This window comes from Polyodon spathula, chromosome 14, assembly GCF_017654505.1.
Source record: "Polyodon spathula isolate WHYD16114869_AA chromosome 14, ASM1765450v1, whole genome shotgun sequence".
In the NCBI taxonomy this organism is placed as follows: Eukaryota; Metazoa; Chordata; class Actinopteri; order Acipenseriformes; family Polyodontidae; genus Polyodon; species Polyodon spathula.
Genome location: NC_054547.1, coordinates 10,260,193 through 10,365,192, shown reverse-complemented (window position 1 = coordinate 10,365,192; position 105,000 = coordinate 10,260,193). Strand labels below are relative to the sequence as shown.

Genomic DNA, 105,000 nt, shown 5'->3' with positions numbered 1-105,000 from the left:
AATGTTATGTTATAAACTTGCCGTCATCTTTACTCAGATTTTTACAACATTTCTCTAGTCATACAAAACTTAAAACAGTTGTTTTTATGAGTGACCATTTAAGTTTTACATTGTCAAAACATTTGCAATCCAAGTTTGCTTTAAAATGCAGATCAGCAGAAGCTTGTTGTTGGGGTATTAAAGAATTGACAATGCAATAGAAATGTTCTTGTTCATAACATTTCTTTTGCTATACTAATAGTCCCTAAATTCCTCCTGGATCTTCCCTCAAAATACATTGTGTTCAGCTGCTCACTTAGAGGTAGATATAAGTATCGGCAAATTGCATTGCGGCCAGGCAATTACTTTGCACTGCACCTCTTAGGAGCAATGAAAAGGTTTTCTGAGAAGGAGCTGAGAGTCCTTGCATCTGAGGTCACTCAGCATGAAACAAGTTGTTTGGAGAAGACTCAGCCAACATCATATGTGGGAAATGATATGTATTGGCCTGCCCTTTTCAGCGTAACATCGAAATATGCCTAGCACTCTCAAAAAGATGGATTGGGCTATCCCTCATTCCGACTGTGGCTTGAGGAACCAGAGGTTAAGTACTGCAGAGAACACATCACTTTCTCATGTGCAGGGATAGCGGTCCCCAGATTGATTCTCCTCCCTCAATTCAGCTATTAGGTGTAGGGTTACCTGTGGAGCAAGACGATAACACTTTAGCACCGCATTCTCTGGCATCTCAAACAAAGTGACCCTGGGATTGAATATGCAGGGTTTTCTTTGTCTTGCCCTTCTTCGTAGTCCTTCTCCTCAACAAGAGCCAAGTGTTGCCACATCATGAAGTGTAGCACAGCAGCCATCCTGAGGCCAATGCCAGTATCTGCAAGTGTGTGCTTTTATACAGCTCTTCTTGCTTCTACAATGGTTTACAATTTGTAAGAGGTGTAAAGTTTTTGGAGGGTCAGCAATTGCATAAGTGCAAGGGAAAAACATTACATGTTTGTGCCAGCTTAGTGTCCAGATCCTACCCAATTCCATACTCTTTTCTTCATTTCAATGCATTATAAATAATTTTAATGGATTAATGATGGCAAAGTGCAAATTTGATAATGGGTGCAGAACGCCAGGTGAACACCATTCTTTACATACGCTGCATTTTTATTGGGTTTTTGACCCACAAATCACTTTGCCCCTATCCTTACATCTACCCCTTAATGAACCAATCTCAGCCATACAAGATCTACCTGCTCTACAAACATACTATACAACACAGGAATAAACAGTTAAAGTAAAAATAAAAACATTCAAATAAGTTTTATTTACAATAAGAAAAAGAAACAGATGAAATTTGTGATTCTCAGACCTGTAGATAAAACAAATAAAAGCAATTTACTTTTCTATGAAGTATTTCAGTTGTATTGGTTTGGCTCGGTGAACAGATGTCATGATTGCAGTGTGCTGCATATATACACACCCTAGCCACTTTATTAGGATATGTAACTACTTGAATGTCTGGTTTTTCTAACCTACCATCGGGTGCATTTCTGTTCCAGCAGGGTTTCCACGTTTTGGATTTCTCACTTTTCCTGCTTCTTCACTGCTTTTGTTTATAAATTCCTGCAGAAAATAATAATACAGGCATCCTCTAAAACTGGTTATATCAGGAATGAAAAATATTTTGATGATAACAATGACATATACCCCCATAGCTGAAGAAGCATTGCAGTTTGTCAGCTAAACAAATAAAGCAGTAAATGAGTTTGTCTTTTGTGTTCGACAAATATAAAAACACAACTGTGTCTAGAAAAATTACAGTAGCTATAAATATACAGTATAACAGAAGGAATGCCCTACACACAGCATATTTACCACATATCTCTAATAGTAGGATTTGCAGTCATTGTCTTGAGAGTATTAAAAACATGTTTGGGTTTCCCTTACCATCAGAGCTTTATCCATGAAATAGGGTTTGTCAGCAGACCCATCATTGGTTTCCAGATCAATGGCATAACATAGAAAAAGCAAGTCCACCACCCTCTCAAACACTGAAAGGAAGCAGTGGGCAACGAAGTAAGAGAAAAACGCAACAAGCAGCAGAGGAACCACCCAGACCTGGAGTGCTCGCTGGTAGTTGAAAACCATCAGACCTCCAAAGCAGGTAAAACAAACAACAAAAACCTGTGAAAATAAAAAAAGTAATACATAATTCCACAAGATTTGTATTCTAAATTGATAGTAATATAAAACAAGTCATACACATAACACAAATCTAATAAAATAAAATGTTCCAAGTCAGTCACAATCAACCTTTAATTTAAACCATCCTTTACAGAACAGAACATCTTAATGCTAGCTAAAAGGTTTAAATGAAAATATAAAACATACAATATGGAATAAACAACAGGTTTTATGCTGGAACAGAAACGATAAATGTAACCATGGTATCTTGAGTGTTTAGAAAATCATCTCAGACAAAGTAGCATAATCAACTATTAAATTACTTTAAATACAATATCAAGATTATTGTCCAAAATATAACAAACCTTCCCAAGGAATAGCAGGAAATCTCCAAAACTGTTGATGGCTGCTATGTTTACTGAATTCTTTACTAGAATGAAGAACGCCTCTTTTGCTGATGTGCAGAAATCTGTTCCGTTGATGGCAGTAGCCGAGTACACATTCTGTGTGTTAATACAGAAACATAAATGAACTACATTTAATTCTTCAATTAGACCAGCTCCCAAAGGGTGAACCTTATTCACAGAACAGTGAAATCTTTAAAAAAAACAACAATAAAAAAGCTCACATTAAGAGAAGATAAATATGTGCAGGATATGTGATTTAAGTAACTAAGGACTAAAACAAAGGACTGATAAACTGGTAAAAGGTGCAAACATCACAGAATAGAAAGAAAAAAAAACACAGAGATCAATTTTGACTATACTGTTACACAACAAAAAACAAGTTTATAGTCTTGTAATTTAATATGGTTGACACTAAAACTCTGCCCTCATTCCTGTGCTGTGACCCACACAAACACACGAGCATCTGCAGGACTTACAGGCACATTGGAACAATTTTCACTGTTATACCATGTTTCAGATTAGAAGTACATTAGATATAAAACTGTCAGACTGTATGTAGTTCACACTGTATATATGTATCCTAAATTGCCTACTAGTGAATACAATGGGTTTGAAATTATGCCCATGGCAAGTTATTCCCAAATCTCTGTTAACATTTATGTGGTCAAGTTGATATTCTGAAAGCTAATCTTTTGGGCCCGCAAAACGTTTAGCAAATACAGGAAACAGGCCAAATCCTCATTTAGGGGAGGTCTGGTATGCACAAAGTTGGCCAGTGTATAGAAATACTGCCTGCAACAATTTGAGGGGAGGAACATTACTAGTATTTGCAGCTGTGCTACCCTGTGGAGCAACATCAAAGCACCTGAATATCTGTTTTGTTGATAAGAACAGGTACTTGTCGGAGGAATGCTGTGACCCTGACGTTTGGAGAGTGTAAACAGAGCCTGCTTTCTTTCTAATGGGATAGGAAACTAAAACTGTAAACTGTAAAATAATGAAGAAAGCAGAGGACAAGGTATCACATTTTATTCTTAAAAATTGAACCCAGCTGTGGGAAACTGCAGCTTTAAAATGGATTCATATTTATAAAACAGTTCACCTGTTTCAATACTCACCTTATGGGTCAATGGATATTAACTAAGTAAAGAGCTATTGTGATGGGCACTACCTGAAGTTGCAATTTTATGATATCAATAGACAGCTCACTGAGGAGTAATGGTTTCACCCAATCAGATTGACAAGGTCTGATAAAGCTCTGGCCAATCATATATTTGCATGCATCCTTCACTGTGCAGAACTAAAAATGGGACGTGAAAATGCCAAGCAAATGTACACATTTGAATTGTATAAAATCAGTCTCTTACTGCACACCTTCGCAAAATCAACCATGGTTTGGCTACAGAAAGCCTATAAATCGCATAACAATGATCAGAATATTTGCTCACAGGGTTTCCAGGCAGGTTCCCAAGAGGTTTCAATGAGCTTTCGTGACCCTTGAACCCCCTATGGTTTCCTCCTAATCCAATGACAAGTACAGCTTGTAGTTTTTGAGCTGTTAAGGTCAAAAATCCACTAGAAGGAGGAGAACGATTGCTCAGTCCCATTGCATCTTCAAAAGAAGCTGATTGGGAAGGAAAAAAAAAGAATAGGCTTCCTAAACAGAGAACTGCTTTCTTCAGTCGGAAAGGCTAAAGAATGCTCACAGGTCTTCAGATCTGCACAAAACTAATAAAAAAAGGACACATTTCTGCAGTTCTAGGCCTTAGGCACAGCAAAGGCACTGACCGAGTCTCCTATTAGACTCATGAGAAAGGCACCGTGGCACACATTCAAAACATGATTTTTTTTTTCCACAGTCTACTGGCTGGGAATAATCACCGCTTTGTGGAACAGCTGAATTAAAGTTTAAAAACGCAAGATTCAATTATACAGAGTCCAGAGAGAGTTGGTTACCCTGGTAACCGCTGATCTTCTTTTAAAGAAAGCCAAAAAACTAACCAGTGTTGCTGCTCAACACACGAAGCTAGGCTTATGGCTTCTTTGAAAAGCCTAACCTTAAGCCAGAAACCTCTACGATGACCACAATATTGTAGGGAACCGATTTCAGTTTGGGGAAAGATGTATCATTTCAAGCAAGACATCCAAGATTGAAGATTTTTGTTAAGCATTCAAATATATTCTCTTTTGAGCTTTCACTCCTGTTTTACATTAAGAAATTGAATATTAGCTCCACGGGCAGTGGCTGAAAAAGTTGAGGGAAGTATGGTTTATTTTATCAATAGAAACACACCAGGTGTCATTTTAAGCAAACATTGTAGAACTGGACAAAACTAAAAGGCAGTGTACTCTAGGAATAACCTCATTAAAGAAAATAGAAATTAATATATGTTCAAATCTAACGTATTACTAATAATTAGTAAAATGAAGATTATGAGTTGTATTTACCTGGTTTAAATAACGCAGACACTTTTCCAGACACCATAGGGAACAAGTACAGCTTCTGACCATGCATCTGGCACAGGCATTGTCCTAAAATTAAACAACACAGTTCACACACAAACCTTTCTTTAATAATCTGTTTAATTAAAGACCATTGGAAGACAGATAAACTATGTCAGCTTTGCTAATGATATTGATTATACTGTGCCCTTAACAATAGTACTATGCTGTACATACTGTGAACTATGCCAGCAAAGTAGTACCATTAACAGTATAGTGTGGGCAAGAACACAACAGTACTTATACAGGAGCTCAATACCTTTGTCAGAAATTGTAATGGAAAAACAAGATGCTACGAAATGTAGCCAGGAATAAAGGAAACGGACAACCATGACATTTCAAGAGCCTCAATCATACAAGGTCAACCCGGAAAATATACTGTAACAGGACTGCATCAGAAAAAAGTAAGACAGACAGATATATAACAGAAGATGATGCAATTATGTGACCCAGCAGTAGCATTGTGTTGCATAATTAATCTGACGCTCTTGTCCTTATCAGTGCAAGCTGTAAGGTGTATCAGGAATTATGCAACCGAGCTGTAAAACAAAGGACAAGGGTAATTTTTACAGAAGCACATGTGTGTTTAAGTTCCAAAATTAATATTGAGCTTCTATTAAATTATATGTAACAAGCAGGGAGCAGCAAGCACACATGCCAAGATTAATACAATACTACTTTTGTCATATTAGCTTTTAAAACAACATTTATACAGTCTAAATTATTTAAGTTCTTAGCCCTGAGATTAGACACTCCTTTTGTACAAAAACAAAATAAAATAATTTAAACAGTAGACAGTTGCTGTCGCCATCAGTTTCAAAACAAAAAAGTGTGTAATTAATTTAGTAACGTGGAACAAACCACTTTTAAAATTTTCTGTTTCATAGAAGTCTGTGCGTTACTTTGTGACTGCGGATTGAATTGCTGTGTCTGTAAGGAGAAATCAGTTGCACATGAAAAGTTTTACCCTTAATGCTGCTGTATAAATCTTTCATCAAATGCTAGGCCCTCAAGGCCTTCAGCTGGCAATGCAGGATAATTACTGCTGGGTTCATAATTCCTGCTATGGGAAAGTTGTACATAATGTGGCAATTTCCCCCCTTGTTATTCTCAGCCACTTCCGCTTTTAAATTAAGAAGAATAATAGCTGTGCAGTTGAAAACATTCTGTATCGCACCCTGTACCTTACCTTGCTTTGTAAAGTGCTGTGGATGTACGTGAGAACGACCCGTGGTATCCTCACTAAAGTGATAATAAGGGAGCCTTTTGCCACTGTGCCGAGGTGATAATTGGAGAGGTTAGATATTGAAGACAGGATTGGGTGGCTGGGTGGATTATTTTTGTCCCTAGACAAAAAACAAAACAACACTAAAATGCAACCCAATCACAACATTTTTTCTTTTTTAGATGCATGCCATGCCTTTGATTTATTTATTATTACAACGCTGAGAATACAGGCACGAGGACAAAGAAAGATCGCAATGACTTCCTCATCTTTACTCAACACTTATTTAACTGTATGTGTGCATCACACAATCCTGACAAGAAACACTGAAGATACAAATGTCGTCTTTCAATAAGTTACTGCAGTTTGAAAAATAAACTGATTCCAGTTTTCTGGTATAATCATGAAGCTTTACTTACTGGTCCCTGGATCAACCCTAGCATTTGCATCATTTATGAGAGGAAAGATGACATCAGTGCATGGTATTTATTAATGTAGGAAAGCTGGAAAAATGAATAAATGACCATAGCAAGCAAAAACATATTTTAATTGACATATTATGGTAGTGTTTATGCATTCACAATGAAATACTTTCTTGTATGAAAATGTAACATGTTATGGAAGTTCTTCCTAAAGAATTTTTATGTGACTGAATATTAGAGCCATTCCTTCTTTAAACTAGGATTTATACAAGTTTCCAAAGGAAAATATGTAATGAATACTGTAAAGGGATAGTAAAACTCCTTGAAAGGAAAAACATTTAAACTGACTTAACCCTTCTACATTTAGAAATGCCCTCATGCGTGTTCCCTTGAATCTGGAATAATAGTCTGTTTCTGATACTGACAAAGTTTATATTACTTCTATTTCATTTTATTTCCAGCGTTAAAAACAACAAATACAGTGGCTCTCAAGATCCAATTTGCACATGTTTAGCAGCACAAAGACACACCCCACTACTCCTCTTCTGAAAGGACAAGAGCATTTTGGGTTTCAAGGCCCCCCCCCCAAGAGCGTGAGAGAGAGAGAGACCAGCTGGAAACAATTTCAAGATCTGCTGAATAAACACTCTGGATTTAAAAGAAACATAATCCTTCATACAATCAAGAGGAACTGTCAAGGCATTTCCCTGTTCAACCCAACAATACAAGTATTTCTCTTACAGAAGGCCTATGGTCATGACCAATGAAAGCAGTTATACTGAATGTAGCTTACAGTTTTATAGACTCTAACTTTTCCTGACAGAAATTGTGGCACTTCTAATTCATTAACTATGAAGTCAATGTATACACTTTTAATGAAAGTAAGGAACATGTCACTTGATAATATTATGCAGCCAGCTTTGGTTTCAGGTCAAGGTCAACACCACTTACAAAGGGTTTATATCCCATTGTAAATATGAAGTCTGAATCTCAAATGGTTTCTGAAATACGAGGCATTGAAAGTGTGGCAGCAAATTTACTGTAAATAGCACATGGAAGTAGCCTTTCACCTTTTTTCAATGACCTGCAGTAAAAGACTAACTATTATTTGCAATATTCGCTAAACAAATAGAAACTTTAAAAGGCGTAAAATATAAAATCTAAAAGAAATAATTTAGTTACGGTAAATGATTGGTTATTTATTATGTTTAAAAAGACAGAAACCTTATAATTACTTTTGATAACCTAGATATGAAACTGCAATAAAAATGTCCAAGAGGGATTGCAAAGCACCTAATAAACATTGTTTCAGACATCTCTGTGCTACTGAGCAACTTCTCTTGAAAATGTCTGTCTTAATACAAGAGAACACTATAGTTATTGTCCAAGTAAAAGGAGGTTGCATTTTTTGTTTGTTTAAGAACTGTGGCTCTATGTTGCTTGCCAACAGGTTGCACTGTAAATCAACAGTTCATTACAGATGATAACGCTGAATGCAGTTTACTCAGATGAATGACCTTTTCATTTAGTTTCTAATCTACTTTTTCCCCTGGTAATAGAAAGGTGTAAATGATTGCTTCGGATAGGACATGGTGATTAGTTATGGTGATCTAGTGGTATCACAAACAGTTCAGTTCTTTGTAGGTGGGTGAAGCAAGGTGATATTGTTGCAAATATGATGTAGTGCTGATATTATAGGGAGAAAAAAAAAAAATCAGTAAAATGTGACGAACAGAATTTGAAATATGCACTGTTTAACTTTCATCAATGCTCAGGCTAAAACATTTATTTCTCCCTTTTTCAGTGATAAGATGAACCTAATTAAGTGAGGCTTCTACTTAAATAAATCTGATACAGGGATGTTATTAAATGGATCACAGCAATGTCCAAAGATAACAGAAGAGTCCATGTTTATTAAAAAAGGTCTATGTAAAATCTGGATTTGATTACCTTAATCCGTACTTAAGCAAGCCTTCAGGGGGAATTTAAAGCACTTCTCTTCAGTTTAAAGGCAATGTTTTAGATTCAGCAGATATGAGATCAGTGTTTTACTTCAAAATCTAAAGACCCAGAGCTTGTGCTCCTGGAAAGTACCCTGCTCAAGCATGCAAGGGATTTGTTTATACACATCATCTTTCTTTTTATTTGTCTACTACCCAATCACATTTTGTTGGTTTATGGAAACTGTTGGAATAGCTCTGCATCGGAGTACCAAGATTATGCAAATCAAAAGCATAAGAGTCTTTTCAGTTTAATTCTGGATATTAAATAACAAGCAGTATCCTGCTGTACTCATTGAAACCACGATGGTATTCGGACCTTACACCATTTAGATCAATTCAAAACACACTATGTTTTGGTAGAAACATCGACAGCAACAAGCAAAGTGTCTTTCATGACAACAGTGGTTGCCCAGACAACTGCCTAACCCAGCTGGGCAGCTCATTACTAATTATTAACAGAGCTCTGCTCTTGTTAAAAGGTTTACTTGTTATGGTTTGCATTTTTGATTTGCTTTTGTATGCTTGATACAGTTTTGTGTTTGTTTAAAAGCTAATAAATAACTGATCAAAATAATTGTGTATTACATAATGAGCCATCTCTGGGTCAGTTAGACATTCATCGTGAATAATTATTAACACCAGTACTCAACACAGCCATGGAAAATAGCCTGCATGGGTGAAATTATTCTGAATCAAAAGAAACTGAAACTAAAATTTTATGTAGGAGGGAAATCCCCTCACCACCACCAAATCAGGAATAATTGGACAATTTTTGATATTTTGTAAATAGGGTCCCTAGGTGAATACCTATCTAGCATAAAGAATGTTTTCCAATGTCATGAAACTTTACTTTAACCTGATGATTCTAACTAGACCACGTGGAACAGTTAGCCCTACAATCCAGGCAGATGAACCCCTCTCGGCTTAAGTAATTCCAACTCTCTTGTGATATAGGAAGCTGTTTGGAGCTGCTGTAATGTACACGTGCAGCATTTTGAAATGCACATTAGCCAGCTGAAACAGCTTGGATTTCTTTAGGGTTTTCAGCTGTGCTGAACCAAAAACGGTGCCCTGTGTTGGTCATTTTTTAAGGTATTTTAATTAGATATTTTGTCATTGTTACGACATTCAAATACAACCAGTGTTGAGCACTGCTGGACTACAGACTTGTACTGCTAGCTACTGTATCACTTGTTAATTAAATTACATTTTACATTCAATGACTTACCTGATGGAGAAGCTAAAATTTACTGTAAAGAGGATAAACTATTTCCCAATCTCTTTTTTTTTTTTGTAGACACGACTAGACTGACAGGTGCATTGAAGGCGAAATAAAACATGATTTTACATGGGGAAGGGTTTTGTCAAGAAAAGATCCATATGTTTAAAAACAATTTTGCATTTATAACAATCTGCCACTAATTAAAAGGACACAATTTGCACTGCCCTATATACCTATGTTTTTAAAAAATATTAAAAAAGAAATGGGGATTTGGTTACTTAATTGAGAATTTGACCATTAAAATGATGCACCTTTTCACCCCTGACCCACTGGTTATCCAAGGTAGTCTAGATTTCACATTATAAAAAGCCCTGCTGTGAGCTTCTTTTTTTGTGACAAAAGCCCATGCTAATAGAGCATGCTGTAAAAAATTGTACTCAAAGCACTAACCCACATGAAAGAAAAGATAAAAGAACTTCAGTCCTCACCTGTTGAAGTAACAGGAAACCACTGCTCCAGCTATGATCATCTGCTGGCAGGCAAGGATGAACTCACTGGTCCAGATCAGTCCAAATAAATGGTACCACCACATGTACCGGATAGCAGAGAGAGGCTTGTACTCCACGTGGCCACCATTAGTGGCATAGGCAGTGCCTGGGGATAGAACAAATTAAATACAAGTTCACCATCTCTAAAGGCTGGGCTCTCCACAGCTCCTAAGGTTTTTATGATATAATAAGAAAGTTTACAAATCTTGCTCGTTTGGTTGTTAGTAGCTTATTGATCCCAGAATCTCATCAAGCAGTTCTTGAAGGATCCCAGGGTGTCAGCTTCAACAACATTACAGGGGAAAGTTGGTTCCTGACTCCCATGATTCTCTGTGTAAAAAAGTGCCTACTATTTTCTGTTCTGAATGACCCTTTATCTAATCTCTATTTGTGACCCCTGGTCCTTGCTTTTTTTTTTTTTGCAGGTCAAAAAAGTCCCCTGGGTCGACATTGTTAATACCCTTTAGAATTTTCAATGCCTGAACCAGATCGCCGCGTAATCTTCTTTGTTCAAGACTGAATAGATTCAATTATTTTAGCCTGCCTGCATATGACCTTTTAACCCTGGAATAATTCTGGTCGCCCTTCTTTGCACTCTTTCTAGAACAGCAATATCCTTTTTGTACCGAGGTGACCAGAACTGAAAACAATATTCTTGCTAATGCATTGAAAGGTTTTAACATTACTTCCCTTGATTTACATTCAACACTTTTCACTATATATCTGAGCATTTTGTTGTCCTTTTTTATACTTTCCCCACATTTTTTTTTTATCATTTTCTCCCAATTTGGAATAGCCAATTATTTTTAGGCTCAGCTCACCGCTACCACCCCTGCGCTGACTCGGGAGGGGTGAAGACAAACACACACTGTCCTGCGAAGCGTGTGTCATCAGCTGGCCGCTTCTTTTTCATATTGCTGGTCCACCATGCAGCCACCTCAAAGCTACAGCGTCGGAGGACAACGCAGCTCTGGGCATTCAGGACAGACCACAGGGGGCGTTGGTGCGCGGTGAGCCGAGGACACCCTGGCCGACCAACCCCCCCCCCCCCCCCCCCCCCCCCTGCAGTGGAATAGCCTGGACTCGAACCGGCGACATCCAGGCTATAGGTCGCACCCTGCACTCCACGTGAGAAGCGTCTTTATCAGATGCGTCGCCCGTGCAGTACCTTACACTTTATTATATTAAATGTCATTTGCCATGTGTTTGCCCAGTTCTGTGTCTTTTTGTGTCATCTGCAAATTTAAGAAGTTTGCACACTATACCAGACTCTAAGTCTTTAATGTAGATTAGGAAGTGCAGAGGACCTAATACTGCTCACTGTGGTACTCCACTGGTTACCTCGCTCCATTTTAAGGTTTCTCCTCTAATCAGTACTTTTTCTTTTTTCTGCATGTTAACCACTTCCTAATCCATGTGCATGCATTTCTTTGAATTCCGACTGCGTTGAGTTTGAGAGTTAATCTTTTATGCAGGACTTTGTCAAAAGCTTTCTGGAAATCTAAATAAACCATGTCATACGCTTTGTAATTATCCATTGTCAATGTTGCACCCTCAAAAAAACCCCAAAAAAACAAGCAGCCTAGTTATTCCAGAATACTGTTATCATATAGGTTAATTTCCATTTTGGATCTTACTATAGTTTCCCTAATGATTCAAACATTACTAAAACTGACAGTAACATCTTTCAGTTAGAGTCTCATAAAGATACTGGTTGTTGACACATACTGCACTTATAATAGCATAATGTAAAAATAACCGGAGCATATGCAACGCCTAATGGATGATATGCGGTACTACAACTTTTCATCTTTGAATCCCTAGCTGCAAAAAACAAAGAAAGCCTAAATGTTACCAGAAGTTTTATATGCTGTTCCATTACTTAAATATTTACTACCAGTTGAAACTGGAGACGTCAGTATTGAAATTGGAAAAGTAATGTAGAATAAATACACTGAGATTCTGGATTCTCATACTGTACAGTTAACATCCACTCTCTTCTTTGAATTAGTGGTACAGGACAGTCCAGGAGTGGAGATCTTCAATATAACGTAATACACTGTTTATTACATAAAATATGTCATCTTGTGCACTTTGAGCAAGAGGACAACAAAGAGAAGACAAGTTCCCACAATAAACAGACACCTTAAACACAATGTTTTAACTTTGGAACAATTATTAAGCATAGTAGCTTGTGCCATTCCATACCATACAACACACCCTGTTGGACCTGTGGTTCAGTGACTGCCCAGATAGAAAACCAATTCATACACTGAAGCACTAAGTACCAATAAGTCAGTTTAACTTTGCTAGATGGAACCCATCTGGCTTCTCTGTCATCTGTTCAATTTAAAGCTTTGGTTTAAAGTTGAGGTTTTTTGGGGGGTTTATTTTACATTTGTTTGGATACAGTGACATGTGACCCATAACTTTTCTAGTGGTTTGTTCCTCCCCAGCTGTACATATGAACAGACCTGCAGTGCCCAGACTGAGCAGCACAGCCACCCAGTAGGTCCAAAAGAAGATAAGGATAATGAAGGTCCAGACTGGCTGCAGCAGCAGTAGCGGGACAGTGCTGACTGTTTCATTGGCCACTCGGAACAGCTCAGTGATCAGCTTCAGTCTTCTCCACATTACCAAGATTAAAACAAAGATGATTATCTGAAAACAGGAAAGTACTATTTAAATTTTTAAAATAAAAAAATAAACATTTTAACACAATTAGCATAAGAAAAACCAGTAGTTACTTTCATGATCAAGGTCACAGTCATTTTCACAGTCTAGTTGTTGGTCATATGTTGTTGTGACATGTCAGAGTGTGCTTTTGGAGGAGTTTAAACTTTGTCATGAATGTAATCATACGATTTTTTTTTTTCTTTAGGGTACAAAATTGAAAATACCGTATATAAAAAGGGGTTCTTACTGATATAGTTGTAGTGCCGACAGCAAAGGCCAGTAAAAACTTGCTGTTCTCTTTTTCTGATTCCAGTTCAATGCTGGGATCCGTCACATGGTCATAATAAAGCCACCATAGAACACTGGACACAACTAAATAGGAAGAAAACAAGACGTTCTTTATGATCTTTAGGCAAGGGTAAATCACATTACCATTTATAGCAAAAAATGTTATTATTGCTATACTAGCTGTGCAGATTGTATGAGCTACTGCAGCATCTATTCTCCAGCGTTACTTAATCTGAAACATTACAAACACGTTGACTCACTTTTAGAAGGATATATTGTTTTATAATGCTCACCACACTTGACTTAATTTGTTCAAAAAAGCAATGTTTTGATTTGTTTAAAAAAGCAATGTATTGAAAAGAACACATATTTCAATGCAGACACTTAGACTGTAAAAGTTACTGTAATACTTACACAACAGACCAAACGTATCCAGAGCTATTAAAATGTGAACCAGTATTGTTGCAATAAATCTAAAGATGGCCACCATTATGAAAGAGAACACTGTGGGGGAAAAAAAAATTAAAAAAAAACTTCATTTCAGAGTTTCAGACACATTTTTAGCTGCAACAAAAATTACCGACTTTCAAAAAGTCATTTGACAATATCCTGTCACCAAAAGATCCAAGTCTTCCTAATGCCCTGCTTAGGGTCTATGGTAACCTTACCTACTGCAAGCACACAAAGTCCTATGATACTGTCTTTGCTTGTCATGATTCCAGCTATAATCCGATGAAAAAGGTCCATTTCATTGACAGCATTGATCAGAACTGGCACAAAGTGTGAGTAGCACTCTGGTGTTTGAGGTATACACCGTCTGAAGAGTGGGAATGATTCGCTGCAATAAATAAATAAATAAATATAATTTAACACATCACGTTCCTCACTGTGGTAGTTTAATTACTATTGAAAATGTTTATGCCAGTCCAAATCTGAGATTTCCCTAAATGGTCATCGATTTCAATTTAGTGCCTGCTACTTTGACTGTTTCCTAATCTTGTTATGCAACCAAATTCCATTCTGTTAATATAATTTTACTTTTTGCTGTTAGTTTTTTTGGGAAGCTTTTGTAGATATTCACTTACTGTGCCAGATATGTCCCACTACAGACTTGCATACTGAATACTTAATAGTGTGTTAACTCAATTATTAGCAGAAACTTTGATGTTCCACCCACCAAATTAAATCAACAAGAAACATTGTGAGACTTATACATCCTTAATATTAGATATCATACAGTATACAATATCCAGACACTGCTCTCCCATTGGTTTCTATAGGGGACAGCTGTGCTGTTTTGCTGATTAACTGCACCTGTACTAAAACCCCAGCTTACTGATTAAATACTTCGAGGACACACAAGCCCTGCTCTTAAAAAGTGAACTACTTCATTGGCTACAATGATTATTTCAGACAGAGGTAAATAAATAAATTTCATTTATTGTTTTAGTATATATATTACTTGTTTTAGTATAATTGTAATGACATTTATGTGGTATGTGCCTCAGCACTAATGAAACTCCCCTGTTCAAATAATGATCTCAACCTCCAGTCTAGGTTTTTTTCTACAGAGAACATTATTTAAAAATGGTGAAAAATACAGTGCAGATTCATGATCCAGATTACTTTGTGTCACCATCTACGCCAATGTCTCTGTGTTTTACTACTATTATTATAATAATTATTAATACAGTAGTATTGCTGGCTTTCTGTTGCCAGGCCCTAGGTGACTCGCCTGAGGTCGAGTAGCTGAGTCAGCAATGGAAAGTTGTCAAGTTCTGCTCCTGCTAGCAGACCAATCAGCCAGTAAGACAGGGAAAACAAGCCAACAGATCCAGATGCAAAACAAAACGATTTAATGGTTCAAATATCAGACACACAGACAAAGGACTGGCAACAACTCTTGGACTTTGTAAAATAAAAAAGAGGAAGAAGGGAGGCAGGCAAGACCTTAGACAATGAAATCAGAGACATTTTTAATATGAGCAAAATGTTCCAAAACACATCAATAATGAAATCCTCATCAATAAAATGGGGAAGAAGTTAAAATGGTACTGAAGCTCATGAGAAGGAAGTGCAGCCAACTGTAGACATGGGCTGTCATTATGATGGTGTTAATGATTTTAAGATGCTGAAAATATCAAAAACAGGTCTCATTTATTGTGTCGATATTACATTAAACATTATATTTTTTATGAATAACAGTCTAGTCTGCAGTTCTGAAATACAGTAACTCATGGGAAGGATTTTATGGTTTAAAATAAATGAAGCAGTCCCTACCTTGGAGGCACAGGCAGCATGGGGCAGAGTTCTGCTGCATTGGCATTTAGAGTATACTCTGAACTGTTTAAACTGTACACACAAAGATAGGACCCTATAAACACAAATCACATTACAGAACATGGTGGGTCAGTGTTTTAAACATGCAATTTAGATGGGAGCAACATCAAAATCCTGGATTAGGCATTCTCAAATTTGCGTGCTGACCACTTCCTTTTATTAAAGAAATTCTCCACTGCTCTGCATACAAAAGTGAGTGGCACTGGACTCCCAAACCTTACTGCAGTACTGGAATCTGTACATTATACACATTATTTAAATGTTTTATTTGTGCTGCACAGATTGACATCACACAATTACAGCAGAAGGATTGATTTAGCAATTTTAATAAAAAATGTCCCACACTTTAACATATCTCAGTCCAGACATGTCTATTAGAGAAGCAACATATATTTATTTATTTATTTACTTTACAAGTGGTTTAGCTGGGATTTGAACTGGAGACCTCCTTGTTCTAAGGCTGTTTCTTTAACCACTGGACCACACAGCCTCCTATTATTCTATATCTGGAATAATAGATGGGCCTCTTCAGTGAGTTACAGGAAAATAATTCCATCCAGGGTGTCTGTGACGTCATAAATTACGAGACCGAAGGTCGAGTCATTTATAAACTGTCACAGAAACACGGGATTGAATTGTTTTCCTGTAACTCACTGAAGAGGCCCATCTATTATTTTTTTACAACCTTGTGATGCTTGTATTAAAGAAGATGAGGTTCAGCAGTATAGCTGTTTTTTTTGTTTTTGTTTTTTTTAAACATATTGTTTCAGTGATGTACAGACGTTCTATGCCGTTACTCATTAGTGCTTCAGCTTTATTTGGATGATTGCCTTTATCTTGTCTTAATTTCCTGTTCCTCTCCAGTTTCTGTGATATGAATGTACCAGCTTTACATCATTTTTCTGAATGTATTCTCATTTTGTTGATCACTAAAGAACATTTCTTTACTGTGGTTGTTGTCGAGAGATTGAAAACGAGACATTTTGTGTTTGAATTGAAAGTGATGGTCTTGATGTCTTACCCAGTGGAATTCATCATATATAATATATATATATATATGATACTAAAGGAGATCTCTAGAATATTTTAAAAACTTTTTTTGACGTCCCTACTGTGGAAACTTACCTTTCTACCTTTGAATCGGGAGATGGAAATATAATACAGTGTATGTATGTATAATATATATATATATATATATATATATATATATATATATATATATATATATATATATATATATATATATATATATATATATATATATATACACACACACATAAAATAAGAAGCATTTTGGGGTTTGATGAAAGGGTGCCTACATTTTGCAAAGAACAGAATTTACAGGGAAGTTACACTTTGACATGACAAAAATATAACATTAAAATAAATAATATCAAGGAATATGTACAAAGTGTTTAATCTTTGATTAATTTGAAATGAGAACAAACTCCTGTTCAATTTACAAAACTAGAGCCAGATAACTAAGCAATAGAATCCAATGCCTCTTAAGCATTTAATGCCTCTATTTTCCCCGTAAGCTGATTCAATTCTGTCATAAAGAAAACCACAAAAGTGTAATACTGTTTAATGGTTACTTATTACATCAAAACACACTTTTTAATTATGAATAGGGTTCAGTTCAAATCCAATACATATACAGTGGCTTGCGAAAGTATTGACCTCCCTTTGGCATTTTTCCTATTTTGTTGCATTACAACCTGGAATTAAAATTGATTTTTATTTGGATTTCATGTAATGGACATACATAAAATAGTCCAAATTGGTGAAGTGAAATGAAAAAAATAACTTGTTTAAAAAAATTCTAAAAAATAAATAACAGAAAAGTGGTGCGGCATATGTATTCACCCCCTTTGCTATTAAGCCTCTAAATAAGATCTGGTGCAACCAATTACCTTCAGAAGTCACATAATTAGTTAAATAAAATCCACCTGTGTGCAATCTAAGTGTCACATGATCTGTCACATGATCTCAGTATATATACACCTGTTCTGAAAGGCCCCAGAGTCTGCAACACCACTAAGCAAGGGGCACCACCAAGCAAGCGGCACCAGGAAGACCAAGGAGATCTCCAAACAGGTCAGGGACAAAGTCGTGGAGAAGGACAGATCAGGGTTGGGTTATAAAAAAAATATCAGAAACTTTGAACATCCCACGTAGCACCATTAAAGCAATTATTAAAAAATGGAAAGAATATGGCACCACAACAAACCTGGCAAGAGAGGGCCGCTCACCAAAACTCACGGACCAGGCAAGGAGGGCATTAATCAGAGAGGCAATAAAGAGACCAAAGATAACCCTGAAGGAGCTGCAAAGCTCCACAGTGGAGATTGGAGTATCTGTCCACAGGACCACTTTAAGCCGTACACCCCACAGAGCTGGGCTTTACAGAAGAGTGGCCAGAAAAAAGCAATTGCTTAAAGAAAAAAATAAGCAAACACGTTTGGCGTTCGCCAAAAGGCATGTGGGAGACTCCCCAAACATATGGAAGAAGGTACTCTAGTCAGATGAGACTAAAATTGAGCTTTTTGGCCATCAAGAAAAACGCTATGTGTGGCACAAACCCAACACCTCTCATCACCCCGAGAACACCATCCCCACAGTGAAGCATGGTGGTGGCAGCATCATGCTGTGGGGATGTTTTTCATCGGCAGGGACTGGGAAAATGGTCAGAATTGAAGGAATGGATGGATGGCGCTAAATACAGGGAAATTCTTGAGGGAAACCTGTTTCAGTCTTCCAGAGATTTGAGACTGGGACGGAGGTTCACCTTCCAGCAGGACAATGACCCTAAGCATACTGCTAAAGCAACACTCGAGTGGTTTAAGGGGAAACATTTAAAAGTCTTGGAATGGCCTAGTCAAAGCCCAGACCTCAATCCAATTGAGAATCTGTGGTATGACTTAAAGATTGCTGTACACCAGCGGAACCCATCCCACTTGAAGGAGCTGGAGCAGTTTTGCCTTGAAGAATGGGCAAAAATCCCAGTGGCTAGAGGTGCCAAGCTTATAGATACATACCCCAAGAGACTTGCAGCTGTAATTGCTGCAAAAGGTAGCTCTACAAAGTATTGACATTTCGGGGGGGTGAATACTTATGCACGCTCAAGTTTTCTGTTTTTTTGTCTTATTTCTTGTTTGTTTCACAATAAAAAATATTTTGCATCTTCAAAGTGGTAGGCATGTTGTGTAAATCAAATGATACAAACCCCCCCAAAAAATCAATTTTAATTCCAGGTTGTAAGGCAACAAAATAAGAAAAATGCCAAGGGGAGTCAATACCTTCGCAAGCCACTGTACTAGATCTTAAACAACCAATATTACACTATGCCATCTTGTGTATCAACACTGACTAAACTCATTAATGCAAGTGTCAGCAAATAAATGCTTGCCATAGTGACTATGGCAGCTATTCATTGGTTGACTCTTACCATTATTAGTTCAGTCAGTTCTGATATACAGGACGGAATATAACAATGACAGTGGACTTTAGTAAGGTTAGCAGTCTTTTCAAGAAGGTACGTACCGTTTCTTTCAGCAAAACGTTGGACTTCCTTCGTATTGTTAAGTTGCTCCCGTGGGCAGCTCGAGACACACAAAGCGATTGAATTTATTTTCATATTTCGAATTTCGAGGTTGCAAGAATTAAGAAAAAACACCTCCCTGTTTGGAATAAAACACAGAATCATGTTCATCCTACAATACACAGCACAAGCCACAGCTGTTTGTAAAATGTGTCCCCTCTGAATTTTTAGAAAGCTAATTCTCACCACAATAATGTGGTACTTTTTAAAGTGGTCAAACTGCAGTCTCTCAGTAGTAGGCTATAGCACTGGGTATGTGAACAGTGCAGCTTGTGTCAATAATTTGAAGCTTATTAATTATTCAAAGGTTAATGCTTCAGGAAGTAGGGTAAGAAGCAGATGTTGTTTACTGGACAGCGGCACTCTCCTGACCCCTGTAAGGGATACTGGGAAATGCACACAGATCCGTTTTTTAAAAGAGCCCTTTATCCAGAACAGTTCTTAATCCTGCGTGAGCAACATAATTCTAGCATTTGGGTTAGAATAAGGCGATATGTGTTAACCTCTACTTGTAATTGTGAAGCTCAGCGGCAGACTTTATATATCTGTGGAAAACTGTAAAATGTCTTTATCTATGACTGTAGATCAAGCAATCATTTAAAAAAAAAAAAACAGCTCTGAGATGGAGTACCTAGTAAACCTCAGATACTTTTGTTCCACTTAACATGTCTTTTAGGTGTATTCCAGCTTCAAACTATCATTGAGAGCTTGCATGGTCTGCATCAAAAAAGTTACAGCTTTAACCCTCACAACTCATTGCACATGTTTACACTAAAATAAAAAAAAAAACAACTTTTAATACCCCTACTTGCTGTATAAATAAACGTTGCAATGCCAAGCTATGTTTTAAACATTCCAAAAAATACAGTACTTATGTTTTAAACAAAATCTGTATTTGTGAATGCACTCTTCAGATACTAATTTAGTGTAGTATACATATTCTTTTTATTATAATACCAGTTCAAGGATGGACCATGTATATTAATTTACATGATCTCCTGCAAAATACTGCTGTATATGCACGCTCTTTACATATCCTTAAAAGCAAACAAGAACGTCAGAGGACAAAAATATAATGCTGCATGCAGTACTTCTAAATTAGGCATACATAACTTTCAAATTCATTGAACACTTTTACATGGCTATCTACCTGGAACCAAAGAACTACAATAAAATGTCATCTAACTGCTAAGTACCATCATCACTACACCAAGTTTCGTACAGATTGACAGCTTGCATTATTAGAGTGGTTTTAAAAGACCAGGGTGCAGTATTGGAATCCTGATACCGTGAGACACATTGCGGGGAATGGAAACCAAACCATTCTAGAGGCAACACGGTTAGCCATTATGGATACAGAGCATGTGAGCTGGTGGTGTTGCCGTTCTCGTCTATGTCAGCTAGGCACTGCCGTTGCTTCAAGCTTTTTAATTGAATGTACTTACTTCCGATCAGTCATGTCCTGTCCTGAAAGAGGTGCTCCTTTGATAGGAGAGTTTCTCCGTCCGCAGACATTCCCATAGCTGTCATAGCCGAACAGCAGCCTCTCGGTAGCTCCGGCCGTTACCGCATAACCAGTTATAAACATCTGCCGGGACAGAACGTGAGTTCACTACAGTTTTTTATTATTTGGGTTATTCTAAATACAATAAATCACAGTTGTATCCCTGCTATGAACCTCAATGATTTTTAAAGAGAAAAGCTAACAACTAAGATCTAAAAAGAGAGTCCTATTTCAGGCAACACCGGCAACTACTCGGAAAACGAATATAAGCTAGTGCTGAGTTCTTTCGTGAACCCACATTACCATCACCAACTCTGACATAATATATGTAATGTTTTACCATAGTTTGTTTTTGTCACAATGTAGTCAATGTAACTCTGCAAATCAGTTTTGTGTTTCAAAAATGTGTATCTCATCTTATTTCTAAAGGTAGAGGTAAAATATAAGTGTGCATTATATGTTGGGTAGTCCCCTAAATGGCATGTGGGACATAAAAACCCATTTCCCAAAATATGTATTATACCATTGGTTACAGAGGGTTATTAAAAAATTATACTCACCATTCCTGCCCAGAAAATGAAGAACATAATTAGCCATGTTGTGTCAGTACATCTTCTGTAAATAAGTGGCCTCCATAGCCTGCCGTTAGGGATTTTTTCCTCTGACACCTAAATTAAAACAGTAAGTATTGAGTGCATCATTCACTTATATATATATAATATATATGAAGATATATATATATTATATTATATATATATATACGATTGATGACGGGTTTAGTAATATATATATATATTATATATTATATAATATTATGGGGGGGTTAACATAGTGCATCACAATGTGTGGTTAATACTTTCAATTATTCTCACAGCATATTACGATATAATGCAGTCCCTCAAATTAATTACACATTGGGCCCTTACTGGTGACCATTAATGTAAGTATATAATATATATATATATATATATAATATATATAATATATATATATATAAGTATATATATATATATATATTCTCTTTCTCGAGCGAGTCCAGCCGAACCAAAACATCCTTATTGACGTGCAGAATACTGATTTCAATTGTAGTTTTTTTTTTCAAAATGTGTTTGCGACGTACGGTAGTTCAGCTTCGAACTGAAATTTGCTGCAAATCATGTACTACGCGACAAGAAAAAAAAAAAAAAAAAGAAAAAATAAATAAAAAAAACACCCTTCACACAGAACGCAGTAAATTGCTGGCAGGGGAAACTGATTTCCATGGGAGATCAAAATTCTTCGTAACACCTGCACGTTGGAATAATGCTATCTTTAACACTTTTTTTGTATTTGATGGCTGAGTAATAGTACTGAATTTTTATTTCTGTTTCACCAATAGAACAGCAAAAAACTGCAAACCCCAGTTTACACCCAGAAATAAAACGTAAACATGTTGCAATTACAGACTTTAAGCGCTCGAACGAAGTTAAACTGGGTTCGGTCATCTATTCTAAGATGTTGAATTCCTTACCTGGTATTTACCACAACACGCCATTGCGCAGAGACAACAAGTTAGGGTTTAATTCCGAGAAAGAGTTGCAAAGTACAGTTAAAAAAAAAAAAAAAAAAAAAGCAAGACTTTAAACCACAAAGCCGCGGGTAAAAGAAGCATGAGCTTACAAAGTTAGCAAATATTTTAAAAAATGGGAGTAAACAGTAACTGCATGTGAAGCTGCAGAGGAAGTGTAGTGTCAAAGTTTAAACAGCGGGGGGAAGTAAAGGTTCATCACGTAGCGTAAAGGAATATCCCCGAAGTGTCCTCAGGGCATCAGGTGATTCGAGGGCATTTGCCATTTACTCCCACCGTTAACTTCAAGAGCTCGGAAACTACGAAATCAAGCTGTCCCTCACCCAACCCCAGCCCTAAAACCTAACCTCAAGCCCAATACCTAACACTAAAGCTAACCGTTAAGAATCTTCTGATGCCCTCAGGACAATTTTATTGTAAGGGGCATTCCTGTGTGCTGCAATACATCACACAGGCGAGAATGAAAATATCTGGCAGCAAGGGAACTGTTCTTGTAATCGCTCATTAACATTGGTTTGAAGATTCACACACAAGTTGCAACAGGTGTCAGGATTCCAAAGGACCACAGTGGCTGCCTGGACATAGTTTTTTGTTTCTGTCTTAAGTGCTCTGAATGAAGCTTTTCTTTTTTTTTATCTTTCTTAAAGGTGTAGGTTTTCTACAGAAACTGATGTGCACATTTGACAACTCATAAAACTCAAAATGAATGTGGCACACTTTTCATCTCCTGCTGATTAAGGAATCAGACAATATACATACTAGATTGTTTTCACTTGCCTTCTAGAAGAGAGGTGGGTAGCTTTTTTTTTTTTTTTTTTTTTGCTAGATCTGCATACCAACTACAGAGTATATAAACAAACTTTCTCATTTTCTACTGCAAAACTGTACATTTTCAAATTCAGATTGGGTGGGTGTGGATTTTTGTAGACCAGGTGTTAATTGTATCTTTTTTATTATTACATTTTATTATCATCATTGGGTATCTTTTCTTAATTTGTGACCACTGCTTTAAACTTATTACATCCTTTTAAATGTGCTAGTTTGGGTTTCTTATAGCACTTCATAATGTAAACTTACACCTATCACTGCCAAGTATTGTAATTGTGCAGAATTGCTCCTTAATGACTTATGTGACTGAAATGAATGAGAACCAAATATAATGTCACCTTGCATGCAATAACAAAGGGCCTAGTAATGTACAAGAAAAGCATTATATATTTATTTCTTAACCAGGCCTCTACAGTGCTGAAGGTGCAGGTGTGGCATCAGAATACAGCAGCATCTGAGCCCTTATCATAAATCAAAAGTGAAGTTAAGCGAAGTTGGGCCTCTTCTCTTCAATATCTGCATGCTTCCCTTGGGTCACCTCATCCGCCAACACAACCTTCTCAACCTGCTGAACCACTATGTCCCGGCCGGCAAGCTGAGGTTCTCCTACTCTGGCCTGCTTGTTATCCCCAAGCAAAAGCGCACCACACTTGGATGACGCTCATTTAGTTTTAGGGCTCCGACTGCTTGGAACTCTCTCCTGGCTTTGGTGCGTGATGCTCTCACCATTGCTCGCTTAAGACCCACCTGTTCTCTATTGCTTTCCATGCTCTGGAATGCTACTATCATGTTTTTATTTAATTACATTTTTTGTAATATGTTATTCTTAACATTTCATCTTTAATTGTTGAAGAGAAAACTGAACAATGTTGGCAAGAAGAAGGTAAGATTAATAGTGAAACACAGGTCACAGAATTGGTTTTCATCAACTATCAGCACTTGGTGCTTATCAGTTTGGAATTTTTGGTTTTGCCATCCAAACTTTGGAAAGGTCACAGTGACTGAATTCACAGTTTCACCACAAGGGGGCAGACATTGAATGTATACTGGAAGCAGAAGAGACAATCTATCAACATCTACCATTTATTAAACAAACGGTACAAGTTCCAATAATGCTTCAGCTTAACACTAATATAAACCATATAAAATGATCCTATTATAAAAATAAGATGTGTTCAGAAAATTTGTTCATGTGTTAGACAATATGTTTGGATATCATTGCCTCAATTGTTCATAACATGAGAACTATGTTACTTTTGGATATAGCCCTTTTAATCAATCCTTTTGGTACTATAACAAACCTGAAGGACTATGCCAGTTACTAAATTGCTATGTTTAATGAGTAAATATCAGATGCAGTCCAGTTTAACATGTGGTCCAGTAAGTGGTCATTTATCCTTTGGTTCATCATCATTCACCTTTAGTACAGACTGTAATGAATTAGTCTCTAAACAATGTCCAGCTACCAAAGAACAACACGGGTTGCTATGCGAACATCTTTTTACCCCTACGTGTAATTTGCATTAAATTTCACCAGGTGATCATTTGTTAAAGATGTCAAACTGAAATGTGTCTTGTGCTAATTCCCTTACATTAACAAGTTTTTACTTTATCCTTCATGAAAATTGAAAATCTTTCAAATATTCTGTCTTTATTTGAAATGAAACCACTTGAACTGATGTTGCTTCTTGTGTTGGTTTTGCAACATTCTCTCAAGAAAAATCCCCAACTGTTTCACAATGCTCACCCACAGCATTGCTTTGTAATGGAACCCTTATAACGTCCAGGCAGAACTTGCATTGCATGTTAAAAGTGTTTACAAGTCTGCCTGCAATAGCATGTCTTTATTTACAATGTGGTGTATTGCTTAGAAGAGACCATTTCCGTTGTCCAGCTCCAAGAGATAATATAACTAGTTTGATATATGTATAAACTACTATCAGTGAAAAAACTTAGAAAATAAATACAACATCATAAACAGTCAACAGTGAGTCTGGCTCCATGGAATATAATATCATGAGAAAAAGTTTGTGCAATGTAACTTGACTGCACATTGGTATTTTCTCTGCTGTAGGATATTTTGCTTTGTACTAGCAGTGTGTGGCCTTGTTGCACTGTGTTTGGATAAGCCTCAGCAGGGGTAACCCTGACTCCCTGTCTATACTATATTTTGGACAGCCAAAAAAACAACAATTTCCATCACATGAGAGTAGGTTTTAAAACTTCATGCTGATATTGGACTCAGCTCTCGCCAAGATAAGCGCCAGCTAAGACATAGATTCTTTGATTTTATGTAATCAAGCTGTGTTTCTATCCATCTGTTGATGGAGATATCATTCTACCTGGTGTTGATGGCTGAAATGTAATACTGGCTCCAGGGATCATCCTATTTTGCCTCCCTGGCGCACACACAACAATGGCTACAATGCTGGCTCCAGGGATCAACCACAGTGCAGCCTTCCTAGCACATCAGCCTAAGTTTGCCGAGTAAAGTGATGCTGTCTGTGCTCTTCAACCCTTGCACTATTTGTTGTCTCACTTCTCCCACACTAACTGTGTCCTTTAGGTCCCCATCATACCGTTTCCAAAGACTTTTCACAGGCTTCGCAGACACTGTTGATATTGCCTCACCTTTAATGTAGAACTTCTTATCCACTACTTTAATTATAGTGATGCTCCTTGATTTAGTGGACCTGAATTGCATTCGTGTCCATTCAATGTTATTAGTTTGCCCAATAACCGATTAGTGCAGGCTACTGTTGTAGCCATGATTGTCATGTCATCCATGTATGCCCTAATTGGTGGCAGTCGCATTCCTGAAGCTAAATGTTCTCCTCCCTCTACCCATTTTGACACCCTAATAATTAGCAAATTATTATGCCAATTATTATGTAAAATCCAGTGGAGAAATAGTGCATACTGCTATTACAGTATTCCAAATTCTAGACATGGTCAAACATTGCAGACATTGTCTTTTTTACATTTCCTATATTGCACAATCTAAAAGCTGCAAAACATTTGCTAATAAGCAATGAATACTAGAATAAGGAAACAGACTACAGCATTGCACACATTTTGGGATAGAGAGCAACAGCAATTTAATGCACCATTGGGAATTAAATGTACATGAACTCATAGCAACTAAGCAGGAATGTTGTCCAGTGTTCTATCTAATGCAGTAGCCTTGGACTGTTTTTGGTTTTTGCATGACTAATTCTTTCCTATATCAGGTTCTTGGTAAATCAAGCATGGAGAATGCCAGCACAGAGAAAGTTAGGCTACTTATCATAACCCTGGTTCTCTGAAAGAAGACGACCACCAACAACCCTAACCCTATTGGTAGGCATATCCCATACATAATGTTGTCGGTGGTTGTCTTCGAATTGTAAGGGAACAGCAGAACACAAAAAATATATAATTGAAATGCAAGACAGGTACATACAAGTACTGTGTTAACAGATTGCTTAAATTCCCTGAGGGCCATAGAATTCAATGAAGCTTTTCTGGTAACTATTTTCAAAACAATTTCACCAAGTTACTGAAATAAAGATTTTTTAGATTGTGTTGCTTTAGTGCAGCATATTGATAGAAAATGTCACTTTCAACAAGTTGCTTAAAAAATGTCCAGAAAAAAGTTGCTCGAATGTTCTCTGTGGTTCTATAGCTTGGGGTGAATATTACCTGAACTGAAAGTGGTTAATCTTGAAAATCAGCTAGCTTTCCCACAATGCAATTCATCTCCCCTATTCTTTGTTAACTCTCTCAGACCTAGTTTGGAATGCCTTTGATGTTTTGACAAGGGAATTAACATTCCTTATCTATGTTTGACATAATGCGTTTTGTAAAGGCTTTTAACAAGCAACCTAAAAGATTTTAAAGATTGATGTAATAGGCTTCTCAGCAAAAGATTAAATACAAATCCAACACAGTAAATAGACTTACTGATAGTATGTGACTGTGGAAGGGGTGTGGGTAATTCACTGACTAGGAGACAGACAGGTGTAATTGAAAACACCACACAGGCGCCCAGTTTTATTTTTAGACCAGTTCTTACTTTTTTCTGGCAGAGGGCACAGTTGACCGTGGGCTGCCTATCAACGATGATAGACAGCACCATAGAAATACCACAGCTGGTAAGCGAACAGCAAGTGCACTCACAGGTGCTCAAAGAAATAATAATGAAAACAGAAGATGAAAAGAACAAGGGAAAATAAAACAGTAATAAAACTACAAATAAAAGGTGCTGCACTCGGCAGCGTTATCCCGGTCGTCGCTACCCGCACGACTCGGATCACCATCCTACTCTGTCGGCCCCTGCCTGCTCTACACAGTAGTTTGGGGTCTGCCCAAGGGTTCCCCGCTGTCACTCTCTGTCTTGTTTGCTGTTCTCAGCTGGTCTCTCCGTCCTCGACCAGCGCTTCTGCGCACACGAACAGTGCGTCTACAAAGGCAGCCCTGAGGAAACAGCAGAGCATTTTTTAATATAGGGCTAGCAATCTGCCAAGACTTGCCTCTCAGCCATTCAGAGAGGGGGAAAGTCCACACACCTACCTTCCCACCTCCCCGTGTCACTGCCATGACTCACAGCCAGTTGTTGGAAGGCTGCCGCCCTCTTCCTGCAGTACTGTGAACACGCCAGCAGAGTCAGCACAGATCTCTCCCTGCTACATATCCTTCCCCTGAGAATGACACCACCGGTTCATTTGAAACTCCTACACCCCCATGCCTTCCCGAGAGAAAAAGTCTGTGTTTTGATGCAGCTTTCCTGCTTGGTGAACTACCGTGAAGGCATAGGGCTGTAAGGCCAAGTACCACCGTGTGAGTCTGGCGTTGCTATCTTTCATCCGGTGAAGCCATGCTAAAGGGGCATGATCTGTAACCAGGGTGAAGTGTTGCCCCAGGAGGTAGTACCGGAGTGCCTCAACTGCCCATTTTACTGCGAGACACTCCTTCTCGATGGTGCTATAATTTTTCTTGCGGGGAAGGAGCTTCCTGCTGATATACAGGACTGGGTGCTCGCTTCCCCGAACCTCCTGGGACAACACTGCCTTGAGACCTGTCTCTGACGCATCCGTCTGCAGGGTGAACCTCTTACCAAAATCTGGGCTGCATAGCACTGGCTTACTACACAGCCTCCGCTTCAAGGCGAGAAAGGCCCTCTGGCACGACGCCGTCCAACGAAACGTATTTGGGGCAGCCTTCCAGGTGAGGTCTGTCAAGGGAGCAACGAGCGTAGCGAAGCTCAGGATGAATTTTCTATAATAGCCCGCTAGTCCCAAGAAAGAGCGCACCTGAGTTTTTGTTGTAGGAACTGGCCAGTCAGCCAAGGCTTTCACCTTAGCAACTAGCGGTCTGATCTGGCCGCCCCCTACCTGATACCCCAAATACTCCGACTCACTCTTCCTAATGGCACACTTCTTTGGGTTAGCAGTGAGCCCCGCCTCCCGCAAGGATTGCAGCACCGCTGCCACCTTACACAGATGACTAGGACAATCCTCACTGTGGATAACCACGTCATCTATGTAAGCAGCGGCGTACTGCTGATGGGGCCGCAAGATGCGAGCCATCATCCGCTGGAAAGTGGCGGGTGCTCCATGCAACCCAAAGGGCATGGTCCTAAATTGGTACAACCCGAAGGGAGTCGAAAACGCCGTCCTCTCTCTAGATTCCGGAGTCAGGGGTATCTGCCAGTACCCCTTCGTTAAATCCAGTGTCGTCATAAAATGAGCTGTGCCTAGACGCTCCAGCAACTCATCTACCCGGGGCATTGGATAAGCGTCAAATTTCGATTTCTCATTGATTCGTCTGAAATCAATGCAAAATCGAGTTGACCCGTCTGGCTTATCGACTAAAACAATCGGACTGTTCCAGTCACTTTGGGACTCTTCTATTACTCCCAGTCTCAGCATTTCGTCAATTTCCGCTTTTATTACCTGTCTTTTACGCTCAGGTATACGGTACGGCCCCTGGCGAACTAGCGCCCCCGGCTCAATATCAATGTGATGATGGGCTACTCGAGTCTGCCCCGGGACTGAAGAGAACACGTCAGGAAACTCCGCCACCAGACCGCGAGCCTGACATTTCTGCGTTGGTGTCAGATTCTCAGCAATCTGTACCGATCCTTTTCTTGCCAACACAGAAAGATCAGGTCCCAGGTCCGTGACGTCATCTGCATGCGCCACTAACAACGCCTCTGGTTGTAACCAAGGCTTTAAGAGATTGATATGATAAATGTGTTTCTCTGTCCATCGCTCCGGCTGGCAGATCTCATAGTCCACCTTCCCAACCTGGCGTGTAACCTCAAAGGGTCCTTGCCACTTAGCCAAGAGTTTCGACTCAGAACTGGGTAATAATAGAAGTACCTTATCCCCCGGCTGAAATGTGCGCAACCGGGCTCCTCGGTTATACTGTGTCTCCTGTCTGTGCTGTGCCTGCTGCAAATTGTCATGCGCCCATTTCCCCACAGACTCAAGACGTTTGCGCAGGTCCAACACATACCGGATGGTATTGGTCGAATTGTCCTGCTGCTCCTCCCACATCTCTCTGACCAGATCGAGCACGCCCCGGGGTCTCCGCCCATACAACAGCTCGAATGGTGAAAACTCTGTGGAAGCCTAGGGAACCTCTCTGATCACAAAGAGAAGGGGGGGGGGGGGGAATCAGCTGGTCCCAGTAATGCACATCACTACGAATAAACCTGCGCAACATGTTCTTAAGGGTCTTATTAAAGCGTTCCACCAAACCGTCTGTCTGAGGATGAAACACCGAGGTCCTAATGGTCTTAATTCCCAAAAGCTTACATGTTCCGCGGATTAGCCGGGACATAAAATTGGTGCCTTGATCGGTTAGTATCTCCTTGGGAATCCCCACCCGGGAGAAAACCTTTACCAGCTCGTTGGCAACAGACTTAGCGGACATAGATCGGAGGGGAATTGCCTCTGGGTAACGCGTAGCGTAATCCAGAATGACAAGTAGGTGGGTATATCCTGCCGCGCTCCTCTCTAATAGCCCAACTATGTTCATCCCAATACGCTCAAACGGAGCTTCCACTAGGGGCAAAGGCACCAGTGGGGCTCGTAGAACGGCTCTAGGGCTGGCCTTTTGACATTCCCCACAGCGCTCACAAAACCGTTTAACATCGCCATCCAGCCCCAACCAGAAGAACCGTGACACAAGCCTGGCTTTAGTTTTATCCCTTCCCAAATGACCAGATAGGGGAATAGCGTGAGCCAACTGCAACAAATCCTCCTTAAAGGACTGAGGAATGAGCAACTGATGATGCACTTCACTGGTCTGGGGTAATTTATCAACACGGTTCAGCCATTCAGAGAGGGGAAAAGTCCACACACCTACCTTCCCACCTCCCAGTGTCACTGCCATGACTCACAGGCGGTTGTTGGAAGGCTGCCGCCCTCTTCCTGCAGTACTGTGAACACGCCAGCAGAGTCAGCACAGATCTCTCCCTGTTACAGTGACATACCATTTTTCTGCAGATTTCCTTATCTTTATGATATGTGGGTTTAAAATTCCATTTAATGGATAAGCCGGATATTTGAATGCCTTAATATCCTCAGTTCTGAGGACAGACACCACACCCTTCTCCTTACTAATAAGAAAAGAAACTGCCTCCATTTTATGGCCGTTGTAATAGTTAAAAAATGTAAAATGAACAAAATGGATAGCAAATGAAATGTGATTTCCAAGAAAAAACTATAGCTATGGCCAAACGTTTTGCATCACCTAGAATTTTAGGAGTGTGACATCATGACAACGACATGAACATAATTTCGATCTTTTATGTAATCAAAGAAACTACAAAATGTTATTGCAAAACTCAACCAGAAGGCATGTAGCCTTTTAATTCCTGTTATATTTCAAAATGCCACATTTTTGCATAGTTGTCAGTTTTTTGTTGTATATGGAAAACTACAAAGCGGCGTGTAATTTAATGTTAGCATAACATTATTCAACAGATTTCATTCAGCTTCATGAAGCAAAAAAAGGTTGCACATGGACTGCACATTCTGGGACGAGAATATTAATATTAATAATAATATTAATATTACTTTGCTTTTAATTATAGATTTATTTTAGTTAACATTTGAAGCAGAGTTATTTTTGCAGACACACCTACTTTTCATACTGGTACCTGTTTGTTGGTACTTAAAGGCCTCAGCAGAAGACCTCTTGCTGGGAGAGAGACCTGCCCTGTCCACTGCCATTTATTCATTTATTGATCATTTATCCAACTGTATGGTTTTCAATTCTTACATATATACCAGAAGAACATATAACATGAATAATAACACAGTAAACTACCATTTTGCCTTCTGCAATAAATACCAAAATCGATATACATTTATATTTTCTTTTTTAAACTACTCAGCATTGATAATTTGTTCCATCCAGACTAAACAAGAAAGCATGTGAAAAAGCATGTCTAATGTTATACAACAAGACTGTAAATACAGTAAGTACATTACCATGCGCAATACCATATCTACTGTTATAGAGATAGGGCCCTTTGCTCTCTTAGTTCTGCTGCTGCTGATAAGATTCTCCCTCACAGTCTGCTTCAGCTCAGGACAGTACCTGGTGGATTTCTGCAAACAGTTTTGTGACTTAGGCTTGAACTTCAACCTGAACCTGCGCAAATAATAAAGTGTCTTTCTTTGTTGCAAAACGTAAAGATTTAATTCCACTACAGGAGTACAGGAGTTATGGAAGTTGTATAAGGCTTGGATACAGTACTATACAGCAGTACTTTTTTGTTTGTTTGGGAACCTTTTCATTTTATCAAAGAAATCCAGGCTGGTGGCATTTCTGTGTATTGGTGTTTCAGAGACTATATATGTAATAATGCTGTTTTGCGTGAAGGGGCATGTTGCACCAATGTGACTTTTAACTTTGATGATGAACTAATAATCCAAGTTTCTGGACTTTCCTCCAGTATCAGATTATAGCGTCTTCCACTTGCTGTCCCTGCTTCTAATTCTTGATAAAAGGAAAAGGAAATCATATTGCATTAAGTTTCCACTGGATGTCTAAGATAGTAGTTAAGTAACTAATGTGTTGCAACATAGCAGTGCAAAACTATTGTCAAAGGTTTGCATCACCCTATAGAATTAACTAATTTTGCTACATAAAATAAAGTTTGCTATATACTTAATGCAAAATGTGACATTTCAAAATCTAACATGAATTAATTTACTACTAATATGGATTCCGGTAGACTTTTGTCATATAAGTTTGTAGTCTCTTTGATTATATGATGTTAAATAAAATTATGTTCATATAGTTTTTTTTATAATTATGTCTCAATCCTAAAATTCTAGGTGATGCTAAACTTTTGGCCGTAGCTGTAGAATTCTGTTTCATGTGAATTTTTTCTTTTTGCACAACAATGAATTGCTAATTATTAAGTCAACTGGGAAGTGTGATTAATCAGTGGATTTTCCTGCCAAAACACACATTTTAGGGTAAATGTCAGGACTGGTAAAAAGACCCATATTTACAAAACTTAAAAAAAAAAAAAAATGTTTTAGGAACATTCTCTTAGATTAAAAAGTGCTTTAAAAAAAAAAAAAAAATCTTCACTAGCGATGGTGTAATACTGCAGCTCAACTTTGCTCTATCTTGCAAAAATAACTGTTGCACTATTTTGAACAATGTGTTGTGTAAGTCCGAAACTGTACCAATCCCTGAGACAGACGGAATGCCAGTGTGCTCCTTTCAGGCGCCTCATGATCAAACACTGCAGTCCATCACCTGCAGCTATATTCTGTTGGAGGGCTCTGCAGGGCTCTGCATTGATAGATAGTTGGATGAGCGCCAGGCAAACAATTATGGGGAGTGGCGGTAACGGAACACCGTGGCAGGCACTGGCTGCAACAAACTCTCTCAGCTTTCCACTTCAAACACATGCTCCCTTGAGATAGATATGTACAACATATCAAAATGTTAAGGTCAGCTGGGTCTTTGAGCTAATATATATATATATATATATATATATCAACATCAATTTGTGGACAAACCAAGTGATTATTGGATTGGTTTATGCAGTTTGGACTTATTGACAGTCTGAGCAAAGAGAAACCTAATTCAGCTTTGCAAAAAAAAAAAAAAAAAAAAAAAAAAGGAAGAATAAGCTCAGCTGATCTCATTGAACCCAAAGGCCCAGAAAGGTTTATCTGTTAGGGCTGATACCGGATATAATGTACACACATTTGCAAATGATTAATCACAGTTCATCTGCAGACACGCCTTTTGTACACTGTGTGAAAACCCAACTAAAAGAACTTTCTTATCAGCATCTGTATGTTTGGCTCAATACGGAGTCCCCAGGCACAAAGGTGGATGTGATTTCTTGAACTGTGGGCCGTGCTGAGAGGAATGTTATCTGCAGCTGCAGAATGCATTGGGTCTCACTTGCTACACGCTGCTAGTTTTGCTCAACAGTTTAATGAAAAGCTAAGGAATGTTTTGATATGAGCTGGTTTATTTTTGTGTTTGTCTTTTGGTTAGATACCAAGATGCTATTCTAAAAGCTAACCCCTTGTCCTCTCACATTCAGTACCAGAAAAAAATAAAAATAATTCTTGCTGTTGTTTTCGACCGCCCAGTAATGAGCTTGTTAGGATCAGAATAAAGAGGGTAATAAATTATATTAAGGTTGACACATTTAACTGGGGATAAAAAGCAGGTTTCCTTTACCAAAAAAAATATCAACTTGTCCTGCAGCATTAGCTGAAACATGTTACAGATAAATTATACTTGTGGACTAAGGTACTTCCAGAACTTGCTTCAAGATAGTGTTGAGAACAGGCCTTTCAAATACTTGTCACTGGCAATGCCAGTACTTTTCTAAGAAGATGGAAGTATTTTCTTCAAGCAGTAAAAAATAACAAGTTAGACCATAAAGTGCAAAATCCAAACCACAAGTGATTATTCCGGTGAGTATGTGACTGGGTGTGGGCAGAACCTAGAGGCATTTTCTTTCTGGGAGTGGGAAGAATTCCATTGAGTAGCAGCAATTTAGCAAACCATTACCTAACACTGCCTCCCACCATCTAACTGAATGTGTCTTCTGCTGTATGGAAGTTGGTTATTAAACCAGAACCTGCAACATTTTGTCTGAGATTAACTTTGGTATCAATTCCTTATTAAAACCGTACATGATAATAACTGAGTTAAGCTATATTGCACTACATATAACTGGAATGGGTCAAACCACATTCAATTCACAGTGCCGGCAGCCTAAACCCTGTGTTCCTTTGTTTATAAAGGTGGTAAATCGTTCATCAATAGTTGGTTAGCAGATGACAAAGGTTATTAGACTGCTGTCTTTTCACCTGGATTGCAAAGTGTAGAAAGGAAGCTACTGCAGGCTAATATTAAGGTAACAGGAGCAATCAATTCCAAGCACATTGAGAAAACATTGCCGAGGCATAAATAGTTTTAGACAAGTTTTGTTCTTGTTTAGATGTCATGGTAACCCCCAACTTCCAGTTTTATCTTTTTCAATCTACTTCTCATTCAACGTACTCCTTCCCTATCTCTGTGTAGCAATTAAAACATTGGGTGAGAAAGACAGCTCTGGCACTGAGCAATGCGTTACATTCTGTTTCACTTGGCTTTCGGGATACAGCAAGTGATGAGAAGAAGACTTTAAGCAAGATTGGTGCAATATTCAATGTGCTTGATTCTACTTCAGTAATCTTAGAACAGACTACACTTTACTGTTGAATTCTTAGTTTGAAGAAAATAAATTTACTGTATGCAGTGTGATTTTAAAGTGTACCTGAAATAAGTCATCAATAAAGCTAAGAATTTACAACATGTAAGTAAAAAAAAAAATAAATAAATAAAACAGTAAAAATGGGTGGATGTTTGCAAACATGCCACCTTAAACTTTGATAGTAATGACACAGCTTAATTTGTCATTTTTGTTCAGAAGTGAAGTGAGTGCTCGTGAAAAACCACTGTCTACAATGAACAGTGACGGCACAAGCAATTTCTTCATTTTAAGTTATTTCATCTTAATACAGTTATAAAAAATATGGCAATACTTTCCTATTGAGTATAGGAGCATAGCCCACTGTGTGTCATGCACCTTATTGGATGGATACTTAATTGGAACTCTACAAGAGTATCAGATGATGACACCAGATGAGGGAAATATTCTTGTGGTAAAAAAAACAATTGTCCAAAGTTTTGAAAGCTTCTGTAACTTCTGGGTAATGTTCCTCACAGTTAAATTTATATGTGTTTCTAGAGCTGAACAATCTGTTACAGAAATGAAGCATTGCCCAGGATATTTTAATAATTTAACTGAGGCAAATCTAAATACTGCAACTGTTTGTTTTAGTACCAAAACATTCTCGTAAAAAGGAGACCTTGCAATACTGCCAGTACAAATCTTTACACAGTAATACAATACAACTGTGCAGTACAGAAAAATATAGTAATCCTAATCTTAAACATATTTTCAGCAGCGGAAAATATAATAACCCACAACATTCTATACAGCAATACAATAAATGTTGAAAGTATCTTTTGAAAATACACTGCATATGCACGTTTGGTTATGTTTTCTTCAATGTAATTACCACAGTGAAGTAAGAAGCACTTAATGTCTCGTTTTACAGCCCTGTAATAATTGTATATCTAAAACACAAATACAGTATGCTAATTATTAGTAAGGTCATATGATATCATTTTTAAAGGGGCTATTAAATGTTGGACAAGCATATAAGGGATTAACTGTGATACTGTGATATCAGCTAAGGTATGACCACCCCTGCATGAAAGCACTTTTACTGTCAGATTATACACAGTGACTTCTGAAGCAATCATAATTCCTTCCCTGAGTACACAGAGCCACACATTCACTTGCATACAGATCAACAGCTATCTACTGCATTACAACAAAGCTTATCATTAAACTTGGCAGCGTTTGTACTCCATACTCGGCATTTTGTATCCTCAGTGTATTAGTCACAGGATTTTTCTTTATCAGTAGTATAGTGTCACTGGCACTTTCTGACAGGTGTACAGTTGTTACAAAATCCAGGATTAGACAACACTAAGATTTTTCGAAGGAAAGCTTAAATCCTTCAAATTATGAATATTTTTCACATATTGTCTATTTTACAGGTTATAAAACCTAGAAACTTACTATAAATACATTTCTGTTGAATATCAGTTGTTTAAAATGGCATCCAACATGAGTTCTTGTGTCCTTGTACCAGTGTCTGTAGATAATTAAATGGGACGGGCCGAGACGAGACGAACGACTGCAGGAAGCAGTAACTCTATACAGAAGCTTATTAAAGATAAAAACAGTAAGCGTTTTTACATGGCATGCATGCCAAACCTTCACAAGGGTCAGTGTAATACTGTAGTAGCCACACAGACTGTTACTTTATGCACTAAACTTTGATTTGAAAGCTTTTGTTGCTTGATTGTGTAAGGCAATTATTTATATAAAAAATAAGATATCCTGCTTGATTATGCAAGCAGGTTCCAATATAGTATAATCAGGTCTGACTAATGACTCATCTATGTATAACAAATACTGTCTGATTATTCATAATGTATTTAAATATGGTGTTGTTTTCTTTATTAGGCCGACAGTATCTATAGAATTGGCTTGCATTAAAGATTCAGTAGTCATCTGGGAGTGTAGTTTTCAGGTATCATTTTTTTTAATGAACTGTGAATCATCAATGTGGCCACATTGGCCACATCTGCAGATTATCATATTACCAACACACATTCAAATATAAATTGGATTCTGTGTTTTTATAACAAGCAGAACAATGGATTAATTCACATTCACTGACCAATTACTCTAAATATTTTGTCAAATATATTTATAATGATGAGCTGTGATGAGATTTAATAATTTGTCCACCCATTTTAGACATGCCATGGATTTGCTATGCTCTCCCTGCAGTACAGTACAGACTAGACTCACAGTAAGAATGGAGAGGGAACCATGAGTATCCATGCTTCCTGTAAACTTAGCTACTGTCTTTTCAGTCTCAAAAGATTTAAAATGTAAAATATGAGATAACATTCTTAAGAAACTCCTAGATTTTAAGTCATGTGAATGGAACAACAATTTTGTTGGCAGTTTAACCTCCACATGGGAGAAAAGATATACTTTAAAAATACAAAAAACAACTGTGTATATATCATAAGGGATATACTTTAATAAATATAATACAAATAATCGAAAAAGATAACGTAGTGTGACCATTGATATGATCCGAGGCTTGACATCACCAGCTGAGTACTTCTATACTCCAGGTTACCATGAAATATACAGTATGTGCTATACCAGTGGTTCTCAATCCTGGACTTGGGAGACCACTGCCTTGCTGATTTTTGTTCCATAATTGAACCCTTAATTTCACTAATAATTTGCCTAATCTGAGCTTTTTAATTATTTTAACATATGGAGATTTCAATTTAGGTATACAATTGTATAAGGAAATTAAATTATATTAATAAAAAATATTTAATAAGTCAAATCAAGCTAATTATTAGTTCAATTAAGGGTTCAATTAAATAATTGAGCCCTTGATTGGAACAAAAACCCGCAGGACAGTGGTCCCCCACGACCAGGATTGAGAACCACTGTGCTATACTGAAGATAGGGTTAAGTATTACTGTGTTTTTGACTTGCATAATCAAACCTTTGAGACCGACATCCAGATGTGTATTAAACAAGCTGCTCACAGTCTGTCTTTGATTACTATATAATTAGCTGGAGTGCGTGGGTGCTCATCTTGCAAAGTAAGAGAAAAAGCAGTGATATAGCCTACTTTGGTCATTTCAGCATGCTAAATGTGAGGTGTACAACTCATTACTAAACATGTAGGAAGCCCACATTTTTTACTAAAAATAAATGAAAAATTGGCAATAACTGGAAATTAGTAATGAGAACGAGATGTGAATGAAAGCGTTCAAATTTGTACATACAAAGTAGTGACACTCAATGTTGACCAGAATGTAGAAAGCTTTAAAAAAAAAAAACATATAAGTAATATCCTAATATCGACACTGAAAATCATGCAAGTTGTAACTACTGAAACAATACAGTTAATGAGGTAGCAAGAATCTGTAAAATGACATCTCATAGCAGATTTTGAAATGTTTCATTATTTCTGCGATGAGGTGGTGAAGTTTAGGAATGTGTTCACAAAAGGAAGATTGATTACTGTTTTTCAGCTTTTTTTTATATATAATATGTTATAAAGTACGTTATACGTTAGAATTATCAACATCTGATCCCAGTAAAATGGTACTCTGATTGCATATTTGTTTCTGATGTAAAATAGTTGAAGACAGATTCATTTTGGTTTAATTTCCAAATGTCTTACAGTCATTTCCTCCATGTCTGGTAACATGTCTTTTTAGTTCTTGTGTGGGTTCAGTGAGAAAGCTCTACTTCCACAGTGTGGAACAAATGACACTTACTAGTGACATCTGATGGAATTTTAAAACCTCAAGTTCTGTTCTAAACCGACGATGTCAATTAATACTTTGATACTTTGTAATACTTTAGATGAACTTTTATTACTGAAAAAAATCCTTGAGACCAGAAATAGTTTATAACATTAAAAAGCCCACAGTGATGCTATTCATTTCCTGAAGTGGCAACCCATTGCGGCAATTAAATCTTAGTAAACTGCGAGCAGGATTCAGTCTTAATATGTAAGGAATGTGCCATAAGTATTGTGCAACATTATTTTACAGTGTTTGGCTACTATCATTGTTTTTACTGGCATTACGTTCATTTCTACCACCAAAAAGATTCATTTGTACACAAGTCGAGCTCTAAATTTGTAAAAAATAAAATAAAACAAAATAAATTGTTAGGAACAACTCAGGTGTTAAAATAACAGCTGGAGTTCATTTGTCGAGTGCTTATGTAGGAGTGACACATTCTCTAGCCTTCCACAGGCAAACATCCACAAGAGCTGGTTGTTCTAAAAGAGTCTCCATTTTCACGCCCTGCTTTTTCAAGAGGATAGAAATCTATGTAGAGCTGTCAAAATTAAAAAAATTAACAACTTGAGTGTACAAGAGGTTACTATCCAGAAGTACACCAATACTTTGTAAAGAGGAGGAATATACAATACGTTTGTACAGTTACAGTTTTTATTAGTAAATTGTTATGTTGGTTAATTCAGTTACCTTTAGCTGAAAAATGTCTGGGGAAATACAAATAACATAACTGCGTTATGCTTTGAACTTAATGCACTGTAAAGTGTTGTGAAAGTAAGAAATGCTTTGAACTTAATGTATAGAGCGTTTTGAGCATGAAAGTGTTTTGAAAGTACGTAGGAGAGTATTTTGAACTTACAAGTAGTGTTATGAACATGACCTAGGTGTTTTGAAAGTGACTAGTAGTAGAGTGTTTTGATTGTATGTTGAAAACGCTCCCAAGAGGGTTTTTATTTGTTTGTTTGTTTGTTTGTTTTTTGCGTGTTTTGAGTGTACTACACCGAGCGCCTGCATTATATACCCCATTGTCTAAACCTACCTGCTCCAAAGCACTTTATTTGACAAATTTTCACCAGGTTTCACTGGTGTAATCTTCTGTTGGTAGAAGAAAACACATTGAGTGTCAGTTTGGGAACCCTTGCACTAAGACCGTGTCTGTGGTTGTACCCAAAATTGATTTTATACTAGCCCGGAAAGCCACTGTGGATTTTATTAAAGAATTTCATGGCACTGGGGAGCTTCCCTTGAGTTCATCAACCTCCTATTATTAGGTGTAGGCGTGGGATAACCTTGAATGCAGGTCGACCCCTCCTGTCCTGTAAAATTCTTTTCTAACATAAACATAGCACAATCCTCAAGAAAAAAAAAAATGTTACACTGTACATCTATCAGAATGTGAGCAGGTATATTTGACTCATAGGAGGCTGTGTGGTCCAGTGGTTAAAGAAAAGGGGCTTCTAACCTGAAGTCCCTGGCTCAAATCTCGTCTCACTCACTGACTCACTGTGTAACCCAGAGCAAGTCGCTTAACCTCCTTGTGCTCCATCATTCGGGTGAGACATTGTAAGTGACACTGCAGCTGAAGCATAGTTCACACACCTTAGTCTCTGTAAGTCACCTTAGATAAAGGCGTCTCCTAAATAAACAAATAATAATAATAATAATAATAATAATAATAATAATAATAATCAATGCATTAGGTATATACAGTGCCAAGAAAAAGTTTGTGAACCCCTAAGGATTTTCACATATTTCACATATTTCAAACCTAAAACGTTATTAGATCTTAATCTAAGTCCTAATAATAGATAAGGATAGCCTGATTAAACAAATGACACAAAAACATAATACTTTTTCAACATTTATTTATCCACAAATGATTCAACATTCAATAGCCATGTATGAAAAGGTACGTGAACCTTTAGATTCAGTAGCTGGTGGCACCCCCTTGAGCAGCAATGACTTCAACTAAGTGTTTCCTATAACTGTTGGTCAGTCTCTCGCATCAGTTTTGAGGAATTTTGGCCCATTCCTCCTTACAGAACTGCTTCAGTGACATTTGAGTGCTTCCTTGTATGGACAGCTCGCTTCAGGTCCTGTCACATTTCGATAGGGTTTAGGTCCGGACTGTGACTAGGCCATTCTAAAACGCTGAATTTCTTCTTCTGTAGCCATTCTTTGGTAGATCTGCTTGTAAGTTTAGAATCATTTTCTTGCTGGATGACCCACATTCGGTTTAGCTTCAGCTCACTGATATTCTCCTCTAGAATCTTCTGATACAATGCAGAATTCATGGTTGTGTCAATGATGGCAAGCCATCCAAGTCCCGAGGCAGCAAAGCAGCCCCAAAATATCACACTCCCACCACCATGCTTGACGGTTGGGATGAGGTTCTTCTGTTCGATCGCATTGTTTGGTTTTCGCCAAACATAACATTTCTCATTGAGGCCAAAAAATTCTACCTTTGACTCGTCTGTCCAGAGAACATTGTTCCAGAAGTCTTGTGGATCATTTATGTGCTCTTTGGCGAACTTCAGTTGGCAGCAATGTTCTTTTTAGAGAGCAGTGGTTTCCTCCTGGCTAACCTTCCATGAACACCATTCTTGATCATTCTTTTTCTGATAGTTGTGTCATAAACACTCACATTAGCCGAGGTGAGAGTGGCCTGTAGATCCTTGGATGTTACTCTAGGATTTTTGTGACTTCCTTGATGATTTTCTGGTTTACTCTTGGAGAGATTTTGGTAGGACGACCGCTCCTGTGTAGAGTGACTGTGGTCTTCAACTTTCTTCATTTGTCAGCAGATTGGTGGAGCCCCAAATCCTTAGGAATAGTTTTGTAACCCTTTCTAGACAGATGAGCATCAATAACTGGTTTTCTGAGGTCCTCAGAGATTTCTTATGATCATGGTATGACGTGTTTCCATACACCTGTATGGTGAAGACCAAACTCACAATGTTTCTGATCTTTACATAGGATGGGGCCTCCCAAACTCACCCCTGAAGATCTACCTAATTATTTAAACACCTCATTCTAATTAACCTCTTAATTAAGCTGATAAAACCAGGGGTTCACTTACTTACATACTGTACAATTAATAAGACTGGCATTTATAAAACGTATTCATCATTACAAAACTAACAATAGATCGGACTTTAACCTCATGCATGGGCTGGAAGTGAGGCACAAGTGACTTGTTCAGGTCCCTTATTGAGTCAGTGCCTGAGCAATGGTTCAAGTCTGGGATCTTCGAAGGCTTAAGCTCTTGCCAATAGAGTATTACAGTGTTATTCATTCGCTGTCAGTCATAGTCCAGACATCATAGCATAGCATAACTAACTCTTAATTAGGCATGAAAAAGAAATTTACAAAGATTCAGAGCAATGATGGATGAAAGAATGCATCTTTAAAACTATTCTTTACAGCTGAACAGTCAGGATTCATAATTGTTAAGAGCTTATTATGAGAGTCTTATAAAATAGAAACATTAAACTAATGCTCAAATGCATGTGCCAGATGGAATATGTTGAGCAATATTTCCAATTCAATTAAGAAACAGTACACAGTTGTCTAGTTTTTGTACATATCTATTTCTGTGATAAATTATACATAACCAGCTGGTGGCTCAGCAGTTATTGTCACACTAAGTGGTTTGATTTCCAGTTCATTGTCATGGGATGGGACAGCACGGTGGCATGGTGGTTAGCGCTGCTGCCTCACAGCACCAGGGCCCTGGGTTTGATTCCAGCCAAGTGGTCTGTCTGTGTGGAATTTGCATGTTCTCCCAGTGTTTGCATGGGTTTTCTCCAGGTACTCCGGATTACTCCCTTAGTCCAAAGACATGCTGTTCAGGTTGATTGGTCACTCTAGTGTCCTGCAATGGGCTGGCATCCAGTCCAGTCCCACCTTGTGCCCTGTGTCTGCAAGGTTAGGCTCCAGCTCACCCCAACCCTGTAAAGGATTAAGCAGTTAATGATAATGAATGGATGTTATGGGATGACCTGTTAGATCATTGCTATTTGAAACAATAGATGGCTTTTTCCCCCTCCCTTACAATATCTGTGCAGTTTTTTACAGTCAGCATTTTGGGTAAAGCTCTGTGAATAGGTGTACATATTTTCTCCATAGTTGTTTTTTTTATTAATGGGATGACACCAGCTTTCAGCTGCTGGAAGTTAAAGCCTTCTCTTTTATTCAGATATACAAATGCATACCCCACTGTCACTCCTACCACTGATGAGACCTGTACAAATAGGCTCATTTGACCACAGCTTGAAAAGAGCAAAATGGGAAACTGAATACCTCAAGTTTTGTGCAGCAATACTGAAAAATGTAATAACTTATGCTTTAGTTTCTGAGGAAGTCAAAACTTGAACCTCATCCAATTGTTGTAATCTGAACCAAAATATAAAACAAACATTTATATAAAAAAAATCTGCTTGTATTGCTGTTACAGTTAAACTGTTTTCAGCTATGTCTATAGTGAAACGTTGCAGTAACATTTGTAAACTGTGATATTGTTGCATTGTAGTCTTTTATGGATGCTGTGATTTATTAGCTCATGTATAACCTCCAAACATTGCTTACACAAACTGTTACAGAACCAAGCCAGGCATATTAATGTGCTGAATGAATTCCACTGTATCGAAGCAGAGACCATGCAGAGCTCTAGTCTGTAATTCATACGGTTCTATTCCCTTTTGTCTTTATCTCCAACGCTCTGAAAGGCACTTGGAAGGCTGTCAACAAAGAAATTAGAAACCAGATTCATAGCTAATGGGTCCAGTCACCATTTTCAATGTAATAAAAGGTACTTCAATGCAGTCGATCTATACCACTACAGGACTATATAAACCTCATATATACTGTATTATTCACTGTTCTGTAGCACTTGTTTACAGCAAGGGGGTATGGTGATCACTCTGCCTAAGATTCAGTCTGAGAAAATAATTTATCAAAAGAGATTTTTGGAAGCAGCACAAACTAATCAAGGGCAACTAAATGTTTTTTTTTTTTTTAAATGCAAAACAAATAACAACCTGATCAAATATATATTTTAGGCAGAAACATTACCTAGTATTTAATCATTCTTGATTTGATACCTCACTGATTGATTTGATACCTCTGAAAACTGTCATTGACTCCAAATAATTAAATCTGAGGCACCAACAAGTTTTATATAAAAATACTGTGAAATACAAAATAGAAACACCATAAGCAAAAGTGTCCTGCAATAAACTGTTAATACATCTTTAAAAACATATTAAAATGTTTACTATTGAAGAAATACAAATGTGTCAAAACATTATTTTAGAATTGTGTTATAAATTGTGAATAGAAATAATAAAACCTAGTTATTCATTTTATTTAAAAGAAATTCTCTGCAACGATGCTGTCGTCATTGAGTTCTCACACATATGATAAATGTTATTTCAAATGTCATTGCTTTCTATTTAAAAAATATTACATCGTATGATCATTTTGACCTGCCCAGATTTATCATAAGATTTATAGCAGATTTGGCAATATGAATGAGACTGTGACATGAATGAAGTTAATGGCATTCACATGGTTTCAATGCATGTTCATTGTGCATTATTTCAAAATGTGTTCACTTGTTGGTAATAGTGCTTTAATTTTAATGGGAATTTTGCCTGTTATTTTTGTTTGTGTTTCTAATAAAAAAAAAAAAAAAAAAAAAAAACATACAATATTTGTTAAGTAACACAACGGTGTATTTCAAAGTTGCATGAATCAGGCCCTGTCTCGTCATTTACAATAATTGATAAAAAAAAATGAAAAAATGGGAAGGAAGTCATTTCTCAGTGCATACCATTCTGAAAATTGTGCATCGTTCTTGCGCGATACAGGATTATTCTGGGGGATTTCTATCATTATATTCTCTTGTATTCTTCAATATGACAAGCTGTGCTGTCTTTGATCAAAACTTTTACTTCTATTCACAGACTTTCAGGAAGCAGAGCCATCGTCTATGACAACAATTCTGTTACTGCAAATACTCGAAAACAATCCCAGCAAAGCCACACTGATAGAAAATGAGGATCTCCTGTATATTACAAATGTCAGACTATGTTTTTCTTATTGGGAACTCAAAAGAGACCCAAATGTTTTTATTGCAGGTATCTTGTTAAATTTAATTGTTACCAACTTACAAAATCTGGATCATTCAATGACATGTCCATGTTGCTGGACTGAAGCCAACATATAGTTAAAACAGTCATTTCCTTCTTTATTTTTGATAATGGGCCCTATTTAGAATCAAGGGCAAAGGCAGTTCTTCTGAAAGGAGTAAAACACTTTGAATAGTAGAAAAGTAGTACGAACTTGCTAAGAACAAGAAGAACGTACCATATCTGCAACTAAGCAGTTTTTTACTGATTGTGTACCATTAAAACGCTTCAATCCTTTATGACAAATATCCCTTCCCATTGCTAAATAGGGTCCAATGTGTAAGATTGCTTCATTGGAGACATTTTCTGAGGTTGGGTGGTCAGACATGTGAAATAACTGTCACATTGTCAAAGGTCTTTTTGCGGTATGCTCACAAAGCTGTGGTCCAGACTTATAGAAATGTGTAACTACTGTTTTTTTTTTGTCTGTTTTGGGGAGCATGATACACCACATCCATGCAAATCAGGAAATACCTGTTTCCTAGAACTGAGGGTGATAGAGCTGGTTGATGTTCTTTAATACAAATAGGAAAACAATGGGGAACATTTTTCAAACATTACTTGCCAATGCAGTTAAAAAAAAAAGTTCATAAAATGACTTTTCAATAAGTGATAACTACAGGACACATCACATGTACATGCAGTTGAGTCTTTCAAGTAAATAACCTCTGAGACAAAGCTGAAGGAGACTCCAAGTATGCTAATGAGGCTGTGTGCTCCAGTGGTTAAAGAAAGGGGCTTGTAACCAGGAGGTTCAAATCCCAGCTCAGCCATTGACTTATTGTATGACCCTGAGCAAGTCATTGAAACTCCTTGTGATCTGTCTTTTGGGTGAGACGTTGTTGTGAGTGACTCTGCAACTGCTGTATAGTTTACACACCCTAGTCTCGTATCTTGTAAAAGCGCTTTGTGATGGAGGTCCACTATGAAAGGCCTATATAAAGATTATTATTATATTCGCCCTGCAGTTATAGATATTATTTGACAACAGTTTTGGTTATTTCTTGTTTGAGTGTCCTGTTTATATATGCATATAAAACAATAAAGTGGCACTTCTGTTCTGTTTAACTTCAACTGAATCAGTCATTTGGTTCGGTGACCAGATGCTGTGGGTCAATGAACTATTTAACAAGAATGTTTATCCAGATTGTACCATATTCATTTATCACAGAATAACATGATTGGGAATCTCAAAGAAATTGAATGGCAGACATATCATTTACAATAGTGATACAACCGACAGGTCCCGACACATATGCAGTTGGCGGGTAAATAATTACATAGGTACGATTCTTACACATTTCTCTTTACATACCATCCACTACTTCTCACTTTACAGTGTGTAGAGCTTTTAACCTTTACCCTAATTTTAAGTTGACCTTCTACTGAAATGTGCCTTACAGGGAGCTGTTATGTGGTATTTAATCTTTTGAACTGAATATGTATATAATATATGCTTAATAGCTGTCTTCTTCAGAAGGCAAAACTGGATGTAAATAAAGTTTCTTTAACATCTAGTCCCGGGAGTAGCAAGGCTTTTAAGAAAACTGTCTTTCAATCACAATACATTTCCTGTTAAAATCACAGTGAAAACAAGTTGAAAGTGAAGACTGCAATACATATTACAAACCAAGAACATTCCTAGACAGCTTAACTGTGTTCTCAAGTAGAATAACAGGCACATTAAGAGGCATGTGCCATTTTTTGCAGGGGGGAGTGGAGGCAGTGATATTCGGTTTGCACTTTAGTTTAAAGACCATTGATAATCATATGGAAGCATATTATTATGTGTTTGTTGAAAGTGTGTGCAATGTAATATATATAATATATATATGGGTATGTGTATATATATATATATATATAATAATATATATATATAATATATATCCAAAACATTTTGTACAAAAACTTGAATTTTTTTAACTTCACAAAAAAAACAGTTGTCAAAAGAACATTCTTATCAGAAATTGCAAAAACGTTTTTTTGTGTGTAATAACAAAAAGAATAATATTTTTATTAAGTTATAAAAATATATATATATATATATATATATATATATATATATATATATATATATATATATATATATATATATATATATTCAGTTTTTTGCAAAAACGGAAAAAAGAGTAACTTTCTTGGTTCATACCAGGCTTGACCCCAGCCCTAACCCTCAACCTTCCCTGACCTCAATCTCTAACCTTATTCTAATCTTTTAACTGCATAATTGCCCTTGTAATGTGTATTGGTCATAATAGGGATCCTAGTTAGTTGCTCAACTAGGACCAGGTTCTTAGATAATACAAGATAATTTTTGGCTTGAGGTGAGACCCTTATTACCCTAACATTTCTAAACTACAGAAACATTTTGCAGCAGTCAGCTGGGACTGTCTGGGAATGAAAGGCCTCTCTGAGAATACACAAGGACTCTGGCTCTCAGCAATCTTCTACTATATATAGGCTGAAGAAGAAAGCAACTGTACTGTACCTGTAAATAGATATGTATAGCAAAAACAGGCCACAGATTGGTATGAATAAACTATTCTGATGAATAACCATATGATTCTCTACAGTATTTTCCTTATAGCTTTTCCTTTTCCTTTTGTATTGGACAATTGCATTTGTTTTGTTCATTCTGCGAATTCAAAGTCTATACTGATTTATTGCACCAAAATTAGTCTGAAGATTTAACAAATGACTGTACTTTGACAACTGTTTTCACTGCCTGGAGTTACAAAATTATAGTGCAGCCACTCCTTCATGTAAGTCCGGTATCCTTTAGTGCTTTCAGTACTGGATAAAATGTAGACCCGCGGAACGTAAGAGGAGGCAATGTATAATTTTTTCAATCTGTTTGAGAGTTTTCTTATAGAGTTGTGTGCGGGTTAATGTATTTACTTTTTAGGAGCATTAAAGGTTTCCTCTCTTTCACAATGCTGCGCTGTTATTTTAAGTACATGTCCATAAGTGAAAAAATGTACTGAGAAAAATAGCTCAATATAGCTTTAAATAGGCCTAATGGAATGCGGCTGGCATTACTGGGGTGGCTTTAATTTAATAAGTTTTAATTATAAACAAAGAATGACAAATTAATAAAGTTAACAAATAAGTGTTCTGTCCTGACCATATATAAAAGGGATTTTATGTTACCTTGTATTTATGGTAAAATTATTTTGCCTTTTTTTTTTTTTTGCTTATTTGTCTACCCACATTTACAGGACTAATTATTTGCCAAAAAGGGTTTAGCTAATTTACCATGCATATCCATAACAGCCTCCACCTGAAAAGATGCCATAAGCTATTTTTTAAAGACGAGTCTTTGGCTAAGAAATCAATTTATTACTGTAAGCTTTTAACACAGTTACTATGTTCCTGGGTAACACAGCCAGCTACACTAAGCCCCTTGGAATATTCATAATGCTTATAGGATATAGGTAAAATACATTATGGATGTGGGGGGTATATGCTTACAAATTGTAATAGTTCTATTTTAGACTGCCATTAATTGCTGTAAAGCCTGTCAAATACAAATGCCAGTTACCCGCCCACTCAAAAACGAAATTGTTCTGTCTTGCTTTCTTCCTCAGCCCAGCTTTCAATGGAGTTTGTATTAGTCACCCTTTACCTCCATCTGTGAGCGGTTCTTGAATGCAGTGGAACGCATTAGCATAAACTCTTTAGCTAAAACACTTACTCAGACTTCAGACTGATCCCTGCCAGTGACTGAAGCAGAATGGCATTTCTATCTATTCAGAGGATTCCAGATAGGAAACAATATGCATTAAAGATGTGAGTATCACACCACAAAAAGAGAAAGACATGTGATCGCACGTTGCTATAGTTTCAGAATGACCCTGTCTAGAGGTTCACCACAAACTATGAGGGTAGAGTACAAAATTGAATCATCTGTTAATATTAATAAAACGTTATCAGTAAAAAAAGAAATAAAAATTCCATATCCCACAAACAATTAACACAGTGAATATTTATACATTTCATACCTTTCAAACAGTTACTGCTAAGTAATTACAAATCAGTTGATTAGTGGAAATTATGAGGCAGATGAAATAAATATTTATTCCAGCCATACATGTGCAGTTTTGGACAATCATATTTTTTTCACCCTTACAAAAGTATATCATGGTAAATTTGTAATTAACATTGCAACTTATCATGTTTCCCATGAAATTAATACATTTACTTGTTTAACCCTGGCTCACCATGTTTTATTTTAATAGACTTTGCTATAATTTTAAAAGGTGTTGAGTAATTTCTTCAAAGTTAAAGGTACTTAAATGTACCTCAATTAAATTCTCCCCTTCCTCAGAGAAAATGGAGACCATTGTTTGTTGTTTTTTTTTCTTCGGTTTATCTTGAGCTGATGAGACAGCACTGATAGTTTACAGCCTTTTCAGCTAGTACTCTGACATGGGCATTGACAAGAACATCAGCTTGGGAACAATATTATGTTATCTGCTGGTATTTCTCAGAGGAGACCTTTCTGTTAAGACAGAAATAAGTATTTATTATTGACGTAGTGTGTGACCTTCATTCAGTTTATAATACAATAAAATAATAAATGTCCTCTCGGGACAGCCTGAAGGACATTTTGAAATCAATTTCACATGTACTCATTCCAAACGCCACAGTGTCCTACTGACGTTGACTTACTGCAATTGCACTGATTACGCTAATCACAAATATTTCAAACATTTTGAAGTACTAGAACCATAACTGTTTTTATACAGCTGTAAAAACATTCATAGAAGCACATGGGCAACCCTCCATCTATCCTTAAACCTGCATCACCCTTGAATTTAGCCAACCAGACAAACATGAGAGGAACGGATAGTTACATTATGTATATATGAAATATGGTGTATAATCAGTTCAGAAATTCATATGTGTGATGAGTGCTCTCAATTTGGTAATATTGGTTGTATATGTTCATTCACACAGCATATCACATTTATACATAAAACATGTCATATTAACATAAAAATATACTGTTATTGTGTTCCATGCATTTTGTGCCACAAGAAAGGTAATTTTTCGTTCCTTATTGGGGAAATAAAATGAAAAGGTATAACACTGTGTGATGGGCTGCCAGCCCGACTCCTAAAATTTGTGTTGATATTATCATTTTTACTGTTTTCATTATGATTGTCATTATGTTTCTTGTTTTATTTTGGATCGGCAGGGAGGGGGTTAAATTCCTCCCTGCCAATACATGTGAGAATGTGGCTGGAGACTTGATGGGCTAATTGTTAATTATTGATTAATAGGGCTCCAGCCACAAACAAATAAAGCCAGGTGGAATCTATGTCTGGGTGGTTGTTTTGGTTTGGAGAGACAGTGAGTGTTGCCTGAAAAAAAAATGTGGATACAGAGATATAAGTACTTGTTTAATTTGATTTATTTTTGTTCCAGTGTTTTGTTTGAAACTTTTGTGTTTGTACCTTTTGTTTGGCCCTCATGCCTTTTTTTATTTCTGTGTTTTTGGTTAATTCAATATTTTTTTATTTCACTGCATTTTCCTGACTCTGAATCTTCCCTCTGCAGTTATCCTGTCACACACTGTCATTCCAATTTTCCAATACTGAAACTGTGTCCTACTTCAGTAGGAGTGTTGTGCTTCAGCAACGACATTCACTGACGTCGTCGTGTCTATACAGTGGGAACAACATCCCGTCCCCATAGAGTACAGAGGCATACAGTTGCAAAGCACACAATGTGCTGACAACTCCAAAACAATTCTTCACACTATGTACACCCTACAGCAATGATGCGCTGCTTGAGAAGATACTGCCGGTAAATTGTTAAATGAATAATTAGCTATTGGGAGGACATCATAGTTATGTTTCTACTAACCCATAAGGTTCAAGAGTGTGGGGATTTGTTTTCCACAAAGTTCTCATTTGTTACAAATCCATGTGTTTCCTCAGTGGATTAATATTCATGAAATGTTCCCAGGCTATAAGGATTATGGATTCTAGGACAGGACTTGATTTATTTATTTATTTATTGTGTGTAATTTGTTACTACCGTATGTTATTTTAGACACAGAGACAGAAAGAGCTAGACAGGGACACAGAGAGAACTGGACAGGGACAAAGTGAGCTGCACAGAGAGACAGAGAGAGCTGGACAGGGACATAGAGAGAGAGCTAGGCAGAGAGACAGAGAGAGCTAGACAGGGACATAGAGAGAGCTGGGCAGAGAGACAGAGCAAGCTAGACAGGGACACAGAGAGAGCTGGACAGAGAGACAGTGAGAGCTAGTCAGGGACATAGAGAGAGCTGGACAGAGAGAGATGCACAGAGAGACAGAGAGCAGGAAAAGGACAGAACAAAGAGAGCTGGACAAACAAATTAGGAGGCAGGGGGAGCTGAAAAATTGATTAATACATACAGTATTATTATATAACATTAACTGATTTAATGAATAAAAATAATTTCAATTCATCTTGTGCTTTTTATGACGCTTATAAACATGTGCAATGTATTCGAAAAATATTAACTTACCTTCCTTTCTTAGCGCTGAATTATAACTATCATTCATATACTATATATATGATATATATATATAATATATATATAAATATTATATATAATATATATAGATTAATATATATAAACATATATTATATAAATATATATATATATTATGTATACATATATAAAGTCATATATATATTATATTATATTTATAAAGTCAGGAAGTGTAAAAGGTAAACAGGTTTGAAATACAACAACAATAAAAACAATACACAGATATCTCGATTAAGACCAATAGGGCTGCAAACAAAACAAAACAAAAATCCTGTAAAAAGTAGAAATAATAAATAAAAAGGTGCCATTAATCCTGTCCTTGATAGGGGTTCTATAATGAACCCTTGATGGTTCTATTTAGAACCCTTTGGTTTCACTCTAAGGAACCATATGGGGTTCTTTCAAAAGAAACCTCTAAAATGGTTTTATATAGATCCTTCTTGGGTTTCATATATGAAGCGCTCCAAAGAATCTTAAAAGGTTCTATATAGAACTCTTTCTTTTTAGAGTTTATAACAGCAATATTGTGCTGTTTATTTCAACCTACATGTTTAATAACTTAACTATGTTTAACAATACAATCACATTTTCTTGTAGAAAATACATATAAAGTAATAAACAAAAGATAACTGATTATAGAACTTATGTGACCACCTCAAATCTTGTTGAGAGCCTGCACAAGGAGCTCACAACCCTTGCAATTAGAATCACTGTGTTGGATTTGTTTTGCTGGAATTAAGAATTAATAACTGCTGCCTAAAGTAAAAATTAGATCTAGTTAACTTCCTTTAAACCACCAACCAATGACTTATATGGGTCGGTGTAGTGGATTTATCAAACGTTTGTCTACACACACACACACACACACACACACACACACACACACACATATATATATAATTATATTATAGATATATATAGATATATATATATATAATATATATAGTTTTGCAACGATGTCGTTTCAAACGAAACAAGATCTTGCAATATCTGTATACATATTATAAGAATTATAATATATAAATTTCAATAGATTGAAAGTTAAAAACCTTAGGTGAATAACGACGCAATATTATAATGATGTAATCATTAGTAAAATTTCTTCCAGAATGTAAAATCCATTTTGGGTAAGATATATTGTGTGTGTCCACAATTATCATTATTATTATTATTATTATTTATTATTATTATTATTATTATTATTATTATTATTATTTACACGTTCTGTGCATTTTAATCTATTAGACATTGAGCACAGATAGTTAAGGCTATGTATTCCTTAAACAGAAACCTAGACGTACTTCTTGGAACAATTTATTTCATGACGGTCTTGCAGGTGAGATTCTTTTGGTAACTTCCGATTTTCCTTATTTGGATGTACAAACTGAACCGCTGTGAGCTCTGCTATGACTCACCTCTCGCTTCACTCTCTCTGCACAGGATAAAAACTCCAGAATTCAGTCGCACTGGGAAGAAAGCCGACTCGAAAGAAGTTAAACAAGCAGTGAGCCGACGCAAGAACATAATTTGTTGCAGCTAGGTTCTGCCAGGTTGGATTCACAGTTACTATCAGGCATTTGGATTTAAAATATTCGCCTACTGGGAACTCTGATTATTGTATTAAAACCGTCTGGACAACGAGAAAAAAAAAATGGAAATCGCTACTTTGTTAAACCTTGGATGTTTTGTTTTGTGCTTTTTATTCTCTCAGAATGGAAAAGCCTCAGGTATATATTTTAAAAACACACTCGTGTAGCACTAAAGGAATTACTGGAATTTGTCTATGAGTTTTCATGATGCAGAATAGTTATTTATGTTAGAGGCTATTAAGTACATACACGACTAACTATGTGATTTCAATACTTTATGTTTTGAAGCGGTTTCAGGACTACCTTTGAGGTTTTCCATGGATATACTGTGCTTTTACTCTGGCTTCCCATGCTTTTCCAGTGCTTACCTATTGTTTACCGTGATTTCACAGTGCTTTATTGCACTTTGCTGTGCCGTGGGAAACTTTTATAAAAGATTTATTATAAAAATATTAAAAATCTATTTTTATATAATGGAAACTCTTTACCCTATAACCAATACCAATTATGTTAGTGTACTGTTTTGTGTTGTGACAAACACAAAACTATATCATATATATATATATATATATATATATATATATATATATATATATATATATATATATATATATATATATTATATTTCTGTAATTACCTAGTAGTTACTATAAAATGTGATTCTTATGCAGTTTTCTATTATTAATGGTTTGTTAAATCTCATGTCATTGTTAAGGTAATACACAGCTGCTACCTGTTGCCACAAAAGTCTGGTGGACATCTATCAATTTCAAGACCATACTGGAGTGGGAGCCCAAGCCTTCAGGGTACGCCTACACTGTGGAATTCTTTGGGTATGTGCTTTTTGTTTTCTATTGTGAACATTACCATTTGATTATGGAAAGTATTAACAGGCTTTGACACGACAGGAGCTGCAATCACCTTTATGGGAATGTTTTGATTTTTTTTTTTTTGTTTAATCGTTTCTAAATCAATTGCCATTGATTAGGCATGCTTTAAAGTCCAAGATATTTAGCTCTGGTGGTAAACTGAATTTCTTAAACATTTTCTTATCAAAAAAAAAAGGCAAACCAAGATAGTTCTTATTTAGATAGCAACTGATTTTGTTTCAGATCTCTAACATTATAGCAGGTGTATTTGCTGCCCACAACTGGTAAAGAATCAAACTGCAAGCCACCAGCAGTTACTGTGTCAAATTGCAGTACAAATACAGTATTTGCAAGTGTAATGTGTAAATCTTTGTTAAATTTCCACTGTGTATTTTTAGATACACCTGAAACTTTCGCTAATTCTAAAATCCGAGCAATATAAAAACAGTCTGATATGGTATATTTTATTGGCTTGCCTGAATTTCTAGTTTCTCAGATTTGTTATTAATCAATTGTCCATCCATATTTCAGGAAAATGACTGATGTGCAGAAGAGCCCCCGCTGCATAAAGATTCAGACAACGGAATGTGATTTAACCGGTTTCCTGTCGAATTTGACAGACTCATATACTGCACTTGTTATCTCTGAACCCATAGAGACTGTCGATAAGACAGAGGAGTACCCCTACACCCGATCAGAGGAGTTCACACCCTACAAAGACAGTACGTATTCAACATATTCTAACACTGCATGCCACCATTTGTTTTTGATTTTCTGCATTTAACATATTAACACATTATCTTGGTTATTTGAATGCAATACAAATAATTACACATTTTTATTTTTAGCAAAAATTGGGCAACCTACTTTTAAGATTAAAGAAAATGAAGCAAAGGACAATATTAAGTTGCTGATAGAGGCCCCCCTCTCCAGCGTCAGAGGCCCTGATAATACATTTCTGAGTATAGAGGGAATCTTCAAAAACGACTTGGAATATGTTACATATTACAGAAAGGCTTCCAGCACGGGCAAGGTAACGTATAATCTTTATAACTCTGGGAAGCTGTCTTGCAGACAAAAATATTCTTTACAATATAGTTATTTGCGCTAGTGCAGTTGTGGGCATTACCTTTGTCATAACTGGTTAAGAGTGGTTAATGTCACAGATCATATTGTTCTATGAAAATCTTAAGCATCTTCAAGTTTATTAATAGAGTGCCAGTTGAGTCTGTGTCGTGCCTAAACGGCACTGAATAGGGTATATTATGTACCAATGAATTAGGTAGGTTCCAACTTATAATAACAAGAAGATTTACCAGTGCTTTACCAAATAATGTAATCTAAAAAGGATTAAACGTGTTTCAGCATCTGTTCCTTTGTTGTTAACAGAAAGAAACTAAATCAAAGACCAATGAGATTGATGTGCCAGTGGATCAAGGTGAAAGCTACTGCTTCACTGTGCATGTTGTTATTCCATCACGAAGCGATGATAACCAGCAAAGCCAGGGATCAGCAACACTCTGCTCACACTCCAAGAAGCACTTTTATGAAGGTAGTGTTCATGTTAATATATTCATATATTAAGAGTTAACTCATACATAGTGGTCAAAGAACTGAAAGAGGATTATTGTCTTTGACAGGAGAATAAAGTCTGTGGTCTTAGTATTTGTTGTCATTTATTATAATCATCTGGTAATGCAGAAATCCTGCAGTAGCAAAAACAGTGCATAATAGCAATTTCAGTTTGGAGCTGATTTGCACTTAAAAACATTTTTAAGTTCAGCGTTTTAAAGTAGAAAATTCTAGCAATGATTGCAACTGAAATTAACACTGATTATTTTGTAGATATATGTATACAATATAAAAGAAACAACAATTTTTAAGGATATCCCTATGTATAAGTATTCTGAATTATTCCTTTGCTTGTAAGTCAGGACTTGATGAAAATGATAAATGCTTCTTGTGATCAATGTCATGTTTAAGAACTGGGTAAGAAAACTAACAGTGTTGCTTGAAATTCTTTTCAGAATATGGGATTGGTGTGCTGGCTGGTTTCATATTTGCACCAGTTCTTCTATTAGTTGTCATCATCACATGTGTGTGCTGCTGCATGCGAAAGAAGAACGCTAATAAGGAGGTGAACAGCTCTGACGGAATGCTTTTGAAAGGTGTTTAAGGGTCGATTATTGCTCCTGGATTGTGATTTTAAGAGGAAAAAGAATACAGGGTCCAATCAAGCTGTGAGACAAAAAAATGTACTAAACTACTGGAAGTGATTGGAGGGTTTTGTCCTTTTGTTGAACATTGGAGTAGAAAATATGTTTCTGTGAAACACTGAAAAAGATATCATTTTTGCTTATTTTTTATATTAAATGTTACACAACACTATGGTACTAAAACTAGCTAGGAACAAGTAAGACTGTAACTCTGATAAAGTAAGACTATCTCTGATAGAAAGGTTGTTTTTATATTTATTTTTATTCTTGTATCTTCTTTCATATTGATTCTGTAGAATTGCACAACCTGATCTATTGTAACTTGAGAGCACTGTTATAAATGTGATTATTTATATATGGTTTGTGGGATGTATATTTATACCTGTAATATAGTTGGTCTGTATATTTGGTGTTATTTTTCTAACATATTTATAATTTTTATAATAAAGTTTTGTGGTCTAAATTGTTGTATTTTTTATCACATATTTACCATGTAAATCTGTCCTAATTGTAATACGCACAATGAAATCCTTGCACAATAAAATCTTAAATGGTTTGAAATCCCTTTTATTACCACTCATAAACTTAATTAATATTATCCCTCGTCAAACTTATTGTAATGTAAATCTTTTGATTTTCACTTATGCCATGTTTCCTCCTACACCATGAAACCAGTCTGTAAAACTTACCATAGATTACCGCAGTTCGACATGTTATTAATGTTTTACCAAACCTCTGTGCTTTATAATACTTATATATGCATTACCATGCTTTATTACGCTTTGTATGCTTTTCTATAGTAAACCTTTCTAAAGGTCATCTGATTCCACTATCAAACCAGTTCCATCTGCAATCTACAATCCAATCTGCCTTCAGACATTAAAACAAAAGTCAAAGATCACCAGTGTGTATCACCGGTGTTTCCCTGACAGTGTAATATAATCACCGCCAGCCTTCATGTTTAGACTGCACATTTTTTTCCCCGATTCAGAGATTTGAAACCTGCCTCTTATATCCTTTGAAGAAACACTGGTTACATTAATCACTGCATGGTCTGGCAGCAAGCAGTCCTAACTAGTCTCCATTGAAATCAATCTGATCTTAATATGCTGCTGATGTCTGGTTTCAAATCACTTTCAAGTCAACCCCATTGGCAGATGGAAAAGTGGTATTAGATAAGCAAACTGCAGCCTCCTGGTGCCATTGCTGTACATGTCACATGGTCTGTGTGCAGCTGGACCACTGGGTGAGATTGCAGCACAGGTGGTGAATCGGAGCTATGAAGCAGCAGCAGCTTCTCAGTCCTGTGTTTGAATACCCAAACAATCTGAATACCCCAGATAAAATAAAAAAAAAAAAAGATTTTCAGCACAAGAAACAGGGGACCAAAGACAATGTTAAAAATCATTGGAATAGTGACTGACTTCAAACAGCTCAACAGATTTTAAAAGCATTTACTTTGTACAATAGTTTTGCATGAAATAGTAAGCATTTATGATTGATCTTAAACCTTAACATTAATTTGCTTATTATACTGTACTGCAGACAGTGTGTTACTAAAATCTGTGACAAGGAAGAATTTGAATAAACCTACAACAGGATAAACATCTCCCAAACAACTGCAATTTTATATTATAATAATATCATGTAGCTTACGCCTCATAAAGCAAATCAAACAACAAAAAGACTTGGAGACGGAAATGCAAATAACCCACAGCAGAGCTGTTCATATGCAAATGTTTTAGCAGTTAATGTTAGAGTTATTTTCTATTTTTAATTGCAAAATATTTTTTGACTGAGAAATCATTTCTGCAACGTTGGCAAAAGCCCTGTCAATTATTTTTTGCATTTTAATAAAATCGTGAATCAGTAACTGTATAGCTGTACAACATTTTATTCATCATGCCAAAATGTTTAATATATAGAGTATATACCAAAGACAATAGAAAATAGGTAAATAAATAAAAACAAACACAAGCCTAATAATAGTTTATTAAAATCTTAAATGCATTTAAGCAATATTAAGGTCTATGTGATTATGTTTTTACAGTGAGTTGGCTTCAACATGAAATTGACAAAGAATCTACAATTATATACGGAAAACAAAAAAGCCTGGGGGACTTAGTATTGCATATTCACAGTGACCTGATCTCCTTGTCACATTTAAAATAAAACAATAGACACTACTGTCGCAGTATATTGCATAGCTCATTGAATTTACATTAAGACAATGAGCAACTTTTTAAATGTGACACAATATCACCTTTACCATGGGAATTAGGGTAAGAATCTCTAAAAAAAACTATTTGCCAGTTTCATCTAAGTGTCAGAAAGATTGCTTTCATGAGAAGCATCAGAGGTATAGTGAAGCTGACTTCCAAAAACAACACAAGGAAAGCAATCTACTTTACTGCCAAGACTCCTAACAAGTGAGAAGCGCACTCATGTAGTTTGAATGCAGGAAGACAAGAATGATAAGCTTTATGATATTAGATGAGGTATCTTTTGTTTTAAATTATGATATATCAATACGGACAAATGTCTGTTTATCTCTGTCTAGGTCACCTGAAAATAGAAGTTGATATAAACTGGATTCAACATGGTGTTTATATGAACTGTAGCACTATCAACAGTCCCAAAGACCAAGCATTAACATGCAAAAGTATCATTTTCCTGACCACATCTACTGGGCATTATAACTTGTGCTTTGGCAACACGGTTTCATACACACATTCTCCATGTGGCTGGAAGTATGTGATGAACATTTTCCCTGTGTGAGATCCAGATAAGCAAACCTTCCCAGGGTGCTGATGTCCACATTGTAAAACTGTTCTTGTGCTCTGTAGACCTGTCCACAAAATTCCCACTTCCTCTGACAACACAAGCAAGGCCGTCTTCCTGGATAAACTGCACACACAAATATATCTTTAAACAGTGCTTCAGAAGAGTTCAGTATAGCACTGTAGACAGTTCTTCTGCAATTCATATTTGGTTCATTTGCTTGTTCTGGAATCAGCTGCTCCAATCCATTAATATTTTTTAAATATATAATATAATCTGTGTTCAGTGAGGACTCAAATTCCCAACCTGCAAATCAATTTTTAAAGCTCACCCTCAAACTCTGATTGCTTAAGTGGGGCCCTTATGCTTTCCGGGATGAAAATGTGCCTTCTGAGTTTAGGCCCAATTCAAACTGATGACATCCTTGTAACAGTGTTTTGAATTATTTTATGTGACCACAGTTTAGTAAATATGACCTTTGCGATCTACATCAAATATTTTGAACTATTTTCGGTCTCTCAACAGATACTGAATCCCTGGTGTGTATTCATGGGACTGACATATTTATGGGAATGACAGAAGTTCTAAAATGTTTTACCTTAAAGGCACTTGACAGAAATGTGTTTTTTTTTTTTTCATTTACTATGGCAGAGTCGTATTATTTATTTGCACCCCTTCTTTTCACAAAGGAAAGGCTGCTACATTTATTAAACCTTAGCTACCAGCTAGAAATCAACCTCAAACACAAAAACAACTTAAAAGAACTTCAGACATATAAAACCAATAAAATATGACCTTTTTAAAATATCCTTGTACTTGTTGGCTCAGAAGAATCAATTGACAAGCCCCGGCCTTATATGCTTTGTTTTTAATGGACCTGACTCAATAAAAAGAAGCTCTTTGGCACTAGATATATTGACATTGCTCTTTTTTTTACATTCTTTCTAATAATTTAGTAGGACTTGCCAATTGATTTTACCCTGTTTTTCTCCCAATTTGAAATGGCCAACTGTATTTAGACTCAGCTCACTGCCACCACCCTCGTGCTGACTCGCGAATGGCAAAGGCAGACACTTGCTGTCCTCCGAAACGTGTGCTGTCAGCCGACCGCCTCTTGACAGGCCCGCCATGCAGCCAACCCAGAGCTACAGCGTCGGAGGACAACGCAGCTCTGGGCATAACGCGGTATTGCCGTCGTGCCCCCCTGCTTCGCTCCCCGCAAGCGGTGCTGCGCCGCTCATGTGTGTCCTAGAGGCAAGCCCGCAGGAGCACGGCCAGTCTATAGGGGTCACTGGTTGCAACCTAAGCCCCCCTACCCCCCTGGGTGCCGCTCGGCCAGTATGCACCACCACCTGGGAACTCCCGCCCATGGGTGGCAGTGGAATAGCCTGGACTCGAACCTAGGATTAAACAGACAGCCTAAATTGCTAGTTTTGTTTATCCACTGTAAATGTTTTATCCAAAAGTTTTGCATATTTAAATGTGTATAAACGTGTTCAACCTTTTGAAATACTAAATTGTACAAAACAAAACCAAGCACTATCTCCACATCTGGTGTGTGCTGTGAAATATGATGCCTGTAGAATGCAGGATCATGAGACTGACCAGTGCTCCTGCTGCTGTGGAATTCAACATGAGAAATGGTGCACTGTAGAGCAGGGCACAACACTTACAAGCAGACACTGTACCCCTCGCATTCTTTTCTTAAGACTCAAAGGAGGGGATAACTTGTTGAGCCACTGGTATTTAATTTATTTATTTTTGAGTGTGGAGTAAATACTAAAGGTTATCAACAGTAAATAACTTTTTTATATGAAATAAAACATTCCAGTACAAATGATGAGGGTCTAGCTGTTCAATATTAACACACAGGAGATTTAAATACATGCATAACAGTCTCTATCATGAAGTTACATGATGCTTTTAGAGCCTACCTGGAATTCTCCAGTTTTTATTTTTAATTCATTGGAAATGCTTTGCAGCAACTGCAGCATCTTCAGGTCCTTTAGGGTGCACTTCGTGATTGGTGTTTCCACAAAGCAGAACTGTATCAACCATTAGAACAGTGACTAACATTGTAACATCAAATCAAAGTACAAATCAGAGAAGTTCCTGGAATACAACATATAAATGGCGCGCAATAGGGGATGTAAAAACATTTAGAATGAATTGGCTTATTTTGTAATACAGCACTGTATTCCCCATGTAAAAACAAATGGCTAATCTTGGTCTAAAGCAATATAAAATGATACACACTGTAATTTAAATATTTATTTAAAATAGTTTAAACAAATGCATCTCTGGACACACACTCAATTTTGGAATAAACTACTTGAACAGCTACATTGCCCATATGGTCATGGTTTCCTGTTACAGCATACCAAGGTATATTAACAAGAAGGATCAGCAAACATGGTATCATATGTCGCCTAAAGATAAAAGTCATAAGATATTTCCAAAGACAACACATTCATTTTAACATGCAGGCATTAAATATAGACAGAGATATTTTCAGACCATTGGATCATTATTTAGTAACTCCTTATTTTAATTTTAACACATACAGGCCACTTGGTGGCATTCAATCCACACTAATTCAGTGACATTGATTTCACACTGGACTTCAAATGATAGAAATTTTTAAAACAGTTTGAAAATTATTATACTTGCTGGTGTAAGACTATAAAGTAGTATTATGTAGATGTCATTGAGCCACCAATATTTTCAACCCCAGTACTGTATGTTTACCTTAAAGCGTAAATGTTAATGTTGTGTCTGTTACCCCCCATGGTAATAAAAATGTTCTCCAAGACTCAAGACAAAGTTCATTTCCATGTTATGGGCCACTCCAGCCTGATCAGCAGCAGTAGCTTTCCTCATGTCTGGGAAAAATGGGTGGTGTTGGTATTCCTATCCCCTCTCCAATGGCGATCAATCGCAGAGATGCTGAAACAATATACTGAGATAATGACACATGATCTCTCAAGAACAGAACCAACACACAAAAACGTATTTAATCATTTCTCTTTAATAATGTTTTTAATTTTATTTTTGTATGTGTGTTGGAAACCTGAGATAATTATTTATGATTGTGCCACAAATCAGCCCTACACTGTGCATACAATATTAGATTTAAACTGTACTGCATTACCTGCACTAATGGATGTATGGATGCCTGCTGTTTTGCTCAGTGAACTGATTTGTAAATAAATCAAATGTACCTTTTGATAACACACTTAAATGTAAATGTAAAGTTGTACTTTACCAGGTTGCTGTGACTGGCAAATAGAAATAATCTGCTGGAGACACACAAGCAGAACAGCTGTCTTCTTCGCAGTGTTCTTCATAACTATTTAGCAAATCAGACTAATTATTTTAACACTTCACTTTAATTATACTGTTATAGATAACAATTATACATGCCTATAGTACATTTATTTTCTCTTCCAGTATTGAAGAACAGACATGGGAAACTGTTTTGTGGTTAAGAGAACTTCCTCTAAACATGATGAAATTAAATAGAGTTCAAAAGTCAATAGTAAGTGAGAATTCATATGCTGCATAATTGTCAACACTGCAGCGTTAAAAAAAAAACCCAAAAACCCCCAAAAAAACAAAAACAAACAAACAAAAAAACCCCCCTGAGCACTCTGACATCATGTACTCATCAAGAAAGGGCATTGTCCAGCACATTCGTGTGTATTGCGAGATACTTCAAAAGATAATGTTTTACAAATTCTTGTTATAAATAAATAACAGTGGTATTCTTTATCCATGAAAATATGGTATCATTACAATAATCCACACACACAGGGCAGTACAAGTATGACTGTGACATTTTCCCCAAAACAATTAAGATAAAAAATGCAGCAATAAAGAACTCCACCACAGACTGTTTTAGACTTTTTAATGAAAACTTACTTTAGTTGAAATTATTGCATACCTGAATGCATGCCATTATGTAGTGCATTCTTATGTTATTACCATACAGTGTCCTGGATAGAACAAACCCTAGTTTTACAGCGGTCCCAAAGTGCGTACTTTCAAAACTGACACACATTGATCATTACACTATTTTTATCTTAAAGCTTTGATTTACTAATTACACATAACAGGCAGTAGATTATGGAGAAACTATTTTTTTCAGGTCAAGGAAATACCATGTTATGATTTGAATATACATCTCACACAACTGCATGGGCACTCTGTTTTGAATGATTAAGCATAATCTGGTTAATTCCCAATCATTAATTAATCCATATTCTACAAGCCATAGCTATTAGCATTTCCAACGCATATACTGGCACCTAGTAAAGTAATAATTACAGTAAATCCAAATATACAATTGCTAGCAACATACTACAAAATTATTGGACAAATACAGTAGCATCAAAACAGACATTACAAATAATTAAAAACTCTTCCTATTTTTTTTTTTTTTTTTTTTGTTAAATTTAAGTGCAGAATCTTTCTTTAACAAAATGTCCTGGGCTTTATGATCCAAACTCAACTGTCTCTGTTGATATGGGTTTGAATTCATAGCTTCCTCTTCCATCCATGTGTAGGTAATACTACAAGTGAGGAAACAAATTAAGATGAGGACATTCTGTCAGCTACAGTACATATATTAGAGAAAAGTACAAAGAACTTCCTGTGTTCAAATACAATGCCATTTTAATTACAAAACCAAATTAGTCAACAGTACAGATTTAGTGCTACTGGTTTATGCATGAAAGGAATGCATTACATACCTGCTTCATAATTCATCCATCTATCTATCTATCTACACACTCAGAAGTGTTAAATTTAAGAATACTAAAAGAAACGTAATAAATGAAAAGGCAAATGTTTCGGAGACACTGAGAAAGACTTCTAGTTGAAACGCTTGTCATGGAGTTTGTTTCTTATAGTATTTCTAAAGGCTGCATAATTACAATATGCATACAGATGCATTCAGTAACTTGGGCTAAAGAACTGGATAGACAGTTTACCAGACATGGGTCACCAAATACAACATACTTTTGTAATTGAAGCTCTTCTATATTTCTGTAGCCGGGGGACATGCATCCCTAATGAGTGATAATTAGAATAGTACGACATAGCTTCCCAATACTGATACACATTAAAACACTGTGCAATATCCTGTCTTTATAAAGACAGCATTACATAGATGAAGCTCATACAATAAACATACCTCATGGTGTTTCCACAGAGACTTTCTGTGAGACACTGTGAACAGGGATATACCGACCTAAAAAAGAATAATAATAACAATAATAATAATAATAATTTAAACAAGTCCTTAGAAGCTTCTGAAACTAAGTGCTTAACACTGTACACTACATTGATTTTCTGTACATTTAAATCCTTAACAGTTATTTCACTTTATGAATAAGCCTACAAATATTATCTCGCACATGCTTTTTACAATTGGTTTTGACATGCATATGGAAACGGTTTGTTTCAATACTGCCCACTGTTCACTTATTGTATATTTAGGACAGAAGGCAAAGCCAAGGTTATATCATTTAGATCCCTGACATCTGCATACAAACCTTGTGCCACCACCTGTATTAAAAGATGACAAAATCATGGCATTACCTTTCTGCAGTGGCTGTAGATGAAATCTTCAACATCAACACTGACTGCACTGGTACATTCATCCAAGATGGCAAACTGAGGCTTGTGGTAAAACAGACGTGCCATCTACGACAATAACATTTTTAAAAAGTTGTGCTTATGTTTTATAAAAAGTAGTCCAGTACACCTTTCTATGAACATCTTTGCATTTATTTGTTACAAGTTAGCTGTTAATTTGTGAACTTTTGAATTTCCCTATATGTTGCATTGTAATTTCCTTTTCATGCATAAGGTGACAGCGGAAGATTGACTTGGTCCTTCAGTTAGTTACACTATGTAAGGAACTCTGCTGACCTAATTGTTCAGGTTTAATAAAAGCCAACAACACTTAGCAACTCAATCTACCAACTACATTGTAACTACAGGCTACATGAAAACACCAAAAATGGGAATTTAACATGTTCAGGACAATACAATATAAACAGTGAAAATACCAGCAAATCATCATCACATTCACATTTCTCCGTTTTAATTTTTGCTAGTGTATTATATAAACGATCTGTTACTGCTATAACCTATAGATACACTTCACAAAGTGTAGTAAACAAACAAACAAAAAAACACTTACAGCCATCCTCTGTTTCTCTCCCCCACTTAGAACATCCATCCAGTCCTGGACAATATCCCAGCTTCCCTCCCGGTCGAGGATGTGACCCAACTGCACATTGTCCAGATACTCCTTCAGAACCTGTCAGAGCACACATGGGGAAATGAAGCAGACATGTGTATACAGGATAAGATTTTTAACTAATAAAGGAAGAGCAATTTATAATTGAAAAATAAATAAATAATAAAATCACATACCAAGTTTACCACAGATGCTACTCTCTCACACTTACCTGATCAGAAATTCCTTTCCGCTTCTGGTCTTCGTAGGTGTCTGGGTAAATGACCTGGTCCCGGAGTGTTCCCAGGGTCATGTATGGCCTCTGCAAAAATTGTAATATCATTGTAAGAAAACAACTTTAAAACAAAAAGTTTTTTGAATGAATCATCCATTCTTTCAAACATGTAAAAGCATAAACTGCAACAAACTTGCTTTTGAAATGAAGAAAATCTTACCTGTGGAACGTAAAACAATTTCCCTCTTTCAGGCTTGGTGAGACGCCCACCAAACAAAGGCCACAGCTAAAAACAACAACAAAAAAGATTTGAAAATGTTTTCACTGCTAACTTACTACAAGAATTCTAAATCTGCATTTCTGTTTAACAATACTTACTTCTCCTAGAACACGGAAAAGAGAGCTCTTTCCACAGCCGTTGGGACCACAGACCAAAACATTCGTACCAGATTTCACCTGAAATAGTCAACAATATCTTACATAAGCACGTAACTTTTAATTTGTTAAATTCATTTATGCCTGATTCATTCCCACTGTTAAACCTAGGGTTCTTAAAAAAAAAAAAATAAAAAAAAAAAAAAAAATCTGGCCCTGTGCTCAGTTATGGATTGTGGTTATAAAAGGTTCACAGAGAACATTTATAAAAATTGATCCTCATATTTAATTTATTTTGGAGTCAGCAAGCTTTTGATCAACAGCCCTAATCTAAGTTTTTTTTTTTTTTTTATAAAATTACAAGTATACGATGCAACATTCTAACAGTTGCAGTAATAGATTGTTTATTGTTCGCAAGTAAAGGAATAAAAGCCAACAAACACACCTCAAAGGAGAGATCTTGGATTAGAACATCTCCATTGGGCGTTGCCAGTGGTGTATGATCAAACCTGCAACAGACCACCATGAACAAAGTTATATGTTTTTTTCTTCCACAGTTTTCCTTCACAGGCAGTGCTTATTTTGTATGCAAGCTTTAAAAACTTCCCTTATGTTAAAACTGGACGACCCAGTGGTTGCAAATATCAACTAAACCAAGCCGGAAGCCAAACAGCTTCTGATGTAATGCAGCTTGGTATAAAAAAGAAATAAAAATGAAACAAACCCACCCATGTTTCCATGCACTTACTTAATAATCTTATCAGCGATGATGATTTCTCCACTGCCTGGTGCCAGTGACAATGTTTTCAAACCTTCCTGACCTTAACCATAAAACGAAAAACATGTGAAATACAAAATTACAACATAGCATTCATTTATGCAGCTCAAAATCTTAAGATTGAGTAGTTTTGTGTTCCCTTATTGATCTGTATTTTATCTAGTGCTGGGACGAACACAGGATTTTCACATTCGAATATTCGCTCAGAACTTAAATATACGTTTGTTTTCAAAAAGTAATAAAAGCCATTATATTGCTAAGAATGCAGGCAGAGACAGCATAGCAGCAGGGGCAGGGGGGCATGGCCCCTGCATGTGTTCCTTTATTTTATAGCTAGATGTTACAATATGCAACACTTTAAAGTAGAAAAATATCCCAGGTGTAGAGAATACTTTGTGCAGGCCTTACTTTAGCTCAGTGAATTAACTACAAAACAAAAGGATGCCAAATAGCAGTTCAAGTTAAACGTTGTTTTATTTACAAAATAAATAGCACATAAAATTGACAGTGCATTTTATTTGTAACTTTTTTCATTCCTTGCCATTTCTTCGCAGTAAACAGTGGCCATCGACACGTTTTCATAACACAGTAACAAGAGGTTTACTTGTGCCTTTCTGAAGCTGAAAAAGCAAACAAAAACTGAAATTTAACTTGAAACACTTGAAATAAAACAAACTTGGAAATGGCGTTGATAAATGAAGGGAAAAAAAAAAAAAAAACTCATTTTGGTTCTTGTTTATTATATTCCACAAAGTCACAACAAAAAATATATAACATATACAGTCTATATAAAAATCACTATACAACATTTCCAGCACATTGGGCACTGTTTAAGGAAGGCACTTCACAACAGATTCTGACTCGCTCTAAAGCAGCACAACCTGTTTTTGACCCAGGTGGCCTTCCAAAGAGACCAGTATGCGTGTGCACGAGCATAATATTGCTTTGTTTACTTTTTGACATCTAAAACTTTTAAACAGAGGCTCAAGAGCTGCCGTGTTGATCCTGTGTCTCAGCACTTATTTTAATTTGTTTAATGGCCACATCTCACAAGATTACAACTTCCAATAGTTTAGTCCATGATATCCCATGGAAAGTTATTTGATAACATGCAAGAATCTGCAGCAACTGAACTATATTTTTAGATGTACTTTTATGTTCATGTTACATCTTCATTCACTTACCTTTTTCCTGCTGGGAAACCATGGTTCTTTCATATTTGCCAGAGTTAAGCTCTTTCAAGACCTCCATTAATTCCGTGATGCGAGTGGTGAACCTAACAAATAATGACAATGCATGCGTTATTTGTTGTGACTTCAAACAGGATTTGTAAAGGAGGACATTAGATATTAACAGCTCAATATGCTGTCCTACCCAGATAATCTCGTCAACTCCCGCCCAGCCAGCACAATCCTACCCAGAGCCTGGGACAACCGTAACAACATACGACCACTCTGGTAGTAATCCTAATAAGAGATCAGACTTTTAATGAACAGCAATATACTTGATAGAAAAAGAGTGATAACTTCCCACCACCTGTAATCAGTAAGAATGATTGTTGACTTACAAATATTTAGCAAAGTTTGTATGTGAAACACACCCAACCGTAAAATGCAGCATTATTTTATTTTTGTGAAAAACCCTTACCTCCAACAGCTCTGAGTGTGTGCTGTTAAGGTGGCGAGGATGAGCCAGATTCAGAAAAGGACGGCTTACCACCAGATAACCGACTACTGTGGCAAGGTCTGCAATGAAGCAATAACAATTTGCTTTATGTTACACTAAGAAATATAGCATAAAATAGCTCAGCCAAACATGTGTCTGTGGAATAACTTGGTGTATAACATATCGCAGGAAAGTTCTGAAGATAACATACAGCCACATCTAATCAGAGACCAGAAAAAGGTCCAAATGGAAGCATTCATGCAGCCTCTACTACTGTGAATGCAAGTTGCTTGGGATATTCACTCCTGCAGATGACAAAATCAAAATAACTGGGAGAATTACTTACACTTGGCAATCAAACTGTCCACAAAGCCCATGGAGAACCGGAAGAAGATGAAGTTGTGCAAATGATCAACCTAGGAACGAACAAAAGGAAACGATTTTCTTATTACCATAACATACATTTCATAGGGGCACCGTTTTGGTCAAATTAAAAAGGACACAATGCGATTATCAGGGGTCCTAAGCAGCAGTTACAGTATGTGACACTTCAGCAATGCAACCTTTTATTGCTTTACAGTCACTCAAACTGGGCTTTGGCTCATTATCGATTGTTCTTTAGGATGACAGACACTGACAATGGTTGTCTGAAGTATTTTATTTATTGCCGTGGTCAAAGAAAATGGGGGCATTGGGAACGGTATGTCAAAAATAGACAGAGCACATATACAATTACTTCTTACCAGCTTCCTGAAAGTGGCGTGGATTGTCTGCTTTTCTCTCATATTTCCATTATAAAAGGCAATTTCTTCACTGTGCAAAGAAAAACAAGTCAAAACACTTAGAAAATTATAAATCTATAAAACTATAAATCACATGTGATTGGATATTTGCAAGCTCGTCGGATACACGTTCACTACTGCTCCACTTGCCCACCTGTTTGTGATGAGCCGTGAGTTGACGTATCTGTACTCTCCTTCATACCTCTGCTCAGTCACTGTCATTTTGCCTATAGGCCTCCTTAAACGTGTAAGGAAGAGGCCTGAGACAATCAGATATGCCATCATGCTGGCAGGACCCTGAAAGTTAATTATTGGTTAATGTACTGAAAAACTTTACTATCTGTCAAATCTGGAAAAACCACAAAACGAAGGGATAAATCAGTGGTCTGGTAATAAAATGATCTACCTGAAAACCTATTGCACTTGTCAGCTTGAAGATATATAAGCAAATATCCAGCAGTGGCTGTAATGAAACAAGACACAGTTTAACACATCTAAGCATAGTAAACACAAAAACAGCATATACAACTGGCTTGCCTGGAAATTAAGCTCTCATTATCACACCAGGAAATTATGCTACACATACTAAATAAATAAAAAATGGCAGAGGAACAGAATATATTTTACCTTGCTCAGGTTCGAGTACAAGTCCACTACACTGTTACAGAACCTCTCCACGTCTTGAGTTAGCAGCTGGTCTGCATTGGCTATCCTATTGTCAAGGTTACCCATTTTGTAATAGGTGTAACCTCTGTTAAAACAAGAAGGAAATATATAAATAGTACAGGTTAAATTATCTCAATATCCAAGGGCATTATAAATTGTTATGTCATCTGCATTGGTCCAGTGATTTCACTGGGTAAAAAATGTATTAATAATACTTACTTCAAATACTCATCATAAAGGTGTTTGGTGAGCCTCACACGGAATCGAAGTTTCAGCTCATTTAGACCCAACTTCAAGAAATTGTTTATCAAGGATATCTAAAGAAAAGAAAAGCTTTGCTTACTTTCATCATGAATACAACATGAAGGTACTAGCAGTGCTACTGTAACATATACATTATGGCGCTGCCTTGTGATGCAAGAGTGTTCAACGGCACACATACAGCCTAAACCATAATTTTTATAAAATCAAAGAATGGCTGCGTGTGAAATTAAAATTAATTTGCTATTTTTATACACTACCTGGCTCTTAAATATTCAATAATCTCAGATACTTAACCCCCAAAAAGGAACATGCAAATAATTTGTGTGTAATAGTGCAGGCGCCTTATTTGTACCAAGATTCCAGAGGAAATACAAGGTTAACAGTTTTAAATGATTCGATGACCTGGTACAGACTTATTCCATAAACTGGCACTTACTTAATGGTGAACATTTAAGAGCAAAATGAAACCATAAACGAATGTAAAGAAAGGCATTTAAAAAAAAAAAAAAAAAAAAAAAACACTTACAAGTGGCATGGCAGCGATAAAGTTGAACAAGTAGGTCTTGAAATCTTTTGTAGTACGGCCAATAATTGCACTGCAAACCACATTAAAACATAGTGAGCAAAAATATCGGAACTACACAAAGCAGCTGCATGGATACAATTAGAAAGCTTCTTTAAACAGAACTGATTCAGAAGTGTTGCATGTGTTAGCGACACAGAAAACTGAATTTACCAGTCACCTAAGGGTCTGAGCATTTGTGCTTACTAGACGGCTGCTTATTCAATGGGCCTCACGCATTCACTGGCTGGCAAGAGCAGATTTTACTCTATTTGCATTCTTTTTGATTTTCCAAAAAGCAAACTATGCAAAGCTCAAGGAGTAACTCTGGTATTTAAAAGTATACCAGCAAGTTATCTTGCAGCCAAATTATTTCGATCGTACACAAGGTGTCAGATGCCCATGTAAGATGTTTACTAATACAGGCTGGGAGTTCAGAGTACAGCACGCCCAATATGCAGAAACAAAATGACTTTCTTTTTTTGTAAATAATCTCTTTCTTACGGAAACTGTTAAACTTTAGATATTGTAATTAACTAGGATGCATAAGCTGCAACACAGTTAATGATGCAAGTACCTTTCAATGCTAAAATTACATGGAACAATGAATTTACCACTGGCAAGGCAGAACTGAACCAATAAAAGTGCTACTTGAATAACTGGGTGTCTCTGCTAATGATACTACTGTAGGGGATTAAAAAGGAATGTTAAATGTTTGCTGTAAAATATGTAAATTATATACATTTCTAAAGACTTACTATCATAAAAACTTGAATACTAAAAACATATGTCATTAGTAATTTGGGTATTGTTAATTAGTGTATTAAATCTCGCTTTTCTTATAATAATTAAAAAGCCTAACATTTTTAATTAAGAAAAAGTGGGTACTTTATGTAAACACACAAATAACATTTTTAAAGGTCTTTACTTTCATAAAAAAACATTTCAGCTTATTATGTAGTTAGAATTAAGACATCAAACTGATTTTATACATCCAATCCATCTCTAAGTAAAATGTTTTAAATGCGTTTTAAAAAGACATTGTTCTTAAAAGACAAAAGTTCTTAAGGAATTTGTTTTTGTAATCTTAATTAAAAATGTAAGTAAAGTAAGTTGTCACGTATCCATCTGCGGTGGGACCAGAGCAAGGACGGATATGTAAAGAGGCAGATAAATGAATTCTGTTTTAAATACCATTAAGAATTACTATATTCATACAATTATTGTTTTGAGATTCAGTTTTTATTAGGCAGCTCCCCTAAATCCCTTGTTTAGAAAGATACAGGGTATTAATGCTTGTGGCAGAACAGCTGTCTGCCGTGTGGACGCGTGCATTCACTGCCGAGTGACAGGCAGTAGATCGAGAAGGAGGTTGAAGTTGATATGCCCTGCAGACGAACAGGATTTATTTACATATCAACAGCAATGGTAGAGTACATACAACACAGTGTAAGAAAACTTTGGTAGGATCTACAATCTCTGAACTAATCTTCTCTGTTCAACAATCAACGAACGTTGCTGAAGAGTTTGATCATGGAGGATAAACGGTTAGGGCGGATATGTGACGGATGACTGTACATGAAAACTTCAAACTGTTTTAGAGAGGTTAAGTTTTTTTTCTAGTTTTTAAAAAAACAGTTTCACCTACGAGACAGTATAAAAAAATTCTTAAAACATTAATTAAAAAAAAATAATAATAATAATAAAATCCTAAAACCCTCCTTAAAGTTTTGTGAACAGGGACCAGTGAAATGATGCTTTTAACAAAACAGTTCCATAAATGTACCTTTCAATCAGGGTGCCATTCTGAATCATCCACACGTCACAATACGTTCGAGCCACCAGCATGACAGCAATAAGCAGCAGATATCCTGACTGATGATGAAATGGTAAATTGGGACAAAGTTCAGGAATGACAACATTGACATCCTCGTGAACACACTATTCAGTGTTTAATGTCATACAAGTCAAACTCATGTGCGCATATTTCTACTGTATATAGGCTGGCCAGGACTATCATGATGCATACAACTGCAGTTTAAAAACACCAACATTTAGACTGGTTTACAGATTTTTTTTAGTTTCCCTTATAAAATGGTGCTGAAAATGTCCCATTTAAGTTATATATACTTTTTTCCCCCAAAATGTATTTTTTTATTTGCTAAATTAAGTTATGCCTTATTACAGCAAAATGGAAAACAGGCCCTACAGTCTCCTTACAAAAGCATTGCAGGAACTTCTGTAAAGCCAAACAATAAAGATATAAATAAGCATATAGCAAGTCAAAAATACATTATTTTCAATATTTATTTATTTTTTTAATGGTTAGGACATTTAAGCAAGTCACTTGTGATGGTGACCTGAAGTTACTTTTAAAACAACTTTACTGTGACTGCTTTGATATGCTGAACATCCTATTTCAACTAAAAGTGCAAAGTGCCAAGGTAAATAGGTAATAAGTCAAACACACTCTGAATAGTCAGAGCTCTTATCAGTGATTAACTAACTGAATTTAAGGTCAGATACGGTATCTCTGTATGAAATATTGCAACAGTGCAAAACCACTGCTCTTCCAATTAACATGTTACATACAATGACAGAAAGAACAAACGCTTGATTCAAAACTGAATCATACCAGCTTCTGAGCAAAATGCAATTGCATGATCTTTGGGTAGCTCTACAAATGTAGATTTTTGTGAAGCAGCTGTGAATTCATTTTCCATTGGCTGCCTGAAGTAAGGCGACACTCAAATGTAACGGACAAAAGCAAACAAGGCAGGGTGATCTACAGCTGGAAATACGAGATAGAACAAGGAATACCAGATAAACAAGCTATCCTTTGAATTCAAGTCAGCTCTGTTTTTTGTCCTTTGAATTCCCACCCTCTTTTAAAATAAGACTTCCTGAGTAACTTGTTTTGTGTAAGAAAAATTGAATAAGACTGACTGACTGACTGTATGTCATTACTGTACAATGCAGTGATGCTTTACTGTGCAAACAAAAATGATTAAAAACAATCAAATTACATTTTATTTGGTGTAAATGACTGTCAGACAAAGTCAAATAACTTACAGAATATGTATTATTTGGGTGGGCGAGATAAGTTCTAGCTTTTTACTGATTCTATGGTTAACGTTTTCTTCACAACTGGTATACTATGTACCAACAGTTCATTTGGTTCTAGACTCGGATTTTACAACATTCCATTTTAAGAAGCGATGTCAATTCAACAGATTTCCCAGTCTTATGTAAAGGCGTTTGGCAATTTATAATCTCACAACAGTGCATGCTGTGTATGCATATCAGCAAATGGAAAAATAAGTACCTCTTTGCAACAGGTTCGAGGCACCATAATCTTCACGATTCTCCAGATTCTTGCAAAGAATACTCTGTCAACAACCGCCTTCTCTTTCTTGCCATCTTTCTATAAGAATAAAGAAAATGGAAGATGCAACAAGAAAGGCAAATGTGAAAAAACAGATAATCAAGTTATAGGTTTACTTGTAGAATATTAGTCAATATATTTTCCATTTTTCACTGAGACTAAATCATTTTTGATGAGGCTATATCATTTTTCAAAACTGTGAACAAGGGAGGGGGGGTGGAAATCAGAAGCAATAGAACCTGAAGAGGGATTTATTTTCTGATAAGGCTCGCCTCGTGTCGATAAATGTCCCGTGCCAAAGGCAAGGGCGAGTAACATAACGTGAAGGGACTTACAAGACAATAACACCCTCTTATGACGGTTCTACTGCTATTAAAAAATGGATAAAAAATATATAATATTTAGTTTTTCTATTTGTTTTTTTTTTTAGATTTTATGCAGCACTAGTTTTTGTTGCTAATAAATACAAACATGTTCCATTATTCCATGAGTAATGCGGTTTGTGCAAAATTCCATTTGTGGTCTCGCCTTCCCGGGCTTCATGGACACTGTGTGTATTTCTAATTGCCAAATAATTAAAAAAAAAAAAAAAAAAAATTACTACTTACTTACTTCTACTTACATAGAGCTGTTCTTCAGTTCAGGTACCTCATACAGAAAAGCAAACATGGCTTGTGAACTGTTTGTAAAGCATGTAAACAATAAAAGTACAGCTATTTTTTTTTTTTTTTTTTTAATTTGGATTTGAGTGCCTGTTCGTGTAAGTTTCAGTATTTAAGCTATGGTTAGATCTAACATTTAGTAGCGAAATAATTCAAATAAAAAGTTTTAAAAAATCTAGATAAAAATATCTAGTTATGTGCAGTATGTGTTAATCCTGAGTCTGCTGTTTGTTCAGTAAGTTGTTCAGTGTGTGCTCATAAAGTCAAAGCCTCCTTCTCCTGGCTTTAATGAAGAGATGCGAGGTGTCTGTGTTGTTACTGTGATATGCTTAAAGTTTCTGAAAGTAATTAGACTGTGTCCAGTTGTTTGATTTCAACTTGTCATTCAAACCGGAGACCAGATGCTATTGTGGTTACTGTATTGCCGCTTTTCACTTTTCACTTAATTTGCTGTATACCAAATTTAAAGAGATAGCTAGGAAGCACAGTAGTCTACATTATGAGACAACATTCAGATACAAGAAATTGTCTTTCAACAAGCAGAAAGATAAAATACACAAATACTGTTTTTACGAATGCAGGCGGATTGATTTGGAACAGTGATTAAACATAGTTTGAAAGATAACATTCAAGGTCCTCTATCAGAGATTTAAGCTCTTGTATCGACCAATCAGGTCAAAGGAAATCTCTGATTCATTTTCTAATGTCATAATAAATGACATGACTGGTTGAAGCCAGGGTCAAGGTGATCTAAAAAGGTAGGTTAGTGCGCGGTTTGATGCTTCAGATATTTTGTCCGAATCCAATACATTCATAAAATTATTCATTAAATTAAACCACTTTTTTTCTTTAAAATATACAATTATTCAGTTCAGAAAATAGGCTTTCTGTATCAGTTCTATGCAATGTGATGTGAAATACCAAGACTCACACTGGTAAAGAAACTGAATACAGCTTTTAAGGGCATTGTTTGAGACACATTTTATGTTTGCTGAAACACAATTCTACTTACATCATTATTTAACAGAGAAGAGTCTGATCCGCTTTTCTTACTGCAAAAGAAAATAGTCAACACGCTCTTTATAAAATGTTGATCCTTTATGCAACTATGCACAAATATACTCATTACAGATTCATGTTACAGTAACTGCATAAACTATATGACACCATTTGATTATGAAATTCACAATACTGAAGTTGGTTTCTTATTCGCGAACACAAATTGAATAAGTAAATGGGGTATTTCGTTTGTTAATTCGCTCTGGGTCGCTTATTTCAAAGTTGATTCTCACAGAAGAGGCACCACTATACGTCACACATATTTATAACCAGCTCAAAACGGATTTAACCCCTGAAATACCTCAGTTATTTATTCAATTTGTATTACATTTGCGGGATGCCAATAAGAAGCTGGAATGCGAATAGAAGCCGGCCGAATGATAAACCAACTTCATCATCGTTAAGAACATTAGAATTTGAACATTTGGTATCAGTGACAAAAACATCACCGTTGAACAATCACTATAGTTGCTTAGTACAGTTCACTAAGGTTAGATTAGATGCTATTGATATGTTTGGACAGCCTTCGCTATAGCTGTTATTTTACATTTGTCTTATGTGTGATATCAAATAACATGTTGCAGACAATGCAAATCTTTTGTCACTTTAGCTCCGATTGTAAATGGCCGTCTTGTTTTATGGCGAGAGAGGGACCCGATTAGCTAGACTAACAAACAAAATGACCGGCAAATTAAAACTTGTAGTATTTATTTATTTATTTTTTTAATATATATATGTTATCACGGCCTTGTACAAATCCCTGATCTCTACTACATCCTTAGCCCGCCCAACCTTCATCACCTGCCGGACCGAGCTGACAGTGTACCCTCTGAACCTATTTGCAAACCAGGCTCTTGCCCAGTCAATAATCGATGCCCGTCATTAGAGAGCCGAAACTGTTGCAACGTACCTTCTGTAATTCTGTGCATTGCGTCTCCTCTTCAGGAGGTAGACGGCGACGAGGACGGCGCTCGCTATGGAGGAATTTTTAGCTGTCAAGTATTTACTAATTGCCGCCATGTTTCCACAGTCTGTGCCGGTCAGGGACTAGCAGGGAGCATGCTGGGAAAGTGGTGTCTGTTGGGAAAAAGGAGAGGTTAACGCGCCCCATGACATGCAATCAGAAGACTCCTGAATGATAACACAGAACAAATGTACAGTGCAGTATTTCTGTGTATAGGCATACTCTTGCTTCACTATAAGAAAACTATCTGTATTTAAATGACAATTTATTATAACATCAAACTATCAAAATTTGCAATTAGAGCAACCTATTGTTTATTAAAAGCATAACATATACTATTGTACAAATGGAATCATTACACCATTATAGGTTTTTTTTTGTTTGTTTTTTTGTTTGTTTTTTTGCAGAATAGTAAAACTTAAATAAATTAAATAACACGAATTATCTTGAGCATTGTGTTGCGTCAGTCTCCATAGGCAGAACCATGTATTCTAGTGTGTGTTGAATGCCGTGTACAGTGCAGTATGTGGACGGAGACATGAGGACGAACACTATGTGACTAGTAAGTGCAATGGATGGGTAAAGTACGATATCAGTGAGTAGCCACTTCCAAACTGCTAGAACTAGCTTGGTTGCCTTGCTTTGTAATGTAGCCGTTCACACTACTCAATACTTTGACACATTGCAGACATTTCAAAAATGAGCAAAATGTTGACACAGAAAGATCATTTTCTGCCTACAAAAATGTACTTTGGGAACATGTAACATGTTGTATCAGAATAATATGTAAACAAACCAAAATGTAAAATAACTGCAAACTACACAGCAGAAGCAACAGATGTATTTTTCTTTTTGGTAATTCACAAATTTAACACTAGATGGTACTACAAACTGCATTAAGATTCTGAAATAATTTGTTCATAAATGACACAATGATGACAGTTGTTATTATTAATTATTAAAACATCAACTACATTATCATATTTCAAATGCTGTACATTTGACAATGTTAAAGTAATACAAGTAATTGAAAATCATTTAAAATAAATCTTGAGTCGTACAATTTTTTTTTTTCACAAGGGGTTGCTGTTCTATAGGATTCCATTGCTTTTGGTAGATTGTCGATAATTATGGTTGATTGGTTTTGAATATGATACAAATATAAGGCTATATAAGCTATATAAAGGTATCGCTGTTAATGTTTCTTTTGCAGATAGTACGTTTGGCAAGAGAGTTATAGGGTCAGAAAACCTTATAGGGTAGTAGCAAAAAATATGTTGGCAGCTTAAGGAATGTAGACATTCTAGAATTTAAGGATTCACAATTAGTTCTTCTCAGGATCAAAAGGAATGCAGTATCAATACATTCTTCTTTTGATTGTTTCAACCCACAAGGGAGAAGGTATCTTTTGACAAAGATGCTGGCAGCAAGGTGGCATCCATACCCAGCACACACACGTATACACACAATCACCTGTTTAATTCCAACAGAGAACAGTTATTTCAGTTCTTGAGTGCTCCAGTACTTAGAGCACCTGCATAAGACAGGAGAGTTCGACAGCAGGAGGGAGGTAAATATTAGATGGCTCAGTAGTTCAGAGGGTTATGATTACAGAGTAGTGGCTTATTCAAGGATGCACATCATAAAATAAGAGACTTTTCCTGTAAGATGGAAACTGATTTTTTACTTGTTGTGCTTTAATTTGTGCACAATACAATGTATGAAAAGCACTTTTTAAAACATAATTTCTGTTGAGAACAAACAAGCCTACTATTCGATTATCTATTCAGGGCAACAATGAGAGAACAATTATTGTCATAGCAACATGATTTGTGCTTTCAGCAATTACAGTAAGCTTCAGTTTTCAAAATGTAGTTTCAATTAGCTTCTTATAATCAACTAGACACATGATTAGATGTTCTTCAAAGAAGCTCATCATACAGGGTATAAATACAATGGACAATATTTAAAGAGGACCCACCTTTTCTAATGATAATAATAAAAAAAAAATGCAAATGCCTAATGCTTGCCCACAAAGCATACAGGCAAGGAAAAATAATTATTTCTTTATGTCTGGTATTGTTAGCCCTATGCGTGGGTATATACATGCAGTTATTTATTTTTTGAACCCTTGAAACTAATAAACACTATTCTGTGTACTTTTATTCATAGTACAAATGCCACCATTGCTTATATCACAATGATGTAATACCCAAATTAAAGATATGAAGAGTGATTTTTAATTCTTATCTTCTTGTGGCTGGACTGTGGTGATAATATATCAATGAGAACAGCACAACTACCTGTTCAATTAGTTTTAAAAAAAAAATCAAAATGGCCAGTAAACTACAGGCCTTACGTGAGGTGTGGAATCTCACTTAAATGGTAAATACAATAGCGTAAATGCCATCTTTGCCTCCATACCAAGCAAAACCTTGATCGTGTTTTAATCATTATTTACCCTATTTATTCAAAAACAAATTTCCATTTCACGATATATTGTGGATAAAATTGTAATCCTTATGTGGTTATTTCACTGACTACATGTTAGCATTGTGCTTATGGGTTATAAGGATGACCGATAATGAGCATGCACCAATGACAGCAGTGACAGCAATAAGAGCCTGGTGCCTCTTGCAAATAACCAATTGGTTTGAGAATGCTCTGTGGGTTAGATCCAAAACATACTAATGACATTGCAGTAAAACGCTCTGAGAATGTAGCCTTTTTTGTGTGTGTGTGTGTGAATGACTGTTACTGGACAAGCGAGTGCTACCCTGCTAACCCAGGTGTATTTCCCTGATTGTTGAAACTGTTTTTTATATTGTTTTTAGATATTTAAAAGTCACACCCACGTCGCACCCATACAAAGAAATATGGGGTTAGCGTGCATGCTGCACAGCAGTTATAAGTCTATGTAATAATAATAATAATAATAATAATAATAATAATAATAATAATAATAATAATAACACACTGTTGTACAGCATTTTTTTTTTGTTGCGTACATTGTGTAAATATAGAGTTAACTGCATAGGCACAAAAACACTGTCCTCTAAAAAAAAAAAAAAAAAGAAAATGCGTGTTAGTTGTGAAACTATCATTCATCTTTTCCTTGTCAAAAAAGTGAGGCAAAATCTAAGCACATGTACAGTGTGTCCATCACACAATTAACACTATTCACAGTGAAACTGGCTAGCCAGTGGACATTGCTCCAATAAGCAGATCATGGTAATACAACCATGTACTGTACATCTAAGTAAGCAGTTCCTCTCTGGCTTACATCAAACATGCAGTTTCAATTTTCTTCCACCTGTTTCTGTTGTTAGGTGGAGCGACCGAGACATTGCATGCCCTGCTCTAACTGCCCTATCAGAAGCGGTGTGTGGTGTCACGTGTAAATGGGAGGAGACGAGTTAGCAGAGAGAGGGACTGAACGGAGTTTCTGAGTTTTAACTGGGAGCTAAGTGGTACGTACTTACTGTACAATAACGAATACATACACTACGCATGGGGTTTTATATGAAAAATAGACTTTTCTTGTTTTGCATACAGTGCAATGGTACAGGATTATAAACCAGGTGAGTATCATTTCAAGTATTTAAAAAAAAAAAATTGTACTTTAACGAGTTGTGGGTAAATCAAGCTAGTAGACTATAACTATGGGCTACAGCGATCAAGGCATGTTAGCTGGATGACTTACATTGCATGAGTGGGAATGGTTTGAAAAAACTTTTTGTGTGTTTTTTGGGAAGAAATACCACTTTAAAAAAAAAAAAAAAAGCCTGAAGGTATCAAGACAGTCGCTATGCTATGTAAACAGATGGTTTATCATCTCAAACGAGATCGATTTCACAAGAATGTATTTAAAGAGTGGTTTTAATTTAAGTACACAACCCACGGAGCCGGATTACAACATTTTGAATGATTATAACTCTGTTATCCCCGTTCCCAATGATGAAGTTGAATAGATTTGTGAGTCGAACAATTGTGGACTTGTGACTGGCTCACTAAGCAAATGTAAATGGTCTGATTGTTTGTTAATTTATTATTTTATCACTGTTAAAGCAGATTTCGTGATCTGGTGAAATCTCATTAGGAATTAATAGTAACCTGCCAGTATATTGCTTTTTAAAAGTATTAAAAATATTTTTAAATGGACATAATAACTAGACAAATTCCACCTCTTCACTGCCAAGTATACACGTATATGAATAATTTGTTAAAACGAATGAATGTGGTGCATTTTAATACTGTAGCGAGAAGTCTATATCTTATTTCCCCAGAACAATTGTGAAATTACTGATTGAGTTCTAACACGTATTTAGAGGTTGCACATGCTAAAAAGACCTAGCCATGATGTTTAATGAATTTGATCTTATAGCGGCAGGTGGGTGGTAGCAGTGCGGCTGTGTTTTTTGTAGTAAAGTAATCTGATCAAACAAGATCCATGGGGCTGAAAAATATTTTGACAAACTGACAGTATTGACTTTATGTAAGGTACAAAATCTTGTGACTGTTTTCTGACATAAGGGATGATGTGTATGCATTCAGGGACGTCTTAGTCAAACTGAAGATGAATGAACGAAGCATATCTCTTAATTACGCCCCGTGTCCCAAACACTGTAGACAGTTTGCCAAGCGTTTTAATTTGACTACCCTATTATTACAAACTACAAAACACATACACGATCTTCACAACAATAATTTTAGGTCTGCAGGTGAGACATTTTATAGTATTTAAACAGCACCACTTTTCAGTAACTTGTTCACAAACTCTATTCCCACCTTTTGCAGAATGTCGATCCACTGCTAAGTAATAACTGAAAATGTCAGCCCAAAAATGAGTGTAAAGAAATTAGACACGTGAATGACTAACTTAATTAAAAAGTAAATTCCAAAAGTGAATCTAAGTAGTGGTGGATCTCAATTCCGACACCATATATATACTATTAAAATCAGATCCTGTATCTACAGCAGTAGCCAAAAGATTTGCTTCATAAAGTCAAATAAAACCTGCTGAATAATGTTATGTTGACATATTGAACTACATACTGCTTGTTGCGGTTTGTGGTTTTCCTTACACAAAATGAAAAACTGAAATTTGAAAAATGTGACATTTCGAAAAATCTAATATGAAATACTTTTGCGATATCATTTTGTTGTTTCATTGATTACACAATGTTAAAAAGATCTAAATTTGGTTTTCTTTCTCTCTCTCTCTCTCTCTCTCTCTCTATATATATATATATATATATATGTATATATATACACACACACACACACATACACAAACACACACACACAGAGTGCCTATAGAAAGTCTACACCTCCTTTCAATTTTTCACCTTTTGTTGCCATATAGCCTGGAATTAAAGAAGTTTTTTCTTTTCATTTATCATCCTACTCCACTAATTCCAAGTGAGAAAAATATTCTAGAATTTTGTAGAAAATGAATTAAAAATAAAAACTGAAATAGCTTGTTTGGATAAGTGTCCACCCCCCTTGTAATAGCAATCCTAAACTTGCTCAGGTGTAACCAATCGCCTTCAAAATCATGCACCAAGTTAAGTGGCCTCCAACTGTGTTAAATTGTAATGATTCACGTGATTTCAGGATAAATTCAGCAGTTCCTGTAGGTTCCCACTGCTGGGTAGTGCATTTCAAAGCAAAGACTCAACCTTGAGCACCATGGCACTTTCAAAAGAACTCAGGGACAAAGTTGCTGAAAGGCACAGATCAGGGGATGGGTATAAAAAATATCAAAGGCCTTGAATATCCCTTGGAGCATGATCAAGACGATTATTAAGAAGTGGAAGGTGTATGGCACCACCAAGACCCTGCCTAGATCAGGCCATCCCTCCAAACTGGATGACCGAGCAAGAAGAGGCTACCAAGAGGCCAGTGGCAACTTTGCAAGAGCTACAGGCTTTTATGGCCAAGACTGGTCAAAGTGGCCATGTGACAACAATATGTCAAGCACTCCACAAATCTGGCCTGTATAGTAGAGTGGCAAGAAGGAAGCCATTACTCAAGAAAGCCCATCTTGAATCCTGTTTTGAAGTATGCAAAAAAACACTCAGGAGATTATGTAGCCAGTTTTGTGGTCTGACGAAACTAAAATTGAACCTTTTGGCCTAAACTCAAAGCGTTATGTTTGGCGCAAACCCAACACAGCACATCACCCAAAGAACACCATCCCAACTGTGAAACATGGGCGTGGCAGCATCGTTATGGGGATGTTTCTTATCGGCAGGGACTGGGGCATTTGTCAGGGTAGAAGATAAAATGAATGGAGCAAAGTACAGAGAAGTCCTTGAGGAAAACCTGCTACCCTCTGCATGAAAGCTGAAACTGGGATGGAAGTTCAACAGTAATTGCTGCCAGAGGTGCTTCCACCAAGTATTAACTCAGGGGGGTGGAGACTTATCCAATTATGATCTTTTAGTTTTGTATTTTTAATATATTAATTTTTTTCTCAATAAAAACTTTTTTCCCCTTAAGTGTGGAGTATGGTGTGTAGCTAAGCGGGGAAAAAAAATCCTCATTTAAATGCGTGAAACTCTGAGGCACTGACACAACAAAATGTGAAAAAGTTCAAGGGGATGTAGACTTTCTATAGGCACTGTATATATATATAAAATTATTTTTATTATATTTTTTTTTTTTTAAATTATGTCTTGATCCTAAAATTCTAGGTGATGCAAAACTTTTGGCCAGAGCTCTATAGTAACAGAGCACATACATCTGCCTGTAAAAACATGTCAAATTACAGGTTTGCGGTTTAATCATTTAAAATACGGAAGTATTTAGATGAACCCAGTTGTTTATAAAACTGAAATAGATGCCCCACTTGAGCATTAACAAATCTTAACTCTTAAACCCCAAAAATATTAACATGACTTTTAGCAGACATCTGAGCTTATATCCTTTCCATTTAAGACACAGTTGTGTTACATTCTTACACTAGAGCGCTAGTAATTGTACAATTATTCTTCAAATAATTGGCCTGAGAAGAAAACCAAATGTTTGTATGGGATCTATATCAATAAAATCTATATCTAAATCCTTTTATATTGGGGTTCGTCTCTTGACTTCTGCCACCAAGCTGTTAATTTATGTTTTGGTCTGAATGGTCGGGGCGAGTTAATTAAAAGCTGCCACAACATTCAAGCTTTATGTATCAATAATGAATATAGAGGATAGCCCTTCTGTAATCCTCCTCCTTTCCTGACTTGATTAAATACAGCTGTTGAACTTGAGGTGTAATTCTCTTTTACACTCTTACAGGAAAGTATGAACAGTTTTATAACTTAGCAGATTCTTAAAAGTGTTAGATCATGAATACTGAAGTGGGTTACAAGTAGTTGTGCAAATTTAAGTATTTTATCTTAACATTCTCCAGCTGGAAAATCACTAGAAGTTTGAACTTTTTCTTTCATTTATAAATACGTGTATTTTCAATATGTTTTGAGTACAGTGTTATAAAAGTGGAAGAAGCCAACATGCTGAGGTTAGAATACTGCCTAACACCTTGTTAATAGTCAGTGTACCACAGCAAGGCATGATATCTCACTGGAAATGTGTGGGTTTCCAGTGAGATGCTGATAAAAGCACAACTTATATTAAAACATTTGACAACTGTCGATCAAACTGACCGCCCTGCTTACTTATCTGGGATGCATCTGCCAAATGCTTCAAAGTATTTATGTTTCACTAGGGTTCTATTTGACATCATCAAAAAACATTTCCGCATCGATCATAAAGAACTGCATTCCTAAATAATGTGATTAGAATAAGGAACATATTGAACAGGTTAATTTCACGAAGCAAAAATACTGAGCGGAAACTAGACATTTCAACACAAATGTATTTTGTAAACTAGCTTCCTGTTGCTTTAAGAAAAAGGCACACTTGCACAAGGCTGGCAGAGCCTAGTGTACACTGCCAGTGAATGTTATTGTCATAATTACTGAAAAAGTCATCATGGTGGGGATGGCCCTTTGCATTCTGGATTGCGTCATTCCTGGACGTTCCCTGAGTTACAGTAGTTAGTTTGGTGGCTGATTGATGCAGTAATCTCGGAAGGTTGGTCCAGAAGCTGTGTAGTCAGTAAATCCTTTTTTTTTTGTTCACTCCTGCTTGTGTATTTTTATTTTTTGCGTAAAGACTTGCAGACAGAGTGTAAATGGTTTTTTAAGGCAGATCGTAAGTGTAAAAAAGTTTTAGACAAAACTACTTGCAGTGGAGGAAGGTTGTTTTTTTTTCTTTTTCTTCGCAGTTCTTGGTTTACTAAATGAATTCTGTAATTCGTTCCAGCAACAGCCTTTCTCAGATGGGAGTCTAGCAGCGTCCGAGGGTAACACGGCCAGGGGTTTCTCGAGCACTGCAGCAGCAGCTGGGATGTTGCGACAGAACAACAACAGCGGTGGCAACAAGCTCTCTCTGGGCATTACACAGCTCTCCAACTCTCACTATTTCCCCCTGACGGCCACCACCAGTTCCCGGGGCATGGGCCACAGCACCAAGAGCAACTCCCTCAGTAGCATCAGCTTGAGCTCGGACTGCCAGGACAGCCCCGGTGTGGATCCCGATTACATCATTCAACTGGCCAACGACGTCCGCAGGTTTGCAGATGTGCTCCTGCATCTCAAAGAGGCCTTTCATGCTGAAGGTGTGTGAGCAATCGTTCGGCTTTCCCTGAAATTAGTGTGGGTTTGGTAGTTGGATTGTGATCTTATAGCAGCAAATTCCTTTCTTTTTAATGGTTTCAAGACTGATTTTATTTGATTTAACCCTTTAAGGACCTGGATCGTGTTGACATGACCATATTGAAGTGGGCTTCTAGGACCACGATTGTGTAAACACGATAAAAAAAAAGCACTTTGTTTTGATGAGTTACAGGGCCACCGTACTATCAAACGTATATCAAAGGATAGGGGAGGGACTGACGTTCACTTCCTGATAGTTTTTTTTTTTTTTTTTTGTGTGACATCATGAGGTTTAGTTTCTAAAGGGTGGAGACAGTTTACAGCAGCCCTGCAGAAAAAAAAGCAGAAACAAAACATCACAGGAACTTGTTTAGCGCTAATAAAAAAGGGAAACACTGTAAATCTGATGTATTTGACTTGGCATATATTATTTCATGAACTAAATGTATCAGGTGCTTTTTTTCCCCTTATTACTAATAATAATGGAATGAAAAACTATTATTTTATTTATAAATATTTATTTTGAGAAAATAAATAGAGAACAGTGTCCATTATTGCTTATGAAGACCCTGAGAATAAAGGTATATTATGTCATTGCAATCCCTCATGTGAAAAAAAAATGTCTTTGCCCAAACATCAGTATTTTTCAACAAAACTTTCAGGAAGTGTTACCATAAACTAGTCCCCTCGGGTGATAGAATAATGTGTTTTACACATATATCTCTAAGCAGAATACATACTTATTAAAATATTAAAAAAAAATTAAAAAAAAAAAAATATATATATATATATATATATATATATATATATACTTTATCTATTGTGTTGAAGAAAACAAAGCAAAAAGTTTGTAGGGTTTTTGCAGAACTTTATAATGTTCCCCAAACTGTTCTGAAAAGAAGGACACCATTTCCAAGATGCTACTGTTAAAAATAGATTTTTTTTGTGAATTTTTATAGGAAGAGAGTCAAATACAGCAACGATATTAAAATAATCATGTCAGGGGGAGGAATGGAGCAGAAATGTATGTGGGCGGTACAGTCATTGGTATTATTCCTACGATTCGATTTTTTGCTCCCAATTAATCTTTTTCTTAACTGACAGTCCTATTGTACAGTATTGGATAACTTCTCACTGTACATTTTTTTGTACTTCTGAATGAAATTCAGTCAACTTTGTTTTTATGTATATCAGTTTATCAGTTGACTACTGTAATCCTACTCATAAGCTTTTACTGTTGCTTAGAATCAAACTAAATTACTTTTCATATGTTTCAAGTCAAGAAATGGTGACAGCCCTGCTAAGCAGAAGCAGATGCCAAAGAGAGGTTTCAAATGGGATCTGGTCTCTTTAAATGGAGCAGCTTCTTAACCTGAAAAGGGTTAAGTGAATTACTTAGTTCAATCACTATCTATCAGAATCCAGAAAGGTTTCAGGTAACCTGAGGTTAGAATGTGAGGTAATCTGTTGGGAGGTGTTTATTTAGAAAACAACTGCGCAAATCCTTTAACCCTCCTGGCAGCCCAGGGCAAAAAAAAAAGGAGTTTTTCTACATAATATAACCGCGACATAATTGATTAGAATCCCAGCAGTGTTGACACTAGCCTGTTATGAAGAGTGGTCTGTTTCTGATCTCTGACTAATGCAAGTCTTTTCTTTATGGATCCATCTTAAAAGTCCAGTAGACATCTGTTTAGTGTCTGGATTTTTGGATAACCCTGAATGTTGAGGCTGAATGGATTAAGAAGGATAGGCTTTGCAAGCCCACCTGCCGGTTGAGCTGTCTGTAGAATCTAACCTTCCAGTCTGGCAGTTATTAGTAGTGCCACAGACCTGCATGCAGGATCACATGAATTTAACCACACGACCAATGACTCTGGAAAACTGGCCTTCGCCCTGTCGTTTACTGGGTCACAGTTATATAGTATTTTGGCAGGCAAATACTACATAACTCAGAAGGCGTGTCTATGATGAGAGGTGATTCCACAGGATTTATGCTTCCCAAGAAGGCCCATTATTACAAGATACATTATTTCTGGTAATTAGACCACTATGTTCATGTATTCTATTTGCTACTGGGACCTTGTTGAAAGCGATTTGATCCTGTTTATACCACTGTCAGAAGAGTTAGGATTATGGCATCGCTGACTTAGCATTGCGGACTGGCCTAAGTCTCTTCCCCCATACACTCTAAGTTGGAAATAATCAAATTCAATCTAAAGGACTCCAAAGCTGGTATAAAACATAAACTTGCAGAAAGCAATGTACTATCGGGGACAACAGGAATGTAGCTGAAGACACAGATCATTTAGATGATCTTGAGCCTTTGTGAAATATACAGTTTCAGGATTTTTGAGTTGAGACTGGGGGGGGGCAGGTTTACTTATTCATTATAGTACGCTGATGTTAAAAGCTGTCTCCCTTCAGAAAAGTTATGTTAATTACATCCCTGCTCTGTGTAATTTGGGTGTCTACCCAAAAATGTAAAATGAAAAATGAAATGAAAAATGTACAGTAGGCCACATGAGTAGACAGATGTGTCCTCTAGACCCATTCTAATAAAACAGCTGCACATAAAAACAAACAAACAAATAAATAAATAATAACTTATAATCAAAAAGGTATATGATCTCCTGTAAGGGTTATCATCAAATTCCTTGTGGTACAGCCCAGCTGTGTTAGGCCTACTTTTTTTTTTAATCACAATATTGCATTACCTTGTTCTCGAAACGCCTTATTAGTAGCTTAAAATGGGTGGGTGCCAACCAAATGGCGCGGTGGTAAGAATAGGCTGTTTTGGATAAGGATTGACTCTGACGAGACAGAAGTCTCTGAAGACAGAAGAGGGCTGTCTGTCAGGAGGGTGTGAATCTTGTAATGTAAAGTAGATCAAATTGAAGATGAAGTGGTGGGAAGTAATGGTCCCATGACGTACAGTAGCAGTTTGAACCTTGAATATACTGGTGATCGATCATACAGCACAAATTGTTACAGGGAATTTGACGGAACAAACGCTAAGTTGCATGTACTGTGACTGGTTATGCGGTACCATCCTGCAGTTGACGTTCATTGCAGGTTGTAATGCTGGTTGCACACACTACTCCTAATTTGAACTAATTGTTTTTGCCAGTCAGGTATGAAGTGCAAAATCTGAATTCTACTGTGCATGGTGTTTTTGTAGACTTTTCTTATTTTGCAGTAGAAATTTGAAGTACTCTAGGGGTAAGAAAACTGACACATTTTATGACAGTTCTTCAAAATCTAGCGACTCTAATCTAGTTTGACTGATAATTCTTTTTTTTATTCCTTAAACACCTTTTCAGTTTTAATGTCTACAAATTAAGATGTAAAAAAAAGGTTCAGGCAATTTAATAAATTAAAGGTCAAGGACAAGATGGTCTACAGTCCCTTGACAGTATAAACCATTTCAAATATGATCAGGATATTGTTAATGTTTTTTAAACACAGTGGCTCAGACTTGCAATTCAGAAAGATCTTGTTCAGTGATAGCTAGTTTAATGAAGTTATGGGCTGATAACTGTCTTCAAAGTGTAATTTGGGGTACTTAGCTGGGTGGGTCCTGGGGATAGCATATTTCACCAAACAAAAGAGTTTCTTGTTGAATTTCCTTGCCGGTTAATAAAGCTCAAGGCAATTCTTCACTATTTATTTCAATGATTATGCTGAAACCAAAACGTTTAAATCTGCTGAGTAATTTACTTGTTGGTCTAGCTTTTTAAAATAAAAAAAAATAGTGATTTCAGAGGCAGCCTTATAAAAGAGATTGTTTCAGTAGCAGCAATGTCTTTCACATATTCATGATTTAATAATCCCAAGTTGACACCTGGCTTTCTCTTTAGGGTCCGCACTTGAAATGGCTTATGCAGCCCCTTTGACTGAAAATTCCCTTTCCCATCTAAGAATAGCAGGAATTTCTTGATTATTCCCCATGGAACTGCATGGAGAGTTCCAACTAGAAACAATTTTTTTTTTTTTTGGTGCCAGTCCAGTTACCTTAAATGGGGATCATTACTGTAAAATAAGATTTCAGTTGGTTTATCTGGGGTCAGGTGGATGACAGGATGGGTTTGTTACCCCTCTACCCATTTTTATTGTCATTGCATGCATTTCACAGAGCATCAGAATTAGCAAATGAGATTTGTAGACCAAAGCCAAAAACTGTTTTCACTGTCACCAAACAGAGCTATACTGTTTGCTTACTGTGTAGTAAAAATGATAGTGACCAGAAATTACCAGTATTGGAGTTTATTGTTATTATTATTATTATTATTATTATTATTATTATTATTATTATTATTATTATTATTATTATTATTCCATGTACTGTAACATTCCCTGGGGTTTGGAAGATGGAGCAAATCACTATCACTGGTGCAAGGAAGAATAAAGAAAAATGTCAAAGCTATTAAAATTCAGAAGAGTACAACACTCCAGCTGCAGTATTATTTTCTTTTTGCTGTAGCGCTGCTCATTTCATTCTTTGCTCTGCCAAGCAGAATGGTGGTTATCATGTCAGCCCTTTTTAAGGGAAAAATAACAAGAACACATAAGGGTTTCATCATGCTGAAGAATTAAAAACTCAGCAGAAAGAGATCCTCCCCTGACGAAGGTACAGTGTGGACACAGCTTTGTTTCTGTTTCTCTCCAGAACTACGCCTTTAAACATTCACACTGCATTTTCCTTTGCAGAGGTCCCAGCAGCTCATGTTCCTATTTATACAAGATTTTGTGTTTTGCCGGAGGTAAAATTCATATGGTGGAGATTTAGCAGAGAAATGGCTGCAGTGGCGCTTTATTATAGAAATGTTAAATATGAAATGGCTGAGCATTTAAAAAAAAAAAAAAATGTTGAGCCCTGTGAGTTTCAAGTTCAGTTTGGGGCCAGTGGACTATATGCTAAGCTCAAGAGGCTGGTCAGGTTTCAGACTTGACGTATTGCTGGAATGGAAATATGACTCTCGTTGCGTAGCTGTTTGATACATTCCTAGTTTTAATATGAGTTTATTAAGACTCACTTAAGCTTGTTCCCTATACACTGTGGCTAGTGAAGCAAATGTTAAAACCTGGAATGGGTGATACTGCTGTGTAATAGGAGTCTTCATCCCTGGTATTTGTTTCAGAACACATTTTAATGCAATTATGATGTCACGTTGCTTCTCCTATAACCAATATCAGTACATGCCGTGTATTTTAGTAATACGTCGATTTGTGTGTCTCTGGGATCAGAGCTGTCCCTACACTACAGTATGTGCTGTGCCCTCTCCTATTAAAGGTCTGTGCTTGGGTGATGGGATGTGCTTGTTATGGCTGTTTAATAAAGCTGCAGCACTCTGGGCCCCCTGTGCATAGACCTAATCCACCCAAGATGCTTTCTTTCGCAATCCCAGCATGGGAGAAAAGGTCAATCTGCATAACAGGTTTGGTGCACTGATTAACAGTTTGGTATTTGCATCTGATTATGGGTGAAACATGTTTTCTAATTCTTAATTTTAACTGCTTATGTACTTATTGTGCAAAGTCGTGCTGGGTTTAGAGCATACCTGCATTTTAGAACAAAACCTTTTGCTTTTGAAATCTTTTTGAAGTTTGAATTTCAGGGGGGGGGGGGGGGTTATTGATTGTATTTTATGTTCTGCTAGAGGTGGGTGTCAGTAAAGGTATTGGTAATTTGTATTACATACAGTAGTTATAACGTCTAATGGAACAGAATTAACTTGCTGATTTGGTTCCTTTTGTCGTTAATCTTTCATTGCAGTCTACTTGCATTGCTCTATTGAGGCCCTCTCTCTGTTCTCGGCATATCTGAGCAACCGGCTGACTTGCGCTTACAGCAGTATGGCCCAAATGTCTTTTTAGAACTAAGCTCTGGTTAGAATTATATTCTAAAGTACTTTCTTGTTCTACATGTCATCAATTGTTCTTGAATCCAGACTTTAAAAATACCCAAAAGACAACCCTAATCACCCTCTTTAATTTTCTTAATGGATTTATTTTACATTAGTAACTGGTGGTGCCTTCTCTCTAGAGGATAGGGTCTATTCATATTGTGAGCAATTATTTCTTTTGCTTTCGCTGTATGTGGAATATTTGAATACCCTCTCTAAAATGGGTAGGACAACACATACCCAAAATAAATTGCTTTTATTAAAGTGCCGCAGATCAAGTTCTATATAAAGCTTTTGACCTCTGAATATCTTACTTTTTTCTTTACCAGTATGTTTCTCTTCTTGGAATGCAATCAGAAAGATGTTTTTGAGCACAGTTTGATTCAGTGGGCTCACACTGTGCACATGGGATGAGGTGGGATAGATGGGGGCCCTTTTCTATGTCTGGTTTCTACCACGACACAAGCAGAACCTTGACCAGATGTTTCTGGTGTATTTCTAACTGTGATAAACAATATTGACCCTTTAAGAGGATTCTATTAAAGGTACAGCTAATCATGTTGATCCAAGTAAATAAAAGCCCCTCAGTTTCCAAAGTGGAGTTTTGGTTGCCTCCCCTCCCCCACTTGCATACCCTGCATTCCTTTAGAACAAATGTTCACTTGTTGCTGTAGTCCCTTAGATCCACTGTTGCTAGGTGTGAGAATTCTAAATACAGAACTGAAAACCTATACAATTTTCATTGCGCTTCTCTGTGCTCATTTGCCATTAGGGTGCTAATTCTCAGTGTGTCTACTGGCCTACAGTTTTGGCATTACATGTTTGTGTGTGTCAAAGTGCAGAATAGCTAGAAATACACCTGTACTGATGTAATACTACATTATAAATAATTATGCATGGTTGTTTTAAAGTGCAAGAAATGGAAAATGTTACGCTTTCTAAACATCATTACTTGGAAAGTTCTATTGTTTCAAATAGTTTGGTATCACTTTAAAAATCCCAGATCTTTCTAACTTGCTATATTGAAGGATTAAGATAAATTAAGCCAATTAAGGGATAATTAGGGACTCAAGTTGGACTTCTGAGGTAATAGTAGTAGTACTCTGTTTCCAGTCGGGCTACTCTAGGTGGAGTATTGTTAGGCTACTTGAACTAAAATATTTGTTTACCATCTTCTGTTAAGCTAACAGTACGAGGGTAAATACAGATGTCAAGCAATGAGCAATGGAGTCTGTTATTTTAGAGCCTTTAGAGTATATATATATATATAATTGTGATTTCCTCAAGGGACAATAGGATAGATAGTGTTTATTCACACTTCCAATAAACAGTTCTATGGAGGGATGTGAAAAGATCATCCTGTTTAAAGTACACATTTTCTACTTGCTGTACCAAGGTAAAGAGTGATGCTCTTTACTTACACAGGAATGAACAGAAGAGGCATTCAGACAGAACAAACACAAATGTCCTATTTTGTAGTGTGAAGATTAGCCAGGTGCGTACCACAGATTATAAAATAAAACATCAGTTGCATGTAAAAGAAAAACTTACTGTAAATGTTCACCTCTCACTGTCAGACCTGTTGTGGTTTCACTGGATTATCACTGCGATTATCACTATGTTATATTTTCCTACTGTTTTTCTTTTTAGCTAGCTGACTTGAGCTCATTTTTCTAACTCTGTGAGTGTTGGTTCAAGCAGGAGTTAAGCGAAGAAGCCTCTGGGATTAAGAATTAGCCAGCACTGTACTAGTAACCTGTAATAGGACAAGGTGGTGCAGGGCTGGCCCTGAACATGTATTAGTTTAACACAAAATGCCCCTTGTTTATTAGCTTTTTTTGCAATATTTATTTAAAACAAGTGAGATATTCTGTACCAAATGATATGAGCCATCGAGTAGGGGCCAGCAGTGTATTTCTCCATCCTAATAATGTAGGTTGGATATCCTAGCAACTATAAAGTAAATTACTGACATACTGTAGTACAGAATGTGACCCTAACTGACCTTACCTGGTATCTGAGCCCCGCCCTGCTATAAAACTGGACATTGGCAAGACCCCACAGCAAATGACCTGCAGGGAGATGTACGTACTCCCTCAAGTTTTAGCGTGTCAGGTTTATATTTTAAATTGTTCCTTTTAACCAGCACCAAACTAATGATGTAGTGGGTGGCTCCTTTCAAGGTGTGCAATATATCCTCTTTTAATTGTACAATTTAATGACTGGTTTACCACATTCAAGTTTTTATACTGCTTTATTTTTCAACATAATGGACTTCCCTGTGCCCCAGATAGCTGGGTTCATTTCCTAGAGGCTGGATTTATGGTTATGAGCACCGCAGCAGTTCATTGAATTAGTTATGGAGGAAGTGGGAAAGTATCTTAGCAACCTGACCCAGCATGGTGACAAGCCAACGTCTGTGTGTGCGTGTGGCAAATTTATCACTGTGGGTAAGCAGTATTTGTCAGCAAATTTAAAAAAAGAACAAACAGAATGGTTAATGCTATACTACTGCTAATATCTGGCTGGTTTTGAAGCGAGATTCCCAATGCATTGTGTTTCAAGCCATGCAACTACTGCACTGTAACTGAATGCCTCTTTCACAGGTACCGTATTGGCAGGTATTCATTGATAAACCTGATAATTCCTCATCTGGGATTATTGCAAGTATCTGTCAATATTTTAGTTTTTTTCTTGTGATGTATTTTGTTTTGTTTTCTCCCATTTAGGGGAAAGTCGTTTTTACTGTAGCTTAATTTTGTCATTTGTTCTGTGGTGTGTAGGAAGTTTCCTTCCAGATTAGCAGGGATTTTTGGAAGTGTTCCAACTAGTTGAATACTGGCATGTGAATGGTGCAACTGTATGTAACTTCAAAACAATATTGGAGGGTATTTATTAAATCGCCTTCACCTTCCTCTCTTTTCTCCCATATTGCTTTATGTACTTCAGCCTCCAGAGCTGTATGTTCAGATCAACCAACAGTGGATATATAACTTGCCTTGTTTAACTGCAGAATGTTTATTGAACAAACCACCTTGGTTACTATAGTTTTGCATGAGTTCAGACCCATACTGACCTGTGATAAAGGCAAGGCAGTATTTACTCTAGTAGGGTCACACACAGCCTCACAGACAGCTGTAAATGTGGATTGCAAGCATCATAAAGTTTTTTTTTTTTATAAAGAGCACTAGTCCTGAACCCCAATATCATGTGTATAGCTTGGTTAAAGACTCCATAGAATGTTTACAGAAACTGGGGTTCTTATCAGTCAGGAAGAAAGGAGTCATTTACTAGATGCATCTCTTCACAGCAACCTAAACATGGCTACTGCAGATAGATAGATAAAGTAGGGTGTGGGCCACCAATAAGATGGTTGTATAATCCACATCTACATCAACCTCTGTCAGTAAACGTCATGTTGGGTGTGTTTATAAAGTGCTAAAACACAGTATTTTCATATATATATATATATATATATATATATATATATATATATATATATATATATATATATATATTTTTTTTTTTTTTTTTTTTTTTAAGTATATCCAGACTTTTTTAGATGTACCAGTAAAGCACAGGTCTACAGCACATCTAAGTGCTACTGACAGTACTGTGAAATATAGACAAGAAGAAAACATTTAGAAAAGCTTTACTTTTCAAATAGGAAAATGGCGTTTCTTGTACAAAAGCAAAGTATTTAAAATAGGGGGTTATATTTTTGCTGATTGGAACACACCATGAGCCAGATTGCAGCAGGGATGAAGAAACATTTGCTCTAATCAACGTTTAGGTAGACAGTTCAATCCAAAGAAGCCTGGATGGAAGCATCTGTAATAATCAGCTTCCGGGGCATTGACACACTCATTGTGAACTTGAATCTGTCACCCAGGTCAACCCTGCTTTGTCAAAAGCAGAACATGCCAGTGTGAAAGGGCTTATGTTGTTTCTTTTTTGCAAGTTGTGCAGCATTGAAATAGCTTTATTCCTTTTACAAAATTGGACATTTCACTCACTAAATACTGTAGAGCCCATATTGTTTAAGTATTTATTTGGAACATGTTATTCACAGTTTTACATTTGTTTCTGAACTTAATTTGGATAAACTCAAGTTCCCAAGCTTGTTGAATCTTTTACTAATGAAAACCCAAGTGAGTCAACTAGAGTAGGCTATTTCCCTCAAACAGATGTTTTGATTATTTTGTCCAGCTTTGAAACAAAAATAAGTTATCATCTTATCTCTTTAATCAAGCTGAGAGTGCAGTGAGTAGAACTACATAATAGAAATAAGAACATTTAATCATTTCTCAGCAAAACCGTGGTCTGCATGAGTCACTCCATGCACACACACTGTGTAATTGTCCAGGCATCTGAGTTGTGTGGTGGTTGAGTGGGGACCTTGAAACCATGGTTTCATTAACCAGGGTGGGTAGGTGATAATGATTTAATCTTGGATTGATTAATTTTTTTTTCTTGGTTTTTAGATAAAGGAAACCTAAAGCACACCGTGGCATATTTTCTTGATGTAATATCACAGAGACGAGGCTCACGTAGGTCAATATCCTACTACCCAGCATAGCTTCTTTGGTACAAATTATTCACAATGGATTTGTGTTTTTCAGAGGGCAGTGCGACCCTACTGTTACACCCAATAGCTGAATGATCTGTACATACTAAATAAATATTTTCTGTGTTTTGTTTTGCTTGTTATCTGGTCCCTATCCTGTCTGATAGCTAGACTTATTCCACTCAAGACAGCACTTCTCACAGAATAACCATGGGAACTGTTTTGTATGTCTCGGCATACTGCAGTACGTTACTGTAGGACCAGATACAAAAAAAAAAAAAAAAAGCTCTAGTGGAAAGTTTTGTTTTCTTTTGTTTTTGTCGAAGTAATGAATACATATCATTGCAATTTTCAGTACAGTATATCTCATGTCCAAGCTTTCCACTTTCAGTAAGAAGGGGCACGATCTGAGTGTGTGCGGATGGGGCAGGTGGATGCAAGTGTTACAGTAATTAATGGCATTATTGTATTGTTGATGTGCATGAGATGATCTTATTGTTTTCATATTCAATCAGAGAATTCTGCATTTATACAATTGGAATTACAGTAACATTTCTTTCTTTTCATTGGTTTAAGCTTAATGATCTTGATCCAGTGACATTTTCTGTTTGTGTAAAGAATAATGACAGTTGATCACAAGCAATGGTTTTAATGTTGGCCATACAGTGCATTCTGGGACACACGCAAGACCTTGTTGGATACTTTAATTGTTTGCTAATTATGAACCCTACAACAATATTGTTCATTCAATTAAATTGGCAGTCCATTCCATGAGAATTTACAGTAACAAATGAAACTAGTAATTTAATGGTGTTAAATAAACCAGTCTTTTGAAAAGCATTGCTGTGTGTTTGATTAAAACTGCCACAGTTTCAAGGCTAGAATAGGGCAGTGTATAGATTTTGCCGTTATACTTATCAATACAAAAATCGTTTAGGGCTTTTTACTACTGAGTATATAGATTACTTGTACATCACTCTGTTTTAACAGCCTATTAACCCTGTGCAGTATACCCCTATATAAGGGCAAATACATTTAGAAAGTATGTTCTGGTTTGTATAGAGTTGTTTAGAAGGGAATCTGAAAACTCTGTTGAACACTGACTGCTGATTTAGACTCCCTGATAAAGGATCTGTACTGCTTTCCATAGCACATTACTGTAAAAGTTCTTTAGAAAAGTACCTGTAGCAACCGAGTGGCTTCTTAAAGAATTATGCTAAACCGCTTATTTAAAGAAGAATGTGAACAGAGTGAGTGCGAAGTGTGGCTGGAGCTATAGTGTGTCTGACAGTGTGGCTGGAGCTATAGTGTGTCTGACAGCGTGGCTGGTGCTATAGTGTGTCTGACAGCGTGGCTGGAGCTATAGTGTGTCTGACAGCGTGGCTGGTGCTATAGTGTGTCTGACAGCGTGGCTGGAGCTATAGTGTGTCTGACAGCGTGGCTGGAGCTATAGTGTGTCTGACAGCGTGGCTGGAGCTATAGTGTGTCTGACAGCGTGGCTGGTGCTATAGTGTGTCTGACAGCGTGGCTGGTGCTATAGTGTGTCTGACAGCGTGGCTGGAGCTATAGTGTGTCTGACAGCGTGGCTGGAGCTATAGTGTGTCTGACAGCGTGGCTGGTGCTATAGTGTGTCTGACAGCGTGGCTGGAGCTATAGTGTGTCTGACAGCGTGGCTGGTGCTATAGTGTGTCTGACAGCGTGGCTGGAGCTATAGTGTGTCTGACAGCGTGGCTGGTGCTATAGTGTGTCTGATCCTGGGGGGTTACGGAAGACATGGGGTGTCTCATGGAAAAACTAGAAAAAATGCATTGGTGAGCATGAGATGACGTGCTTGTGGGCGCTTGCTTTTGACAATTTATGTAGGCCTCTTAAGGATTATCTTGGCGCAAACAATGCCTGTGCAGCAAATCTTCTCTATGGCCAAACAAAACAAACTAATACAAGCACGTGACATGCTGTTTTTCTATTCAGGGCATCATTACTGAACATGCAATGCAAATTACTAAATGGTGTCTTGATGATGCATCCCCTCCTCATCACCGCTTTCAATATAACCTTTGGTTTTGGTTAAACCTTCCTTAACAGTACATAGTGGCCAGGGTGGCTTTATAATTCCATTGCATCTCTTAAAGAAAAAGATTGACCTTGTTTATAAGATGGATGTGTGTGAGCAAGTGCCATGTGTTTCCTCTCTGAAGTTAGAAAACACTGTAGCAGCTCTGATAAGGACATTCTGTGAAACGTTGTTTAAACAACTTTCTGCAGGTGCTGTTTTGGAGTTTTACAGCCTTCTACAATGAACCTTTTTTGTTTGTTTGTTTTGTTTTGGCTCTTTTATATTTAATGGAAGCTCCCATCAGCTGTTATTAGTCAGTTGTGTTTAGTAGCTTTCTCATGCGAAGCCTGTGCATAGGGTTTGTCCAGGGCTTACACGGAAGGTGGGCTTCATAGGCATAGGGTTTAATTGTTGTCTTTTGTTGGTGGTCATGGGAAAGGGCATTTCAAAGGTGAAGCAGCAGGGGTGATTTTTCAGGGGAAGTCCATGAGGCAAGGTTCACTTCTTTACAAGTGCCATGTAATCTCCTAAGCCTGGTTGCGGGTCGGCGCTGGTACCTAGGTGGGCTGCCACAGGGAAGTGGCTTATTAATTCACTGATTTGGATCAGGCCTAAGAGGAAGAACCAACTTCAGAGCAGAATACAGATGATTACACCTCAGAAGAATGACATGTGTGAAAGGTTAAGTGTTTCAGTTTCTGCCATCTTTTAAAGGAGTGCTTTAGGGGTTAATTTTATTTATTTTGAGAGGCTGTGACCGCTGTTTGTTAGGTCACTCTGTCAGGGGAGTACACAGTGGATAGTTCTTTTAAATCACTTCATAATTGCGGGAGCTGTAAACTGGTTTGGTTGGAGGCAAAATTAAGAGGACTTTTACTAACTTTCAGTGTTATAGTGTTACGTAATGCAGCCATGAACAGTGAAGGCAGGAGCTGAAGGCAGATTTCTCTGTGTTAGTAATTGCAAATTTCATGTTTTCAAGAAAAGTAATGCATAATCTACTGAGTCCCTAGATTACAAAACCTGTAAACATTTCACAAAAACTGCTTTTTTTTTTCTCCTGTAACTTGAATGGGAGTATGATTCTCTTTCATTGATAATGTAAAAAAAAAAAAGGCAACTCCTTATTTTTAATTCAAACCGAACACAAGAAGTGAGTTCAGTTAAATTTCTTTCCCTGGATTTAAAATCCTAATGACTTGTTGCAAAAATGTTATAAACTGTTTTGCAAATAATAGTTTCCTCTTAATTACGATTTAATTAAATCAATTTAACTTCACTAAGGCTGGGGCGATGTCTAATTTTTCCTATTGATGTAAGCCGGTGCACTGATTCATCAATGTTATGAAAGGTTAAAGAAAGCAGTAATACATGTGGATTACTGTGTAACATTGTTAGTAATGCTTTAAAAACTAGTATGCATATGAAATTGATTACATCAGTTTATGCATATACAGTAGTAATTATATTAAATTATTATTTTTTTTTTTTTTTACCTTGTTGATTTGTACCAGTCAAGGTTTTTATTCCGTTATCTTTCCTGCTTTCACAAAACTTGCAGCAATTGCAATTACAATACCTGTACCAGCAGAACGTGGTTTTAGGTGAGTCTTAGAACAGAGTGCAGACAAGCAAACACTCGTTTACATGAGGATTGTCTAAACAACATGACAATTTCAGGGGAAGCTTACACTGGGAAATAATATATAATATAACTATGTTGATGCAATATGTAAAAACGCAGGTGTTGAAAATGCAGTTTTTAAGATGGTATGCTTTTTTACAAATGCACATTTTTTAAAGGCTAGCGTGACCTCATCTCATTAAATGGTCACGCAATTAGTTGTGTTACTGGATTATCCCATTACTTTCTTTACTTATCTTTCGTGCCGTCTTATTTTAGAAAATAATTGCCAAACATCGGAAGGCATTGTAGCTCGGTCGATACAGTATTTGTAATTCTTGCACAACCCTCTTAACTTGCTCTGTTACTTTGAAGACTCCTGCACAGATCCAATCCCATCACTAAACACTCACAGGGGAAAGGGCAGGGGGAGAAGGTGAGCTTAATCACATGAACATTCAGTGAGTCAGACCTGAGGGAAGCAGAGAAGGTCTGTGCTTAGTGCAAAAAATAATTGCCGATTCCAAATTTAATTTAAAAAAATAAATAAAAGCTTTCCTTTGCATAAATCAAAACTGTTTGTGTTCGGCTTGAATTAAATAAGGATCTTGCATTTCGTTTTTTCACATGTCAGTGAAAGAGAATCATAGTCTTAATCAAGTCACTGGAGAAAAAACTTTCACAATCAACACTTTCCTGAGAGTTTAATTGAATGGAGCCAGCTTACAAAAAGGGATATCACATGATCAAAACCAAAATGCGAAAACGAACAGCCCTAACTGTACTGTTTGTTGTAGGGATAATCCTTGCAAAATCTGCATTACTTTCAGTGTGTATGGGGGCGCATCATTTCTGCAGGCATCCCACAGGGAAAGAAAGATTCTGGATTTCATCCTCTGGCAGCATTCTTATCCAACTGTGGGTGGGTGGAGGAATGTGCTGCAGAGAATGGGAGGGAATTCTAAAGGAATAGTGGTACTCTTGAGTTGTGCTTTGCACTTCTTTTGATTGCATGGACTGCAGTTGGGAATTTCCAAATCTCGGAGCAGAAGGATAAAATTAGTCACGCAATGATTAGCCTACATTTTGCTGGAATGACGAGTTCAATTTTTTTGTTGCTTTTATTGTTTCTCCTCACTGCATTGTTTAATTGCCATACAGACTACTGGAAGAGCACATTTTTTATCTGGAGTGAAAAGGGATTTGGGTAGGGGGAAAATACAAATTCACGCAATAAACATTGTTATTTTGGCTCTTCATTTACAGTATCTGACTTGGTGATTCAATGGCATGGATTTATATTTTCCTAAATGCCTTTTCCATTAAGTTTCTGTTGAGCCGTAAAGCCTTAAAACCAAAGTCCTAATTGGTTAGAAAGTAAAATACATGGCTGCAGTAATTTGTTTAAGTTTTGTGCTACTTACTCTAACTGTTATCTTGGTCTTAAAGAAACATATGCTGTAGGTAAGTGTACCACTAAAGTACACAGATGTTTTAAGCTGATTTACTTCTGTTTTGTATCTGAAGATTTGACAGGTACAGTAAGCTATATAGTACAATGAGCAATAACATCGTTGTCTCTTTTTTTTTTGTAATTGTCGCAATGTATTTCTTCTTAAATCAAGAGCAGTACATTTTGCTGTGTAGTACTGTACAGTGCTGTAGAACAGGGGTTTTCAACCTGTGGGTCACAAGCCATGCCCAGGTCACCAAAATTTTTGACCAGTCGGATAAAAAAAAAATTAGAATACAAGAGGAAGAGAGTGTAGCATAAAATATACCCTGCATTGGTTTGCTAATCTGAAGCAAGGAGGGAGGAGCTTGCGCAAGTACTCAGCGTTGCACTGACGCAGGGTACTTTCAAACGCTGTCCGATTTAATCACACGGCTGGTTGTACTAACGAGATAAAAAAAAGAAAAAAACAGGATTGGAACTGGGATCACTGGAGCCTGATCATGCAAAGGTGTTTTATTAAGCGGGTATGGCTCTGGTTCCACTGATCTGTAATCTTGATCCAACCCTGATGAATAATTATTTATTTAGAATTGGTTACGTTTTTTTGACCCACAGGTATTTGGTTTGTTTAGCAATGTGTGTTTAAATGGTATCAAACTCGTGTTTTTTTTTTTTTTAATTAACATTAATTTTATTATTATAAGGTCTAATCTGCAATAGGACGTGATGCAAACATGTACTGGGCGTACAAAAAAGTCGATGTCATGTTTTATTCTGTTTCAGTTTACTGTGTATAACCACCTAGTGCATTTGTTTATGTATTTTAAGCAAAAGAAAGGATTGCACATTCTAAAAGCAGTAAACCTAATTTTGTCGATCAAGCTCTGATCTGACTCTGGATCACATTTTGAGCCGAAACTTAGCTCAAGATCAGTGCTGATTCATTTAGTACAACCCAGTACGTCACAGGAGCAGGATCGGCTCCCAGTACAACTGGCCCAAGAAACAGGCGTTGTCTTCTCATTAACAATCAGCTCTTCGGTTATTTGGTGGGTTGGACTGTTTTGTAATTAAAGTACTTTATTTGACTAATGATGAAATAAAGGTGGGCCACAAATTCTTTTTACATTTAATGGTGGGTCCTCAGGTGGAAAAGGTTGAAAACCACTGCTGTAGGAAATCACTTCAGCCTGTCAGTCAAGCTCACAAAGTGATGTGCTGTGATATCACATTTGTGATAGCCCAGATAATGTATTCCTCCCATGATTAAAATGCATGATCGAACATAGCTAGGATCACAGAGAATGGAATGTAACCAACAGAAGATGAATTTAGCATATTATTTATTGAGATCACTGTAAGGAGATAGATTTCAATTAAATTTATAATCCTAATTTGGACGGGCAATGAACAGAAACAAATTCTCTCTTTAATAATACATGGATGAAGGCTATATTTGCATCCTGAACCAATCGCAAAATGTCGTCAAGCGACGTCAAAAAGTGATAATTCCTCTAGAGGAAAATATCCTTGAACTTTGACCCATTCGACTCCTCGAGACCATCACTTTCAATTCAAACACAAAATGTCTTGTTTTCAACACCCACAGTACCGAAATGTTCATTAATGATCAACAAAATGAGAATACGTAAAAAAAAAAAAAAAAAAAAAGGTGAAGCTGGAACATTAGTGTCTCATAGAAACTGGAGAGGAACGGGAAATTAAAACAAGGTAAAGGCAATCATCCAAATAAAGCTGAAGCACTAAAAGATAATGACATAGAATGTCTGTACAGCACTGAAACACTACGTTTAAAAAAAAAAACCCAACTGTACTGCTGAATTAATAATAATAAATTACTCGACCATCGGTCCTGTAAGAACAGCATGGTAAGTTAAACTCTGTATTATACTGTAAGTGGTGCATGACCATGGAGACTCATTTAATACAGTTAATATTATCCCTCTGGGATTTTTGCTTATCACCATTTTTTCTCCCAAACATGTAAACATTTTACAATTTATCGCATTTTACAGAGCACACAATCTTGACTCCTTCATCGGTCATGTGATGTACAGTAGGTCACAAATTCTTCCGGTGTGTATTGTAGGCTGGCATAAAGCAATCTAAATAGTGGCAAGTGTGCAGATTAAAGAAAGCGCTACCTTGGGTGCCCAGGAGCCAGGTGAAGAAGGCTGTACAGGCTTGTAAAGAACTGACAATGAAGTGACACAGAGTCAAAGTATATTAAAAAAAGTAGTTGGTTAGGTGGAAGCAGTGTTGGTACTATTCGGGTTGAACTGTAGCATTATGAAAATAGAGAAGACCCTTTCTAGATCTACTTTAATACATCATGAAGTAAAACATTGAGGGACATCCATCCCTCTCATTTTGTTTATGCATGTATCCCCACCCCAGTACTTACTGTACAGCAGTCCCTTTACTAAAAGTATTCTAATTAGTGGACTAACAATCTCTGAAAAGCTGTGGAGATGATTTGAGAGTTTCTTTATCTGAAGAGAGGATTGATTACAATGGTTGGGGAACGTGAATGGAACTTCAACGTGTTGTTCTAAAGCTGGACACAGTTTGCAGGAATGTAGGGTTTCCATGACACGAATTAACTAAAAATGAAGCATTGGGAAAGGCAGTACTTGTGCTTTTTATCAGCGAGACAGACCCGAGGCACGGTGGCTGTTTAGGACAACTCATTTTTCACACATGGAAGTGGGTTGTTTTCAGATTTCTAAGACTTTCCGCTGAATGGCAATGAGAATACAAAAACCAGGGGATGACACAAAGTAAAAGGCTGGGATTTTACATTGAGCTGCTCATCAATGGGATTTAGAATCCCATCCTCCATCAAAAGCCAGGCTGTCTTTTTTTTTTTTTTTATTATCGCTCCTATTTAGCCTGCACTTTGTGAGAACTCAATTTATAGTCCCATTAATGCCCAATTTCTCAGGTCGAGGAGATGACAGGCCACTGTTTGCAAATGGACTTTCTGGACAAAGACAAGGTTTCTTAGTCAAATACCCATTCTTGTCCCTCGAATGAAGTGTGTTTTACTTAGTAATTCCTGTTGCTTTTTCACATGAAAGAGGGCCTGGCCTGTTGTATGCACCCATGAAAGGAGCCACGAGGTTAAGTGATGATCTTATAGCTGGCTGATTATGCAGTGTGTCCTGCTGGGATCCAGAAGCAGTTTTATAGCTTGCTAATTTGTTTATGAGGCTGCATTAATCATTAATCACAATTTAAATTTTTATGAGACAGGTAGGAAGACACCTGAATATATTTTACAAGTAAATTACTTATCCTTAAATCTACCACTCTAAATCTCAAAGGGTTAAATAACCTTTATTGATTCTAAGGCCTTATTGAGGTTCTATGTCTTTTCTTTTAAATGCATTTTAAAGCGCTGCTGTATTTGAAGATTCTTTATTGGTTAGTGCAGTAGGTGTTTCACCCTGCGGTGGTCCACCTCTCTTGTTTTCAAGAATTTGCAGTTCTGGGGTTAATTAACTGAACAGCTGCACAGCTTGGATACAAAAACTGGGGATGCTTGATGAGCTGCAGTAACACACAGGAAGATGTTATTTTAGACTGGATAAATTGCTTTATTATGTAAAAGCAGCTGCTGATTAATACTGAGCCATGCAATCCAAGAATCTCACAAAATGTAGCCATTTATTCAATTCACCTTGGCATGCTGTGATTTCATTGAGTTGTCTTTATGCTTGTTTTATAAGTAATCGTTTGACTTATTCACCGTTAATTCATTTAAGGTGAAAGAATATATGTCTGCTGAAGTGTGGAAGATACTTTCTTGGTCACATTCTAAAGTAGGTAACGCCTCAGTGGTTGCTATAGTTACTATGACAATAACGTTTTGTAAAACATAACCTTGTGGAAATTAATGAGCTTAGGGTGGATTGGCAAAATCAATTAATGACTTGCAGCATTGTTTGATTAATGACTTGCAAGTATTTTCTTGTCTCTAATCCCGTACTGTATTTATTCCT

The 105,000-nt window shown here is 36.7% G+C and overlaps 5 protein-coding genes across 10 annotated transcripts in view; 3 read left to right on the top strand and 2 right to left on the bottom strand.

Moving 5' to 3' along the window:
* The window catches only part of LOC121327099 (calponin-3-like), a 27,372-nt gene extending 27,356 nt beyond the window's left edge, over positions 1-16 (top strand). The window contains exon 6 of the mRNA XM_041270901.1: positions 1-16. This exon is cut by the window's left edge and continues 1,203 nt beyond it. The gene's annotated coding sequence lies outside the window, so the exon portion shown is untranslated.
* A 1,126-nt stretch (positions 17-1,142) lies between these two features.
* Positions 1,143-22,642, bottom strand: LOC121326740 (choline transporter-like protein 3). 2 transcript variants are annotated; one of them, XM_041270181.1, is made up of 16 exons: positions 22,415-22,642; positions 21,465-21,572; positions 20,846-20,988; positions 19,343-19,479; positions 15,740-15,833; positions 14,128-14,297; positions 13,874-13,963; positions 13,419-13,543; positions 12,970-13,156; positions 10,436-10,601; positions 6,265-6,421; positions 5,022-5,105; positions 2,532-2,669; positions 1,930-2,166; positions 1,519-1,605; positions 1,143-1,351 (listed from the first exon to the last, which is right to left on the bottom strand). In XM_041270181.1, exons 1-16 carry the CDS (start codon positions 22,436-22,438, stop codon positions 1,346-1,348), a joined length of 1,953 nt encoding a protein of 650 aa, XP_041126115.1. In that variant the 5' UTR covers positions 22,439-22,642; the 3' UTR covers positions 1,143-1,345. The 2 variants fall into 2 exon arrangements, with proteins under 2 accessions (XP_041126115.1, XP_041126114.1); XM_041270180.1 differs by lacking the exon at positions 1,143-1,351 and having other exon boundaries at positions 1,363-1,605.
* Positions 22,643-53,009: 30,367 nt separating this feature from the next.
* Positions 53,010-56,786, top strand: LOC121326376 (tissue factor-like). The gene is made up of 6 exons (XM_041269632.1): positions 53,010-53,283; positions 53,861-53,978; positions 54,546-54,736; positions 54,863-55,047; positions 55,404-55,566; positions 56,042-56,786. Exons 1-6 carry the CDS (start codon positions 53,208-53,210, stop codon positions 56,188-56,190), a joined length of 882 nt encoding a protein of 293 aa, XP_041125566.1. The 5' UTR covers positions 53,010-53,207; the 3' UTR covers positions 56,191-56,786.
* Positions 56,787-62,904: 6,118 nt separating this feature from the next.
* LOC121327147 (ATP-binding cassette sub-family D member 3) lies at positions 62,905-76,744 on the bottom strand. Its single transcript, XM_041270989.1, has 23 exons — positions 76,602-76,744; positions 75,645-75,684; positions 73,911-74,009; positions 72,372-72,460; positions 70,550-70,619; positions 69,979-70,076; positions 69,721-69,844; positions 69,500-69,556; positions 69,248-69,390; positions 69,055-69,124; positions 68,658-68,727; positions 68,294-68,391; positions 68,021-68,112; positions 67,831-67,922; positions 66,617-66,689; positions 66,314-66,377; positions 65,872-65,949; positions 65,714-65,779; positions 65,491-65,580; positions 65,220-65,339; positions 64,613-64,717; positions 64,206-64,262; positions 62,905-63,582 (listed from the first exon to the last, which is right to left on the bottom strand). Exons 1-23 carry the CDS (start codon positions 76,709-76,711, stop codon positions 63,505-63,507), a joined length of 1,983 nt encoding a protein of 660 aa, XP_041126923.1. The 5' UTR covers positions 76,712-76,744; the 3' UTR covers positions 62,905-63,504.
* Positions 76,745-80,076: 3,332 nt separating this feature from the next.
* Positions 80,077-105,000, top strand: part of LOC121326871 (rho GTPase-activating protein 29-like) — a 50,179-nt gene continuing 25,255 nt past the window's right edge. For 2 of the 5 annotated variants that reach the window (XM_041270475.1, XM_041270471.1), the window contains exons 1-2: positions 80,093-80,236; positions 84,975-85,329. In XM_041270475.1, the coding sequence (XP_041126409.1) occupies positions 85,059-85,329 (271 nt within the window). In that variant the 5' untranslated portion in view covers positions 80,093-80,236; positions 84,975-85,058. Of the gene's footprint in view, positions 80,237-84,720; positions 84,744-84,974; positions 85,330-105,000 lie in introns of those variants that run through there. The other 3 variants (XM_041270473.1, XM_041270472.1, XM_041270474.1) reach the window with 3 other exon arrangements.

What these genes read in the sequence shown, in the direction of transcription:
- LOC121326740 (XM_041270180.1), bottom strand. Translation starts at nt 22,438, where the DNA reads ATGGCGTGTTGTGGTAAATACCAG. An exon ending in ACTTTGTGTGCTTGCAGTAG is followed by an intron (nt 13,964 to 14,127) that starts GTAAGGTTACCA and finishes TTTCCCCCACAG; the next exon opens with TGTTCTCTTTCATAATGGTG. An exon ending in TCCTGCTATTCCTTGGGAAG is followed by an intron (nt 2,167 to 2,531) that starts GTTTGTTATATT and finishes TTATTTTCACAG; the next exon opens with GTTTTTGTTGTTTGTTTTAC.
- LOC121326376 (XM_041269632.1), top strand. Translation starts at nt 53,208, where the DNA reads ATGGAAATCGCTACTTTGTTAAACCTTGGATGTTTTGTTTTGTGCTTT. An exon ending in TCAGAATGGAAAAGCCTCAG is followed by an intron (nt 53,284 to 53,860) that starts GTATATATTTTA and finishes GTCATTGTTAAG; the next exon opens with GTAATACACAGCTGCTACCT. An exon ending in CAAGAAGCACTTTTATGAAG is followed by an intron (nt 55,567 to 56,041) that starts GTAGTGTTCATG and finishes AATTCTTTTCAG; the next exon opens with AATATGGGATTGGTGTGCTG.
- LOC121327147 (XM_041270989.1), bottom strand. Translation starts at nt 76,711, where the DNA reads ATGGCGGCAATTAGTAAATACTTGACAGCTAAAAATTCCTCCATAGCG. An exon ending in AATGCACAGAATTACAGAAG is followed by an intron (nt 75,685 to 76,601) that starts GTACGTTGCAAC and finishes TTTCTTTTGCAG; the next exon opens with TAAGAAAAGCGGATCAGACT. An exon ending in TCCAAGATCTCTCCTTTGAG is followed by an intron (nt 65,950 to 66,313) that starts GTGTGTTTGTTG and finishes TGACTATTTCAG; the next exon opens with GTGAAATCTGGTACGAATGT.